The sequence below is a fragment of the Melopsittacus undulatus genome, chromosome 5, assembly GCF_012275295.1.
Source record: "Melopsittacus undulatus isolate bMelUnd1 chromosome 5, bMelUnd1.mat.Z, whole genome shotgun sequence".
In the NCBI taxonomy this organism is placed as follows: Eukaryota; Metazoa; Chordata; class Aves; order Psittaciformes; family Psittaculidae; genus Melopsittacus; species Melopsittacus undulatus.
The window spans coordinates 10435915-10573455 of record NC_047531.1 but is presented as its reverse complement, the minus strand read 5'-3'; the positions used below and the strand labels follow the sequence as shown (position 1 = coordinate 10573455).

The following is a 137541-nucleotide window of genomic DNA, read 5'->3' as shown; positions in this document are numbered from 1 at the left end:
TTAAGATTGGATGCCATTCCCAAAGATCTGAAACCATCTCCCTGTTTTGCAGACAAATCCTTTTGTGTCAAAGTAGCTGTTCAGCAGTCTAATCTCAGGGATATTCCCTGCAAAATCCTCTGGAGCAGCTGTGTCCCTTACTTTTGTACACCCCCTTGAACATCAGGGTAGTTCATCACTAAAACCAGCTGAAGTGGAATCATCCATGTCTTCAGATAGCAAATGGGAATGATTGTTCAACGGATGCAGTACCAAGTAATGCCTTGGGAGATGCAAATTAAGCTCTCGGATGTCCTGAGCTTTGCTTCATGTCCTTGGGTAGGTTGATCATGTCGGAGTTTGGGCACTTACTCCATCAGCACCAAGATGTTATTACCTCTAGTGAATGGGAACCTAAGAGTTGCTAAGGATGCTGTATGCTAGGAGCCCATGCAGTCTGATGTTCTCTCTTCAGCAGCAGCTGTAAATACAAGGAAGAGTAAGATCTAGGCAAGTTTATCTAACAGTTTTGCTCTGATACACTCCCATTCTATTACTATTCTCAGCTTATATTTCCATATCTCAAGTACTTGCATTTACAGATCTAAAGGCCTTCATCTTTGTAAACTTAGGATATTAGTTAGGGTAAGTATTTTATCTGTGAGCATTTGGAAAGAACAGAATGTAGACTAGTGTGGGTCCCACAATACACCTGAAGGTAATACACATCATTATAATATTAAGATGCAGAAATACGTATTTATCATGTTTCTAAGGGAAAGAAGAGAGTCTTCCCAGGAGGGTTTGGTTTTCTCCCAAGCCATTTCTCATGCCTAAGTGGCTACAATTCTGTTAATCTCAACTATGTAGTTCAGTAAAGTATGATTAGCAAGTTGCATATTTTTGAGAAGTACAAGCCCAACACATTTGACAGTTTGCTCTGCTTCATGGAAAAGAGTGACTGGTTGCCACAGGATGGGTGAACAGTTCATATGAGGTTTCATCTGTAGTTCCAGGGCTCAACCTATTCATTGTAATCTGTGCTTAAGCAGTTCGCTTCCTCTTTACCATTTTCATTTATCAGTCTTTTCTCACTCATGCTCTGGCTTTGCTCTCATAGCTGTACCAACAAAGTACTATGAACCAGACCAGGGAACTCATCCAGGTTTTAAATAAGACAGAAAATCGTATTTTTCAACAGACCTAAAGCTCGTTGTGTGAGCTTAAGAGAAGGTAGTAGAGTAGAATAGCTGAATGACCTCATTAAACCAGGGCAGCATCTGAGCACCTAGTCTCTGGGACACATGTCCGTAGCCCTGCTGAGCAGCAGTTGACAAATTCTGTTTATCCTTTGAGCATGTGATAAGCAGGTACAGTCAGGCCCAAGAGATGTTACCTGCCAAAAGCTGGAGAGCACAGTACAAGAAAGTGTAGGTTCTTCATTCAGATCTGACTCTGAACTGATTTGAGTATAAAAGCAAGTGGCATTCCTACCCAAGATAATTTCCAGTGAATGAAGCCTGGAGATGTGTGGCAAACAGATCCTGAGCCAAGAGCCAAGACTTGAGCACATACAGTAAGTAAACATGATATTCACATGGTGAATAGCTCTCATTTCATTTGGTTCTGGAAACCTGGTAGGTACTTACTCTGGATTTTGCCAATTTATTAATTTACCTTAACCAGACTAAAGGCGAAGAAAGTTTGCCTATACTTGTTATTTTGGCTTGCACTGGGAGATTGGAAAACACCAAGATCCGCTTCTCGGGTTGCAGAATGCTCTGCACCCTCTGTCATGCCTTCCCACTGAGAGTCCTGGGTACAGTTGTACTGCCAAGGCAGACTATTTATTTAACATACCAAGCACAAAATCTGTGCAAATAAATCAAAGTCTCCATAGTGATCATTCCTCTACATTAGCTCTGCCCTTTCTCAGATGGCATTTCCATCCCTGAACTGCGGGATCTCTCCCTTGTAGCTCCTTCCCTGTAGCAATTCACATTAAGCTGAATCCTGTTGTTAGTTCACACTTTCTTGCCATTGCTTTACAGGAAGCATCATATTAGCTGTCAGAAGTTCTTCTTAACTTTCTTTCCAGTAATTTCTCACTTGTTAATGTTTTATTTACTTTCTTTTAAAGCTGTCAAATACATGCTGCAGCAGTCAACCACAACATCCAAATAACAGAAACAATTCTTTATTCCTTTCTTTGTTTTGCACTCTACCGGATTCAGTCAGCACCTACATTATTTGCCAGATTTACGTACATATAATTTTTCTGTTAGCTCTTTCTGATAGGGAGAACCTCCTTGGCTAAGATAGCTGCTTGAGGTTTAAGCAGCTAAGGTGTACGTCTGCACTCCAGTAAATCCCCATCACATACAGAGGAATTTGGTTTACCAGATATCTGCTGGAAATACAATACAGAAGAGGAAAAATGGTCTAGAAGGTTCCTGGAGTGTGTGTCACAACTGGTGAGGGAGCCAACTAGAGAAGGAGCCTGCTTGATAGAGCCCCCTGGGAGGAGGCCTGAAGGGCAAGGAGTCCAGGAAGGCTGGACATTCTGCAAGAAGGAAATCTTCAAGGCCCAGGAGCAGCCCATCCCCATGTGCTGAGAGATGGGCTGGCAGGGATGAAGACTGGCCTGGCTGAACAGAGAGCTTTGGCTGGAACTCAGGAGAAAAAAGAGTTTATGACTTTTGGAAGGAGGTGCAGACTGATCAGGAGGACTATAAGGACGCTGTGAAATTACACAGCAAAAAAAAGTGCCAAAGGGCAGCTAAAAATCTGGCTACTGCTATAAAAGATGATAAAATATTTTTCTATAAATACGTTAGCAGCAAAAGGAGGGCTAAGGAGAATCTTCATCCTTTATTGGATGTGGGGGAAAGAGTATTAAAGGCTGAGGAAAAGGCTGAGGTACTTAATACCTTCTTTGCCTCAGTCTGTAACAGTAAAAACATTTGTTCCCCAGGTACTCAGCCCCCTGAGCTGGAAGACAGGGACTGGAAGCTGAATGAAGCCCCCATAATCCAAGGGGAAATGGTCAGTGACCTGCCACACCACTAAGACACACACGAGTCTGTGGGGCTGGGTGGTATTCACCAGTGGGTACTGAGGGAGCTGGTGGCTCACCAAGCCACTTTCCATCATTTGTCAGCAGTCCTGGCTAACCAGGGAGGTCCAGTTGACAGGAAGTTGCAAATGTGACTCCCTTCTGCAAAAAGGGCTGGAAGGAGGATCCATGGACCTACAGGCCTGTAAGCCTTACCTCAGTGCTGTGGGAGGTTATGGGGCAGATCATCTTGAGTGCCATCACCCAGCATGTACAGGACGCCCAGGTGATCAGGCCCAGTCAGCATTTATGAATGGCAGGTCCTGCTTGACTAACAGGATCTCCTTCTGTGACAAGGTGACTCACATACTGGATAAGGGAAAGGCTGTGGATGTTGTCTACCTAGATTTCAGTAAAGACTTTGACACCATTTCCCACAGCATTCTCCTGGAGAAACTGGCTGCTCATGGCTTGGATGGGTGTACTCTGCTATGTAAAAAAGTGGCTGGATGGCTGGGTCCAAAGCTTGGTGGTGAATGGAGTTAAATCCAGTTGGTGATGGGTCACAAGTGGTGTCTTCCAATATTCAGTGTCGGCACCGACTCTGATGTCTTTATCAATGATCTGGATGAGGGGATCAAGTGCACTTTCAGTCAGTTTGTGGATGAGACAAAGTTGAGTGGGAGTGTTGATCTGTTTCAGGGTAGGAAGGGGTTTGATCTACAGGGGGGGTCTGGACAGGCTGAATAGATGGGCTAAGACAAGGAAGACATTGAAGTGCTGGAGCGTGTCCAAAGAAAGGCAATGAAGCTGGTGAATGGTCTGGAGCTCAAGTCTTATGAGGAGTGGCTGAGAGAACTGGGGTTGTTTAGTCTGGGAAAAAGGAGGCACAGAGGCGACCTTATCACTCTACAACTACCTGACAGAAGGCTGTATCAAGGTAGCTGTCAATTTCTTCTTCCAAGTAACAAGCAATAGGACTTGAGGAAACAGCCTCAAGTTGCACCAGGAGCAGTTTAGATTGGATATTAGGAAAATGTTCTTCTCCAAAAGGGTTGTCAAGCATGAGAACAGGCTGCCATCCCATCCACCATCCCTGGAAGTACTTAAAACACATGTAGATGTGCCACTTAGGGTCATGGTTCAGTTCTGGACTTGGTAGTTTTGGTTAATGTCTGGACTTAAAGGTCTTTTCCATCCTAAACAGTTCTATGATTGTATGGAATTACCCAAGGTATCCAAAGGATAATGGGATGGCTCCTTTATTTTACTGCATAGGCTGGGTTGGAAACTAGTAGCAAAGGTAACACAGGAGAAGATGTATTTTCCAGGACCTTGTAATAGAAGCAGCTGATAAGCTCTGTAATTCAAAATAAACCTGTAAGTAGGGAAAAAGTCCTGCTTAGCCTAGGGCAAATTCACATTGGGCTGTTCCTGCCCACAAGTTTTCCCAAAGGCACCTCCAATCAGCATGGGTAAAATGCCTAAAATTGATTTAAGAAGAAAAATTAGTCATTTAAATGCTCTTTATATTCTATTAAAATCAGATAATGCAAAAACACACCTGCCATTTCTGGGTGTGAAGATCTCACATGGCGTGAGCGGTCTGCCTCCATGCTTCCAATGTTCCTCTTTGGCAGCGTGAAGTACTCAAACTATTACTGTAATTTTATTCCATATAGCCAAGAACAAGGATCTTGATACTGAAACAGATGCAAGCTTGCAGGACACGGAGATGAGGTAATTGAACACAGGTCTTTTCTAATGCTCTCTTTGCTTAGCCATGTTAAAGGCAGCTCTAGCCAGTCATAATTTTACTGTAGTCTGTGTATGACACTTCAGAGACATAGAATCATAGAATAGTTAGGGTTGGAATGGACTTTAAAATCTGGTTGAACTCATTATTATTTCCAACTTTGCTTTTCCAGCAAAAATAATGCCATCCACGCTCTCTCTATTTTTCTGTTTGTAAGCTTTGGAGTGGTACATTCTATCCAAAAGAGTAACACATGAATGCTACCAGAGTGTACACGCACTTCTTGAGATTGATCCTAAAGTTCTCCAGCAAAAAATGCTCTGGACTTGGGCACCAAAATGAACTTCTGATATACCACCAGTATCTGCAGTTTTCTATGTTAAATTCATTTTCCACACTCTTGGAGAGAGGCATCCACACTGTTTTGTCTAATCTGAGCATGGTATATAGCAGTCTGAAAAAATGCATTCTTCAAAATGATACCGAGCTTGGCAAGCTCAGACTGGGTGATGTTCATCACTGCAGAGCTGTTGTAGACTTTTAGGTAGATTTTCCTCTAAATTTCCCTCCCTACTCAAAAATCACTCCCCTGACACTTTAGTGGTGATCATATATCAGGAGGCTGAGTGTCCTAGCCTGAGAGAGCAACACACTGACAGGCTGTGCTAACCTGGTACAAACCTCTCTGGTTATCTCTAACCCAGAGACACCACAGAATAGCAGTGACAGAAGTAGCACAGGTACTTGGCAAACCAGGAGCAAAGCTCCAGCTCTGCAGGAACAATTTAAGTTTTGGCTGCAAGTTTATTTCTGTGTTCTTGTACCTTTCCCAAACTATTCTGGCTTTCACCTGCTGCTTTATGTACCATGAAGCTTAGGACACAGTTCAAATAAAAAGTATGGCACCTGCATGGTGTGCAGCATAAACCTGTTATAAGCTGACTTCTTAAGCATAGCTTACACCAAGAAATGTGGTGACTTGTGCTGTGCACTTTTTTGCTGGATGAGCATTACCCACACCACTTTATGATGGGGTCTCCCACAGGCAGCCTGTGGAAGCCCTTGACAGTCTCTTTCCAGAAAAGGGCAGGGTGTGGAAGGAGAGGATTTGTGCACTCTGGCCAGGTTCAGGTCCTGCCACAGGTCAGTATTTCCTGCATTTAGTTTGGAAATGTTTTCTGCCCATTGGGAGGCATAGGTAGCATTCAGAAAACAGTGTAGGAAACTATGCTGCTGTCTTGCTCTGCATGCAGCAGCAAAGGGCAGCCTCAAGGAGAGCATGGGTGGGCTTGGGTATGGGCTTCCACTGTAGCTGCCCACAGAAGCCACTTGCAAGCCTCCCAGACCTTGCCAGCCACAGCTGCCTGATGAGGGAGGAACAAGGCTGGCATCCAGCCCACAACATTAGAAGATTTGGGGCACCCTGTTGTTGCCATTTTAATTTCTGAGGAGGCAGTTTGCCGTGACATTTACTTCTCTTCCTACCTCCTGGTGGGTTTTTTTCACTGTTTTGACATCCTGAAAGCAATATAAACTTTGCCAGGTTAGTCAGGCTTTTGAGAAGCCTAGATGTAGCTAAAGCATTTCACAGCACTCCCAACTGAACTTAACCATTCACGAGGAAACTCTGCTGTGTGCTTAGGGATCACCACCATTTTCAACAAACACAGATGGAATTAGCATTCTTTCAACTCAGTTCCATAAAAAGCTTCAAGAGCTCGGTTTCAAATGACTGAAGTCATTTCCGTCAAATCTGGCTTGGCATTAGATCTCAGCAAGTTGCAAAAAAATACATAGAAGTGAAATGTTGAAGTGTGAAAAGAAATTGATTCCCTGACAAATTATGTTGCAGATGCACACAAAATCTTACTGTAGCATGCACCCTGACTTTTGTGCATGATTGTAACACATGTTGAAAGCTAACTATATGGATGTGACTCAGGCTTTTAAAACTATGCTTCTCCCTGCAGAAACCACACATGGAAAACTTTGGTCCTACAGGATTTTACTTGGAAATTTCATTTTCATGGTTCGGAATTTTTTTCACCTCTGTGACATATCAGGAATAAAGCAGAGCATGTGAAGACAGTTTATATAATGGAACTTGTAGTTCACATTTAATTAGACAGTAGCAGGATCTATGCTCCCATGGTGATCCAAAGGATTCAGAAGGCAGTATATAAAATATACAGTGATTTCTCAGAAGATTACCTATATTCCTAAGAATAAATAATATTTACAACTATGCAGATGTGAAATACAGAGCTTATCCAATAGTCCAGCATCATCTTCTACACCTTGGTATGCTTTACAGCAGTGTTGATACTTCAGGCATTTGGTGATATAAAAAACAGAACAAGGTGTTTTCTAAATGTTTTGGGTATTTCACACAACTTCTGTTGTGTACCTTTATCCTCTTGGGAAAGTGATGGTGTTAGAAACTTGTGTAATTGTTTTAAGGGATGTTTTTCAGTATTGGATTAACCAGATGAAATCCATGTAGTGCTCAAAAGCACCAGCTATTTCTATGGTCAGAGCACTGTAATCCTCCCACAAATCATGGTTTCAGGCTGTATTATTAGCAAAAAACTAAATTATTAAATTTTCTTCTAGAAGTTTATAAGTAGTAAGTGGTTTGAAGAAGGTGAGAGGGTTACAGTTTTCTTTATTTACCTTCCTCTATACAGTCTCTCACATGGTCCATCTTCTCACTATTTCCTATTACAGCTGCTGCCACAGTTACAGAAGCTTTAGTGACTTCAGATCAGAGGGTACAGCATGCTGCTGCTCTGCTTGAGCACAGTGAGTCTATCTCAAAATAACTGGGAGAGATGGGGAGTCTTTTCCCTACATATGTTTCTATTAGCATACTAGTTTCTTTACTATACATAGAAGGGCCTTACAATGAGACACATGCAGCTAATGCTATTAAAAGAGAAATCAGTCAGCATCATACTATAAGAGGGTGCATACTCTCTTCATGCTTCTTTTATAAAGAACAACCTCAGTTATTTCTTAAGCATTCTTCCTTAAACACCAGAAATAATCATTTCTCAAAAAATGCCAGAGAATCAAGTGGAGAGATGTGTATGAAAAGAGACTTTTTGCCCATTTCTTGACATAATAAATTTATTTTAAACTTTGTAATGTGACTCAGGGGAGCACATGATGTGGGTTGTTGCATTCAGAAGCCTTTTACCTTCGAGAGGTGAAGGTTCACAACTTGTTTAGGTCCCAGATGGCTGGCTTGGATGACTCTGGCACTTCCTAACTGAAGTGTTAGGTACTATAATGAAATTTCAAGGCAAAGAAAAACACAAATAGCTTCTACAGTTGTGAAAGAAGTAAAATCTTGACAGCTAGGTCCCAACCCAGCATTTACAATAAAGCAAAAGCCCCACTCAGGTAACAATGAATAGAAACTGGACTGGTTTTGCTGTGGCAGTTTATTCTCACTGCACATCATCATAACATCGTGGAGATTTTTATGAAGTTTTTTTGTAACCAAGGGAAGAAAAACTGTTACCAGAATAACAAAAAAGAAATCTAAATTCAGAGCAAAGAGAACAGTGTGGTCTGAGCTGGGCATACTTTGCAAATGGTGCACAAGAAACAGACTTTTGGCCACATTTTCCTTGATAACAAACAAATAAAACAGTGTTTTTGTTGAATATAGCCATTCATTCATCCAATGACAATATCTTTCCTCTTTCTGCAGGTGGAATGACTGTTATCTGTTTTCAAAGGAAGGACAGTGTAATTGCCAGTTTGATATTAGTAATTGAGCACTTTGCCTACACAGTTCTGGGATCATCTTTTGTGTAAGTCTAGCCAAGGTTTTACAAAAAAAAATAGTAGTATTTCAGTGTGGTATTCTTGAAAGGCTCAAGCTTACCTGATCCAGCTAGCTGAAAGGTTACATGCCATCATCACAGCTGAGCATCGCTAAAGTCAAGAAGACCCTTCATGTTAGGCTATTGGAGAGCCGAGCCCTATAATTTCCCAAAGGAAATCTCACTATTTAGCCATCAGAGTTTTGCTGTGTTGTTGCAGTTTTTTTCTGCCTACAAAGGAACCTTTCATTATCATAGTAAACAATAACAGATTGAAGTAAAACTCCCAAATATCCTGTCTCTTAGGAAACAAGCATAAATACTTCACCATCAATTTGTGGGTTGGGAGGAGAGAAGGTTTGTGAAGCTGCAGTAAACGTTATGGTCCAGCTGGAGAGTAGGTAGGAATCTTACATGGCTGCTGACTGCTGGACAAAGCTTTTATTGCTACAAGCAATATAGGGACTGGGCAGTCTGACCAAGCACACTGAGCCAAAGGAGAGCAGGATTTCTGCAAGCAAAGAGAATAGCACTCAAGTCTATGCACCATAATTTCTCCTAGTGGCTTCAGTGGGGGAAAATTAACAGGCTGAGGCAAGGATGCTGCTGAATAATCTCCAAAATGGTATTTTGCGTTTCAGTAGTAGTTTCTAGGAAAGTCTCCTCTACATGATACAAGTCTTTTTTCTTGTTGTGTTTTATTTTGTTTTTCCCAGAAGTAACTCTTTGACATGTGTAGAGCACCATGCTATGTGTATCACATCTTTCCTGCATTTATCTATAGGTCTGTAAAATTCCCATGTTTTTCACAGGAAGGGTCGTAATCCAGTAAAATCCAGTAAAAGCAGGATTAGAAAATCTTTCAAGATTAAATACTCCTTTGTTGAAAATTAAATAATTTCATTTCTGGAAATTCTTTCTATTTATGAGCTAGAGCTATCACGTAAACCCATTAGGACTTATTAAAATTCCCCTGGAATTCTTTTGTTCACCAAACTACAGAAAAAAATATTTTTCTGGTTGTTCCTGATATGAATAGCCAGAAAGATGTATTTACTTCTGTGTACCAATTGCTTCCCAACAGTACTCTCAGACGTTGTTTCCAGAATCCAAGATACCTGAATGCTTAAGCGCTTATCTATATGACTTCAGCCTTGTTTCATGTGAATGTCTGCCAGGGAGGAACTGGGCTGTCAGCTTCATCCCATCAAAAAGCCTTCCAGTGCCATGAGCTGAAGGCAGGTTCCAATTGTTAAGTCATTCTGGCCCGGGCTGAATTTAAAGTCAGGCTCCTGTAGCTAGCGGAAGTTGCTGGAGGCAACAGCTCAGCAAAAGGCATTAAAATCATATGCCTCATAATTATTCTTTTGACTCAATTACCCATTTACTCTTTATTTTTATATGCAGTGGAACCTGAGGGCAGCAAATACTGCAGAAGGGGAACAAATCCCGTATAATAGTTCTTGTTTTGGTACATTCACTTAGTGGTGATTTATTAAGGGCTGCTGAATAAGCCTGATTAAAATGCATAAACAGTTCTGAACAGTAAACAACCATGTCTAAGGATGAAAAAATGGGACCCACATGCTGTGCATGGAAATTGCCCTTAACAACATGGCCTATTGTTGAACAGATAGGAAGCCAAAGGTTGCTTGTAATCAAATTTGAAGTTTCCCATCACTTATAAAAGCAACACTTCCTTGTGTAAACGTTTCAATTTGTTGTTGTTAAAAACTGCTTCCTGACTTAATCCCTACAGGAACCCACAATTTCTTTGATTGTCAGGTAGAAAGACAATTTCAGATAAAATAACTTTTAGATTTAGACAAAGTAAAATAAATACACTTAGCCCCAGCATTCCCACAGCAATAAAATCTGCATAGTTTCCTAAGATTAATTAGAAAAAATGACCCATTGCATCAATTTAATTTCTTCTGAAAATTTCCTCTGTTCTTGTAATTAAAATAATGCAAAATAGCAGAGATACATAGAGCACAGCACACCAGTACTTATATTTTTCCCTTGATGTAACACGGTTAATTAATTACAGAATTTTTCATACTACATATCTAATCTAATGTACACTAAAATATTATAGTCCTTCCACTGTTGGGGGGCTTTGAGTCATGCTTACAACAAACAGAGATGGATTTCAAAAAATAAGAGTTGCTTTCAATTACTTTGACAAATACAGCTTCAGAGCAAGGGAATCCAAGTCCTAACTGTACTATAAATGCCATTACATTTCCCTCTGGATGCAGCAGGAGCTTTGCCAGAGACTTCCAGAGAACCAAGATTTCACCCGCTGCATTTGAGGTCTCTGAATAAAATGATGTCTCTTTAACATTGTTAAGATTCCTTCATCTTTTTTTTTCCCCTGTAACAAATAGGAGCAAATTGTATTTAACCATGTCCTCATGTATAAAACATGATTCTCTATTATCTGTCGTCTTTGAAAGGTCCTAGGTACTTAGAGGTCCCAAACAACTGGAGAAAGCCAAATGTTGCACCCATCCCCAAAAAGGACAAGCTGGCGAACTACAAGAACTAAGGGGGCCTTGTGAGATTCACCAAGGACAAATGCAAAGTGCTGTCCCCAGGAGGAAAGTACCCTTGCAGCAACCCAGGCTGGGGAGCAGCTCTGAAGGAACAGCCCACCCTGGAGGCCTGGTAGGCAGCTCTGTGCCCTGGCAGCAAGGCCTGCTAGCTGCATCATGTATGATCAGGGATGCAGCCTTTGGACTGTGGGAAGGGATCATTTCCTATTTCCCAGCACTCATGAGACGACATCAAGATACTGCATTTTGAGTTCACCAATGCAAGAAAGAGATTGACAAACTGGAGTGAGTTCAGCAGCAGCTCCCAAACTGGGTTTGATTAGCCAGCTGGGTAGAGCACTGAGCAGCCTGCTCTGCTTTGAGCAGGACATTGGACTAAAGACCTCCTGAGGTCTTTCCAGCCTGAATTATCCTAGGAGCTGATTTTAGCATTCAGAACGAAGCTCCTGATTACAGGCCTGAGTAAACTACTCTACAACATGAAACCAACTTTTAATAAAGTTGTAACTAGGAATTTTCCATGTAATAGGCTTTACAACGTATATTGGAACATCAAGAAACAGCTGCCTGAGCTAAGAGAAGGTGGTGTGAAGAATATTCCTAGATCTTTCTGGAGAACTTTACAGCCCTTTCTTATGGGATCTTATACTGTGACAAGACTAGGATCCACAAAACATAGAGTCCTGCATTGACCCATCTTCTGGGTAGATTATAAACTCCCATTTTTGCAGATACCCTTTTTTGGACCAAAATACTGTTATTTATTTAATATATCACGGACCACGGCACTTAAGCTGAGAACAGTGAGAACTATTAGATCTATGGGGCAGGAGAAAAGGCATTCAAAACCCCACTCTGTGACCTGGAGAAGAGTCTTCATGTTCTGCTGTGGAATTGATCCAGTGAAGGCTTAGGCATGAGATGGACACTGGAGTGACAACCTCTGCGCTGAAAGGTGACTGACTTCCATTGGTCATGGGAGAACTCAGAGCCTGTGGGGCATTTAACTGTTGAAAACCCAGGTTTTGTAGTTGTCCAAAAGCTGGCAAGAAGCCTGGCTGGGGCAATGCCATAGATGCAGGAGCCTGTAATCATACTTCAGAAGTTATGTCTGCTAAGGATCTGGTTGAAACTGTATGTGGATACCAGTGATGAGTGGCATTCCTCAGGGGTCGATATTAGAACCAGCACTGCTTAATGTCTCACTTTTGTTTTGGATCTCACTCAATTTGGGAGTTTCACTTAAAAAATCTGTAAGTCAAAATTAGTGAAAAAACATTATCTGTTTTAGGAATACTTCTTTTCTAATTAGACTAGTGTTCATTTTCTTGGCATACTGGTGGCTTTTCCTGACATGGAATGTGACTTCAAGCATGTGTTAATACTGTTGAGCTTTCACTTAAGATTAGAGTTATACCTTAAATATTTTCAGATTGGTGGGATTCAGAGTATCATGGGGTGCAAGGCTGTATCTATAAACCGCTGCAGTGAATATAAAGCATTGCATGAAGAAATCCTTTTCTTCTTTTTATACCTTACAGATTGGCATGGAAAGAATTGTTGTTTCTGTAGATTAGAAGCTTCTCAGATGTGATATATGCTTTGTTATTACCTATGCTCAGTGTCTTTTGCATTCTACACCTGTCTACTTTTAATGTGAGGCCAAATTAGCACACCAAGCTGTAGATACTTATTTATATTTTACTCTCCAAGCAAATAGCAAAGAAGCTATTTCATTTCCCAAATTTTTACAAGTGTCAAGGGATATATTTGAATTTCTGTTATTACTCTAAAAACCTTTTTCTGATTATTTTCACAGAAATGCAAAAATAAATTTTGATAATAAAGTGTGTGTACAATTCATTACTTTAAAATATCTTTTCCAATACTTTCAAACATCTATTTTCCTTCTCCACTAAAATTCATCCTTACCATTTTTTTCTGCTTTGCACAAATACACATTACAAAGTGTTTATATATTACTGGAAAGAAATGCTCTACCTAATTACAGTTCTTATGACATCCCTTAATTTATATCCATTTAATACAGCTCTCTTATTACACTTAAGGAACCATTTTTCTGCTGTGTAAAATGTCACCATCAATACTGCATTTGATGATGTTAAATATCAATCTTTTATGCAATGCTGAATCAAAAGGCCTCATTGTAGTCAACTTTGGGTGTCTCCTGCTTCACACCTGTCATTTTTCATTGTCTTTCTCATTAAGAAGTTAATCATGTTTGTCAAACAATTTTCTCTTTATATATCCACACTGACTAGTGCGTATCTATTCATATGTTTCCCAGTTATCTTTCTAAATAATTACTGGAACAATTTGGTTTGTTTGGGTTTGTTTTTTTTAATATGACAAATCATACCTAGGTAGTGTGTATCATGGAAGAGATCAGTTAACCGAGACACTGGGCCAACAGGGAGAAATTATTTAGGAGATACCCTAATGTTACAAAAGGATGTAATTGCCAGGGAATGGCCATCTGACATGTTTACTGTGTGTTAGTTAACCTATCACTGTTTGTCAGTCTGTCTGTCCTATGTACATAAACTTTGACTCTGCATTAGCCATCTAGAAGCACATAACTGCACCCAGTAACCCCCGTTTAACCCCTCTTCTCAGCTCATTGAAACAGAAGTCAAAAGGATGTAATCAATTACTCAGTTAAAGTAGATTGTAATCTAGCCAGATATTTGCATAGCACCTACTCCCTTGTATACAATTACTTCCTCTTCCTTCCCCATGTGCTCAGGTAATTTAAATGTCCTAGTTTTTACTTTGCACAAGAATGAATAACATCTCAATGGTACCATGCAAGAACCATTAATTTTTCATTATTAAAGTCATACAGCTAGTCAAACACTTGCTGACAAAATGGGTTTGGTTGGAAAACACTCATTTGAAAATACCACATCCACACGTTTCAACAGCAACACTTCCCTGAAATTTCCCTTTGTACAAAATTACAATGTCCCAGGTTATTATTCCAGTTAGGAATGCAATTTCAAAAGGTCAGAAGTGATCATGAAATTGATTACTTGCAGGGTTTATAGCTATGTGGTTTTCTGACTGTCTTTATGCTAGCCTCAACAGGAGGGCCATTTTTTATTCTCAAGCTACATGAAATACAATATTGTTGGTCACCACTACAGGATCTTCTCTTTGACACTTACAGGCAATATTTTATCAGCTGATGACAACATGGGGTTTTTTTGTTACTATTCTGTCTAACTTATGAAAACATTGCTCTCTTTTGAGTCAAGAGTCCAGTTACCTCTGTGTTTTTTCCTAGGTATCAAGCCTATAGCTGTACTTCAGTATAGTTTCATAACTCTGCTAGAAGATGCATTTTTAATATCCTAGCATCATCTGCTCCTATTGGACGCCTGCCCAACCTTTGCACCTTATACAATAAATCTCTCCTTTTCAAATCTCATGCAATCTCCCTTTTCTTTGTTCTTAGCTAAACCAACCTTTTTTTTTTTGCCATTTGATACCACTTTAGATGGCCTACTAATCCTTTTCATGTATAGGATCATAACATTGTTCAAGGGTTCTATTGAATTTCATGTATGATCCTTTATAGGTGCTGTACATCTGTTTTACTTTTTATAAAGGTAACACAGGAAAGCATCTATTCTACACCCATTCTAGTTGTCCTATTAGTTATCCTAAATATTGTTATTATATTATACTTACTATATTATTTATATATATTTGAGTAGTAATAGAATTGGAAAGTCTGGAGATCATCTATTCATGGCCCATTGTGCAAAGATCTGTATATACAGGTACAAAAATCAGTATGAGTTTTGTTTAGCCATAGGTGCATTATGAATATTGACTGATAGTACTTAGCAACCACAATTTCTATTGCGATCTCTATTTCTATTTCAGATAAGTCTTAAGAAAGCTATGAAGTTGAGCAGTGCTGTCAGATAGAGTATGGACCTTTGAAACACAGCCATGAGGGTCCCATGCCATGTGTAAGATTTTAATACCTTATTTCCTGCATCTGTGGTGCGTGTGAGCAAACACTCAGTTTAGCTTCTCCAGTCTCACCAAGGACTTGCCCTTAGGCACCTGGAAGTGAAATTCTGGTGAACACAACAGCACCCACAGTAAAGATGCAGCTTATTCCAAGTAACTATTTCATCTAATATAAAAATGTTATCCTGAAAATTGTTGGAAGAATAATGTCACACACAGCCTCTGCCTGTTTAAGAGTGCCAATAAATCCATACAGGAAACACTAAAATCGTCAATGACCTCCTGGTGATTTTTATGCTACAATTTATCTAACGAGCCTTCAAGCCATATAATTTTACTGTTAAAAAGCAATGACTTTTAGTGGGCTCAGTTCAATTAACTGCTGACTTAACTTTTCCTCTGCATTGTAATTAGAAACAACAGCAGCTGGAAGACCAGTTTCTGCATTTGTTTGTTTGCGCTGCTTCTGAGAGAGCAAAGTGAAAATCCCAGATTATTGATGTGGTAGCTTCAGGAGCCTTCCTGTTTACAGTGTCTCGACCATGTCTCAGATTCAATATATTTTGAGGCCAAAGGCCAAAATCCTAGGCCACAATCAGACATTCACTGCAGAAATGACAGCATTTGTTTAAGTGCCGTTGCCCTCCATGTCCTCTTTCTCTGCACTCCCAAAGCAGAGATGCCAAAATAGATTTCTTTTAAGTGGCTCTGCATATTCCTGAATCCAAAAATCAGCATTATCAGATAAATGTAATTGGCTGTGAAAAGCTGTTTAGGATAAACTCATAGACTTTGCAATGAAGACCTCACATAGAGTGTATGAGTCCTCACATAGACCATTTTACCAATTTGGACATGCTGCTGTCTGAGGGTATGCTGAAGTTGCTTTTAACTGGTTTCATGCTTTGTCCATTAGCTCTCTCTCTTGTGGAAAGTGCCGTGAAGTTGTAGGTGGCTGCTATCTTCCAAATTCCCCATTCATCCTGCATCTGACCCACAAAACTGATGGTTCCTTCTCTTTTCTGCCTCACCCAGTTGCATCATTCTCAGCATCTTCCTTCATCCTTTTGTCTTTGAATGAGGTCCAGAGTTTTCTGTTGGCCTCCCCCCTTTAATTCTTTTAAAAAACTATTTGGCTTAGTTAAAGGTAAACTGAGATGAAACAGTTGGGGGCTGGAGCTAAGGAACTCCTAAGAGTTGTAATCTTATGATTGGAGGCAATTATACAGAGATGTCATAGTAACCAAACCAGGTGTGGAAATCACAGGATTCTGTTTTGTAATGGCTCTCAAACAAGCAGGACACAGGCTTTTCTATGTTAGGCAGTAATGATGAATAAATCACACCTGATTTGCCAGGCAGGGTCCATTGAGTATGAACTTAATTGCCTGCAAATATACAGCATTCCTGCACTGTGCCAGTGACTCAGAACCATTTGGGTGAGTCTGAAAGGATATGACATTTCCCTAGCAGACTATTTTGTTTGTACTTGTTTTACATTGTATCCACTGGTAGCACCAAATTGATTTTCACAGTACTTTTTTAAAGTAGAAAAATTCCATGTTGACTTACAAAATATGCAGGTGTCTTGCAGTGCTACTTTTGTGTTGCTGTTGCACTAAAACAGAATAACAAATACTTGTCATGTGTTTCTCCACTGATTTTATAGCATAATGCATATCAACATAAAGGAATGAGAGGAATACCCCACCTAGATGCCTTTTATGTGCAAACAACAATATTCTTACTTCAGCTTCCCACACCTGGCCAAACCCCAAACTGTAGTTTTAAGGGCAGTAGCCCTTTCTTAGAGCAAAACTTTGCACAGTGGGAGGTGGGAAATGGACAAGAATCTAAATAGCTTCTCCTGTTCAAGAGATAGTTTATTGGGTAATATTAAAAGGAATCTTTGCCTTGCAATGCTATTTATACAATTTTCCTGTTTCCCTGGAAAATATAAAGCCCATAGGGTTTGATGTAAACTAGGTCCCTTTGGTTTGCAAATCTGTTGTTACTGTCTTTACAGGAAGTGTGGCAGTCCTGAAAATGATACTGAAGAGTGCTGCCTGGCAGGCTGCCTGCTGCTGCCCAAGGCGACGAGCACCAGCTTTCAAAGAAAGCAAAATGATTTAAAAAAATAGGACTTTGGGTTTTTATGTCAGAGTCTTAAATAAAAAAGACCCAAAACTAAACCCAAGAACAAAACAAAAAAAATCCCAAGCCATTTAAAAAACCCAGTTTAAAATATGGTTGAGACACCAGCTACATCAGTGTGCTTAGAAGCTCACTGTAAAAGCCTTAATGTTCCCATGTTTTATATAGGAAGATGTTTTATACCAAACCCAAAGCTGTAGTGAACTGTGATATCATAGTTATCATCCACTAATGGCACACAGGATATTTGCCAAAGATGCTGACACTTTGTAGAAACAGGTAGACAGATGGACTATGGCCCAAGAAGGGTAAACTTGTTTTGTTAGTGGCAGAAGAGCAGTTCTTTATTCTTATCTTGGTTGCGGACAGCGCTCCCAGCTTTTATAGTGCCTTACTCCTTCAGTAAGTCAGCTGCAATCCAGGAGAAAAGGAGCATTATTCACAGCAGGTAAACAGAGCAGAACCTGGCCCTTGGTCAGTAAGTGATTTGCAGAAAGGTCTGTTTAAAAGGCGCTGTGAATGACTGTTTACTTGCCTTGAGGCAGCAAACAAAGACAACCTCCAAACTATAGCAATTGGCAAATGTAATCCTAGCCAGTGTATTTCAGTTCATTTTGAATACACTGTCCTAAGTGAAACAGGAATTTCAAGGAAGCAAAGTTAAAAGATGCTGGCAAATGAATCTCTGCTACAAAGGCTGAAATGGGGGATTACAAATGAGCGATCCCTTTAGTTAGCCTGCTAAATTGGTGTGCAGGCCTGGAAAAAGAGAACAATGAACACCTCCTGACACCAGGCTGTTTGTCTGGTGAGTACCCCTCAGTGCAAATGTTGGTACTGTGTGAGTATTTTTTGTGTTTCTATAAAGTCCTAATGAGCTCCTTGGGTGAGAGTGAAACCCTTTGCTTTTTCACACTGTGCTCAAGACCCTTAAACTTCATGGGGTCAGGCCTAAAGAAAGGGTAATGGACCATGAGGTCCAGCTTAATAGACCCGATATTAACACAGCAGCAAGAATGTCACCAAATGCAAAGTTTAGGGCAGGCAATGAATGAAGTATTTGTTACACTTAAATAATATACAAAGATTATAACAGAGTAGTAGCACTATATCAATGTCATCATGCGGGACTTTGAAAATCTCCCATGTATGAAATAACTTCGCAATGCATCCTTGTATTATAAACACCACAATTTACCTACATGCCCTAAATGATTAATTACGTTGATGTGTGTTAAATGTCATATGCAGCCAATAATATTCATCAGAACATCTCAATAATATTGGACATTGAAAAAGCTACGTTTAAGAAAATCTCTCTAATCTATCAGATCATAGTTAGAAAATATTTGCATATGAGAAGCAAAGAGTTTATTCATTCAGTGGCTGAGATTCCAGTACTGACAGAGCAGCGATTTTATTGGAAAGTGAATGAGATTTCTCACTTTTAGTTTAGCCCTGAAATGCTTATTTGTACAAATAATGTTTCATCTGACTACTGATGTTAATTGATAATTCATGCTAAACTATGAATCAGAGTGGGGCCTAAGCCTTCTTGATTCTAACGTTCATTTCAATATGAAACAATAAAGTAGCATATGCCAATGAAAGCCCTAATTAAAGCAAAGGAATAAATCATTATTTAGGGACACCAGAGATCAGCAATTCAACAGCTTATTTAATAATTATTTAACTTCTTTTCATAGGCATATATTTGTAAGCCCAGAACACTGTATTTGAAATAGCCTTATGTTAAAATTTATTTGTAGATAAGGAGCTTTTATTAGTGTCTTCACTTTGTATTCTTAGAAGAGTTAAAATGTAGAGATAAATAGTGATTTAGTGAGCTTTCTGAAAGGGGCAAAAATGGCATTTCTAAAAATAAAAATAATTGGGTAGACTTCACTTTCTCTTTTAATGACTAACAGAGAGCAAAATACTTTCTAATATAGGACTTCTAATAATAACTTCAAGGAGCAGCTACTCTAGGAGGAGTGTGTTTTGTCCCTTTGAAACAGGGCCCCACACAGATGTATGGTGCTTGAAATAAGAAACAGGAAAACTAAGCAAAGTAAATCTGGTAAAGTTAGGAATTACATTTAATTTGACAAAAATAAAACATTATTTTTACTTAGAAAAAAAACAATATCCCATGTGTAAGTGCCTGACACCATTCTGACCTGGCATTTACCACTGTGTGCTTGCAGGTGGTGGGAAGAAAGAATGGCCCTGACCTCCCTTGGGACTTCAGAGGGACAGGAGCAGATGAAAGTAATGGAGCACCATTGCCTGCTTCTATGCCGTAGGAGAGTTGTAACAGGTTATCTAAAATACAGACTTTTTCTTCCTTCTGAGGTTAATTAAAAGTTGACATGTTGGTGGAGAGCAGGTCCTGTTTTGGAGGTGCCTTTCTTCCCACAGAGTCTTTGTGTAGAAACTCACATGCTGCTGAGCCTTCCCTGAGCTGGCCAGGGAGATGGCAGGAGATGCTGAGCTGGGCTTGCTCAATGTCCAGATGTGGCAGCAGAAACTGCATAAAGCTGTGCTTGTCTCACTGGAGGGGGGCTCAGGTAGAGACCTCCTGTCCACCACAAAAGCTGAGCCCACCACAGCTGTGATTCTAAAGCCAGATGATTAGCTTTTCCACATTTCCAGAACAGCAAGACAGACTGTATGGTAGAGGAGGAGGCCATGAGAAGTAAAGAGATGATTGATTCAGTGACTTCTCTCTTGTGACTGGTGGAGAAAGATTGGGAACCAAGGTAATTGCCAAGGCACCTAGAGAGGGTTGATATTACTGGCCCTACATGGATGAATCTGGCACTTCCCAGTAGCAGCACCACTGGCAAGTTACCTCAAGAACAAGGCTGCCAAAATTAATAGTCAAGAAGGTGAGGCTCTGCTAGACCACCATGATGGATGGCAATCAGCTCTAGTGCAGGAGTATGCGTGTCTGCATGAATTATGAGCTTAAATTTTGCCAATATTGAGTGAAATTAAAGTAGCATCTTCAAAACATCTTCCCTGACTTAGGGTTCTGTTCCATTTTGAATTTTACTCAAGCACTTAAAAAACCAACTTCATCTATCAATGAGGACATACTCAATGTTAGATCAAGGACAGTGGGTGCATTTTTTCCCACTGCAATGTGAGCAAAGGGACCAGAGAGTATCAGATCAGAAGGAGAACAAAGTAACTTTCAAGTTTATAATCTGAGCTTACTTCATGCCATCAATAATTGGTGAACATATGTTGCAGCTTGAAAGAAAACAACAACTCTGCAGGATTTCAAGCCTTTTATTGAAAAATTATGAATCCAGCAATTTAAAGTTAATTAAAATTTGAACCAAACTATTCTAACTTTAGGAAAACTAACAACAATGAAATAACCCAGTTACAAATCAAGCTGAATGAGAATCAAAGTAATTATTGTATAAATAAAAAGTATGAAGTTACAAATTATTTTGAGCAATGGGTGAAATCATCAAGGAAACACCGTGGATTAAATCATGAATTTATGTAAAACAAACTCAGAGGAGGACTTTGAAATCTATTCTCTCAGTTCTTTAACAAGTGTTATGTGAAGTAATCAAATACGAGTACATATGAGCGTATGAAATATGCCTTAGCTAAAGAGGTAAGTAGGGGGATTAGGCTTTTCTGTCCTGCTTTTTCCACTGATTAAGTTTAGACAGCTTCTTGCTCATCCTTTAGACCTAGATCACTCTTCAGGTATGACTTCAGGTGGTGAGTTTGAGATGCACGGCTTGAATGGGGACCTATGCTCCTATTTTTGATGATCTGGCTCAGACTGCATGTCACATGAAGTCTGGTGTAGATGATCCAGTAGTTAAGGAAAATGATAACATCTTCAGGTTGCATAGTCTTTGGAACATGAGGGTTAGAGCTTTGGTCAGCCAATTTCATTTCTGTTTGATATTTCATACTGTGCAGTTTACTTTAATCATGAGGCTCCTTAGACTAGCATGGTATGTGACTTCTTCTTGTTCCCATTTGCCCTGAAATGTCTCTGTTTTCCAGAGGAAACCATGTGTGCCAGGCATTCTGACTCGGTAAGAAAGTACAGTTGATACTCAGAGGTGCACACGCAACTGGACATCAGTCTTGCATGCAGCAGACTTGCACTCGAAATACAAAAATCATGAACTCCAAAAGAGATGACTCCACACGTTGTTTTGTCTGTTTCCCAGCTTCTCTGGAAGGAATAAAAGTCCCTCCTAAGGAATAAGAGCAATCTGCACTTCTGTGTGTATATATCTGTAATATACAACATATTTAGAAAAAAAGTGATAAACCTTGCAAAATACAAGAATCTGAAGTTTCTACATGATACATATTATTCCAGTCTGTATCCCTCTGCCTAGGTATGAGGGCCTGGCCTGTGTGTCTATGCAAGGTTTGAAAAGGAACTAGTTATCTTGGAAATCTATGTCACTACCTGCATTATGCAGGGCTCTGAAAGAGCAGGAGTATAAACGTACCCAGAGTCTTTTACGGAATGGAAGCAGAACATCGCAGTTGTAGGCAAGGAATGTTCTTTTATAATGCTTTTTCTCTCTCAGGAGCTGTGTAATTTCTGAATTAATGTTCTTATATTTATACTACTGCTATTAATAAAATAGACACTTAGCCAGATGCTGCTCTATCTTGCTTTCCTGTAAACCAAAAAAACTTGTTTCCCTGGGTTTACACTGTTACAGATATATGAGAGTGATCTAGCAAATTCTGGGTAACTGAAGCAAACTGTGCAGAGCATGCATTGCTTGCTTGGATCTTGAAGTCTTATTTTATTTACATTTTAAGTATTAATTCCAATAATATATTCATCTTTTTGCTGAAGTCACTGTCCGTGGAAGGGGGTAGAACTAAATGATCTTTAAGGCCTCTTCCAACTCTAACCATTCTATGATTCACCCTCAGCAGTCAAAGAAGCACTATAACTGCTCACAGAGTCCAGAACAGATCTTATCAGAGGTGGTATGTCTCACTTCTGGTGATGGGAGGGAACAGAAACAGGATGCAAAAGCCAGAAGCACATAAAATTCTAGCTTGTAGGAAGTCTTTCTCTGGAATGATGTAGAGTCTAATACATTGTTCTCATATTAATACACTCAGATTAATAACATGTCATTTTGCAACAGTGTGACAGCAAACAGAGTACAGTCTTCTCCCTGACAAAGATTACAGAAATAAAAACGGTGACAATCTGTTACCCTGTTACATGCCTTACATGCAAGGACAGAGCTCAGCAAAAGCACTTCCAGGAAAAGCCTTCACACAAGACAACATGCTAACAGACAAGTCAGCTGGCAAACAACCATTCAGGGCTGCGGCAGGTTTCTCACCCATCTGCCACCAAAATCCTGCACTGCAGCAGCCAGGTGGGGAAGAATGGGTAAGGTAAGGCTACCTTGATTTAGTCCAAACTTGACTCATAAAATAGTCGAGAGTATGAGTAGGTGTGATCCCAAACCAAAAGGCTTGCATCTGCCAAAAGTTACAGTGTAAACTGAAATCATCAATGCCATTCCTTTCCTGGAAATCTGGAGTCTGTTTCTTCATTGTGACTGAAAAATCACTATTTTTCAGTACAGCAATTGTAGCAAGGGCTCTGCCCATAAAGTATTTCCAAGAGTATAGGTAACCTGGGGGTCAGCCTGCCTCTTCAGTACTCAATGTCTTGGGCTTGAGTTGTCTCCCCAGTAACTGTGTTTGTTATTTGCTCAGACAGAACTAAAAGCAATGACAAACTGAAGAATAAATAATCCCATCTCAAACTTGGGCAAATCCTCAAAATTTTACACTTAAATGACCAGAATAATGATCTTCTCTTCCTACCATGAAGGTACAAAATGTGTAACAACAAACATTTTCCCATCCAGTTAAGTAGAAAAGGGTCTCTTCTGTGATTGAACAAGAATCATGTCAACCATCATCTCTGGTTTGTGTTGTGTTAGCAGGAAGTCTTTCCAGGACTTTCAAGAGACAACATAGGACATTTGAGAACCAGTAACTTTCCTCCTTACTTTTTAATAGCCCATGAGACATCATTTCCCTTGTAGGCAAAATCAAACATCTGAATCACTGCTGCATAATGGTTGCATCCTGTCTGAATTCCTTTTATTTACAAATGGATTTGCAGTCTAGTGAGTCAGATTAGGTACCAGCCTGTCACTGGGACAACAGAGATAATGCATTTTGTGTGCCTGAGAGAAGACAACTATAAAATGCAAACACTCTGAATCCACTTACTTTAACTTCAGCACACAGAACTGGGAGAGATTATTTTTTGCAGAGAAACGGGATCCCATAGTGAGTCCTATAGGGATTCCATTTCTTCTGTTAATTAAGGCAAAAGACAGGAATGCTGGATAAGGATAGCCTCCATTTTGGATTATTATTTTCTGGGGGAAAAAATACTGTCCTTTGTCCTGGTTTTGGCTAGGATAGAGTTGATTTTCTGGTGCAGGGCTGTGTTTTGTCTTTAGTCTGAGAACAATGTTGATAACACATCAGTGTTTTAGTTGTTGCTATATAGCATCTACCCCAGTCAAGGACTTTTCAGTCTCATGCTCTGCCAGTGAGGAGGGACATGGGAAGCCAGGAGACAGCAGAGACAGGACACCTGACCCAAACTAACCACAGAGGTATTCCATAGCACAGAGCATCATGCCCAGTACATAAACTGGGGGGAGTCACCCAGAAGGCCCCAGCTGCTGCTCAGGTCAGTCTGGCTATTGGCCAGCACTTGGTGAACAATTGTATTGTGCAGCACTTGGATTTTTTTTTCTTGGGAGTGGGATTTGTTCCTCTCTATTTCCTATTTTTACTATTGCTATTATATTGTTGTTATGTTGTTATATTGCTATATTGTTAATTTTATTTCAGTTATCAAATTGTTTTTACTTGAACCCACAGATTTTTTACTGTTGTTTTTTCAATTCTCCTCCCCATTCTACTCAGGAGTGAGGGAGGTAGAGAGTGAGCAGTAGTGATGGAGCAGTGGTACTTATTTGCCAGCTTGCCTTAAACCATGGCACCCTTGCAGACAGAGGAATACATGTTAAACTGAAAACATAGTGAACACACAGCCTCTAAGCACCACTCTCAAAACAAAAACATGTTACTCAGCACACAGGACTCATGCACAGAACTCAGTTTTTACTTTCAAAAGCAAGTAAATGAGCAATACCCTGAAATGTTATTGCATAGTCTTGCTTCCCTATCTGTTGCTAAAGGGAAGTTCCTATACAGGAGTTAATCTGTCCTTAATTTGGTGGCTGTCCATGCTGGAGGTTCCTTCTTTCCCTGTCTGTAAAACCAACCTGCACTGAAGTTTCTGTGACAAACACCACTTATTTTGGGGATCGGTTTTCCAAGCCTGTTTCCCCAGTTCTTGTGCAGTGAACAGGAGCTGCTGTCCCATGTCGCACCCCCACGCTGGGCTGGCAAACCTACATTTTCAGTCCTGCAAGTTCATTTGTGCAAATGAAGGCATTTTTACTTTGAAAAATCATCTATTAGGCACCGAGATAAGTAACTGGGAGGCAAAATCTGACCAGCACTTGTGTATTTATCCTTTGTGTGGTTAAAAATACCAAAGCTGAGTTAAATCCTGTTTACTTGAGGGACTCACATACTCCTGCCTACCTACATGGGAAATAAATGGGTATATTCAAATACTAAAGAGCATTTGAACGCACTAAAGAGCGCATAAACCATACAAAACATTTTCCTCCTTACATGCATGTGGTCAAATTTACATCAAAATGCCAACAAATGTCTTATTTTCTGTAATTGTTTAAAGGCCTCCAGAGGTTTAAAATATTAATTAAATGCATTTTTATTTTCCTAGAGAAACATCCTCTAACCTACTTTGTTTAATAATATTTCCAAACAGCAACCTGTTGGTATAAACAACCCTCTCTGATTTTCTGCTATTTTCTCTTCTTTTTCTTTCTTTTCTCTTTTCCTTTTCCCTTAGTAATTTTTTCTTCTTTCTTGTTTTTCTTATATTTTTGTTTCCTGTTTTCTTTTTTCTCTCTTCTCTACCTTTTGTCCTTTTTTCCACCTGTTTTCCCTCTTCTTTTTATCTTTTTTCTCCTTCCTCTTTTTTTCTCCTTTCCCTTTTTTCTCCTTTTTTCTCTTTTTCCCTTTATTTTTTTCCTTTCCTTTTTTTCTCCTTTCTTTTTTTCTGTTCAATTTTGTTCGCTTTTCCCTTTTTTCCTCGCTGTTCTCCCCCCTCTTTTCCTTTCCCCCTTCCCCACGCCGCTCCGGTCACTGCTCCCACCTCCCGGCCTGGCGTAGCGGACGCCGAGCGGCCCCGCCGGAGCTGGGACCGGACTGTACCCGGGTGCGTGCTGCCACCCGGCGGCTACGGCCTGCCCGGCCCTGGCCCTGGCCCGGGGCTCCGCTCCAGCGGCTGCTGTGAATGAGCCCCAGCTCTGACAAAGCTCCCGGGTATAGAAACAGCAACGAGAGGAGTAATGAGCTACCCTCGGGCTGCATATAAATTATGGTTAGGAGTGACGGCAGTTAAGTGGCTATTAGTGCCTGCACCGGGCACGCATGGGTGAGCTTGTGTTTAATTGCACTGATGTGACTGACACGTACTGCTGGATACAGCAGTGGAAACCACTACTCCAGCACAGACTCTTTCAAACCAGAATCAGGAAGCTAAGTGCCCAGGTGAAATAACTATGTGCTCTTTCTTATAATATGATGACAATTTGATATCATTCATCTTATTAGTAAAACATTATATTTGTATAAGGATTTTTTTTTTGTTTTTCAGTTACTTTCAGTAGCAATTTAAGTCTATTTCTAGATTACAGACATGTATACTGGGCAGGTTTAAGCCTCCTAATGCAATTGGAGTCACTGGAGTGACCTCAGTATGCATCAGTTGAAGAGCTTTCCCTAAGGATTTCTCTATTTAAAAAAAGCTTCATGCTGCCCTCACAGTCTCTGAGAATTTATTTAATGTTATTTGTGGAAGAATTTATACATTGAAAGAATATTTTATACAAAGCCAGTGAAAAGTTTTCTTTATTTCTAGAGACTCAAACTATCCAAGCTTGGACTATTCATATAACCTCATAAGGATCCATTTTTATAGGCAGGCACATGTATTCTGATGTGGCAATGGGAAATGGGGGCAGCTGCATAGTGTTCCTGTGTGAGCTGCATAGTGTTCCTATATGCTGGCAGGCATGGCTGAAGGGTTCCCAGCTCCCAAAACCATCCAGAAGCCATGATTTGCATGGGCCTATAGCTCTGCCTTCCCACACCCTTCCCAAAAGCCAGACAGGTCCCAGCAGTTTGGCTTTCTTGATGGGCATCTCTCCTGAATCTGGAAGAGGCAGCTTTTCACTGTCTAGATATTCAAAGCCCATGGCATTGTATGGCTGTATCTATTTCAAAATGTAAATAAGAGCAGCCAAATTGCACAGGCCACTCTATTTTCTTTAGAATAATCACTTATTTTCCAATTTCATTCAGTGCTAATGGGCAGCCTTCTTTTCTTTTGTACTGGTGACATTTATTCTGAGACTATTTCCTCTAATAGAACAGTTTAGCTGTTCTACTCACAAGAGAGAGCAGCTCCCCTTTGAATTTGTGAGTGTATTATACCACTGGCCGTAACTGAAGCAGCCAGAACCATTTGGTAACTCATTCTTAATGAAAGCATATGTTTAGAAAGTTATGATTTTTCTTTGTTTTCTGTACCCTCTTCCCATGTTCTGCTCTTCGGAAAAGGTAAACGCATTTTAAATACTAAGCCTAGCCTGGGTTTTCAGGGATGAGCACAGAAAGTTTCAAAGAGCTCTAGGAAATGGAAATTCACTGAAGAACTAACTAGTCCCACAGGGCTCAGGATAACAAGTGCACAAACAAACGTCACAGGAGCTGCTAGTCTGCTTCCAGGCCTGAGCTTCCTACCTAAGACTTCACAGGAGCTGCTAGTATGCTCCCAGGCCTGAGCTTCCTGCCTACTTTCACTTTAATACACAGTTTTCCTTGGTGAATCATTTTGTCTGCACAAACTTCTGAAGCCCTTCTGCTACATTCACCCTTTCTTTATTTATACATCATGGTGTACGGAATCTCTTTGACTTGAGTCAAAGGGATGCTCCACAGGTGCTGACCCTTTAACTTCACCAGAAAGGAAGATTTTTCTCATCTCAGGAAGCTGTGAGGAAGCTTTGCAGGTTATGTAGGAAAAGGCTTCCTCAAGGAAGTCCAAGGTACTGTATAGGTGAGAAGCCAGCCAAAGAAGTTGAATCTTATACTCAAACTCAGGCCTAGGGGCTGGCCTTCTATGATGCTTCCATGACACACTGTAGCTCCCTGTGGGACCAGAAAGAACCTCTCTTCCTGGCTCTTCCTGGTGTCCAAGGCTCCAAGGGGTACTCGAAGCCACTCAGCCTGAAAGCAGCATTACAGCTCCCAGTAAGGGGCAGAGAAGGTTCCTCCATGATGACTGCATGCCTGGGTGAGACACCCTGCTCCTGATGGCTGGGCGCAGCACATCCCTATGGAGAGGTGCTGCCACTGCCCACTTGATCCCTCCTAGCTCCCTGTGAAAGGAAGGAGGAGAGGTGGAGCCACTCTAGCTGAGGTATGAAACAAGCATAGGCTGTAACGCTGTTTGCCTGTTGCTCTTGTTACTGTCCTTTTAACTATTCATGGCATGGTACACTGAAGGAGTTTCACACTTTTAAAAATAGTTAATTGAATTTTTTACCTTTTTTTCAATTTTTACTTTTTTCTTGATGGTTACTTTATTTTTTAAATGGTGACAGTTTGAATTCCCCTCTGCCTGGCAGGACAGTGGCTGTCCCATCCCACCTCCCAGACAGAGCCTGCTGTAACGATGGCAAAGTTCTGAGCGGAGATGCTCTCCCCATTTGGATATGAACTGCTGGTTAGTGTTTGGAGTCTTACTGGAAGTTTCCTTCAGGAAGAAAAAACTGACTTTAAGTAAGACCTTTTTATGACTTTTGTCTCTTTTACATAGAAAGACTAAACCCAAAGCTACCAAAAAAGGGCAAGCACTTTATTCTCAGTTTCTAAATCCTTTCAGCAGAGCTCTCATAGAAAGAAGTCTATGGCTATAGACTTTTTATGAGGCCACATGTCTAATACTTGCTATGGTTGTCTCCTTGCTTTTCTAATTTATCTCTGTCAGCCTGTGATAGTTTTGCTGCTTCTCTTCATGTCTAGCTCCATCACACAGTGCCCACACCTCTGCATTTGTATTCAGCTCAAAGAAAACCTCTTTTATCTGGGAACCTTACAGTGGTGTATGTTGCTGTGTTCTTGGCAATAGCTGGGTTTGTTTCAGCTATCTAATTCCACAAAGGAGCTTTACTGTTTCTTACATTGCATTCTGAATGAAAAACAGCTGTTATGACCAACAGCTACAAGGAGATTTTTGTCCCAATGCTCCCTAACCCTCACTGAAACCATCTCTCAGAATGAAATTCTGACTTTGAGATTTGACCCTTGGAAAGGTCTGAGGTTCCTAGAGGAAACTGCTTGCACTAATTAGATATATCGAAGTTGAAAGTTCAGACTCTACAGTCAGAAATGTTCTTCTTCAACTGAAAGAAGTATAAAACCAGAACAAAGTACTGTATCATGATACTGCAAGGCAGACATTGCAGCTGGCATGGGAATTTGAGGCATATAGCTGGGGATAGTTCAGCACTCTAGTTTGCTCCCCTCATGACCACAGGAGACTTGTCTTACGCTGGGCTCCTTCCTCCACCAACCAACCCATCAGCACTTCAGTCTCGGCTCACAACCAGGAGTGCCTGGCTGTAATTTTAAAGAGCATGATGTCCCTTGCATCTCATCTGCACACTCAGATATCCCTTGCATGTCACTGAGCATCTCTGTTCCTTATCCCTGGCAGGCCACACCAGGATGATCCCCAGAAACATCTGGGAAAAAGCATGTTTAGGGCCTTCTAAACCAGGAGGGCCAAGAGAGGTGTATCTCCAAGGGCAGAAGCACCACAAACATGGGAAAGAGGATCTCCAAGGCCCTAAGCAAAGAGGCATGCATAGAAGGGATGAAATGTGACCAAATTTCCCTCATACCAGCATAGAGGTGACCCCAGCAGGGGCTGCCCCCCTCCTCTCTACTCCTTCTAATAGAGATATGGATGGATTCTCATATTCTCCAGGAATGCAGTGGGAAGGTTTAAAATCCTCATCTTCCCTGAAATATTGGACTGTTGTTCACAGCCCTCCAGACTAGAGCAATGGGGTGTTTTCTGTTTTGTGCAACCTCCTGTGTCTTAAACCAAGACCAAAAACCAAATCAAAATCCATTTTATCTGTGCTGAGATGGATTGGAAACTGTCTGGGGGTTCAGCAGAAGTTTCTTGCTGCAAACGCAAAGAGTGGGTCATTACCAAGACAGCCCAATGCTGGTCCATTTGCCTGGCTAGCATCATACCCTTCTCTGATGTATGATCTTGTGTTAAAAAGCTCTTACCAGCCATCAAACATAAACTGGCATTGGCAGATGCACGAGAAGTTAATTGCACCCACAGGTAGCTGCATGTGTATGTTTGATGAGACTGCTCAAGAGCTGTCAGTCCCATTTGGAAGCAGAAATATCACTGCAGAGGCAGCCGAGTCCAGTGTGGATGAATACATCTATATTCAGTGGCTGAGAATAAAACTGGCTGCAGTATCTTCTCTGGCATTTCGGTGGTGGTGATCCATCACTCATGGAAACAATCAGGGGAATTATTTTGTAGATGCTTCCTTCTCTGTTGTAAATGATGCAAATACTGTATGGATAATATCAACTTGTGTGTATTACACACACACAAAGGCTGCTGCTGAAAAAACTTGGAAGTTGCAAGGTCAGGGATCTCCAGGCTAGAAGAGGCTTTTGCAACTTACATTTTGACACTAACTATGGTTACCTTATAAAGTACTATTTTTGCCACAGGACCTTTGCTTCACCTATCAGGTAGAAAGTGGGACCCGCTTGGAGAAGAAGCCATTTGGTGTTCTGCTTTAACCACACTATCCTGCATCTGCCATGGTCCGTGTGCAGGGCTATGTTCAGCTGATTTTCTGATGGGCTGTGATGCTCTGATGCTCTTTCTCTGAAGTCAGAAGCACTTCCCATGGCAGGGCTCTAATATTGTCTTATTTTAGCTAGCTACAGCTCCATTCCTGAGAGCACTAGTTATTATGTGGAGGTTTTTTGTCCACATAATAATTATATGTTATTATTATTACTGTGGTTGGCTGTTTTTTTCCCATAAGACTTACAGGAAAATAGTAACATGATGCTGTTTTATGGAGTGTAAACTAAAGCGCATGCACTGGGTAAACCTACTAAGTACCTGCAGAGAGCCAGCATTTTGGCATTTCCTAAATTCTTCTCAATTAATATCACCACCACTTCATGCTGTTTAATTACTTTAATGTCTTTCAGAGAGAGTGATAAATAGTTTGACATGGCACATTCCCACAGCTAAGCCAAGTTGCTCCTGCTTAAATAACTGCACTAGAAAATAATGGATTATTGAAAACAACTTTAGCAGAAATTCACTTTAACAGAATTAATGTTAGTCTTGTCCAGTTAAGGGAGCAAAGTTAAGGGCAACCTGATCTAGCTGAACATGCCCCTGCTCATTGCAGGAAGGTTGGACTAGATGACCATTAAAGGTCCCTTCCAACCCAAACTATTCTATGATTCCATGATTCTATGATACTATGATTAAGAGAAACTGATAGTTGCAGGTTAGGCATGGATAATTAGAAAGTAATCTCCTAGCAAAGAAGTAAATAAAGGTTAGTGAACCAAGCCTAATATTAGAGTTGGCTGGAACAGTTCAAAAATCACTAAAGGTGAACATAACCTCTTGGGAGGTCTGTAGCTGTAGGGAGGGATCCAATTCCCATTGCACCCTACCCATGGTAAGACGAAGGCTGTGCTGCAGTATTTCCACATAATTTACTGTGTCTGTTTAGAAACTGAACTTCACAATTGGTGCAATACAAAAATATGGTGGTGAAATTGCAAACAAGTAGATAGTGAAGGTGCAGACACATGTTTCTGAAGTGAATTTGTATATTAATATAAGCAGAGTTTATTCCTTTGTTGCTTGTTAGCAGTAAAAGGCTGTAACTATCCATGACTCAGCAGGGTATGCACAAAATTGATCAGTGCAGAGGTAAACTGTTCACTTGAGCTGTGGTTACTGAAAACCATCAGTTGGTTTCGGGGGATTCAGAGCCGCTGATGGCAATACAAATACAGTGAAAGCATCCCAGGTGTTCTGAAAGGAATATCACATAACAGAGTACTGAGTGATCATTCAACAGTAGCTTCCACAAATGTGTTTCTGTGAGAGTTACCGTGATTTACTGGGAATCATGGATAAAGCATGCCCCAAACAGCCTGAATTTACTGAACTGCTTACACTGGTTTTGACAGAGCAACAGCAATCATATCATTTAGTTTCTCCATACTTCAGTATAGTGTGGAAAATAATACGCTGGGCTATTTTGGGTTGCAGGGGCATATTGGCTTAGAGAGATATAGCAACACATCAGGCATGCTACCATGTTTATGTAGCTTCTGGACGGACTGGCTGGCATCTAGTCAGCTCTTAGCTTGGGCAAAATAAGCTCAAATCTGTTCACACCTTTCTGTCCATTGGTAGTGATGTGTCTCCACTCCCTCCATCCCCACACTGAATAATAGAACTTAACAAAAAATATTATTATGGTATTTGACATTGGATTTACTGTTTCTTTAATAATTTTCCTTGAGAATACAAAGTTAGGAAAAGTAAGAATGAAGAAGCAGGAGCTGTAGTGGTTTGGTGTTTCCGTTCTCACATTTGATAATGGTCACATATGTAACTGGAAGGAAAAATTCTTCCTTTGAAACACTAATTTCCAGTTGTAACAAGCAGAGTTACTGTTCACAAAGCAATTCCCATGGATTCAAATTGCAGATCTGGAAAACTACTGCGAAGTGTTTAATAGATCCCCTGTATTTGCTATATTTCCCCTGGCCTGATGACAATACCTGATGTGAGGATGTTTCTACTGCAGCCTACATGCTGGAGAGGAGCTTCAGGTCTTTACACACTAGCCTGAGGTACGTTTCTTGTTTTCCTTAGGGAAAATCAACAAGTTTCACACCTGCATGGTCTGCATGTCGATCCTACCATGCTTGATCCAACTGGCTGATTCCAGGAACCTGGGAATCAGGTAAAATGCTATTTCTTGCACTTTTTTCCACAAGCAGCCCCAGGCCATTTCTGAGTACAGGATCCTGGCACAATCATACCTTTAGTTTGACCAGTACTGCTGGGTTTCCCCTCAACCACCAGGTGAATGCTTGCAAAGGCTTTTATTGCTTGTTCATGGGATTTTATGTGCCTGCAATTGGAGGAGAACAAGGTTCTGTTGATTCCTGTTTATCTCATCCTTGAGTTTCTCTGGGTTGGTAACAAGTCAGAGGCAAGTTGTAAGATGTCATTTCATAGCTCAGTTGTGAGCACGTCCACGTAAAGCCACATTCTGTCCTTGTTTACACTCTGCAGCTCCAGTGGGGATTTGATGGAGGAAATAAGGTCGGGATGCAGCTTCTTGAGTCCAATCCCACTGAACTCACTCTTGCAGAAGAAAAAGCTTGTGGGTTTCCTCCCCCTAAAGCCCAGTGCAATGGAAGGAAACACATGCTCCTCCAAGTGACCATGGAAACTGGTGCCTGGGTTTCCAAGGTGATTTTCTGGCAAGTGTCCGAAGAAGGAAGCGGTAACAAAACAGGATCCTGGGCAGCAGAAAGCATCCACATTCCTGGCGATGCAGCAGCCTGCGCTGAGGAGGCCAAACACAGAGACACACAGAGCAAACTCCTTGCTTGAAAATCACCATCGGTGTCAAACACATAGCAAAGGATGGGTAGCTCAGTCAGCGGTCCAAGCTTCCTCACACATCTGCTTCCTTTCCTGCTTCTCTCTAGTGAATGGTACTTGGTCTTATCCAACTAACATTTTAAGTCTCATATAAACTCACTTTCAGTAGAAAATAAAAGAGCAAAATCACACAGGGAGATTAAAAAGATGCTGCTTAAAATCAACTCATACCCTGAGGTCAGGAAATTCTCACACTTTGTAGAGATATATATATTTAATGCTTCACAGTAGTAAATAAGAGTGGTTTTCTAAATCGTATTTTGCAAGGCATGGAAGATAAATGAAGAAGGATCGATTTCTCTTTCAAGTGTAATAGGGAGACTTTGCAGAACACATTGGTATTCCTCACTGGGCTTCAAACCAGCACACAGCAGAACCTCTCGTTCTGCATCTTTCAGGAGGACCAGCCTGTCCTCCTGTCTGTCAGCCTAATTCTATCTGCCTGTTAGAATAATTCCTTCTTGGAGTAAAGTTTAAATACACAGAGGTGCAACATGGTACAAGGGAGTGGAGGAGGAAGGCCTGGTGACAAGGCTGTTTCCTTTTGTCGCAGACACATGTGCTGCCCTGACTTCTAGACACTCATTAAAGCCTGTCCCAGAATGCTCACAAGTCAAGAACTGTGGAGTCTACTGATGCACATTGGTTATATGACCACAAGCGTGTACAGACATAGCATTTAACAGCAGAATAACCCAGCAACAGGGATGTTACTGGGGATTTGAGGACCAGTCCCACCGTGAGCACTACCCATCCTGATATAAGAAGTCTGTTATGGAAATAACAGAAATCTATTTCCTTTCTGCTGGAAGAGGAGCCAAAGGAGCTTTCAGCTTTCCTCTACCTGTCAGGAGGAACCGCAGAGTTCCAAAAGCACAAACATCAAACTGTTGCTAAGTATTTTCTTGTGTATTTATAGTCATGCTTTCAGCTCTAAGTAAAGCCTTATGAAGCTTGATTGCCAGGCTTTTCATTAGAGCCAGAATGTCCTATTCTACCCCTGCAGGATACAATTATTGACAAGTTATTTTAAGATTGTTTCATGGCCACAGGATAGAACCAAATTATCCTTAAAAGTGCTGTGGAGTATTTGGCCATTAGGTCTTCACTTATCTAATTGTGGGGTTGATTTCAGAATTCTTCTTTCTTCTTCTCTCCTCAGCTTTTGATGGAGAATCTGTGCTAGCTAGTGGTGAGAGAGTTGTACAACAGCAGTCACTGAAAGCACTTTGTTTACCATAAGCACAAAGGCTTTCTGAAAACATGTGGAGGAAGCACTTGCTTCTCCTGCTGGAAGTAGGAAGTAGAAATGAACACTTGCTGCAGTGTGGGATGCATCAGCCACCACAGTAACAGGGGATAGTGATAATAAGGGGAAGTGATGTAACCCACAGGAGTTAATCTGTGCCTTTTCTGACCTTATAATCAATATTCCATATGCATATTTGTCACAAGTTCAGGCTTTTACTCCAAGAACATATATCTCACTGTTAGCACTTCCCTGTGTAGTCTGAACACTTAAGTATACCATGTGGCTGTGTGTACTCCTTTACTTCCCATCCAGACTGTACCTGCACTTTGACATGGGAATGCTGCACTACACTGCTCAAATGAGTATAATGATTTCCACTACTAAATGTAGTCATTTGCATCTTCTCAGAGCACTAAGACAAAATCAGTTTGCAGTCTCACATGTGGGACATACCTTCTCCACCATCTCCATGATGCTGACACACTGCAGCTAATTCGGAGCAGCTTGGTGTATCCCCACACAAAGGGCAGCAGTACTAGCACAGAGGTACTACTAGCATGCAGAGGTGCTAACACCAGCTTTGAAAGGATAACCATATCCTGGGCTGCATCAAAAGAATTGTGACCAACAGGTTCAGGGAGGTGATTGTCCCCCTCTACTCTGGTCATGTGAGACCCTACCTGCAGTACTGCATTCAGCTCTGGGGTCTCCAACACAAGAGGGATGTAGACCTGCTTCAGGCAAGTCCAGAGGAAGACAATGAAGATGATCAGGGGGCTGGAGCACCTCTCCTAGGAAGACAGGCTGAGAGACCTGGGCTTGTTCAGCCTGGAGAAGCGAAGGCTCAGGGAGACCTTGGAGCAGTTTCCAGTACCCAAAGGGGGCCTACCAGAAATCTGGAGAGGACTTTTTACAAGAGCACATAGTGACAGGACAAGGGGGAATGGCTTTAAACTGACAGAGGGGAGATTTAGATGGGATATCAGGAAGAAAGTCTTTACTGTGAGGGTGGTGAGACACTGACACAGGTTGCTCAGAGAAGCTGTGGATGCCCCATGTCCAAGTCCAGGTTGGACGGGGCTTTGAGCAACCTGGTCTAGTGGAAGATGCTCCTGCCAATGGCAGAGAGGTTGGAACTAGCTGATCTTTAAGGCCCCTTCCAACCCAAACCATTCTATGGTTCTGTGATTCTATGACTAGTCATGTTAGTAATGCAGCCTACTTGAAATAACCCACAAGGGTGACTTTGCCTTCCAGCCCACCTACCTATAGTAATGTTGCAGTGTATTGTGTGCTTGCAGGGTAAGGCAGGATGACTCAGAACATGCTCTGTTTTGAAAAATGAGTAATATTTGCCACACTCATTTCCTGTGACTGAGGGATATCCTGACACATATGGGAGTAGTTTGGGATGGGTATTTTAAAGTACAATTGCAATATCATAGAAATAGTATAGCATATTGCAAATAAAATGATTGTATGTGATTGTTCATAATTCACCTGCTAAAGTAACCCTATTAACTCCTTGAAATTTAGATATTCTGAACTATTTGAGTTCAGACATTTATGCTAGAAAAAGCATTTGAACTCTCAATCCATTATTTTAAGACACACATTGGCTTTTATAGACCTTTCCTAAGAACTAAAAGCTTTGTATTAAACAGGTTAGAAATATCAGACAAAAAGTTTTCCATAATTACCATGTCTGCATCCCATACTAAGGACAGCTAGTGAAAGAAGGTAAAATGAACACATAGGTAGGAGCCAGCAGAAGACTTGGCAGCACTTATGAGACTTGTACATAAAGTAATTACACACCCCACTGGTCTGGGATCAATTATTTATAACCTCTTTTATGTATTGGAGCTCACATTTTATTGGCAATTGTTATTACCAATTCACTTCAATAGAGGGCAAAAGAGACTGAAGTTGTCATCACAGCCAAGAGGTTGCATGCAAGAGTGAGAATTAAGAAATCTGGGAGGATTACATACAACCGGAAACATAACCAAGGTGAAAAGAGAATGCTAGCGCTGTACAGAGTTTGGGTAATGTTAATTTCCCCTCATGCTTCACTGCTCTCCCCACCTGTGAATCACACTGGGATAAACACAAGAACCTGATGAAACAAAATGATCTCAAAAGTCGTCAGTCATTTCGCTCTATACTTGAACATATTGCAAGCACTAACATAACAGTACCAGGAGGAATATATGATGTGGTGAACCGAACATACATTCTCTTACATTTTCTTTTATTGACTTTTAATGCAGGAAATTTGGTGCACTTAGCGAAATTTCTTCTGGGGAAAGACCATTTTATTTGTTTTTATTTTCTCTCTGGTTTTATTCCTCCTTTAGAATAGAGGCTTTGCAGACTAGCTCAAAGAGCACTTCAAATGGTGTCTTTTCTGTCCCTGAGTTTCGGTTTCAGTAATGCTTTAAAATTCACCTCCTTTCAGACACTGGGACACACTATCCCAACAGTCATTAAAAAGTCAAATGTTTTATGAAATGTGAAATAATAGACTTTGTTTAGCCCCTGGGGTAATTACTTCTTTCACTCCAACTAGGAGTGCAGAATAGAGAGATGCCTGTGCTCTCTGCTCTGCAGTGAATCCCAAGCTGATAGGCCACTTTGACCTCTGTATCCTTAAAGAATTCCTCACTTGTCTTCTGCTATTCTCCCCAAATTTTGTCTGCACAGATAGGATTTGTTGCAGTGGTCTTAATACAATATTTTTCAATAACTAATAGCTTTCCTTATAAGTTTTTGTTGTGTTTTTGACCTATCAATCCTTCAGACTTGCTGTCTGCTTTCTTGATGTTCATGGTCTTTATTCTGCTGGGACCTTGGTTTAAGCAATATGGATTTTGACCCCCAGCAGTTTGCAAACACTGTGAAAGACAACAAAATTATCTTGACAAATGAGAGAGGGTTGATCAAATGAGGAAATATAATAAAAACAAGGACAAAAATGTCCACTTATGAGCAGAAAATCAGCTACAGAAATACAAAATGGGAAATAGGCTGACAAAGAACTCAAGTACAGAAATTAATCTAGGACTAATCATGAAGTGTAACAGAAATATGAGTTGACAGCTGCTGCTGCAAAAGAAGTCATTGTCAGTCTGGGATATGTTAGAAGGAGCGTCACATTCAAAATGGTACAGGCGTTGTATTCACTGTGGGTGAGTTCTTACCTGGAATACAGTATTTGTTGTTGGATGTTGCATCTTAAAATAAAGAACTAGGCAACGGAAGAAGGTGTGAGATACTGACCTTCAATGGAAATAGTAAGATGACAGAAATGAAACATGAGTGCATATAGTTCTGTAAGCACAAGGCTAATGTAAAAAATTGACTATATTACTAAACAAGGGCATAGCCTACAACAGTAAGATCAAGGGTTGTTGCCTGTATTAAGCTCAGGACTGCACTCCAGTACAACCAGACCACAGACTGCCTGTCAGCAGAGGACCCTACCCCCTAGCAAGAGGAAGATGGGAGGAAGGTAACAGCATATCATATATACCATTCCTTTTCCTTTCTTCTCAGCTAGAATGCAGACCATGACCTTAAGGAGCTTGGAGCAGATGTGTCTAAAACTTATGGAGGTTGAAGTAAAAATTCTGATGCAAAGAATGAAGCCATAGTGATTTTTGTGTCTTGAGTATAAAGGACCTGTCCAAAAATCTGTTTAACATATGATGAGGACCTGATACCTGGCATTACTTCACAGAATTACAGAGTGGCTGAGGTTAGAAGGGATCTTTGGGGGTCATCTGGCAGGGGGAGTGGGGAAGGAGGAGTATCTAGAGCTGGCTGCCCAGTGCTGTGTCCTGGCAGCTTTTGAATATCTTCAAGGATGGACCTCCACAGCCCCCTTGTTCTCTGTGTTGGACACAAGTGAACCTGGCCAGACCACCCAAACACTTACAACTTGGCTCTTTTAAGTATGTGGGTGTGAGAGTCCAAATGAATGAGACCATTGAGAAAAGGCCTGTGAGTGGGTAAAGCCAAGGTACTTAAGAGATTCTGTAAAATGATATTGCATTCTCCTTCCACAGAGTCTCACACCAGTCTTTTTAGACTAACAGCAGAGAGGAAAGTACAGACAGTGATACATGCTGGGAGGCTGGAAGGCCTGGGTTTGTGTAATCTGGATAAGAAAAGCTTCAGAGGCATTAAGATGATTATTTTCCATATGTAATATGCTATTATTAGGAGGACAACAACCAGCTGTTGTCATGGATGCTGGGAGAAAGACAAGACGAAAACAGCTTCAACTGCTACAAAAGTATTTGGCTGTGTATTGACAGGAGTGAGGCTCTGGCAAGAACTTACTTGGGGACCTCATTGACTCCTCACCAGGGACTGTGAAGCACATGAGCAACAAATATTTGTCACCAATGTCTGGATACCTTCAAACCTGCCTTACTGCAAGGGTTGGACCAGACCAGCGGTCAACAGCCTATTTCTGATGCTTGGTGCCAGATTCATTGTCAAAGGCTCTGTGACTCAGAGACCCTGGTGCCAGCCCAGATCTGTGTCAGTTAAACACTTAGTGCCTGTGCCAAAGTTTTGTCACCAGTGGACTAAACAATCTCTTTCAGTCTCTTCCTGACCTGTGTTGTTAGGGGTTGCTATGAAACCCTTACCCATGGAAGCAATTTTTCTGCTGGCTCCGTGGACCTCTGCTCTGTTTCTCACTACCAGCAATGTTAAAACGTTTTTCTTTCTTCTCCCATAAAATTGAAACCAGCCATGCTACAACTGGGGGGCGGGAGGGAAGGATTTGGTTCAGCCTAACACCTTCCCTTCAGATGACTTCGGGAAAACTCTGCTTGTCAGCTCGAGGTTACACAACTGCAGTTCGAGTGGATCTCTTGTTATTATCCGTCTGACAAGGAGATGGCAGCAGGGTGGTGCTGTTGCGTTTTTCACTTCATTTGCTTTCTCAGGCTTTTTTCCGCCTCTGGTTTTCAGGCGTAACAACATGAACCTCCCGAAGCTTTAGTGCTGTGGTGCTTTACCGGAAGCACACATGGAAGTAGCTGCGTTAGGTATCAAGGGAAAAAACTAATAGCTATGTGTTTTCGAAAAGTTCACAGGGATTTTAGGCAGAGTGCTCCTATCAGATAACTGCAAAGCTCAGCTCTGAAGTAACCTCTGAAACTGAGCATTCAGCTTCAAAGTCATGTTCAAAGGCTGAATGAATCCCTCAATATTCACGTTCTCTAATTGCGGGGAGAAATCCTGCAGTGCGATCAGGAGTGAAGAGGTAGATCCTCTACCTGTATGTTTTATGAGAATCCAGCTAAAAACAGTTTGTGTACAGCCTGGTTTTGAAATGCTTCTCTTTAGTACACATTTATTTTGCACTTTGCAGCCTTTCGATTACCTCTTCATTCATGAAATGTGAAAATGGGAAGTGTGTAACCAAGGTAACAGTGATGTCCCTGGTGTGTATCCGCGAGTGCACAAATCTCTAGTGATGGTCCTAAGACAAGCTGTACCTTTCTGTAACAGTCCCTGCTCTCCTTCCCTCACCTACAAAATGAGACCTCACCACTGGGACCAGATTTTGGGGAGGACCCACAGGGAAGGAGGACAGGTGACTATTACACAACACAGATATATAAAGATGTCACTGCATCTGTTTGCTGGACTCATTGAAACCATGCAGTGTCTGCAGCCTTCTGAACACTTCTGGCAAGGAGCAGCGTGATTCATTCTGTCCATGTCACCTCACAAAGTGTAAAACCTGACAAGTGGTGGTGACAGTGAGTAAGGCACATGCTGAGATGGGCAGAGGCAGGCTGGCTGGGGCACGGGCCAGCACAACAGATTTCTAACTTGGGACATGAGAAAACACATCTTACTAGGCATCATGACCCCCTTTGGGTATCCCCTATCATATTGCCCTCCTCCAGTTCAGCTCTATGAGGCTTGATTTATCTAACACCGTGAGAAAAACGCTCAGTGTCAGATGGTGCAGATAATGCTCATTTGCTAATACTGGTGCTGGCATGAACTGGGTAGAGAGAGGTAGTTTCTGTTCTGATGATTTCACTTATGCCCTTGCAGACCACTTCCCTCTTCAAGCAATCAATGTGAGGAGGTCTTTGCTAAGCAGAGTTGCTCCAAAACTTCCCAGTTACATTTCTCAACTCATTTTTGTCTGAACGTGCTTGCACTTAGACATGTTGTCATGCCAGGCCCTGCTGTGACTCTAACCCACAGCTGCCTGACAACAGATAACAGTATTAGCAAGTGACAGGCTTATCTGACAAATGGCTTTTCGTCCAGATTCCTGTTTGTACACTTCAGACATCCTGGGTCCTCTGGGCCATTTTTGTATCAGCAATAGAATAGAGATTGAAAATAGATTGCTCATACAGTATTTATTGCTTTATTCAGGAAAAAAAAAGAATATCTTGCTCTTCTTATCTTCTCCTTTCCTTAAACACAACTCCCTATTTTCTTCAATCCATTTTTCCAGTCTCATTTCCATTTCTTCCCAATATTCAAGCTCCATCCAGTTCCTCTTTGGGCACTAGTCCAGATATATCCCAGTGTTAGGAACCGTCTACTTTTCCTCTGGGACCAATACATGTGAGTAGATCAGTATATTGCTGAGTTTGAGTGCTCATGTAGCAAATGCCTTTTCATGAATATGTTTGCCCCCACAGCATTTCTGCATAGTGACAATTCTGCATACCCTGTATTGCAAAACTCTATTAGTTTGTACCTGGAGATGGAGATGAGGACAAGCTCTTGGCTATGAAATAGTTAACCATGTTGAATACATCAGTAGGGCTCTAATGATGGGCTTTGAATCCAGTCCTTCAGCATTTCCCCCCCAACTTCTGCTGGTTTCTGTCAATACTCACTGGGTTAGGAGGGTTTATATATACTGGCTTCACATTTTCGGAAGTGTTTATCAATGGTGAGTTCTTCAGTGGCTGGGTGCATCATCTGATCCATTGCTGAAAGGTCATGCCAAAACCTATGAATGCAGCCAGAGACATCTTTGTGATTCTATGACTGTAAAATCTTCACTCTGGATGCTGTTGAAAACCTGTTCCCTAATTAGTTTTAAGATGGTGTTTGATCAGCTTATTGTATGATCATGAATACAAATTCAATCATATGGCCAACTGAAAGAAAAAGAAAGAAACAAGAAGTGCAAAGGAATACCAGGTTCAGTCTTTGCCCCCACTATAAAATAAGGATGGGACCAGAAAAGGGCCACAGACATGGTCCAAGGATTTGGAAGCCTGCTGTAGGAGGAAAGGCTGAGAACTGGGTTTGTTCAGCCTTGAGAAAAAAAGGCTCAGGGGAGACCTTATCACCTTATCAATGTCCCAGTATTTAAAGGATGGCTAGAAAGAAGACAGAAACTCCCTTTTTTTACAAGGAGTTACATGAAAAAGACAAACGGCTATGGCACAAGATACTCCTGGGGAGATTCCAATTGGATAGAAGAAAATTTTTCACATGGAGAACAATCAGCCATTGGAATAATCTCCTCAGGGGAGTGGTGGATTCCCCAACACTGGACACTTCTAGTACAGCATGGTGGAACATCTAGTCTAGGTCATGCTTTGCCTAGAAAGGTTAGACCAGATGATCTTTGATGTCTTTTCCAGCCTGATATTCTATGATTCTGTGATTGAATGATTAGTATGCTTTTTCCACCTTCCCCTTTTTAATCGCTCAGGATGCTACCAATGAAGTACGTCAATGTCTCATAGAATCATGGAATAGTTAGGGTTGGAAAGGACCTTAAGATCATCCAGTTCCAACCCCCTGCCATGGGCAGGGACACCTCACACTAAACCATATCACCCAAGGCTTCATCCAACAGAGCGTGATTTTGACAACGGTCGCTGCCTCTCTCTGCCCAGAGATCATCATCAAGTGTCATGTACCGACCCGGACAGCTCCAGCTGGAAGGAGATAACGATGTCCGGGCTAAGGAAACGCACTGCTGCCTGGCCTGACCCCCAGAGCGCCTTCCTGCGGACGGGCAGCACCAGCGCTGGGCTGGCAGCGCCGGGATGCGCCGGGATGAGGGCGGGCGGATGTGCTGGGAAGGTGCCGGCGGCCTCCCCGCCCGCCCCCCGCCGCCGCTCCGCCTCCGGGGCAGGGAGGGCTCGGGGCGGGCTCGGCTCCCGGAGAGCGGGAGCGGGGGCAGCAACACCGGCAACATGAACGTGGAGAACCAAGATGTGCTGCTGGATCTGGAGGGGGAGGAGGAGGAGGGGGAGGAGGAAGATGATGATGATGGAGAGACCGGTGAGTAGGGGGCTGGCACGGGGAGGGTCCCGGGCGGCTGCAGCCTGGGGAAGTCGCCCGTGGAGCCGGTGTCGCGGTGGGGAGGGCACATGGCCGTGGCCGGGGAGGGCTGGCGGACAGGGTGCTCGCACCGCCGCTCACCTCCTTCCGCGACAACTTCTGGTGATGTTCGGTGCAAAATCCGTGGTCTCTTTGTGTGTGCGGGCGCTGTGTGCCAGGTGCGGCTGCCCCGTGGAGCGGCGGCTCCGCGCTCCTGCTGCCCCGACATCAGCGCTGCTCTGCTGGTGGGGAAGCACCCGAAACTTTACCTGCACCTTTCCCTCTCCCGGGTGCCTTGGGTGCCTTGGATCTTTGGGAAGTGCCAGGAATGCCAGGGAGCCCCGTGTAGCATCCCCGGGCCGATCCTTGTGGCTGACAGCAGCTGCTTCTCCCCGTCCTGCTGCGCTGGCGTGCCCCAGTCTGACAGCCAAGCAAAGGAGGGGAAATGAAACCACCCCCCTCCAGAAAAACATAACAAATTGGCAAAGCATAGGAAGATGGTAGTTTTGCTTGGAAAATACACATATTGTGTCTGCCAGAAAAGCAGACAGTGAAATGACCAGAGCATTTTAAATACAGAGTATGTTAGTCTCGTCCCAGCAGCAGGACAATGGCATTTGTATTTACTGTGGGAATTAATTCTATTAAAGTGTTTCCAGAAAACAGCCCAAAAAGGGTTGGTTCTCAGCTGGTTCAGACTGAAGGGTTCTATTCATTTCACTAAAGAGAAACAGATTTGCTTCACTTCGGAAGCTGTTTTCAGCTGCAGTAACCAAGATATTATTTCTGAAGTCTATTATTTCCACTTAACTTGTTAAAATTGATTTAACAGGCAAATGTCTATTAGACAAGCAAGTAGAAGATAGATTTGTATATATAAATTTTATTAAATAAAAAGGTTCTTATTGTTCACGAGGATCATGAATGTTTTTACTGAGAAATACAGAATTTGGGGGTTTTGTTTGTTTGTTTGTTGGGTTTCTTTTAATATTGAGGCTGAATTTCTGCAATTTTTAAATGTTCTAGCAACATTAACTCTCTCTGATACTCCTGTTGCTTCTATTTAATAACCTTTAATAATGGCCAGTATAGTTTGACTCATTTATTCGATCAGCCCACTCCAAAAGTGTATAAAGTTTGAGCCTTACCCAATAGCCTGTGGAAATCAGGCGATGTCTTTCCTCCAACATTACTAGCCTTTGTTCCAGATGCTGTGGGAGTATCCCTTGCTTTACAGTAATAGTCCAAAGACAAATTCAGTTTTCCCTATGAAGTGAGGCAGAGGAGTTGTTTGACTCCACTCCATGAATTAGAGGGAGGTTCAGCACTGCAATGTAACAATCAACACATGCCTTTTTCTTTCCATTCTGCACCCCAGAGAACAACTAAATTGTTTCTTACTCATGGCTCTATCCGTGGTTAGTTCAGCTCCCAGAGCCAGCAAATCATGAGCTGCACGTTCTGCTTGCAAGATACAGCAGTGTGGAACAACACATTCTATGTGGCAAAGCTGACTAAAAATTGAGTAGTGATGATTTCACAAGTTCTTATGCAAAGCCTGTTGGTGCGCAGTGCCCAGCTCTATCGCATTTGCTCTTCTGCCTTGCAAAATGCATGTGTAAGAGTCCTGAGGGGTTTACGTTAGGTATAATTACAGGAGAGCTGTTTTATTAGTCCAAGAAACTTGTAAAGCATCTGTTTACTCCCAGTTTTATTGTACCACTTGTATCTGCATTTTTCCCAAGAAAGTCATCCCTGCTGTAGCAAGTAAGCTGAACTCTGTCCAGTTCTGTTCAAGATCAATCCCAAGTGTTTATAGCTAATCCGGAAAGCATTATTATGGCATATCAAACTTTGCGGACATGGCTCTGGCTCATGCTGGCATACAGGTGGTTTTGGTTATCCATGCTGATGACTAGCAAACCACTCAGGTCAGAAGCAGGCTTAGGCTGGAGTCAAGAGAAAGAGCTGGACTCATGAGTACCAACCCACGGGAAGGTACCACAGTTACCTGCCTGCCATACATAGCTTTGAAATGGTTTGTTTCAGTCAGACTTGTGCTTAAGGAAGAAAGGTTTCTCCTAAGGTCGGGCTTTTTGGACAGGTTGAAACCTTTTTTTTCTCCAGTGCTTAAACAAGATGATCAACTTTTTGTTTTGGAGTCAGGCTGATTTCAAAAGGATTGTTACCTTAGTGGCATCAATTTGTTTCTGAGATATCTTGTTACCAGGCAGGAATGGTGGGAAGGATATTGACCTGCGGTTGCACAGCATTTAAAATTCACCAAACCCATTATTTTCTGCCTAGAAACTGTCAGACTGTAAAGTTTTTCTTTCCCTGGTGCCAAACCTCATACCATATCTAAATTAGCGTGCTTGTGTTTTGGCATTTACAGGATATCTAAGTGTGCTTTCCAGAAAAATTAACTTCTGCAGACAATATCCAGAGGCATCCACTCTGTCAAACCATTCCACATGAAATCTCTCTTTGTTGAGATATCTTTGCGTCCTGCTCACTTTGTCGTTCAGGTTTTGCTCAAATATAACTTCTAGGTGTTCCTTCAGCCTTGAGTGGTCAGCATATCTCCACTTTTTGACACTGCTGCAGTAATCATCACACCATGCTTTGTAAGTGACCAAGAAATGGATGTTCATGTTAACCTTTTTCTTGTCACAGAGTGCAGATACTGTCCTGATGAGGATTCCAGCTCTTCTTTCTGAAGAGGGTTTCCTGCTGTTGTTCAGCACATGTTTTTACCATTTACAGTAAAAATGTCCAACAGTACCGGCTTATTCAAACAACATTATTTTGGAGCTGCAGCCTAAAATAACCACTTCTGTGAAGCCCACTGTACAACTGGAACCCTCTCCTAAGGGGTGATGTAATCCAAATGGTGCAGAGCAGGCCCAGCTACCCTTCACCTCATTACTTTTGCTCACTGTTCTGGTCTCTGCTTGTTTCCTCATGGCATGTACTGAATTTTACCATATTGCCTGCCTAGAACTTTTGTGTTTTCATATTAAGTAGCTTCGTTAACTTGACTTGCTTCTCATTTGACCCTACAAATACTATTGATGTCATTTATGGTACTCTAATATGAATGGCAAGTATTCTTGTGTTCTGCACATTACTCCAGTGTTTGCCTTCATGGTGCTGAGAAATGGTCAGTTCTCTATGGAAGTCTTCTAAAGTCAATGGAAATTCTTAACAGATTCCTAGGTTGAAAAATGTGGCTTTGTCCTGCAATTTATTAACTGCAATTAACTTAATATTGGCTTGCGCACTGTAATGTGTGAAAAATAGTTAACTGTAGTTAGCAGTAAAAGTGATCTACTCAGCGGTAGGTGCAGGGATCAGATCTGATCATTTTATAACATTTGAAGCTTTATAAGAAGATTCTTTAAAAAACAGTGGTTCTGTTTCTGAAAGAACAATATCTTGCTTTTCAGTCTGCTTACAGTAATGACTGAGACTGTCCCAGTCCACTCTTATCACAGCTGGTTGTCTTTTCCTTCTCTGTCTTGTAATCAACCTAAAACTGATTGGGCCGCATTTCAGTCATGCACTGCCCTGAAGCAGATGGATGGGGATGGCTATGTCTGAGGGGCTGAAAATCAAGAATTTCTGCTACTGATTCTGTGCTCTGTTTGCAACATTGTTCTTGTCTCTGTGTAGGAGACAAGGAACAGGATCAAGCAGGAATGCAGACACATGGTCTCATTTATTCTGATTTGCTATTGAGGCAACAAGAGACTTTTCATGGTGTACTGGCACTTGTACAGGTCCAGGAAACACTGGCCTGTAATATGGCTCAAAATTTAAACTGCCTTTCATGCCTTTGTGTCCTTCCTCTTATATCTGTTATCCCAATGGTTTGCCCACATTACTTCCTCTCTTCTAACTTCCGTATTTTTACGTTCAGCTTTTCCACCCACTTTCATCAAATCCAAGCCATGCAGGAGTAATGACCTTGTCACCATGTGTGGTTGCATTTGTACAGTGCGCTGCTGGTGCCACACACTTTTTCATTCTGATTTAATGATTTTTTCTTCAAATCTCCTAAAACACACATTGTGGGAGTATAAATATTTAACTACAATACAATTACAGCTTTGCACTGATTTATAATCATAAACTCTGGAGGAGATCAGAGTATTTCATGACTCAGGAATTTATGAAACCAATAAACTTCACAATTTTACCCAATTTTCCTTTTTTTTTGAAGTTTTTCTACCATAACAGAATTCCCAGCTCTCCACTAAAAACTTCCTGTACTTTGAAAGTACTCTTTGTTCTTCTATTTTGGATTTAGTTATCCTGAACATGAGTGCAGTTTACAGATAAGTCTGCAATCTGTAGGAGGACTTGTTGTCTGCCATTATATCAACTTGCACAACTTTAATAATATTAGTTCTGGCTTTTTTCCTGGTTATCGAGTCATTAATTTGATGCTAGATACTTATCACAGGTCATTCCTTAAAGTTTTTTCCTCCATTTATACAATCCCACAAGTTCTTTTAAAAGGAAAAACAACATACACACGTTTATCTCAACATCTTAGATTTTCTAAATTACTTTCCAAGCATTTATCATTTGTGAAAAGGAATGTTATTAAAATTGTTATGTAGGATAGAGCCAAGCTTTTGTTACATGGTCCAGAGCACCGTGCAGCAGTTCTGTAATGCTACAGTTATTGAAAGTAATGCAATAAAAACACACAAAAATGGTGTATCAGCTGGTTTGCAATTAATGCAGTAGATCAAATTGCAGACAGAGGGTTTGAATTACAGGAGACCAGAGACATGGAAGGGGGGATGTACACATGCCATAACAGACACTGTATTTCCACTCGAATGGACCTTTCAAAAGTAATTACGGAAGGATAATGAATAAGATCTGTTTCTACATGCATGGAAAATTCACTGAAGTTGTGATCATTTAAACCACCTCATCTTAGTGTTTTTTCATACCTGCCATTTTCTAGGAGGCAATGGGCTGCATGCTGTGGAATTAAGGTCTAGTTTGCCATTAGATATGTGGCAAACCCCAGGGGGGAACTGGTAATAAACAGACTTTTTAGTAGCAAGAAAAAGAAGAAACAAACTCAAGGGTGCTTTTGTATGAGAGCAATTACTTGTCATAAATTAAATAGTCTTTATAATGCCTTCTGGCTTAACCCTTATAAAGTACAATGGATTTTGTCTTTTATTGTGGTTGGTTGGTGTTTGGTTTTTGTTTGAGATAATACATTCTTGTACCACCCTAAAAAGTCAAATAAAGAAGCATTAGCCAAAGTTTGGGATTAACTGGGCTAGGTCAGGTAAAAAGTTGCTCATTTTAGAGCACAAAATAAGACAGCTAAATATCCTGTGCTTAGCATGAGGTCTTTAAAAACCGTGTTGCAGGCCTTAAGTATATACAGCTGCTGCAGTTGTATGTTTAACAAGGTAATGTATTTAACAGGGTGTGAATGTCAAGGAGGACGTGCTGAAGAAGGGTGCCAAGGGTTGGATTATGTATTGTTCTAACATTCAGGAACAAACTTGGGGACTGAGATATTATGTAGGTTCTGAGCTCTGTATGCTAATGAATAGAAAAAAATCAGCTTGCTTTTGCTGGATTGTCACTATTGCTACTGGCATGGTCCTTTCTAATAGTGTGCAGTATTGCTCTGCAGAATACATATGTTATTAAACTGATATTTGACTGATATTTTTAACATAAAAATTAAAAAATATTCACCAAGGCATGGCCTAATAACACTTTTTAGGGTGTTTAATTCATATCCAGGCTCACTGTGAATGCAGGTGGAACACTTTACCCACTGAAGAGTGAGTATGTTCACCTGCTGCCCTAGCCTCAATGAGGGCTTGCTAGGATTTTGTGTTAGGGTCCAGGTCTGATGAACCCGGAAGTTGAAAGGTATAGGCAATAATGTCACAAACATGTCAAGTCATCACAAATTGGCTTGGCTACCAAAAGAAGTATTCCCCCTACAACCACCAGCTCAAGTCTTCATGACATTTTGGCCTTTTTTTTCATTGGGTTATGCCAGTGGCAGCATGGTAGGAATGCGAAGCTGTAAAGAAGAACACTGTATCCTTTATCTTATTGCCAGTGATGGTGGGAAATGAAAAGTAGCAGTCAGGCAAATTGTCGGCAAACAATAGATTTTGTGTGATAGTCAGCCTAAGGATACAAACATCTGAGCACAGAATCCTATGTCTTCTCCACCCCTCACACTTTAGTCAGGCATCCCAGATCTCTCTGGTGAAGGGTAGGGAAAGGAGGAGACTCACTCATTCCTTAACATCAGGCAGCCCAGCACATGTTCTTCCATTGCGTGATACCATCAAATGCAACTATAATTCCTTTTTCCCATTCCTATCCTGCATACATATCAGAGCAGCTTTCTCTTCACAAGCCTTTCAGTTCCAAACCTTATCAATACAGATGGTCCATCTTCTATGGATCAATTGACCTGTTGAAAGGCATGATATTACTGAATGCAAAATAGGCAGTCTAGATTGTTTTTTCTAATGGAAAGAGCCATAAGAATGTGTGTGTTCTGTTTGTAAAAGGATAAGATTCAGACCAGCAGAGACCCCCTTAGTAGGAAGAGCTATGAAGACCAAAGGATTTTGGGAAGAGACCACATTTAAACGTTTTTAATGATTACAGATTCTGATTGGGAAATTAACAAAAATGTATTAAAACACAAACTGACCGAACTTTAAGCGGTGCAGTTACAAGTCTGCTGGAGCATAAACATCCTTTAATTGATCATATGCTTCATGTGGTAGAAGGTGTATTTTAGTTTCAAAATATTGTATGAATGCTGCATAAGACTGAACCCTTCAATGTGGTGTTTACATTAAATAGTTTCCAACTAAGCCACTATTCATCAGTATTCTTCAGACATAACTGAAAATCAAAGTTTTGTAGGAACAGCCACTCACAGCAGATTTTGCTTTGCTTTGCTTTTTAGTTTCCCTTCCTTTCAGTTTTCTGCTGATGGATTTCCCCTGACCCCATTAATCTGGTTAGTCAGGTTCTCCAGCATTTTTTTAGATGAGGTTTATCATGGGACATTAAATATTTGCATAGGAAAGGGCTTACAGTGCAGTCATCAGAATGAGCTGCTGCACCAGTGTTGGGTAGGAAACAGCCACCACCTCTCTTCCGTTCATGTGCTGTTTGAGAGCAGTTGCTGCAGTAGGCTACATGTCTGGTAACTTGAGTGTTCACGGTGTGTTTCTGTTCTGTGGGCTTCTAGCTTGGGTTGATGTTTTGCTAAGGTATCTGCTTTCCACACTGTCCACAGTGAGATCTTGGTTCTTGCTCCACTGCTGCAGCAGAGAGTGGAACTTGAGCCTCTACCATTGCTACTTTGGGAAAGTACAGTCAGATGAGGAATTCTCATTGGGTAGGGAAGAGAACCTGGAATCAAGAGTGGGAGCAAGAAGCACCTGTGTTGACAAGCACTGAGTCTCCTGTGCTGTGGCAGTGCTAATGTCTTCTGATCAGGAGAAGAAGATTAGAGACTTTTCAGCAGGTGAGATTGTAGGTTCTTTCCTTTCTTTGTGGGAAACGTATTTCACCAGAAAATACCATTTGCATTGCAGATCAAGGTGGAAAATATGAGGCACAATTGACCTCACTTGGAGTATTGTGAGACCTCACCTGGAGTATTGTGTGCAGTTCTGGTGTCCTCAACATAAAAAGGACATTGAACTGTTGGAACAAGTCCAGAGGAGGCCACAAGGATGATCAGGGGACTGGAGCACCTTCCGTATGAAGAGAGGCTGAGAAAGTTGGGGTTGTTCAGGCTGGAGAAGAGAAGGCTGCATGGAGACCTCATAGCAGCCTTCCAGTGTCTGAAGGGGGCCTACAGGAATGCTGGGGAGGGACTATTCATTAGGGACTGTAGTGATAGGACAAGGGGTAACGGGCTAAAACTTAAACAGCAGAGGTTTAGATTGGATATAAGGAAGAAATTCTTTACTGTTAGGGTGGTGAGGCACTGGAATGGGTTGCCCAGGGAGGTTGTGAATGCTCCATCCCTGGCAGTGTTCAAGGCCAGGTTGGATGAAGCCTTGGGTGATATGGTTTAGTGTGAGGTGTCCCTGTTTGTGACAGGGGGGTTGGAACTAGATGATCATGAGGTCATTTCCAACCCTAACTATTCTGTGATTCTATGAATTTGAAATTTAAAATTATAAAACGTTGTCAGTGTAGCAATCCTGCTAAGAAATACTGGGAACTGATATTAGTAATCCAAGCACGTGCTGCTGTGATCAGGCACAGTGAAGAAGCTTAAGAGCCATGTCCTGCCTGTGGAAAAGCTGGGGTCTATTGCTGTCAGTGGAGGGAACTTGAGATAAGCACCAAAGACTAGAACTCAGATTAATGGAAGACTTGTGTTGCACAGATTAGGGACTTGACTGAAGGGTCTGGTAACATAGGAAGCGTTAAAGAAATGGAAAGAATGAGAACATGGAAGTAAAGGCAAAACATCCATTGAGATTGGTGTACAGCCTAAGAAAGGAAGTAAGTTAAAGGAAAGAGGAAGAGCTCTTGAAGGTATTCATTCTGGTAAAGCAGACCAGTGCAGCTGTTCACCTATTTGTCTGGTCAGAATTCATAAGCAGTGGCATAAAGATTCTTCCAAGTCAGTTCAGCAGGTAAATGAGCTGCAGCAAGGGAGCAAGGTAATATGACTGTGGGTGCAGTGAATTGAAATAATTCACCTGTGGCATTTTTATGCATGTTTTTAATATGTAGTAGAAATCACAATGTGTTCATAGGTGATTTATCCAGCAGGAAATAAAGTACTATATTTATATCATTAATTATTTGCAAAACATTTCCACTGCTCTAGCTTCGGCACTGCCTTTAGAGATAATAACATTTAAGGAAACAAGGCTGAGATGATGATCCAGAGGGCTCTGGCATTGCAGGAGAGTTTTATTGGGTTTTGTGCAATGTTAGTAAAATTATTAGTGTCCTCTTTCTATGTGTTTTTTTTTCCTTAAGTACTCTAATGGAGTTTTTATAGGCATTAATGAACAAGGATGAGATCAAACAATGCACACTTTACCCTTGTGAGCAGTCCTATTGACTACAGTGGGAATCGTGTTGTTTTTTTGTAAATGCTATTCATAGTAGAGAATGCAGAACTAGTCCCTAATGGAGGAAATGTCTCTATTAAATCTTCCATCATCTCTGTATAGACTGATTTATTCTAGGAAAAATAATTAAATTCATTTAATTATTCAGCTGTCTATAAAAGACAAGAAGGAATTTGCACAAAAGCACAGTTTAATCTACAACCTTATGGCAGTGCTTAAGACAAACAGCCCAGCAAAAACCTAAAAATATAGTATATTATTTATTAAAAAAAGAAGAACTCAATATGACCTGAAGAATAAATAAGTCAATGCTGGATTTAAAGTTCTCTCTTTTTTTAACTTGTTTCTTGCTGATGGTAAAGTGAGGAGAGCAGAAGCTTCAAGGGCAATGCAGTCCCACACAGTAGAGCTCCAGATGTTTGTGTTAGTTTATTGGCATTTGCAAGAACAGCAAAGCTCTCTTTTAGACCTCTTATGCACAGGAGGAGGTGGTTTTAGTTAAAATTTGGTTATTAAGCTGCAGCTGTGAGAAGAAAATCTGAAGTGTCCTTCAGTTGCTAAAACTACAAAGTATTTCCTGATTAGGAAACAAACGTACAGTTTATTCCTAAACTCTGGGTCCAGCACTGGGAACATTTAAAGACACGAGTCTTTGCACCCACACACACGAAGGAGCTCAAAAATGCCTGTAGGTTTTGACTTTAAACTCAGTATTTTCACAGTCAAAGTAATTAAAAGTATCTTTTTGGGACCCTCTTGTAAACACAGTGTACAACAGCTGAGTGTAGGAAATACTTTAAAGCAAACGTGCTGAGAAACTCATTACAGAAAATCAAATAAAACTCCTTTGAGACATGTAAATTTAATAGCAATGGGTATAATTTTATAAACATATTTCAAACTTAAGATTTCTAATGAGATAGCTCATTGATCCATAGGCGCTGAAGTCTAACCAAACAGTGATCTGCAATTACAATTTGGTTAATCATTTCAGTTCCCAATAAAAAGGCTCCACAGTTGCCTGGAGGCTTGGCATAGGTGAGGAAAACCATGGGATCAGCTTAGCTGCTAAAAAAAGCTGTGTTTGTAGCTTGGGACCACTGCTTTGCATGGGCTGACCTCCTGTAAATCACAGTTAAGGCACGGTATGCTCCCTGCCATGGAACTGGGCAGTGATTCTGACAGTATGCTTGGGGTTGATCTCGGTAAGTCTCATAGCAAAAGCAGAAGTGGCTTGTTTTCTTTGTGTTTCCTGCCTGAGAGCAGCTGATTTGGGTTAGTTGCTCTGGGATTGAAAAGAAACAAACAACAACAACAAAACCCTCACATTATTTTAAGCAATGAAGAAAACCCTTTCAGGTTCAAGAAGGTACTCACAGACTGCCAGGAGACTGGCTCACATTGAATGGGCAATGATGTGCTTCAGCACTGGAGGGTATAAAAACAGCTTATAAAAACACTTCACTCTTGACCAGAAGGTTGATTCTGCAGTCCCCACTAAAGCATTAGGTCACATTCCTGCAGAAAATCAGCTTTCAGAGATATACATGTTTACTTGGCCAGGTTCTGGGCATGCATGTGATCTAAGAAGGTAGAGCACTCACACAAAAATGCTAAAGAACTTGAGGTGCTTCCTGGTTTTAGCATTTGTACTTCTTCAAATACCAGCAATACTGTGTTTTAATGGAGCTGATTTGAGTCAGATCCCACAGCTCATCTAAAATTTCTCAGGGAAAGAAAACACATAAAACCACTGATGTTTATGCTGTTTGGACCCAAGTAGTATAGTGCTGCTGATAGCTGTTACATTGCCACAATTTCACATTCTTCTCTCAGCTTACAGTAGGATCCTGGTTTTTACAGGGTTATCTGCATCTGGCTCCTGTAGTTCTCACAGAACAGCATAAACCTCTGAGGCAGCAGGCTGCTGCTCACCTCTGTGCATCAGTCTGTGTAGGGACATATTACAAGCCAAACATGACACAAACATGAGAACAATCCTTTTGAGTTGAGCAGAACCATCAGCATCCATGAAGTTATTTAAGTGTGTAAATGTTGCAGTCTCAGCCCTCAGGGACTGTGTATTCCTGTTCAAAGGAGGGGGGGTTCAGTGTTGTTTTTTTCCCAGTGGTGTATTTTCCAAAGCTATTCGTACTGGAAGCAAAAATACCTTGTCTGAACAACAGTACTCTATTTATCAGCTGTGGTCACTGTATTCTTGCCTTTTGTTTTGCTTGTTCCCTCTGAATGGAGAAGAGTTTAATTAAATGTTTGGGGGATAGATGATTAGCCATCAGAGGAGTTTCTGCATCTCTCACAGCATACAGTTCACTGAACCAACCCACTGACCATTCATCTCAATAGGATGCTCCTAAGGAGCACTTTGCACTCAAAAATAAACTCCAGAGATTCCTGTTTGCTTTCAGTATGAGACTTTCCATTATTTTTTGTGTCCTTCACTATTTTCTTCATGGTTTTATTGTATCATCTTTAGGGTCAGTGATTCTCTCAGCCTTTGGGGTTTGTAGTTTGACTCTATATGAGCAATCTGCCTCATGCAGAAGAGAACTGTCACTCAGAAGTGACATAAGGTACTCTGAGAGTCCAGACTGCACTGCCAAAGTGCCAGCCAGCAGGAAACAGGGACAGAGGAATCATTTGGTGATTTAACTTTTCTGTATTGCTCCACTTTGCATATATTAAACTAAATCAAAGTCTGTGGCTGCAGGAAAGGTGACCACTGGAATCCTATCTGTGCAAGTTCAGCATGAACATATATCCCTGTGTGCAGAGGGGACTCATACAGCAAGTACTTACAGCCTTTGAGGTTTCTGTCTATGTAGAATGCAGGTAAAAATACGACAAAAAGTAAGATCAAAAAGCTTTTCTTCTACATGATCAGGCAGCTTTCTGACTGTGCTAATGTAGGGAGCTGATGTCTACAGATGTGAGAAAATGTGTACACTTTCAAAGAGGTCAAAATATTGAATCATACTTGTTCCTTGGGATCAGCACTGCCCTTTTTGTCTCTGAAAGTCTATGACCAGAATTTACCCCTTTTCTTTAACTGAACATTTTTGCTTCATTGCATGATACAAGGGAAATGAAAGTGCCAATGCTCTTCTAAATGTGGGGTTTTCCATATCTGTGGATCCTTGTCAATATGTCCCCCTTGATACGGGACAATAAGAAGTCCAGCAAGGCAAACCTCAGCTAAAGGTTTCAGTCTCAACTGTGTATCCCTGCTTTTTAGAATGTACATTGCTGTTGAAATCAGTGAAGATGTTTTGCATTATTCATTCTAGGCACAAAAATATGGCTTGGAATTTAGCTGTCCCACCTCAGATATTCCTCAAGCACGTGATAGTTTGTTTTTCATTAAAGACTAGGCCATGCCTCTTGCAGAGAGCTCAGAGGTGTTTTTCCAGAGTCACCAGAGATACCCTCCCTGGGACTGCCCTTCTCAGTCCCTTCAGTGTGTACTGCAGAGTGGCTGACACAGCTAATACTGTCACCTCCTTGCTGTCACATTTGAAGTTTGCTACTCCTGAAGCCCTCTCCTTCTCCTCCTCCTTCTCTGTCCCACCTCCTCCATGTGAAGGGAGAGCAGCATGTAATGTTTTCACTGCTCCAGCAGAAACCAGGAATGATTCCTGTGCTGCAACATCTCCATCACCCTGTTACTCTAAAGACTTTCAAGAAAACTAATAACCTGTCAGAGGGGCTGAGTGCCGAATCTTTCCAAAGTGGAGCTTGCATTTAAACTTAGAGCTCTAAATATAATGTCACTGTGAGTTTTGGTTTATAAATACAGTTAGGCCTAAAAAACCCACAACCCTGTATAGAGGAAGTGGATATTGGTTTGCCCTTGGATTCTTCTGTTTCTGTATGTTTGCTTGCAGCATTTGTTTTACAGCTTGTGTAGTTTTTCACTAAGTTATAAATGAGCATGGTCTATATGTCACGTTATTGATTTGTGAAGTCCGTACTTTGGACAAAGAGAAAATTGTCTTGATGGATTTACTGGATCTTAATTTGTTGTCTGTTTGAAGAAGTCTCCTTGATATTATTCTATTGGTCTGTAATCCAGTAAAATCTTTGGAATTGAGGAGATTATTCGGTTTCAACCAGAATTTGGAGCTGAAACAATAGATAGTAGGCAGAATCCTCTGGCTTGTGTTTCGGTGATCAAACTGGATGACCTTGTTGGTACTTTCTTGCCTTGCAGTCTGTGAGCAGGATTCGCACATTTGAAAAGATCATTTCTGCTCCTCTCAGCACAAAACCCCAGCCCATTACACTTGCCTTTTCCCTACTGTTTTAATGAGATATGTAAGTAATCTTACCTAAGATGAAATGAAAAATAACTCTGTAGAGGCTGCTTGGTTTTTTTCATCTGAAAACTGATGTTTTACATCCTCACAGTTCTGAAGAAATGGATTAGAATCTCAGTGGAAATGAGTTTATGATGAGGGGTAGGTCTCTCAACACTGGTTGTACACTCATGAAGATCTATAATGTAAAAACTGAGCAACCCCTATGTTTGTTCCTGTGTTACTGCCACCTGGTATGTTCATCATGTCATAAAACAGTTTAGCAGGACTGTAGACACCAAAGTAAAAGGTTTTTCCATGCTTTCCTAAGCAATGCTTGCATCTCCTCCTTCAAGGGCTTCACTAAGATTCCATGGAATTACACTATAGAATAGGTGAGACAGGAGGAAAACAAGAGAATTTCTGTCTGTCTTTTTCCTCCTTATTATCTTGCTGCTTGGTTTTGTTACAGCTGAATTGTATTTAGGATTCAAGACAGTCATTTTTCATTAGAGTCGTTAATGTTTAGTCCTGACTCGTAATTTAAAATTCACCTGCATTCTTTCCTGACAAGTTCTTAGACTGAATGTAGTCACCCTGGGATGGCTAAGGTTCTAGGAACAACTGTTAGAGAAATCTAGAAATGGCACTTTACACCGCACTATCTTGTGCTTAAATGGTGGTCTAAAGCTGTCCCCACTATTTCTATTCTGAAAGCACAAGGATGCTGCGTGACCACCCTGAAAACTGAAGTATGACATTACCAAGGGAATGATCCTCTTTATGTGTTGCTTATAAACACAAACCTTAAGGTGACATAATATCTATATACCCAATACATTATTAACATCATTGCGCATCACGTGCTCACAAGGCTCACACTATCCCATTGGCAGCACTGCTTATACTTCTCAGGTATCTGTGGTGTCTGACTCGGAGTGTGTAGTAATGTGTAATGTATCCAAGAAGTTTTCTAATGTGCCACCTCATGGAGTGGAGGTGAATGACATCTTACTGCTCCTCACCCTTCCCAGTGCTAAGAAGCGTAAGAAGCAGTTAAAGGTTCAAAAGCTGTAAAGAGAAATTTATTCATTAAAAGCCAGAAGATACCTAAACCAAAAATATCCTGCCTCTGTCTGATTGTATGCAATGGGAGCTTCACTGTCTCTGTGCCTTTATCTTACACTTCAGGACACTGAATGGTGGTTTAGGCCCAGAGCATCATTTTTCTCCTTTGGGGACAGGAGAGGATCCATAAGCACATTCTTATGCACTTGTGTGCCATTGTTTTTCTTTGGCTGCACAAATATGCTGTTTCTTAAAAATCACTAGCCTTGTGAAAAACTGGTGAACAGCTTTATGGTCAAGAACAAGCAGGCACGGACAGAGGCAAGCTACAGGCCAAAAGCTCCATTATAACATAAATTAGAAGGCTAGGAGCAGGCAGTGTATCCAAGGACCAAACCCAGGAGTTAGCGCTAAGCACTGCAGCTGAATGACTATAGGCAAGTGGTGTGTTTCTTTCTTATATCTGATAGAAAGGACAAGCCATCAGTCCAGCTCACAAGCCAGAGACAGATCATCCATTCCAGCAAGAGGCTGATTGCAGTAAAAGGTGCAGTCTGATGGTGGCATTACCTTGAAAAGTTAATAGCATTACCAACCTTGCCTAAACTCTAGGCTTACTCTGGGTAAATGTGCCAGGCCTGATCTATGCATTCGTGTCACCTAAAGCTGGGGGCTCTTTACCAGTAACTGAAACTACTAGAACCTTCAGCACAGCTTCCTCTTTCCAAGGGAATCCACTACATTTTTCCATCCTTCTCCTGCAAGAGGACTGTAATGGCTGTTGCAATCTTACCTCCTTCTACTTCCAGGTTCTCAAAGTCCGTGGAAAAATGTGTGTATTCACTCTGGGGTTTGTTTTTATTGCCTTCACATTTTCCAAATGTGTTTTGGCATAAATGTCTTGAGTTGGAATTTTCACATGCATCTATTTTGTGCCATTATTTGTATAGTGGACTTTTCAATGCCAGGCAGAGAGCATATTCTTATTTCCCACTAGGCTGCCCACATTACTGTTGCTAGAAAGCTGCGTGCACACATGCAGCCTTCTTGTTAATGCCTCTTTTCCCAGAAAGTAATTTAGAAACCTCTATGTCTTCAAAACCACAGCTGTTTGCCATGAAGCTGTCAGACGTTGCCCAGCTGTAGTTGCTGGACCTTGTGAATTGAATTGTCAGCAGAAACCAGGGCTTTTTACTCATAGCGAATGTAATAAGCTGAAACACACTGGAGTTTTTTTCCATCACAGTACTGCATTTGCACTAATTACATTATTCTGAACTGACTTTTTAAACTTAATAAATTTGATATGCGAGTTGCTAAGGAAAAGTGTCCACAGTTATTAAGATTACTTTTCTTACAGTGCATTTTGAAATTACCCAGCAGCAGAGCAGAGCGCTCCTACACATGGACCACTAATCAAATTGTCTGATTAGGTGAAATTCGAGACTTTCAGCAAAGTTTCCTCATGCCAAATTGCAGTAATAATTGTTCCATCACTTCTCCTCAAGGGAATCTCTCAAATGCTTCAGATGTAATTTAATTTCTGAACTGACTGTATAATTAAATAATACCATATAGCCAGAGGTAATCTTTCTCTATATTTATATGTAAATATTACCAGCAAACAGGAGCCATAGCATCCCTAATTGGCTGTGGCTAATTATATATTATGTCTCGAAAATGTTAACATTAAGGTTAGAAAGTCAAGCACTTAGAAGTTGGGCAATGTCAGCATTAACGTTGCCCAGGCAACTTCAATTTTCCTGCCATTTGTCTGCGTGCATGTTAAGGTTTCTAACTGCACAATCACTGGTCTTTTTTCCCTCTTAAGTCCATTGCCTTATTCAGTAAACTGGTAGTAATTGCATATTTCTTTTTATCTATCTTCCTCATTAAGACCATGGCTCCAAGCCTTGTTTAACTCAAATTATGCAAGCCTTGCACAGCATATACGTTTATTACTTTCCTCTTCTGTGTTTCTATGGTGCTTTTACTACTGAGCACTATATCCACCAGGAAGGAGAGTGTCCGGTTGCCTAACTCCCCCTTTAGGGAGAGCTGGAGTTTCAGGAATCCAGACCCCACTGATAGGAATGCAGGCTGCTGAAGTGATAAGATGTGGAGAATGTAAAACACTTCTGAACGGGCTATGCAAAGATAAGATGTTGAACAGACTCCTATCCCACAGCAGGCCTCCCTAGAACACACCTACCGCAGAGCCTCTAGAAAATAATTTATTTTCAATCACTTTTGTAAAATCAGCTCTTAACACCATTCTGGGTTTCTGGTTGATGAACTCGCTGTGTTTCATATAAAGTTGTCAAAAAAATGCTCACCAATTACAAAATCTTTGGGACTGATTTTTCCAATATAAGAGTGTTTCCCAATCTGGCTGTTCCAAGTATCACACAATACTTCTCCAGCTGACTTAGAGACAGATGCCCAGTTCTGCTATAAAAGTGCTAAGCTTCCCAGCTGTAACAAACACCCTGTGCAGTTAGCTTGAAAACATAGCCATGGAAAGCTGGCCAAAACATCGCTCAAGCAGCTTGCCCAGCATCATGTGTATTGGATCCCAAGCTGGGGCATAGGCCACTTCTCCAAGGCCACACACAAATTCTTTGACAATCAGATAATTTTTCTTCATTTCAATCTTCCTACAGTTTCTATATCTTATTCAACTTTTGCAAACACAAGATAAAGTTCTAGACAGACAAGTTCTCTCCCCTGGCCAGACCTGGAGTCATCCTCATCACAGCCCTCTCTTGTATACAAAAGGAGACAGGTCCTGACAAAAAAAGAATAACAGTTTGGGCTTTAGAATGAAAAATTATTTCCTTTGTTAAAATCCACCAGCATCCACCACCCCTTGATGCTAGATCAAGTGGTATCACTGTGTACCTTTCACCTTTTATGTAGTGGGAATCACTTCTGAATGGGAAGACCAGGATCTAATCCCTTCCTTTGTCTTCTTTAAAATAAGCATCAGTGATGATAGTCAGTCTTAAACCAGGACTATCCCAGTGTTTGTGAGTTTGAGTTTGGAGTCTTACTGGTCTGATCACTTGCCAGTTGAGATAGTAAAAACCCTTGTGTTGCTGAATAATGACATTGCTGAGGACATCAGAGGGGCTACACTCAGCCCAGTCCTTTGTGACCCCCAAGGGAAATGCCTGCAGTGCGTGGCAGTGAAGCTCCTGTTAACCAGCAGCTGTGGTTTTGGTATGTACTTATGGACCTGAGTGTTTTGGTTACTCCCAAATCCTGTTTTAGGTGCCTATATCCCTTCTTTAATTCCACAGACAGATATTCATTTCAGCAATTACTTAGCTCAGTGCATGCTTACTCTGATTTCTAATTTGTTGTTGAACTTTCTTGTCTACTAGAAAATAACTGTTTACTCTGAACTTGTATTTAGATACATGTATATGAAGTTAATTAACCATAGAGAAAAGCAATGTGCAAACATGTTTATTAGTTGCCTTAAATACCCTGTCTACTTAAGCAGAAAATGTTTTTATAAACCATTATTCATTTAAAATATTTTATTAAGCAAGGGAAACATTAACAGTAATTCATTAAATTGATAGATCAATTAATTAATTGATGGATTTGTCCTGGTCACTAAGGGCCATACACTGTGTTTGATATAATTTGGCATTAAAACTGTCAATCTGCTCGGACACATTTGTATACCTCAGCAGGAATTTATCTGTAACTTTATATACCTAACCCCTTCTGTAAATCTGCCCTAATGCCCTTTGGGTTTTCAGAATTAGTGGCTCTCATCCTCTGACACCTGGATATTTATTTACTGCTAGCACATAACAGCTGCCTCTTCACCTGATCCCTTTTTCACACTTAAACAGATCATTGTAGGTAAAGATAATTTCGTTTCAGAACCTAGTAGCAAAACTAAAAGGCAAAGTTGTCAGAAAGCTGGTGCTGGATTCAGTGACCCAGCAGATCCTGTATGTCTTATGTCCACATTAATGTGACCGAGGTAGTTATTTTTCTTAATCCTAGAAACTAAGACTTTGCATTTTTGACAGCAGGAAGGACAGTGTTTACACTATTGTTAAAAAGGAAAGAAATAAAGTTTATATGTATGAGGGCTTCAGTTTGTAATGATGTGGCATAGGTTGAATCAATCATGAAACAGGCCCATTTGGCAGCCAGTATTACAGCAGTTTCCTACCGGATGCCATATATGGCTAAAACAAAGCAGCCCTTAAGTGAAAAATTAAAGACCCATTTGTTGCATCCTTTTAACATATGTAAATTACTTAATAGATTATAAAATGTATGTGGAGAAGAGAGTATGAGTCGACCATATTCCAGCCTGAGATTAATGCCTGACAAGATTATCTGTCTGAAGCCTTTTGACTTAATCAGTTTTTTCCATTATTTCATAGTCTGACAAAGCTGGCTAGCTATTTGACATGTATGCATTCATGGTAAAACCAAAAAGCATATCAAATATTGTTTAAAATTATAGCAGGTAGGTGTGTTATTACATTCTAAACTCAAAAATTGCTTCTATATTTATATATATTGCCTATTGACAGATGAGAGCCAAAATAATTCTTTCTGACAGCCGTTTCAGCTGAAGGTGGGTAAATTGTTTAGCTTCAGAAAAAGCATTTAGAATAGTCTAATTAGCAGCTGAGCTTCTGCAGTGATTTACAGTCAGCTAGTGTCTGATGTGCAGACTGGATGCAGACAGGTTGGTTCTGGCGTGCATTGCAGCAGTGGAAAACAGGAGCCAGCATTTACATTTCAGCAGATTACTCTGAATTCACAGAATTGTAACTAAAATGTCATTAGCCCAGTGTTTGTTTTTGAAACTGAAGCTGGGGCTAGTCCAGGTCTCATTGAAATGATTTAGGATTTTTGCCACAGGTTTTGGGCAAGTGTCCCACTTTGAGCTCCGAACACATAAGAACCATTTGACAGTTTGGGTACTGAACTCCTTAAACCTTCCAGCTCAGTGCCTCTTAAATATGTAGGCACTGCTACCAGCGAAATAATTTCCATAGTCTTATTTCTTGCTCTACAACCGCATGCTAATTGCCTTATTGTTTTTGGTGAGCTACCCCGACCCTGAGCTGGCTGTCTCAGGACATGGGGTGCTGGACTAGCAATAGCCTGTATTATATTTCCAACTGAATGTTTTCCTGTTTAGGGTTAGTCATGAAAGAGTATTTATTTTTGGAAGGCATACCACATGTTCCCAATCCTTTGTTTGCACAGCTGTAAGAGAAGATAACTTAATGGAAAGAATAGTCTTTCAAACATGAAAGAGTCATCTTCCAAGACAGCTTTTGAGATGCAGCAGCATCTATAGATTCTTTTTGGGTATGCTTAGGCATCTGAAATTAAAATCGATGTTTTTGTTATTACGTGGCATAGATTAGGTTTGGGGTTGATAATACCTGCAGATCTGCTCTGGGTGAGTGCACAGAGAATTAAATTTATTGACAGCTTGGAAAGCCATTCTGGCATTACTAATTGTCATCAGTTTTCTCACGTACTGTAAGACTGCAAGCTACTATAAGAAGAGAACAAGACTTTCACACAGAAAGCAGCTGTATAGATCTCTTATTAACTATAAATAAGATCTTATGAAGTACAGTGTCCTATAAAACTAATTTGATTTCACTTAAAATACATAACTTCTCAGAAAGTGAAGACTATGGGGTTTAGTAGCATGTATTCTTCAAATAAAGTCTACAGGTATGAAATAAAACTAATTTAAACACATTCCAATCAAATAACTGAACTTAAAAGAATGACTGCTATTCAATGTAAGCCAGTAGTATTTTGGTGGAATGAGGTGAAACCATTTATGATTTGTGATTGTAATGGCTGCCCTCATATGCGAGTGAAGAAAAGATTGTACCCAAGGGAAGAGCTGGTCTGGAAAAGTAACTTCAACCTAGACAGTCCTTTAGCCACCAAAAAGATCCTGATAATACTGTCTCCAGCTAAGACGGAGCAAGATAAAAGTGTTAGACCTGCATTCTGGAAGGATAACCTAAGGCATTATTTTCTTAACTGCTTGTGTTTATTCATTTACTCTCTGAAGTGAAAGCAATTAGGTGAATATATCATCCTAGCTAACAAGGATTTGGGTTGGGGGTTGTTTAAAATTGTTTAGGTGATTAAACAAAACTGTTATATGTGGCTTCATACATAAGGATCAAAACCATCAAGGGTATTTCACATTTAATACTGATTTTTAGATTTTTTTGGTTTTTAACAAAGGAAGTAGCTCAAGTAACCTAATGGCCTTGATTAATTCTGGGTTGGAGCTATGGACCTCTTTCTTTGATTCACATATTTATGAAGTAAAATACATATTCTTGCTTTTTCAACTCCTAAATAGTTTCTTAGTTCTGACAGTATTCCTATAGAATCATAGAATAGTTAGGGTTGGAAAGGACCTTAAGATCATCCAGTTCCAACCCCCCTGCCATGGCCAGGGACGCCTCACACTAAACCATTATCACCCAAGGCTTCATCCAACCTAGCCTTGAACACCACTGGGGATGGAGCCCCAAGTCCTCCACAGGGCTGCTCTGAATCTCTTCTCTGCCCAACCTGTAGCTGTGCCTGGGATTGCTCTGACCCAGGTAGAATAAACTGCAACAAAGAAATATTCTACACCAGCAAAAGGGATTGTGGCTGACAAAACCAGTATGTGAGTCCCAACAGTTTCTGTTTCCAGAAAAATTCAAATGTGAAATAGTCTTACTTCACTTCAGATTTTATTGTGTTACATACGACTTGAATAGTTTACGTTTAACTGAAAAACAGTTTGTTCTATGATCAGCCCTTAAAATAGGTCATGATCTGTTCTGGTAGGCTTTTTTTAGTCAGATCTATTAGATTAAATTTTGTTTATACAAAAATGTAATTTGCATATTTATGATGTTATTAATACATATTAATAATACATAATTAACGTATTAGGACATAAAGCCTTATGTAAATGAACAGGAAGGAAAGCAGTTATTTTGTCTAGTCTAAATAGCATCTATTCAAAGTTTTCTTTGTTCATAGCACCATAGCTTGTAGTCATGTTTATAACAGTATCTTCACTTCCTGTGCAAGTGTCAAGATTTGGAAAAGCACAATCTTTGCTCAGTAGGGACACTGCTTTGTATTGTGAGTTCTCTGCCTTTTTGGTCTGCTGGGGCATTTAAAACAGTATGGCATAAATCTGTCCCCTTCTTCCCCTACTTTTCTACCCAAAAGCCAGGATAGAATCATATTTCAGTGCCATAATATTATTTTGGACCAAGAGACGGAGAGATGGATGTTCTTAAGGAAGCTGCCATCTACATAAAGTTGCTTTCAGAACAGCGGCTTTACTCAGTCCCCAGATGGTGTTCAGGGATCACTCTGGATATTTAGACTGATTCACTTGCTAATGGTGCTCTTCCCCTCATTCTTATGTCTACATTTTTCATATAGTGATTGCCATTTCTTCACATGAAACCCTGTCTTGGATATGTCAAAACTCATCTTTTTGAGAAGATGAATCTCTCTGAAATACTAGTTTTATTCCCGACAGCAGTAATGTGTTCTTTTATGAAATAAGGTGAAAGTCATTTGAATTGATTAAATGATGGGCTTTGGAGTAGTTTTCATTCATTCCAGGACTCAGTTCATATCCAGTATTTTACCTCGTGCTTTGTCATGGCTTCTGAGACACTACCTCAGAGGTGGCGCTTTTTGCTTGGTTCCCTCTCAGGTGCTGTGCATGATAGCATAGAATCAGAGTATCATAGAATAGTTAGGGTTGGAAAGGACCTTAAGATCATCTAGCTCCAACCCTCTGCCATGCACAGGGACACCTCACACTAAACCAAGTCAGCCAAGGCTTTGTCCAACCTGGCCTTGAACACCGCCAAGGATGGAGGGTTCACAACCTCCCTGGGCAACCCATTCCAGTGCCTCACCACCCTAACAGTAAAGAATTTCTTCCTTATATCCAATCTAAACTTCCCCTGTTTCAGTTTCAACCCATTACCCCTTGTCCTATCACTACAGTCCCTAATGAATAGTCCCTCACCAGCATCCCTGTAGGCCCCCTTCAGATACTGGAAGGCTGCTATGAGGTCTCCACGCAGCCTTCTCCAGGCTGAACAGCCCCAACTTTCTCAGCCTGTCTTCATACGGGAGGTGCTCCAGTCCCCTGATCATCCTCGTGGCCTCCTCTGGACTTGTTCCAACAGTTCCATATCCTTTTTATGTTGAGGACACCAGAACTGCACACAATACTCCAAGTGAGGTCTCAGGAGAGCAGAGCAGAGGGGCAGGATCACCTCCTTCAACCTGCTGGTCACGCTTCTTTTGATGCAGCCCAGGATACGGTTGCTTTCTGAGCTGTGAGCGCACACTGCTGGCTCATGTTCATTTTCTCATCAACATCTCAATCAACATCTCGAGTGTGCATCTCAAAACCCATCTTCTGCTAGCATGACTGCAGCCTGCTGAGATGGGGAGATAGTACCACAGTGCGGGTCTGTTTCCTGAGGACATGTGTGATTGCTTCCTAGCTTTACATTCATGACTGCTCATGAGGTACCATGCGCAGTGCCAGGGATCATGTCCTTTGCAATGTTACAGGTTTGCTGAGGGAAGTACCAGGTGCATGATTTTGATGTTGTAAAACTTTTTTGACTTCTCAGAATAATTCTGTCTATTAATTCAGTTTATGTAGGCAATTTACAAGTCTAAAGAGTGCTGCTGCCCTTATTTACATCTGATTCTTTCCATTAGTGAGAAAATTGATGCTAGCCAAGGATTTCCTTGGCATAAGAAGTTTGGCAACTTCAGGCATGTTTGCCAATGTCTTTGTTTATAGAGCCAAGCCCAATGTTCTTTTTCAAACATCAGTTTATCCAAAATCTGTGTGGTTTTATTGTAATTAATGATTTTTTGAATAGTGTATTTCTTTTCACTTCTGGATACTGGTTTTTTCCATTCTCAGGCCTCTTAATTAACAATCTCAAAAAACCTGCTTAATCCCTACTACCTGAGCTTTGGGCAGCTTCTGTTATTTCACTATTCAGGGTCCATGGTATGGTTTAATCTTTCTTTACATTTATTCCAAAAGCAGAGCATCAGCCATGCCTATCATTGTTCCCTCTTACCTCTGCCATAGCAATAGGTAGAGATTGTTAGTAGAAATGTTCATGAAAGCCTTTAAAATGGAATTATTGGGTGGGAAGACCACTGAACTTACAAAACCTTTCACTGTCACTATCAATTATCTAACGAAAAGACTGGATATTTTACGCTGGTTCTCAGGGAATTTTAGGATATTTATTCAATCCAGTCAGAAATGCCAGCCAACCTGTGAGAAAGCAACACCATAGAGAAAGCTCATAAGACAAATCTCTGGTAGTACCAACAGCAGGACTCATCTCCCATGGCCTGGCCCAAAGCATGGAATATATACAAGTTATAAAGCAGCAGCGTGGGATTAACATAGACTTCTTGGCACTTGCGTATAGGCATATTTGAGGTAAGGTGTGAAATGCTGACAGTTCAGTTCAGTGTCCTGAATTGCAGAATGATCTCTGGGCAGCTTATATATTGGCAGCTCAGATGCAGTTGAGATGTTTTTGTAAAGTAGCACACACAGATTCAGTACTTACAAGTTTTACAAGAGCATCTTTTGTTAGGAGTAGATCAAAGACCAACAGGTATCACTGAGCAAGAGTTCAAAATTCATCATTACAATGCAAAGGCATTAGATAAAATGTTCTGACAAAAGCAGTTGCCAGGATTCACTGATAGGACTTGATGTTCCGATCAATTAAAATCAGAGTATCCAGTAGATTTCTTTGTTCCCTCACACTTTTGCTTCACTTGTTTGGGTGATAGAACATAAGCGTCTACACTTGATATGCTCTGATGCAAACATTAACAGGAGTAATAATGTTTCTGAAGAAGAAATAGGCAAGCAGAACCATTATTTTAGGATAAAAACCTAGCACACCGGTGTTTTTTGGACGTAACTATGCGAACACTATGACCAGACTTACACTTGGAGGAAACTCTGGAAAGGACCTCAAAGCTCATCTATGCCATCCTCTTGAGGTTCATGCCAGATTCATCTTGGCCTAGATTGTTCCAGGATATTTAATCTACACCAAAGAATCTTTGATGTTGAAGACCTCCCATGGCCTCACCTCCCTTCCCAGGCAGTCTCTTCCACTATTCTCTCTGCTAGAAAGCTTTTCCTGATGTCCAGCCCAAAACTTTTATGCTGCAGTTTTCTTTCTTGTCCTCCATACTAAAATTGATCTTACCATAAGGTTGGAAGGGAGATGGAAGAAATAAATGAGGTGATTTGAGGAGCAGGAAAAGCACTTTGTGTGGGTGCAGCTTTTTCTGGCAAAGCTAAGTTTTTGCAGGTACCAATTTTGTATTTTTGAGAGACCAAAATGGTCACTTCCAGCTAAAAAACTGCACAAATTGGCAGAACTTTCCTTGCAAACCACTGCCAGGAGAAATCTTACCCAAGTACACATTCAGGTAGTGTCAAGGGCTTGTATTTTTGCTTCACACAAGCATTAATATGTATTTAATTTAAGTTCAGAGCTGATGTCCCATAAAAAGTGAGAGGGTGAGATACCTTATGCCTAGGTCCTTTCCTTGGGCCAATGGCCCAGGGACTGCACTGAGCAGTAAAGTGAAAATTTCAAGTGAAAATGTGTTAAGAAGCTAAATATTGATAAAATGTGCATGATACCATGTCATGGGGAAGATAGTTTGGACAGAGACACTGAGGCAGAACAAATTGGCTTCATGTATAAAATTCTCCAGAGGATTTTCCTGGCCAGCCCAGATCCATCAGGATTTGAAAGAACTAGTGTTATCTTTCCTGCTGTGAATGCCAAGTTTCCCTCTTCTCTTCAGTTCTGGCTGAAGGGATTTCTAGACAGCACTGATGAGGGGTGTGTAGTTACACATCGTAAGGACTTAGCAAGCAGTCTATTTTAACTCATGAGTCTCGTTACTGCAGTTCAGCGGCTGGCAGAAGCCTTTGTATCTGTGTCCACATCTGCTTGTTCTATACAATGGCACACAGAGTTTCAGAGCAGATGTTTATATTTCAAAGCAAGATGCTTATATTTCTCCTTCACTCTGCCCATTGTATGTGGGCACAAGCATTCCTTCTTCTGTGGATTCTCAGAAGCACTTTATGTCTGGATACCTTTGTGTCCAGATAGAATAAAGAATGCCCTAAGGAATGTAGGGTGATGCCCATTACACTGACAGCAAGAACATATATTTGCCCTTCTCACACCAGTGAGACCTGAACCATTAAAATATAATGATGCACATATACAGCAATCTTGCGTTAGCTGCTAAGGTATATTCATGTTTTCAAGGCTTCAGATTACGGTCTCACCTTGTGCCTTCTGTGTGCTTCACTAGTCTGCATTTTCCTGCTCTTTTTTTAAATGCTCGGGGACGTTTCTAAAGACATTTATGTTTTTGAGAGCTCACCAGCTTTGATTATTCAACTGGGCCAACCTTTGGGTTATGACTCATATATTTCTGAAGCAATGTTGATGGAAAAATTCATGGACTTGCTTTTGTCCCCTCCCTAGAGGATACGTTATCATCATGGTAGAGATCTGGGAACTGACAGCTCAACATCTGGAACAAAGTCCTTCCCAGATTCTGTAAAAGAGTATTTAAACCAGAGAATTCAGGTGAACAGAGGCCATGAGAAGATTCTATTGATTTGTAAAGAGCACTGGTCTTATGCTCTGTTTTGAAGTGTTTTGACACATCTTCAGCTGTTATAAATGAGCATCATCAGTGAAAAACAGCTTCTTAAACATTATTGAGAATTTGGCTACATATCAATTAAGTATTGAAGCCAAAACAAAACAGAACAGGCATATTTAGTTATGTTTGTCCTGGCATTGCATCTAATGGGTGTTTAACTATCCTAAGAGTACTATAGATTAGGTTATTTTACAGTTTGGGCATTTTCTTTTAGTGTTACAGTATTTTTTGATAAATTGAGGCTATCCTTTCCACACAACACTGGCATTTAGGTACCACTGATATCCATGACCCTTTCCTCAGTGGAAGATAGTCTTAGCTGGGACACCTCTCTATTTTAAGGATCTAAAAATAACATATGGATGTTATCTGACTTCTTAAGAGACAAAAGGATTTGTTAAGAAACTAAAACCAGTGCCTAGCAGCAAGTGTAGAGTTTCCATAACTTATTTCCAGCAGCCTTGTTAGGATGAATTTGAGTGTTATTCAGTGCTTGACCTGCTGGCCAATTTTCCCAGCATGCTTGATAATTGCACCATGGAGTAGTACATTTTATGCAGTATTTTCAGGGACCCAATTCAGTTTGCACATTGTTCATTTTTAACAGGTCTTGGGGAAATGTATGAGGAGTAACTGGGGCATCAGTACCCATTGAACTCATCGGTGTGTTATAAGGTCATGTGAAAATCATTCCTCTTACAGAGTGAACGTAACAGCATCAATGCCTGTATCACATCTATTCCAGGATTTCTAAAGCATTCCCTGGTACTGTTATTTGTTACTGCCTGACAAGTACAGTCAGCATGAGCAAGGGCTGTCTGTGATGGTGGAGCCAGTTCTGGTAATTCAGTGAAAGATAAATGTAACTAGTGCTGGAGCATGGACCGAGTTTGTGGAACACCAGTTAACACATACTAGCAGAGGGATGATTTACACCACTGTAGCTTGGTCAGGATGCTCTTCCAGCATTAGCTTATCATCCTGGTGAAATTTGGCCACCTTGCTACCTGCTGATTGTAACTAACTGAAGTGTGAGACACAAGCATTCTGTTTCTACACTACTCAATAAGCACAATGAAATGGCTTCTCCACAAACCAGTAATAAAATTAAAAATAATTAAAAAACCCTACCACACAATATGCTAAAATGTTTTAATTTTTTATGTTTCTTTTTAGTCTTGGAACTGAACAAGGTGATTATTCCCACTTATGGAACTGTGCCGGATCAGCAAAACCTTCATACCCCTGAATGGGTGGGTACTTCTTCAACTGTATCTAGTATTTCCTCATACAGATATGCAGCAGTCAGTAACTGTTCCAGAAAAATAGCATTCCTTTGCTTTAACATCACATGCAGTTTGTCTGTGTGACTGAATCTGAGTTGCTGTATTTCTGTTTCCTTAAAGGTACCTAAAGTCATTGACTCAGATGTGAAAGATCAGATTGACACAGGCACTGGGCTCAATTAAAAATGACCAATATATATTCACCATAAACTGATACACAAACACACACACCCTTCCTCTCTATTTGTAATTTTGTACATGTGTGTATAGGATTTCTGTGTGTATATATAAGGATAAATAGTTATGAACACACCCTATGTATATACATGTAAATACACACACACTGTAGATTAATACATACCCAGCAGTTAGTTGTCTAACCTGTGAGTTCAGGATTCATATTTACAGAAAGCTTGGAGACACCAAAAAATTCCTTACTTCAATCAGAGACTGAAAGGGGCAAGAATTAAAAAGACCTGGAGGTATCCATTCCCTTTATTCAAAGTTCAGGCTCCCCAGCTCACCTAATGTTTTCTGCAGCTAAGAGGCTTCTAGCTCTAGCTCAAGATATCCTGCCTCAGATCTCACTTTATCTCTAAGGGATGGCCAGTTGACCCCAACAAGCCCTGCCATGGCTTTGCCAACCTGATGCCCAACTGGCATACTTTTTTCCCCTAGAATGGTACCAGTGTGGTCTGCAGTTGCACAAGGAGATAGCTGTAAGCCTGGATTAAAAAAGGTGTATATTTATCCTAAAGCTAATGGAGGAGCTCCATATAAATCAAAAAAGCCTGTTCTATATTTTGTTACTCTAATGATGAAGGTTAGTGTTGCTGGCTTTGAGTGTGTGTCTTTTCTAGTCAAGTTACCTCTGCAAGTGCATCAGTGTTATAGGAGAACAAGGTGTAAAGGAACAGGTTCAACGGTGTCAAGAATATCGCATTGGACCAATTAAGTTGAGCACCTGAGATCTTGATGACTATTTTCACATAGAGAAATCGTTTGGGAAAGTACCCTAATGGTGCCACCAAGTAATGAGAGCTGGAACTGGTTCCCTGGCGGCCCTGTCCAAAGCATTAACATTTAAACTATCATCTATTTACAAGTAACTGAAATTGTCTGTGCATCTCTATTGCTGTCTACTAGATCCTACTAGGATCCCACTAGGATCCCACTAGAAGATCTACTATGTGCTCCTGGAATGCCAGCTTGCTACCACTGCTGCTGGTTATCCCTTTAGCTTGCAAAGAGGAGGTCCACTGAGACTGTGGAGGTCCAGATCCTGCTGACTTCTCTGCCTATAAGAAAATACACTGTATTCTTTGTATGACTGGGAGAACATACAATACAATGAATAATGAGCTAAAAAGTTAAAAGATGTAAATCAAACGTTCAAATTCAGGGGTTTAATTAAGCTTGCCCTGTCTTTAATGTAGATATTATGATTGGAGCTATTTAGATAATTTATTTTTCAGCCTGGCCACCAAACTGAAAGCTATTTTTTATTCATATGAAATTGAACAGGGAAACAGACTCATAAAAGAAAGAGACAAAGGATTTCCATGTGGTAGTGCGTTTTGAAAGCAGTGTAAATGATGGGATTCAGTCTTTATTGCGCTGAGATACCCCAGAGTCTTGGGGAGCTGCTCGAGCAGCTTAGCTGGCAAACTACTTGTCATACTTATGTGTCAAGGAGGTTTGTTCCTGTTTCTGCTATAGGAAACATATCCAAAGTACCAGGAAATGAGTTTCTTTCTGGAACTGGATACCCTCACCTCCCCTGCCACAGCAGGGTGGGTTTTGTTTGAAACTGCTTTGCTGTCTGGAAAAAAATTAACTGTTTTTTGGAACATGAGGTGGAACCAAGGGCTTCCATTTCCCAACTGACTGCCCTGACCAGGGTGTTATAAAATTCCTTCTTAGACTCTCCTTGTGGTTCAATTAGGTTAATTTTTCTTACGTATTTCAATGAAGTGAAATGGCACCAAAACAGCTGCACTGTCATATACCTTGTGGTCAGGACAGTCTCCTCCAAGCAGTCTTGGTAAAATTTATTTCTACTGAAAATCAGCTGTCAAAATCAAGTTTTATTTTTGGTTACTGATGTTTACCAGCAGCTGTAATTTCTGCTCGGTTTTAGCAGCACCTATTCTACGTTGTTCCTTCCATGTCAGGTTCTTGTTGTCAGCCCCTGGGCAGTTTCAGTGGTTGGAGGGGCCAGAAAGATGAAATTGAGAATAAAATTGAGATCTACTGAGCCTGTCTGTGAAGTGGATGAGTATTAATTGTAGCTAGAAATAGAAATGGAAACTGAATAGGAAGCCTAAGCTTAAATGATTGAATAAAAGGGAGGTACTGAGCCTGTTGTCTAAACTTAGAATATGTTTTGCAGCTGGAAGTCTGATTTGATTCTACAAGTTGTCCTGGAGTAGTCAAAACTGAGAAGGTTTATGGCTAATAAAACCAGTCCCGTTCTTGTAGTGCTGTCTCTAAGAAGAGGACCATGTGCTAAGTTTGCAGGAAGATCCCTACCTCATTTAGCACACAACTGGGATATTAATCTCCAAAAGGCTCAGATTCTGTGAGGATATTGTTTGTAGTACTTCAGTAAGCTGGAAATGTGGCAAGATATTGCAGGGAAAGAATGAAAGGCTCTTACGACTAGAGAAACTGAGTTTGGTCCTAAATAATAGGATTTTATCCCTGTTTCTGTTCTGAGGTTTCTGTGTCAGTCCTGAAAATCGCATCCATCTTTTTATTTCCTGCATGTCAGAGGGGCACATCTGAGGCCCTGTTTGCATTAGTTCAAAATAGTCACATGCAGGCATGAAAATGAGTGTATTGCTCTTTGAATAGAGGGAATTGCTGAGCTCCCGGGAAAGATGTCACTGTCTTGGTGTCTCAAGCTGGAACTCCAAATTTAGCAGACAGTCAACAGGTTTTGGCATTGATCTCTAGATGCCTTACAACATGATCACTGTTCCAATGGGGGTTATATTGTTACTTTCTCTCCTGGGAGATCTTGTAAAGCTAAATTTCTCAACATTTATAGAACATTAAGATTCTATGAGGAGAGTACCACAGGCACAGCTAGAAGGAAATTCCTATTTTAGGGGTTCAGGTTATTCAGGTGCGGTGTAACAAGAAAAAAAAGACAAGACATTGAATAAAGAAGATAATAAGGAATATTCCAGAACTAGTACAAGGAGTATAGAAGTATGGCTTGTGGTTGTGCAATTACGTCATGTATCATAAACAGCACATACAAGGAAAATTAAACTGCATAAACAGCATTAATTCAAGCCTTTCACAGCTCTCATGTTTCATTATACAGTCTTACCTACTTGTAAGTAGATAGTTTGAATTTGGATATAACAGATTTCTTGTGAGTCAATATCTGCAGAGGGAAGGATAACTTCAAATTGTCTATTACTGCTGCCCTTCAAATACAATTTCTGTAGCGAGAAGGCTTCAGGGAAGCCAGAAAGAGGGAATTTCCTAGCTTTCGCATCCCAAGAAAGAAGGGAGGTGCTGAAAAGCAGGTTTCCAGCAGAATACTGTCTTCACCTTTCCTTAAAAGTAAGGCCTTTGGTCTCTCACTGATCAGCAGTGACTGGAATTCATCTGCAGCCAGCAGCGACCTGGCGCTCAGACAGGAAGTCAAGTGGGTGTCTGGTCCAAACTTAGCTCAGTGGACAAGGCATCCCGATGCCTGGCCGGTTACCAACCGCTTTCTGCTGACAGCAATGTGTGGCTGTAATGATGCCCCGTATTTTCCTACTTCGCCTTTAGTCTCGGTTTATTTCACTTTGTTACCTCGCAAAAATTTCTTTGCATGTTGAGGAAAGAAGGAAAAAGCAATCCCACCTTCTTTTGATTAAGTGCTTGCTAATAACCTCATTGTTGCTTTTAGAACTAAACCAGTTCTCTGTTGGTATTAGCAAACATGAGTCACGAGGAAAAATATTAAAAGCACAACAGTTTTATGGCCCCAGGGAGACAGACCAACATTAATATGTGATATGCAAATAAACTTGTATCATCCGGGTATTCAATATTATATATATCTTACATCTTCCAGAACTAAATACTTGTGTTGGTCTTCATGGCAGAAAGGTCACTATTGGTTACTCAGAACATAAAGTAATAAATGATCTTGTTATATAGTTGTGATAGCAAGAATAACTTTATATTTCTGTAACACTTCCTTCAGTTGATCTCCAAGCACTTTACAAATAATTGTGTTTCTTGATATCCTGGTAATATAATTTATTCCTTTTTATTTGCATGATTTGAAGTTTCCTGAGGCCTGTAGAGAAAAATAACTGTGCTCCTAAACAGACACTGCAATTTTCACCTACGTAAAACCCACAACTGAAGTATAACCTGCTGGTCCCCAGCAGGAGGATTTTTTGCAGGTGCCTGTCAGCAGAGGAGATGTTACACAGGCTCTGCTCCACTTTCTTGTTCCCCAGTACTGATTTATTCCCTGGCACGCTGCAGCAAGCTGTTTTGAAGCATATCTGAAAATTATGTGAGGTCGCAGACAAGTAGTTTATCCCTCCAGTAATGATTACATTTGGTGCTATTGACAGTCACACCAAAGGCTCATGCGGACAAAATAAATCACTCCTTTCCTCCTTCCAGTTAGAAAAGTCATTCCTGCAGAGTCTCTTGTTATTTAAAAGAAATCAGCTTACAATGCTGTGCTTGTTCAGGGTGTAGTAAACAATAAATAGCTGCAATTCCTGTGCACATATTTTTCTTCTTGCTTGCCTCTGTGCTACCCTTCCCACCATTATCCCTACCGAATGTTTAACAGTATGATGCCCAGAGCAATGTGGAAAAGTGCAGACAGGTTTCTTTCTAATGCCACCATTCTTCCCCTCTTGGCATGGAGCATCGCTGTTACTGAAGGGAGCTCTCAGCTAGCATGGTCTTCTTTCATCTGCTGCTGCAGGCATCACATGTAGCCATGACTACAGGAACAGTCTCAAGAGTAAGACATGGCAACTCCCCTTAGACATCAGAAAGAATCTTTATACATGCAGAGGAGCACATGGTAGTCTCCCTCCTGAGGAGCCCTGAGTCAAGGGGCTGAAGGTGGGTTTCACATTATGGTCACTTGAAGCCAAACCAGTTGCCTCAGCCTTTACAGCACTGTGTGGACGGGCAAGCATGTCTTCATGTCCCACTTGTCCCTTCTCCAAGTGCCACTCTGTCCCAGAAGCTGGGAGAGCAGATGCTGTTTACCATTGACTTCTTGTGCTGAATTAGCAAAGAACATGGCAAGCTCCTTATTCCTTTGCCATGGTGGCCACAGATGACCACAGCTGAGGATGATGAGGAGGTGGCATGTAAATGTGATTGCACCAGTGCAGCACTTCCCAACAGCAGCAGGATCCCATCAGCTGTGTGTACATCCATTGGCAGCAAGGACCCAAGCAGTGGGTCTGTAGAGCAAGGCATTTGGTGCTGAGGAGCTGGTGCCTGCATTATACACATTTCTGGGGGTTTTGTTATCACTGGCTACCTCCAGTCTCATTCCTTGGAGTGAAGACCCACTGATGCTTACCTGGTCTGACTCTGCTCTCAGCTAAAACACAGGTACACCCACATGAGCATGGCCTCTCGGCTAGACCACATAGGTGTAACCTAAGTGTTCCAAAAAGCTTTATCCATGGACAGGCCCCCCTTTCTTTCAGAACCTTTCTATTAATAAAGCAGCTAATAGTTCCCTGTCTCTCAGTGGTAGGCAAGAGGTTGATTGTACAGCACTTGGAAAGTTCAGAAGCACTGCAGAGTGCATGCTATATAATGAGTATTTTACAGCTAAATGTATTACATTTTTTTTTATTTATTAATGATGTTAATCAATATTAACCTGCTGTCCACTAGGGTATTATTATAACATCAGAATGCACAACCCACTGCCTCCATCAGTACTTAAAATGTGATTATGTGGAGGCTAAGAAAATTAGATAGTGCAGTAGATAGACCTCACGTTTTTTTCTTCCAAAACAAAGAGGTATCAATGGGCCTGTTCATTATTTTGGGTTATAATTTGCTACTGATGCTTAAGAAAAAATGCGTATTTGAATTTCAGCCCCATTAACTTCTGTGTGCGCACACAAGCTTGTGTGCATTTGTATGATAATAACATTTGTAATACTGTCAAATAATATTACATATTTAAAAAAGCCCAAACATTGTCTCAGAGGAATTATTAACTTCAGAATACAGCACATCTTTTTTTGGCTTCCAGTCCTGTTTTTCCTCTGGTAATTATGTTGAATAATATATGATTTTTTATTGCAAACTGTGCAGTAGGGATTACAAGATACACTGCACATCTAAGATAACGTGACTGTCAGAACCTTAACTATTATATTCCCTTTTGAGTTTACTTCTTACTTTTAATTGAGCAACATTTATTGTTATATTAAAATTGATTTGTGCGGGTCTTAATCTTTCGTAAGTATTCAGACTTAATGAATCAATTTTTTATTATTCTATTGTTACATAAAGTGGCTATGGCTAGGTCAATTGGTTAAAAGAAACAGAGATCACATTTAAGAAGTTAGTTTCCTAAGTATGAACTTCTGTGTATCTGGATTTACGAAGTTCAATGCTGATTAATCTTTCAGATATATTCCATTATATATATATATATACAGTTTTATATATATTTATATATATACACACATAAATGTGTATGTATATCACTGGGTGGAGACCTCATAGCAGCTTTCCAGTATCTGAAGGGGGCCTACAGGGATGCTGGTGAGGGACTATTCATTAGGGACTGTAGTGATAGGACAAGGGGTAACAGGTTGAAACTTAAACATTGGAGGTTTAGATTGGATATAAGGAAGAAATTCTTTACTGTGAGGGTGGTGAGGTACTGGAATGGGTTGTTCAGGGAGGTAGTGAATGCTCCATCCCTGGCAGTGTTCAAGACCAGGTTGGATGAAGCCTTGGGTGACATGGTTTAGTGTGAGGTGTCCCTGTGCATGGCAGGGGGTTGGAACTAGATGATCTTAAGGTCCTTTCCAACCCTAACTATTCTATGATTCTATGTGAATGAAATCATCTATGTAAGTAAATTCATGAGTCCTAATACTGATCAACAGGCGGTCTTTCTGTCTGATTATTAACAATCCAGTTAAGCCAGTTATTGCTATTACATATTGGTTTGATAAGCTTAAAGGAGAGTATGTTTAAAGGAAAAAATATTCAGACAGTGATGTAATCACAAATTATAGTCAAAGCTTGTTAGATCAAAACTTGATCTGATGTTTCCTGTCTGCCATTTCTTTCTTCTCTCTCCTGTGGACAGATCATACAGGAAAAGATGCTCAGGGGGCTGGAGCCCTCCGTTCTATGAAGAGAGGCTGAGAGAGCTGGGCTTATTCAGCCTGGAGAAGGTTCAGGGGAGACCTTAGGGCAGCTTTCCAGTATCTGAAGGGGGGGCTACAAGGAATCTGGCGAGGGACTTTATATAAGGACATGTAGTGACAGGACAAGGACAACTGACAAAGGGTAGATTTCGATTAGATATTAGGGAGAAATTCTTTACTGTGAGGGTAGTGAGGCACTGGAGCAGGTTGACCAGAGAAGCTGTGAATGCCCCACCCCTGGAAGTGTTCAAAGCCAGACTGGATGGGGCTTTGAGCAACCTGGTCTAATGGAAGGTGCCTAACGAAAGGGGGTTGGAACTAGATGATCTTAAGGTCCTTTCCAACCCTAACTATTCTATGATTCTGTGATTCTATGAAAAAGAGCAAAAAACTGTAAAAAGAAAAAACCCTTTGAAGCTATTACTACTTTTACGCTTTCAAGTGCTTGAATTTCACAACTAAACTCAGTCTCTTTAAACAGAAGTTTTTGTAATGATGTTTCTAAGATTCAAAAGATGAAGAATAAGAAATAAAAAACCTTCTGCTTTACTTAGTGGCAGCATTTCCCCTCATTATTCATTATCACAAGGTTTGGGTGTTTCAGTCATTGCAGCATGGAGTAATTTGAGCACAGACCAGAACCTGTTGGTGTCCTAGGGGAAAGCAGGAGCGGCAGGGCTGGGCTCTGTGCCTGGCTGGGCTCAGCTCCTACCACCCTCTCTTCTGCTGCTGCCCCAGCACTAACCAAGCTGCCTCACAACAGGGCTGTTGGGTGTTGTCCGAGGCTTTCTGCATGATGGGAATCCAGTCAACACGAAACCATCATGATTGTATTTTAAACAAGACTGGAAATGGTCACAGCAGGACTGCATTTTACACCCATGGCTACTCCTCAGTGGGAGGATAGCTTGTCAAGGTCAAGGGATTGCTTGATGGGACTATGCCAACTCTAGCTCTCAAAAAGTTAGAAATTCACATCTGTGACTTGCTTTGGGGGATAGATGTACTTAGGGTCATTGTGGTCTGGCGATGCCATCTGAGAGCTGAGAGCGTTTTATTCTTGAAACGTTATTCACAGTGTGCAGTTTTATGTTGATTTGGTGAGTGCCTTGGTAGTTTCTGAATCCTAGGCCAGGTTGTGAAATATACGTGTATATTGGCCATATGTCAGCATATATGCATATATATGCATGCATGTATGTATATCAGGAGCTGCTTGCTGTGAGATTTGTCACAGATCTCTAGGCACAGGTGGGATTCAAAGAAAACTGTTCTAACCAAGAATCTGCTCAGACTGTTTGAAGCAACTACGTTAACAGGACCTCTTTGCATCAGGTCTCAGCCTCTGCACATACAACGTGAAAAAACAGTGAGTTTAACTCCCCTGAGTTTATCTAAAATATGGAAATTTTGTCATAATTATGGGAGACATGTTTTGGTCGACTGTTTTGACTCGGCCAATAAACAGTAACTAAATAGTCTGCTTGGAGAGGTTTGGAATAAAACTAGGAAAGTTTGTTTTGGAAACACTGACATGTAGTTCCTAAAACACTATATGCTCCCTGGAACCGGGGTGCTCCTGACTGAAGACTGGCATTCTTCTTGGTTACATCGCAGTTGAAGAGCAACCGTTTCAGTCTGCACGTAAGGGGTTTCTGGCACCATAATCACATTTCCATGTGCCGTCCTGTGGATCAGACATCCCAGAGTTCCTGGGAACTGGCATCCCTCATGAAGTTTGGTCTGCACTGATGTGGAAATTCCAGGAATACAACATCTGGGAATCTTTTCTATGCTCCCCAAAGCACAGCATTTTCAAGAGATTACTCTAGGTCATTTTGCTTGGCCTGATCGCGCCTTGGGCCACCCTGCCTGCCCAGCCATCTGAAAGCAAGGCTCGTCTGTGGTTCTGTATGGGAGTCTTGCCAGTTTTGGAGATCTTACCACTTATAAAGCAATGAAATCATTTCAGATATTTGATACCTAACAACTTCAGCATCAGTGCCCTCATTAACACCATGGATAGATTTGGCCAAGTACTGGAGAGTTCAGTGCTCATTATATAACATGACAATTCTGATGACCTGAAAGGAGGGCTTGTTACATGTGATAGTACTCTAAGAAACTACAAAATCTTTACTTGTGCATTCAGGTTCCCCTGTCATCAATGTGTCTGTATCATTTCACATGTGAAATAACACATTAAGACGTTATTAGTGGATATGACAATCTGTCTTACTTTCCTCTGGGGACTAGATAATGGTTTATGGATATATTAACCCTTTTGATTTTGGCATCTGTTATAACATGATGGATGTGTGGCATACAACAATGTTTTTTGCTTGCTCAGATGTTTTGAATAAAAAGAGATAAACCCACATAGAATGTGTCTGTCTTGAGAGTTCATCTCCAGCCTGGCCATGTTCTTTGTTTTTGGGGCAGTGTGGGTTTGGGGATTAATAATTGCAGAGATGCTAAAGCTTCTGGCAGGTAAGGGAACACATGGGAATGCACTAGTTCTGAGACTGCGGTCAGGCAATAACATATCTTGTAGACTATCTAACACTGTACCTAGATGGCATACAAATTACTTGACAAATATATTATTTAGTGAAGGTGCTGAATCCCAGTGCTCCTCCCATTGCCAAAAGCTAATATACTATTTTTAAAGAACAAAATTCAGTCAGAGTTCTGTTGATTTTATGTCATGCAGAGACTGGATATATCTTTTATCCTCCATTCTGCTCCATGCTACTTTTGTTGATATCGTTGACACGTTGACATGGTTTAGAAGTGGACATGGCAGTCCTGGCATAATGGTTGTATTTGATGATCTTAAAGGTCTTTTCCAACCTAGCTGATTCTGTGATTCACGCTTCTTGTTATATGAGTTCACTATGTATTAAATTTCTTTGTGTCACTGCAATGCTGTGTAACAAGAAGAAAGTAAGGAACTGGTAACTAAAAGTCTTCACATTAAGCTATGCTACTTGCCTTCCAGGTGGATTTTGATGGTAAGCCTGACTCCTTGTTCTTCAGTGATGGGCAACGAAGAATAGACTTTGTTTTAGTGTATGAAGATGAAAGTAAAAAAATGACTCATAAGAGGAGTGATCGTAAAAAGCAAAAGGTAAGTTATTTTCTGTATAAATCTAACTGATTTGTTGGGTGTTAGAGCAGAAAGGACAGTGCCCTCACCCAGAATAGCAATTGCATTGCCATGTCTTTGGAGTACTCTTGGGAGCTGGGAGACTGAAGCCCATCAAACTGAGCAGGGAAAAGAAGTGAACTCAAGCCAGTAGGTTGCTGGGTAAACAGGCAGAGTGTTGCACACACTGTCTGACAGAGTGTGCTGTGTGACCTCAGAGCATCTTCCTGAGAGTGAACACTTAGGAGATGTGCACAGTAAAATGCTGGTATCAGGTTCCTAGTTAGAATTGGACACAAGATAAATCTGTCTAGGGCAGCTTTCTGTACCCACAGTGATTGAATTAGGCCCTTAATCAACTTCAGTATTAAAATCATGGTATTCAGAGAAGCCAGAGTAGGAGGCAACTGATCAGATGCTCCAGATTGCAGTTATGAGCATAGCTACTGACATTCTACCCAAAAAAGTACCTAAGTAATTTATGGGAAATAATTGTATGGCATTTTGCCACCAGAATTCCTCCCTCTATCACTCCTTCCCTTGAAACTTCAACAACTTGCTCTTCCTGGGAACCTTGCAAAAGATTTCCGACTCACGCCAGTGCCTACTGTATTCAAGGCCAGGTTGGATGGAGTCTTAGGTGACATGGCTTAGTGTGTGGTGTCCCTGCCTATGGCGGGGGGCTTGAAACTGCATGATCTTAAGGTCCTTTCCAACTCTAACTATTCTATGATTTTATGATTCTACTTGGTGCTTCTTAGCAACCACGAACAACAATCATAGGTTATTTTATCTATTATTTTTAATTACTCCAGTGGACTATATTCATTATGTCACCAAGGCCAGGTTGGATGAAGCCTTGGGTGATATGGTTTAGTGTGAGGTGTCCCTGCCCATGGCAGGAGGGTTGGAACTAGATAATCTTAAGGTCATTTCCAACCCTAACTATTCTATGATTCTAAAACCAAGCTCATCCATGCCACTGAGCAGTTTCAATTTTGAACTGCCTGAGAAATATCTGTCTATGGGATTGTAGTTCCCCTGGCATCTGCACTCTCCCATCCACCTGCTTCCTTCTCTGCTATAGCAACTCTGAATGTGCAGTAGCAGCCAATGGTATCACTGAAAGCATCTTATATACAAATAGGCATTTGCAGTTCAGAAAGAGAAAAATAGGAGTAAAAAGGCCTTTAATGAAGTTGGTTGATATTCATTATGCAGTGTTGGCATTGGCAATAACAGGGTAGCCATAAGGAATGTTGTTAGTAGGGTTTAAGAGAGTCCTGCAGTGAGTGGATGTTGCATTATCCCTGATCACAAGATCAGCAATAAAAAATAATTGGAAGACATAATTAGAAACAAAAAGCTGCCCCTTTGGAAACAATTGGTTTTATCAATTAGCATTTGGCATTTATGTTTGCAATATATGACCATTGCCCAAATGTACTTAAAAATATAATGAGTGACTTTTCCAGACAGTGATGGAAATTAAATGTGAGCCATAGTGTAGTATTTTTAGTGCAACATTAATGTTAGGACATTACCAGAATGAAATCATGAGTAATTACACCTGGAGATTGTGGGTAATGCACTGGATGCTTGCAAAAAATAAAGAGCTTGCTTCCATAGGTCTCAATCCTACAAAGATCTGCAGCCACACTGAATCTGTGGTGTGCTGAGGAGGCAGTCTACCTACATGCAAAAATGTAAGAATGAGAGTATATGTGTATATGTAAGAATAAGAGTTCTACCCTTGTGACCAAATACAACCAAAATGAGAAGTATTCCCGTTTACTATCAGCTTTAAATCCTTTATACATCACTGTCTGTCTCTGTTCAATGACGAACTGAAAATGCCAGATTTTATAAGCAGTATTTTGTGTAATTCAAGGTGCTTAGGCTTAAAAGCCTAAATAGGTTCTTTGCTCATGCTACTCTGTTTTTGACTCCCCTGGCATTTTTATAGAGCTATTACCCAGAGCATTATGGTTCACAGAATTTGGAATCTCCAGCTTATTAATAATAGCAGATCCAGATGTGTTCTCATAGGGTGAAATCCTCACCTCATTGAGGTCAGCAGCAATGTCTCCACTGGCCATGTGCAATGTTGCAGGTCTGTGAAACGTAGGGATCAGCAGTGTAGTCACTGGAACAAACTCCTTCAGATGCACGCTGCACCCCACCTGGTTGCATGACATGGAAGTTGGGGCTGAGCTTGAGTTGTTAGTGGACAACTATAGATCTATGTTTCTGATGTGAAAAGTTCGCATGCTGGACTGGGTGGTTTTGTGTGATATCAGGAGTGAAGAGTTCCCAGATACTTACTGAATTCAGTCAGAAGGATTTGAAAATCAGACCTCAGCCAAGTTATCCTCTGTAGGGCACAGATCCATCTGTTCTTCTGCAGCAAGAGAAGAATCAGGTCCTAGGACCATCATTGCATTCAATTTGAATGGCTTTCTGTCCTTTTTCAGAAGAATTGCTTGAGTGTAACTGAGAAAATGACCCAGCATTAATTTATATGAATTAGTGGTATTCTTGGGAAAACCTCTCAGAGTACAGAAGGAATTAACTAAAAACATGGGGCTGATTTGGACAGAAGGATAAAGAATATGGAATTTTGAAGCTCTTATAGATGCACAGTGGTGCTGTGCTTCCCTCTTTATCATGTTTCCAAAATCTGTTTTAAAGGAGACAAAATCAGACTAAAGAAATGGCATCCTCATGGAAGTTTCACAGATACAGTTCACATGTACAACTTAATTCCAACTCCAAACCTTTGTAAGTTGGTATGCAATTAATTTTGCAAGCAGTAGCAAAAATCGAACTGTCAGAAGCATATTCCAGAAATTGCATTGCAAGCAATTAGAATTCCTACTCAAAGTATGGTTTTTAAACCTACAATTTATGTGCCCTATTTGTCAGGGTAGGTTACCATCAGGACAGAAATTAAATATAACCAGACTTCCCAGGAATGCTCCAAAATGACAGTTCTATCTGTTGGGGTCTGCAAGGAGCTCATTGTTGAAAGTTAAAGGATCAGTGTCAGAAAGATGGTTTCAAAGTAAATCGATGCAGAATGTCATTCTAGTCCATCTGCTTCCCCCCAGCAGAAACAGTCAGAAAGACCATCAGTAAATTAAGCAGGAGTGTAGGCAAAACTTCCATTTCCAGGCATGAAATAATTTGTGCTTCACAAAAATAGATTTTATTTTTTGTTTCAAATTAAATGAAAACTATAATTCACAGAAAATATTACCCACTTCTAACTACTGTTTTACAGAGAGCTTCAGCAGGGTTAGAGGAGTTTGTCTTCATAAGCAAACAATGAACAGTTCCTGCTTCCAGACTTGCTTAGTTTAGATAACCAACAACAACAAAAACTTGGATAACTTTTCACAAGCTAATTTTACTTTTCCCAGTGTTTAGCATGTGTCATACCTGTGGTGAGAGAACAATACTTGCATTTACAGAGAAGAAGGGTACCTCGGTGCCATTTTATGTGGTGGTTTGAGGCAGTAGAGGATGGCAGGCTTTACATGCCTGTGGTATGCTCAGTCAACATACCCGGGAAGTCTGATAACAACCAAGAAAAGGACCTTTAGCACTGGGTGGAGGGCAATCACACCTACCCTGGTGTCTACTGGATGAACTGGTTTTGAAGCAGGAACTCACTGAAATAAAATCTCTGTTCCTGAGGCAACCCATGCCGCGGAAAGGACTCAGTCAGAGACCAATATGATCAGACAAAAAGCCATTTATTGCAAAGCATTAACTCCTTATATACTATTGCTTACACACACCTACAGCAATTTGGCATATCATGTTTGGATACTTGTCTTGAAGACCCTTACTGACTAACATATAGTTGGTTAAGCACAGGTGTGAGAACTTGACCTCGAACGCTTGCCAGCAGTCCACAGTTCTCATCAGTCAGTGAATTCCAGCTTCTTCTTATCTTGCTTGCTTAGGCTTCCTCGGGCCTCCCACGGCCTTGCTTTATCCCTCGGAGTTATTCAGAGCTCATGTACCAAATATCCATTCTCCTGTGAGAACACTGTCTCCACAACCCCAAAACTGAATTTTGCTTCTTTGCCTATTGGATAAAAGGGAAAATGACAGAAGTCAAATGGAAGGAGGGAGTTACTCTGACGTTGTTGCATACATCCATAGGACCAGAAATGGTCTTTCCAAACAGGGTGACTAGAAGCCACTGCTGAGAGCAGGGCTAGACTGCAGTATTGCCAGTGCTGTGTGGTCATGAATCAGGTTTCAGAAAATCATGAGGCTGCTTAAAATCAGAGGATATCTCAGAAAATATGTACTTTGAGTTCGTTGGGTTTACTTTTTTTGTGTTGGCCTTTATAGCATATTTTACTTCACATTTTGTTATTTCCTGATGCTGACAGCTGTGACTTTCAGGAGAGCTTTCAAAGATGAACAAAGAAACCATGAGACTTGGTAGCTAACGTTGATACAGCGATCCTCTCCACTCCCTTTAGTTGATAGCCATGAGGGAGGCTTTGGGCTCCATGCTCTTTCTCTTCTTGACTGTGATTTATCTGTTGCCTGTCAGGTAACGCAGAGGTGGATATTCAAGCACTCCTTCCTTGTTAGGAGTTTTCTTCTGAAGTCATGCAGATGTTGTTGTAGGGAACTTTTCTGTTTGCACAAAAGAAACTAAAGATATGAGTGGGCATCCTCCTGTCACTTTTGTCAATCAGAGCAAGTGCTCCCTAACATTTAAGCAACACAGAGAAAAGAACTGCTAGTGGTCTGCTACCAGTTTCCAGACTCACAATCTTGTTACTCTCCTCAGGGTGGGAAGACACCAGACGTTGAAAGCACTATGGTGAAAAAGCAGCTTGCAAGAGCTAACCCTCCTACATGCCTGTAATACTTGGAATTTACTTACACTATGCTTTCACTTCTTTAATCATAGAATCATAGAATAGTTAGGGTTGGAAAGGACCTTGAGATCATCCAGTTCCCAATCCTCTGCCATGGGTAGGTCCCTCAGGGGTTGGTGCTGGGACCAGTGCTGTTTAATATTTTCATCAACGACCTGGATGAGGGAACTGAGTGTACCCTCAGCAAGTTCGCTGATGACACTAAACTGGGAGGAGTGGCTGACACACCAGAAGGCTGTGTTGCCATTCAGCGAGACCTGGACAGGCTGGAGAGTTGGGCAGGGAGAAACTTGATGAAATTCAACAAGAGCAAGTGTAGAGTCTTGCATCTGGGGAAGAACAACCCCATGTACCAGTACAGGTTGGGGGTTGACCTGCTGGAAAGCAGTGAAGGGGAAAGGGACCTGGGGGTCCTGGTGGACAGGAGGATGACCATGAGCCAGCAATGTGCCCTTGTGGCCAAGAAGGCAAATGGCATCCTAGGGTGCATTAGAAAGGCTGTGGTTAGTAGGGCAAGAGAGGTTCTCCTCCCCCTCTACTCTGCCTTGGTGAGGCCGCATCTGGAATATTGCATCCAGTTCTGGGCCCCTCAGTTCAAGAAGGACAGGGAATTGCTTGAAAGAGTCCAGCGCAGAGCCACAAAGATGATGAAGGGAGTGGAACACCTCCCTTATGAGGAGAGGTTGAGGGAGCTGGGTCTCTTTAGCTTGGAGAAGAGGAGACTGAGGGGTGACCTCATCAGTGTTTACAAATATGTAAAGGGTGGGTGTCAGGATGATGGAGCTAGGCTTTTTTCAGTGATATCCAGTGATAGGACAAGGGACAATGGGTGTAAACTGGAGCATAGGAGGTTCCACGTTAACATCAGGAAGAACTTCTTTACTGTAAGAGTGACAGAGCACTGGAACAGGTTGCCCATGGGGGTTGTGGAGTCTCCTACATTGGAGATATTCAAGGCCCGTCTGGACAAGTTCCTGTGTGATGTACTCTAGGTTACCCTGCTCTTGCAGGGGAGTTGGACTAGATGATCTTTTGAGGTCCTTTCCAACCCTTGGGATTCTGTGATTCTGCAAACCATGTCACCCAAGGCTCTGTCCAACCTGGCCTTGAACACTGCCAGGGATGGAGCATTCACAACTTCCCTGGCCAACCCATTCCAGTGCCTCACCACCCTCACAGTAAAGAATTTCTTCCTTATATCCAATCTAAACCTCCACCGTTTAAGTTTCAACCCGTTACCCCTTGTCTATCACTACAGTCCCTAATGAATAGTCCCTCACCAGCATCCCTGTAGGCCTCCTTCAGATACTGGAAGGCTGCTATGAGGTCTCCATGCAGCCTTCTCTTCTCCAGGCTGAACAGCCCCAACTTTCTCAGCCTCTCTTCATATGGAAGGTGCTCCAGTCCCCTGATCATCCTCGTGGCCTCCTCTGGACTTGTTCCAACAGTTCCATGTCCTTTTTATGTTGAGGACACCAGAACTGCACACAATACTCCAAGTGAGGTCTCACGAGAGCAGAGTAGAGAGGCAGGATCACCTCCTTCAACCTGCTGGTCACACTGCTTTTCATGCAGCCCAGGATACAGTTGCTTTCTGGGCTGTGAGTGCACACTGAAGCTGGATCATGTTCATTTTCTCATTGACCAACACCCCCAAGTCCTTCTCCCAGGGCTGCTCTGAATCTCTTCTCTGCACAACCTGTAGCTGAGCCTGGGATTGCTCCCACCCAGATGTAGGACCTTGCGCTTGGCATGGTTAAACTTCATGAGGTTGGCATCAGCCCACCTCACAAGTGTGTCAAGGTCCCTCTGGATGGCATTCCTTGCCTCCAGCGTATCAACCGAACCACACAGCTTGGTGTCATCAGCAAACTTGCTGAGGGCACACTCAATCCCATTGTCCATGTCAGCGACAAAGATATTAAACAAGACCGGTCCCAACACCGATCCCTGAGGGTTGCCGGACATTGAGCCCTTGACCACAACTCTTTGTGTGCGGCCATCCGGCCAGTTCTTTACCCACCGAGTGGTCCATCTATCAAATTGATGACACTCCAATTTAGACGCAAGGATGTCGTGTGGGACAGTGTCGAACGCTTTGCACAAGTCCAGGTAGATGACACCAACTGCTCTACCCCTGTCCATCAGTTCCATAGCCCCATCATAGAAGGCCACCAAATTGGTCAGGCAGGATTTACCCTAGTGAAGCCATGCTGGCTGTCACCAAGCACATTTCTCTTTTTCATGTGCCCTAGCATGCCTTCCAGGAGAATCTGCTCCCAGATTTTGCCAGGCACAGAGGTGAGACTGACTGGTCTGTAATTCCCCGAGTCATCAATTTTCCCCTTCTTGAAAATGGGGGTTATATTTCCCTTTTTCCAGTCATTGGGAACTTCACCTGACTGCCATGATTTTTCAAATATGATGGCTTTGCAACTTCATTCACCAGCTCCTTCAGGACCCGCGGATGGATTTCATCAGGTCCCATGGACTTGTGTATGTTCAGGTTTTTAAGATGATCTTGAACCAGATCCTCTCCTACAGTGGGCTCAAGGTCTTCATTCTCACAGTCCCTGCGTCTGCCTTCCAAGACTTGGGTTTAAGATTGTATGTGCTTATGCATCCTGTAGTGTCTTTGTTGACTGGCTAGCCATTCAGTCATCAAAATCTGTGAGGCTGAGATCAGCAGCATTACCATGATCACATTACCATTACAGCTTAGCCTTACAGGTTGCTGAGCAAAATGCCAGATACTGAAATAAAGCTGGGACAGTCTCTACCTTCCAGCCTAATAAGCTATCATATCCTTATGCTGTATTCCCCAGCCAATGCAAAACCACTATAGACTCCTCTGGGTAAAAGCCTGGCTCCTCCATAGATCATCATACACATAATTCAATCATTTATATAAAACAGCAAAGCCCCTAATTAGCAAAGCCTCCCAGGGGCTTTGTTCCCCAGTACTTGCATTAATGCATTATTAGAAACCTTAATATTGTCAACATTCCTCTAAGATTTTGAGGGAAAATTAATTTGGGTAACGCCTTGCTATAATAAATTATTAAAGCAATCTGAATTATAAGATGAAAAAAAAGTCAGTATTAGACTTCTGTAAATGAGAATTGCCCTGCTTTGTGCTATCTAAGAAGAAATGAAGCAGGTCCATAGCCTTCTGCCTTTTTTATTTGCTGAAACAAAGGAGAGCTTAGGTTGAATTATTTTCATGATTCAGTAGCACTCACCTTACAAAACAAATCATGTTAATATGGAAGAAGCAAAAATGTAGGATGAAAAGGCAGAAATAGTGGTGTAGACAAACAATTCTTGTCTTGTGTGCTATATATATTAATGATCTGGTAAGGGGATTGAGTTATGATATAACAAAAATTGCAGAGGAAATCAGTACATAGTTTATTCAGAAGCTAAGACAACTGTGAACCTTTTGTCTTTGAAGGAGAAAGGAGAGCACTATTACCTATGACATTTGAAAAATGAAAGGAAATATGTTTCTGCAAGGAAAAAGCTCATTAACATTTGGGATTCTAAGTTAGCGCTGTTAGTACAAGGAAGAGACTTAGATGTCACAGGAAACAGCTGTATTGTGTCCTCTTCAAGCTCAGCTACCATCAGAATTCTGTAGAAAATATTAGGTATATATAAGTGTACATATTACACATATATATACACAATATTATGTACACAATGAAAAAATATGAAGAGCATGATACCATCACCAATAGCAAGTGGATTAATGGGACATGGAGAGACACCTCCATGAAGATCCCAATCAAAGTTTGGGATTGTGGTTTTCTCTTGGCAGAACAGAGGAATAAGGAGAAATGTAGAAAATATTGATGAAAGAAGAAAACAGATTGGAAGATTTGTCTCTTCCTGTCCCTAACTCAAGCAGGAGGTGATATTCACTGGAGTAAAAAAGCAGAAAGTCTAAAACAGATTTGGAAAGTACCTTTTAACAAAATAAGAAATTAGTCACTCATGACCATTGCCACATGCAGGTGCTGCAGTTGAGAACGAAGTAAGTTTAGAAGGGGTAGGCTGTTTATATTATTGTTCAGTTTTATGTTTATTCATTCCAAGATTTGCTAGAGTTTTTGGGAAAAATAGTTTTTATCTGCATTGGGGACTTGCAGCAGCCTTTAAACATCAAAGAACTGGATGAAACTTGTGTGGGGATACAACTGACCTGTTCTTGTGGGATTCCTGATGATTTTTGCCTTTTTTTGCTGAAGCATTACCCACCTAGAGTGAGTGGGTCTTGGGTGTAGTCCTGAAGATCATTTTCCATGTATCTACCAAAGTTTCTAAGACTTTATGCAAAGGGTCATTCATTGACCCAGGTTCTCCACAGTAGCAACAGGCCTGCATCTTAAGCACAGATCTTAAGGCAGTTAGTCTGACTATAGAGAACCAGGTGACAGAAAACATTGGATCATTCTCCTTTTAAGTTCCTTTAGTGGTAGGTGCAGAATCCATTAAGCACAGGGCATAGAAACAACAAAAATATAGGTCAGTGGAATGAAAGCAATCTGTAAGAAAGTAGTATCACCCACTCACTCCTAGAACCTCACTGCATGCCTAACCTACCCTGGTACCGTAGTTCACACATAAAACCATCAGTTCCCAGTGTATTAATGTCATCTCCTTTGGCAAACTGCTCACAGAAGCCCCTTTCCCAGCCCAAGCCGCCTGCAGGTGCTCTCTGCTAACCCATGCTGCTACTTTGACATGCAGCCAGTAGGCCAGGGAGAGCTGGCCACCCTTGACTTTCATAAACATCTCTTTGCAGAACTCTCCAGTTGATGCAGATGGCTTTCAAATTGGATTAGTCCATATGAGGTTTTAACATTTCTTGTTCATGCTTTATGGTGTTGTGTATTTTGAGGGGAGAGGGGCTGCTTTTGTGTGGCTTTTGGGGGAGGCCATGTGTGTGGAGAAGTAAATTCAAGATTGCTAAGATATTTCAGATATTTTTGTAACTCACTACCTGCCAAGTACTAGTAACTGTGAAGTGAAATTAAAATGATCCATGAATTTCCTGTTTAGTGAGGAAAACTTGTCATATCCTTCAGGAGACTTTAAATGCTTGTAGAATAACACCACTGACTCTTCAAGTGCCATAGCTCTCGACTGCTTCCTTGGGGATGCTTATTCATAGATTAAAATGTAGAAGGCTACTACAATTTGAACCATTGTGTGAACTCATATGGTTATTGTGAAAGAAGAATAAAGTTACAGGTCGCTGGGTCAAAAGTGGTATGAAAGCCCTTGAGATGAAGACTTTCTAAAGGACAGATTAATGCAGGGAGGGAGGCTGCCATCGGAAGTTCGATTAGAGACTAAAGATGAAGGAGATCACAAGTTTCAGGGTAATTGCTCTCAAAATTCAAAATTTGGGGCACATTTTTACATCTGTAATATACCAGAAACTAAGAGGGTGAATCCTCTGTCGTTGCATTTGAGGACAATGTTGCATATGGGCAATGTTGCATACCAGACAAAAACACCCGATCAGGATCAGTAGGTAAGCCTGTACCTATCAGCACAGTAGCTGTCAAGTGGGCTATAGAGATAATGACCCAATGTTTTCTTTGGGAGGCAATTCCATTCTTCTATGCATGCATATTTGTGAAACTTGGAACAGATGTTTTATGGTGTTCAATACCTTTTAACAGAGGAAGAGACAAGTGTATGAATCAAACCTGATAAACAACGGCTTGCAACTTGAAGCAACGAGATCGGTGAGTGCTCTTCCCTATGTGAACAGCCGTATCGGAGAGAAAAGCTGCCTCTATGGGAATAAGGAAACTGAATATATGAATTTACTGTAATGTTTCTCTTCTCAGGAGAAAAAGAATGAACCTCTCTTTCCATCAGTAGTGCCTCTGTGATCTGATGTTAAATCTTTTAAACTTTGTGTCTGTTCCTTCCTCTGCAAAATAAAAGATGGGAAGCTGGGAGATTACTTGGAATTGTGTTTGTTGGATGGGAGATTGTGTTTGTTCAGCACTTGGAAGCACTGGCTGTACTCTGAGGTTCTCCCCCTGTTCTGGCCATGTAGGACATGTGGGAAGCCAGTGGGTGTGCGGGGCAGAATGCCCCTACCAGAAGAGCAATGCAGGGCACCTACACGTGACCCTGCTCTTTGCAAGGCCTGGCACCATGCAAGTGATTGAAACTATCATGCTTTGTGTATTTTTGGGCTGCAATGCTGCCTGCGGGCAGTTCAAGAGTGCTGTGATAATTCACAGCAGCTGCTGGATCTGCTGTCTCTTGCAGGAAGGGTTAGAGGCCCTCAAAGCCCCTTTCCTTCCTGCCCTGCAGGGTTGCAGTGCTCCATCTGGGTCTCCCCATCCCAGACAATCATTTCCAGTCTAACTTTGTTCTTGTTTGGCAGTCTACAGTGAGCTCCAGAAAAGGTCATTTTGCCCCTTCCTCCTAAATTAGACTCAGAATCTATGGCGTCATGGTATTTATTTGGTTTCTGCAGTGCACATCAAGGATGCAGTCTTCCTCTTCACATTCATAAGTTAACCTCTTACTGGAAGTCTGATGTGGCTCTCTTGCTGTACTTACATGTCACTATATTTATGTGTTGCAGTTTTCAGTAGTTCTGCCATGGTCATGTCTGAAAAACTTTTGAAACTGGAAGTTTCCCCAGGCTAGATCAGATATCCGACTGATGTTCCAGAGCCAGTGAGCTATGTAATGTAATTTCAAGTGGCTGAGACTCGGTAATGCAAGGCGTCAATAGAAGTTCTGCAGGCGATGTGCAGACAGGAGATGAGTGGCTGTCGATGTTCCCACTGCGTACTGGCGCTGGTTCACGCATGCAACTGGGATCAAAGTGCCCCATGCAGTCTTTCTCAGCAGTCTTAGCTGATTTCCCTTTCCCTCTCTCCATTCTCACTATGAAGCTGAGAACTGGGTTGCCCAGGAGCATCCATGTGTGCGTAGACTGCTTCCATCAAGTCACATCACGTTGGGTTTGTACTTAAGCTGCTGGGGAAACAGTGACAGCTCTAAACCCAGAGCTGCCATGCCAGGCTATATGAACCCATATGGAGGAAGCATTGTTACTCTTAAATTGCTTTGTAAAATACTTTGCAGATATGTAAAAAATACATTAAAGTAACATTTAGCTGTCTTTTTTAATATATCTTTATAAGTCTCTATATGCCCGAGGGTTGCCACCTCGTGTTAGTGCTTTTACAGAGGTCAGTGGCATATTTGCTAAGACAGACAATGAATGCAACTTTAAGTTGGTCTTCTGTGAGCTGTAAGGGAATGGCAATTTTGGATAGTTTAAAAAGTGTTCTGAAAAGTCCTTTGCTTTCATTTTGTTGAACAAGGATTTTTAATATTCTTTCATTCCAGGTTTTGGATGAAAAACTTATTTTTGTGAAAGTGCATGCACCTTGGGAAGTGCTGTGCACATATGCTGAGGTTCTGCACATCAAATTGCCCCTGCAACCCAATGACCTGAAAACCCGAGACTCAGCTTTCAACTGGTTTAGCAGACTCTTCAGAGTGGATGAAAATATCATCAAACCTGAGCAAGAGTTCTTCACTGCCCCTTTTCGAAAGGAGCTTTTGTCCAACTTTTATGTCCAAGACAAAGACACATTTTTCAATCCTGCAACTAGAAGCCGAATTGTAAGTCCATGGTGTGTTTGTAGAATTTGATCATAAAAAGAAAAGATTCGTTTAATCAAATCAGTGCAATTACCTTCATGAAAGCATCCTGAAATTTATAAGTATTTGGGATGCAGTAGTCATGTGTCATTTATGAGTCAGCCTGGACAATCCAGAATGAAAATATACCTTACATTTATTCCATTTCTGTTCCACCTGAATCTAAAGGAGGAATTTGAATGGTTTATGTTCCCCATGCAATTAATTTTGTTAGCACTGCTTACCCTCTCCTAACCTGATTATATGTTGAGACAGCTATAGCTGTGATCCCTTTCAAGTTGCAAGAGACACAAAAATTGTTTATCAATTTCAGGTTCATTTTATCCTGTCCCGTGTGGAATATGCAACCAAAAACAATGTGAAAAAGTTTGGCATTAACAAATTACTGGACACTGGAATCTACAAAGCAGCATTTCCCCTTCATGATGTAAGTCCAGTGCTTGAAACTAAAATGTATTTTGAAATGGAGATCTGAACTATATCTTTGGGGTTTATATTGAAAAACAGAAGCACTATTGATTGCTTTACTCCTTGACTGGTCATTATATCCACATAGTTGAGTAAGACAGAGTTTGGCTGAAGAGATTTTCTTTCAAAGCACTGTTGGTTAAAAATGTAGCTCCATAACTGAAAAAACAATATATTTCATTTAGGAGCTGTTAAACTTGTATTCTGTGGGAGATGTAGTTCAGTAAAGTGCCTGGCCTGAGTAATAATTCCCATGGCGCAGTCTCATCAGTTCTAAATCAATTTTAACATTGTCCCTTTTTTTAGTACTCATTTTTCCAGTATTAAAGTTCCTATCAAATATCAACATTGTTAATAAAGATGTAGACTACAAATCTCATTTTAGGATGTGTGACAGTCTCACACAGCGAGAAACACTCCCACAGTGCCCAAACGTTGCAACGTATGTGCAGGGAGACTCAGGTTTCTACTGGCTGTGTGCAGGTAGTCCAGTACCTCACAGATGATGTCAGAGTCATGCAGAGAGAGTCTTAACAAGGTTGGATTTCACCAGGCAGTATTAAGAAATCCAGCTTTTGTAACTACACTTCTGACACTTTAAAAAGTGTCACATCTCGTTTCAAGAAGAAAATGATACTGAAAATGTTTGTGGATACAAAGGCTACCAATAGAACAGAAAAAGAAAACTAAGGGAAAAAGAAATCAGATTTCAGAGTATTTGCCTGAGGAAAAACTCCATCTTAAGCTGCAAATGGGATACAGCAAGCAAAGACTGGGGGCTTTCTGCATTGTATCTATTATACACCCACACCCCACACACTTCCTCCCATGAAAGCCACCAGTTGTGTTCGAGGTGTGTTCTGTTGTGAAGACATGGAGAACATGGCAGGTCAGGAATGGAAGCTGCTCCAGCTGTTTGGACTAGGCTTAAAATATTCAGGAGGCCTATGTGGATTTCAAGGAAATCTTTAAGGCAGAATCAAGACAAATCATGTTTCTTGTAAATAACCCGAAGCTTTACAGGATAGAATTAATACCATTCATGAGCATCCGTTTTAAGGTTTCCTTTTCAAGATTAAAAACCTGCCTTGCGGGCTACTTCCATGGGGAATTTGGGCTCAGTGTGACTAGTAATTATTGACTGTCTGTTTTTACAATTACAATTATATATCATGGCTCCTCTGAAAATCAAGATTAGACGATAGATTTCTGTCACTTGTCTTGTTGCATCAGAGATACAGAATGGAAAATTCCCTCAAATAAAACAGGCTTTATTGAAATAGATTTTCAAATAACCTAGTAAAAACCACAAGTATTATCTCAATCTGAACTCGCTTTTAAAATTAAAACAGAGACTAGAAGCCCTGGATTTATCCCTCAGACTTTCCAGCCTTTGTTCCAGTACAGTATTATTTTGAAGCAAAGGATGTTAGCATGCTAAAGCTACTTAAAATCCATTTTAATTTAGTCCTGTTCTCTAATTAGAATGGATCCTTTTCTGTTTTCTATTCCTAAGTGCCAAGACATTGACATGTGCTTAGATTTGATTTAATGGTGAGTCTCTGTTATTTTCAGCTCACATACATAAAGCGTTTGCTTTAGCTTTTGTTGCCTTTCTGACCTTCTATCCTGAAATCTGGTGCTTTTCCAGGGCCACCTTCCTGCTCCTTTTCCTGTCTTGCAGCAGATTAGACTAAAAGGCTACTCCAAGCTCTGGCTTCATGGCCAGAGCCATAGGGTCTGCTGAGATGAGAGCTGATCTGTGCTGGTTACATTAATGGTATCTTCTCATGCTTTTTCCGTTTTGCAGTCTAGTTTTAGGCACCTGTCAGCCGATCCCAACTGCCCAAGTGAACGATACCTTCTGTACAGAGAATGGGCTCATCCCAAAAACATTTTCAAACTGCAGCCCCTGGATTTCATCAGGTTGGTGTGATTGAGGCTGGAGTAATGAACTAGGAATTTACTTCACAGGTCTGGTTTTGGGGATGTCAAAGAGACACAGCTCAGTTCTGAGGGCAGATCCGTGCACCTATATCAACTTATGCACAGGAGCATACTTTGAACTTGGTTTCATGATAAGCCACTTCCTGAAAAAGCAGACAGTTAAAATTTTTCTTTGCAAGGTATGCTTTTCCTCTCCTTTCCCTTTCCACACCCCCCCCCCCTTATCCTCTTATAAAAGCATTAAAGTGGTGATAGAAATACCCAGCTGCAATACTGCAATCCCAAAGTTCGAACCGGAGTAATATGACAGTATGAGTTGGTACAAAATGTATGAAGTGAAGAGCCATTTGAAACAGAAATGTGAATTTACTTGCAATTCAGGAAAAAAAACCCAAACCTTTCCCCTCCACAGGAAATACTACGGAGAGAAAATTGGAATCTACTTTGCTTGGCTGGGCTTTTATACTAACATGCTGATCATCGCTGCGATTGTAGGAGTTGGCTGTTTTCTGTATGGATGCCTGACAAAGGACAACTGCACATGGAGGTACCTGATCAGGACTTTTTTAATATCCCATGCAATTTTGATCAGTCACCTACAGAGGGGAACTGTGCAGGGTTTGTGAGATGCTGCATAATGAAAGAGGCAAAATGAAAGGGTCTAAAAACAACAGTTCTGGATTTGAAAGTAAAGACATAAAATATGAGAAGAGTAATGGATGTCCATGGACCATTAGAGTGACAGACATCTGAGAGTTTGCAATTTCCTCATTTTATTTATATTTTGCACTAGGTTCACCATACCTAGTATAGAAACACAAAGAAAGGAGTGACAATCAGAAGCTGTAACAACATTTTCACTGTAGTCATTCTAGAAAGAGGTATCCAAAGACCTTGGTAAAACCCCCCAAAATTTCTTTGCTCTATTTTGAGGGAAGAATAGAGAATGAGCAAGCACGGGGGGCCTCATCTGCCTAGGATGTATTAGGAGATGATGCATAGCCCTCATCAGTATATGACAAATTCAACTGTGGCACAATGACCTTGAGGTCATCATTGTGCTAAATCATCTACAGACCATCACACTGTATACACTCTTCTGGAATGGTGTTTATCTTTAGGAAACATGTGGAAGGGCTGTTCCAGAGCTCCACTCCTCTGGCTAATGGAGTATAAACCCATTTAGCCTTATGCCAGTATTATCATTTAGTTAAATAATTTGTCTCCCTTCCTGGTGTTTACTTTACTGATGTATTTATAGAAAGTAATTACATCACCTTTCAGCCTCCACCATACTAGGTTAGCATGTACTAGTTAGATGGCAATTCTTTTGCCATCTCTTAAGAAACAAATTTTCCATTCTTTGAATTGCCCTAGCAGCCCCCTCTGCACATTTTCCAATCTGATCCTTTGTAGAAGACCACAAGGACTAGGTAGCTAATTTGGTTCTGCAGCTATTCCGTGCTCTGGTAGGCAGTGTTCCTTTCCTTCTCCCCTTGGACATGCTATGGTAGCACGTGTGAGCATGCAAGTGTGAGTTTCCTGTTAAAGTGTGAGGTCTTTGAAGAGTGGTTTTAGTTTTGATGTGAGCAGTTTTGAGAATTACTACCATGTACGAGGGATGGAAATCATTTTCCTCTTATGTCATCCATTTTTGAAATTAAGATTAAGAATGGAAATGGGGATGTATTGCCAGGCTGGGGTGGGGAATTCCTGAGAGCAGATGACTGGTACATTATTTCTCAATTCCCTGAGATTATTGTGCTCTCCTTGTGTGCAACAAAAGGACTAAAGAATTTAGTGTTGGTAAGTGACTGACTAGTTTTGTTTTTAGCCAGGAAGTATGTGATCCCAACATAGGAGGTAAAATCATAATGTGCCCTCAGTGTGATAAAGTATGTACCTACTGGAACCTCACCATCACTTGTGAATCATCCAAGGTAACTACATTTACAGCTTATAGACACACTATTGTACTTTAGTTGCACTTTCTCTAGTTACTGCATATAAAAAGAAGCTGTTACTCCACTAATGTCCTGCAGAATTGCTTGAAATATTCAAATAATTGTTCCTTTTCATAGAATGACTGAACTTGGGAAAGTAAAAACAACATCAATTTCTCCAATTTGATCTAAGATGAAACAAATTGTTGGTTTGTTTGGGTTTTTTTATTCCACAAAAATTTGATGCAGGACTACAGTGGGTTTTTAATTGAAACACTTTGGTTTCATTTGGAGATACTTCTTCATTTTGGGGAGGGGAAATTCAATTCCTAAAGTCTTGATTCAGTAGCTGTGGATCAGTTTTGCTAAGGAAATGTTTAAAGCATGTTTTGACATTTCTAAATTCTGCCCCTTCCCTCCCCAAAGATGTTGTCTGGATCCATGCCTTGAATTTAACCTGTGTTATCAAGGAGGAGATGGGAACAAGGAGGTGTTGTTCTTGGCCATGATAGAAGCTCTGACACAGCCATATCCCGTTAGCCGTGGAGGAGGCTAACCTCACTAGAGGAACCTCACTTTCTTTCTCCATTACCTCATTTCACTAGGCTAATGTTAGCCTTTTGTTATTCCTTTCCATAGGTTCAGTCACTCTCAAAACTGCAATTTTTCTGCTATTTGCCAAACATATTTTGTCCAGCTTTAATGTCTTGCTTCAATGCATTGAAAGGGTAAAAGAAATAAGAATACAGGGAAAAGGCTATGATGGCAAGAAAAGGCAAATTGTGATCACAGAGGTATCTCATCACAATGTGTTTTCACTAACTAGCTTGATTTGTTGTTATCCTGCTCATGAAAAACAGATGTGTCCATTGCCTTTTTGTGGGTGTTATTAAAAATACATAACTCTATACTGAGTTCCCAGATCAGAAGCACTGTTTTTTCTCTTCCTATGCAACAGATGGGAGGAAGCCTGAAAGCACACCATTTTACTATCCTCTTGCTGCATATTTGGCTTATATATTTAATTCTGGGCTTTGCATTTAATTTCCTTAATTTATTGTGGAGTAGTGTACATTGACAGAAACTGAGGAAACACAATCAATAAAGGTTGTTTATTAAGCTACATAAAAGCTAAAACTCGACATGTTCAGTAGGCAGCTTGTGTCCCGGGTTAGTGTAGAAGAAAAAGAAAGGTTAATTATATTTTAAACCTTTTTTCTTTTCCATTTTTCCAGAAACTCTGTATATTTGATAGCTTTGGAACACTGGTGTTTGCAGTATTTATGGGAATATGGGGTAAGTCGATTTCAACAACTGTGGTTTGTCATCTAATTTTGGCCAAGCCTCCAGCATCAGCCAAGAAAACACAGATAAATTTGAAACAACTTTATTTTCCAGCACTCAGGAATTCAGCAGTAGGTAGTTCTATGTCGCAGAAGACAGACACATTCACAGGAACTCCCTTTCAGCATCATAAGAAACCAAAGAATTGTAGAACTTAACGTTGGTCTTTCAGTGCTTGTTTTGTTTCGTCTGACTTGGAGGAAAGTCCAGGAGAAATAGTTAGAGCTGCCTCATGTTCATGCAGCAGGAGCCAGCCACATGCTTAACTATATCTGGCAGAGGAGCTGTTATTTTTCTGAAGAGCTTTGGAGCTGCCTGTGCCTATTAACAGCTGTGAGGCTGCACAAGGCAATTGGAAAATAGTCATTTATTGCATTTCCCAGGAAATTTGTTCCTCCTGTCTTTATTTAAGAAACTGACTGTAAAAAGTGTAACTGGTGGTTATAAAGCACTAGATGTGTCTTTTAGCAGAGAAAATGTATCTGAAACCAGGATGTTTCCCGTGGGTGAAACCATGTGGTGCTGTATTCAAGGCATTAGGCAAGGTTCATGTTCCCAGAAATGCCTTTATTTGTTCATATTAGCAACTTTGTCAGCTGGCCTTTATCGCACTGTCTTATCCAGAAATACCAAAGTAAGTTCGGTGTTAGGTCTGTACAAAGAATACTTTGAATAAAATAACTCATATAACATTTCAAACTCATATGTATGCTGACAAGAATACATAATTTACTTTCTTTGCAAAATACATCTTATCTTTATTATCCTATGATCCTAGAATCCTAGAATAGTTTGGGTTGGAAGGGACCTTGGAGGTCATCTACTCCAACATCCCCTAAAGGGCTTCAAATAGTTACTGATTTAAAGAAATGTAAGATGAAACATATAGTGCCAAAAGAAGACTTCTTTAAAATACATGCTAAAATCAAAATACCAGCAGGAAATACTCTATATAAAACTAAATTGGAAGTTTGATACTAATGTAATCTTCTCCTGTTGTATAAATAGTTAATTTATTTGCAATTTGCTTTTTAATTAAAATTGTGTTTCCTGTTTTGAAGAATGGTTTCAAGATTAATAATCACAAAGTTAAGATGCATGGTTATAGTGATGGCTGCAAGGTCTGTTAGTATTCTTGTCATAAGTTCACTGTATGAAGAGGTGAATTGCATTACAAATCCAGTCAAATTCAGATATTCAGTCAAAATTGTACCGAATCCAAATGACCCGTGGTCATGGTGCAATTCCAGCTGTAATTTCCACCTTCCTCTAATACTTTTGTAGACCTCCTGGTCCAAAACAATTAAAATATTAGTAAATTTTTAGATATATTATTGCATAATTATCATCAATGCACGTTTAGTAATGTCTTCTTTTTTAGTGTATTCCCTTCAAAGATCTTAAAGCAACATAAAACACCAGGGAATCTCATCTCAGGCATTCATGCTGTACCTTTTTGCTCTGGAACAACACTTCTACCACCTGTCCCATGATGGTATGACTAGATGAGCTGCTTCCACTTCACCTGATGCCATCACTGATCCCATCACTGACCAAGATCAGCTAAACAAATAAATGGTTTCCAGCATAGGCATTTTTTTTCAGTCCTTGCTGTCACAGTTTCAGATGCAGAATACCTGGGCCACACTGAGTGGCAGTGGTGAGGAACACGTGAAAGGGGACACCACAGATTACCAGCATGAGATGAAATTACTGCTCTGATCCCCTGATTCTGAAATGTCACTTGTTTCCACTGTTAAAAAACCCCACTGGTTGAGGGAAAAAGGAAAATGTCAAATCCAGCAGCAGCTCCTTCCCTGTTCTGAATGATGCAGCTTGGCTGCTGGCTGATTTTGGCTAGTAGAAGTTTTCTTTGTACTGGAGCTGAAGGCTGTCCCTATGTTATGTGTCCTTCGTCCACTGTTAGCAGAAAGGCTGTCACAGAAGGAGGCCCTGCATTTCTGGGGTCTCCAGCAGCAGCTGGATTTGCAACTGGGGCAAACCATTTTATCTTCCTGTGGTTTGGGCTGGGCAGCAGTTAGAGGTTTATGGGAGACTAATCTTGCTCTGCAGGAGAAGGCAGATGTGATCTTATGGCCCATTGCTTGGAATGGCCTTTATGCTGCTAAGCATGAAGTAGCTGAGAAGTCCTCGTGAAAGAGGCCTGTGAATAATCTGGGGAGGAGAGTTTCCTGGGGTTCTGCCTGTGTGTAGATGCCAAGGTCATCTCACAGCCCAGCCCATGGAATTTTCTGGTTTTTATATTCTTCAGTTTGGGGCTTTTTGGAAATAAAAGTATTTTGGAAATAACTTTTAATGTTTGGAAATGTAACTTCATGCCATTGATGTTTCATCATTCAGGATGAAGTCCAAACACCACTTTTAGGGTTAATTACTCCCAGAGAATGAGCACTAACTCCTGGAGTTAGTGCTGCAGAGCCACACCACTGATCTGAGGATGCACTGTCTTCAGTAACAGAGCATCCAGGGGTACCAGGGATCATGGTACTGACACCCATCATCATTGGCACCTCCCAGCCTTCTCAGTGGGCCTCTCATTGCCTCTGCTGCCAGACCATAATGTCTCAGGACGAGGTAATGAGTTTGGCTGGATTCATGCCTAGCCAGTATTCCTTAAGCATCTGTGTACCTGGTTCCCTAGTGCTTCCAGTTGTAGGAGCACAGTCCAAGGGAACTGACGGCCCAGACCAGAGAGTTTCTAAGCTTGATGCCTAGCAAAAAGAGCTGCAGGCTCATCAGACTGGTGCTAGCAGAGAAGGAAGGACAGCTGTGTTTAAGCACCTTCACCTGAGCCATCATTGGCTCTTGTTGCCTGCAAATGGATTATTTGTCCATGTAGAAACTGCAGACTCAATGAACACAAGTTTTTCCCTGTGGCAATTTTTGGTGTACTGGGTTTTTCTTTTCTAGATGTCCTGCACTCTCCAGTATTTTCTCTTCAGCTATCCAACCAATTTGCTTTCTTATGCATCCTGTGACAAACTTTATCAAAAGGAGTCTATAATACAAAATCCAAAGTTATCATACTCTAGGCTTAGCCAGAAAGCAAATGAATGAATATGCATTCTTTAGCAAGTGCTTACAACACCATTTACCTCAGGTTTCTCTTATTAAAGTACCTATGTATCCAAAGCAGTAATTGCATTAAGGAGTAGATCCAGTTATTTTCACCATCGCATTAGCCAGTTAGCCATGGGATTTTATGCCATATCTGTGGAAAGTTATATGGAAAACCAAGCCAAATGTTACAGCCCACGGGGTCAAGCAGTGTCCAGTACTCACATGGCGTTGTTCCTTTTGTCTGTCTTCTGGATAGTTACTTTGTTTCTGGAGTTTTGGAAGCGACGGCAGGCTGAACTGGAGTATGAATGGGACACAGTTGAGTACTTAGAGCAAGAAGAGCAAGTTCGCCCAGAATATGAAGCTCGGTGCACTCACGTAGTGATGAATGAAATCACACAGGTAGGAAATATTCCGATAACTGTTGATGGCCACTGCAACAGACATGTTGTGAGAGGACACTATGGAAGTGGTGAATCTGGACTGGGGCTGTGTAAATCAGCAGTGTTTCAAGGAGCTGGCCTGGAAATAGTGAGTTTATAAAGTACAGATGCATGGAAGGGAATTTACACCTAACTGTAGGCACCTTAAGGTAGGAGCTTGGGGAGCTTTGTGGAGCTTGCACTGCTTAGGTTCCTGTGTCATAAATAAACAGGAGCAAGCATCGTCCCCAGCTTAGGAGACTAAGTCTATCTTATTAAATTCCCCAAGAAATGCTTCAGTGTCACTGCCAGAGGCCAAGATCGTAGAGAATTTGCTATCTTTGCCTAAGATTGCATCAGGAAAAAAAGGGTGAAATAGAGGGAAAGATGTTACACTATCTATTATGCCAAGACAGTGGTTTTTAATCTGTTTCTGTTTGAACCATATATAAATAGGTATTGTTGCTAAGTGCATGTGGATGCAATTATGATTAATGACAGCAAACTCACAGGGACAAGGATAATCCTCATTTTAATGAAATGGGATTCATATTTATGAGGATCTGAGTTCAGATCTCTATTTGTTATATATTTTGAGTAGCTTTAGCTTTTGTAGCTCACTTCAGCTCAGCTTCACTTTCTATTATTCTCTGTCAATATATCACTCTAGCATTTATCTGAGCATTTGCATTGCTTTCACATTCCAGCCACATCACACTAATGTTTACTAGAGGGCACTTGAAAAGTTTCAAAATTAACTGCCATAGTTGAAACTATCCTATATATATCTTCTTTTAATATCTTGTACTACAAAAAAAAATGGTTCTGTTTAAAAGCTTATAACCTTCAATGTATAAAGTCATAGTTGGAAAGTCCCTTTCAGACAGTTCAAAGAGTGAAGAATATGCTAAAACATAATGATTTTGATCCTCAGAGATCCTATAAAGACTCAGTGAATTTTCACAGCACTATTTTGGGTAGACATTTCATTGGGAAAGCCATTCCATTGTTCCTATGGGATAAATTGAGAAATGCAGAGATCAGGGACAAGAGTTTTAGTGTCTGCTAGTTTTAGCCAAAGAGGTTTGAAAGGTAATGGCCTTGGATCGTGGATCAGCCAAGAGGGATGTGTCCATTCAAAAGGACTATTCACCCTGTCATAGCTGAAGTCAGTAAGAGCTGAGTTTCTTAATCTTTTACAGCAAGAAGAGCACGTGCCATACACTGCCTGTGGGAAGTGCATGCGGATGACTTTCTGTACGAGTGCTGTCTTCTTCTGGGTAAAGTTCTTCTCTTTTAATTAGTTCTTCTCTTTTAATTTAGATACCTCTCTAGGAAGTGTCTAAAAAAAAAAAGATCCTGAACAGAACAAAAGGTAACAATGGACCAGATTCAGCTGGATTGCCATCTGATGCATAAACCAAGCTCAATAGGTATAGACCCACATGAAGAAGGTAGCTGTAGTCACTCATTAGCACAGAGTCAATAGATAATGCACATCAAAATATCCTGCAGCTGTACCTTGTGAGTTATGCTTGCAAATGTGGTCCACTGATTTTTCCCTCATTATTTTTGACAAATGTTTCTGCTTTTGGTGGGGGAGTAGGGGAAAGATTTTGGTTTATATGCTCTCCTCCTTGCCAGTTTCTATCTTGCTTGTTCCAGCCATTTGCTTCAATATCATGTCTCACAGTCCTGGACCTCTTTCAGGTTTTTTGTTTCACTTCACAGAGCAAATCTGGGAGCTCTCTAATCTTCCAGAGCTCCTGCTTTAATTACAACTAAAACTTCAAAGCAGTCCAGTCACCCATGAAACAATATATAACATGGTGATCATGCCCAGAAAGGTCACTTTGAAAAACTCCATGTTTTAGCATGCTTCGTGTCCTCCTTGCCTGTAGCAAAAACAGCAGCTGGAAAAGATCTGGTCCGAGATGACAAGAGACAGATAGGAGATAGAGTGGTGGCTGGCAGCCAGGGGAGCCTCAGCATTAACACGTCTGTAACACAAAGGAAAGAATACTTTACTGTTGGATTTAAATAGGCAGGACCCCAGACTGAAAGGAAGAGATTTGGTCCGGGTTTGTCACTTGTGCTACTTCACTCATTATGTGCAAAGTAAGGGGAGGCAAGTGGATTCATGGCAGTTTGCAGAGACGGTGAAAAAAGTATTCACAGCTCTATGGGCCTCAATCTGAATAGTAGCTAGAGAAATAGCAAGAAATAAAAGCAGGAAGAGAAGCAGAAAGAGAGGAGATGGCAAGCAAGATGGGGTGTGTGGATCATTATTACAGCTCCTGTAGATCACACGACTTGACCTAAAATTTGTCTGTTCCTTTGGAGGTTCTGTAATCTGTAATATTATCATGTGGAAGGAAGGAACAGCCCCCTCTATAATCAGTGCAGACTTGCTAGTACATTTGCCATCCTATGTCAATTGCCCAATGTCAAGAGGGAAATTTCTTCCGTCGCGTGCCTTGATGTGTAAGATTTGATTACACATCTCATTATCTTCGCTTACATCAGTATAAACCTTGTTATTAGACATAAACCAGAGCATCTCTTTTCTTTGCTGCACATTGACTACAGTGCATAAAAAAAGGCTTCTACTGTGGGTTCTATATTTAGTGCTTTCTACCATATTTGATCATCCTCTGGCAATGGAATGACAGGCACATAGCTGGTTTCCTTTTGCCTACTGTAAAAAGTAGTTTCAGACTCCCTTTTTCCTAAAGCAAATGGTTTAACTTTAACATCTTTATTGTGTTTTCTTGGCAGATTCTTTTGATTATTGCTTCAGTTATTGGAATCATTGTCTATAGGCTCTCGGTTTTCCTGGCATTTTCTGCAACGCTGTCACAGCACATTAGTGGAACTGACGCAATCCGCAAGTACCTGACTCCACAGACAGCCACTTCAGTAACTGCTTCACTCATCAGCTTTGTAGTCATTATGGTTCTCAACATTATCTATGAAAAAGTGGCAATCCTGATCACTGACTTTGGTATGCTACTGCTGTTCCTCAGATAGAATCTTGGGGTAAAACAACAACAAAAAAAGCATTTATATGTGTAATAAGAATTCAGTAGATGAACATCTGTGCCACATGTTCCAGGATCTTCCAATCCTGAAATCACACGATACCATCTAGAAATTTACAGATTTTCTCAATATCATAGGAATATGATAACAAGCTCTTTGCCTGAAAAGTCCTTGTATAGGTAACATGAAAGATCAGTTGTTTACAGTATTGTGCTTGTGAAACAGACAAAGCAAGGAAAATTACTGTAATAACCAAGCTTTATGAAAACAGATCAGTAACGCATAACACATTCAATTATATTAGCTTTTGTTTATGGCGAAAATAGCTATTTCCTCGTAAATAAATGAAATAAGGTCACTGTTCCAAAGCTAGATACCATTCCCATGTCATTAAATAGATAAACAGTCACAAATATTATTATTCTTTATATCCAGGCTATCAACATTAAGTAGCTATGTGGAATAGTGCAGCATTTTAATATAGTTTCATTTAATACTGTTTCATCAGTTCAGAATGTTACATTTGCATCTTTCCTGAGTGTGCTGGATTTGGGTGGGGTTTTTTTCCTGAGTTATCAGCATTTCTGCTTGTTCTTTTTCCTTACTGTCAGGGAACAAGTTCTTTCCTTATTGCAACTCATATAGTTTTAGAATTAGCATAATAGTTACAGTATACTTGGGGATTATGTACAACCTAATTTATAATGCTCTCAGTCATATTAAGGAATATAGGGCATACGCATCCCCAGCTGAGGCTCTAAGGCAGTTTGTAGGTTACTTGTAGGCTGGCTTTTGTGTTTATTTTATTTTATCATTTTTAATTGCAGAGCTTCCAAGGACACAAACTGATTATGAAAACAGTCTGACCACAAAGATGTTCTTGTTTCAATTTGTCAACTACTATTCTTCATGCTTCTACATAGCCTTCTTTAAGGGCAAATTTGTAGGCCATCCTGGGAATCCGGTTTATTGGCTAGGAAAGTATCGCAATGAAGAGGTAAGAGTGTATGATAGTGTTTGTTTTTAAACAGCAGGTGCCATTAGTCCAGGCATTCTGCTGTGGTTAGGAGTGTATAATATACTTGTATGTTATTTAATGTGAGGTTTCAAAAAGTGACTGCCTCCTAAGCCAATTGCCTCCTTCATTGTCCCTACCATTAAAAGAACATGACATGAGACCAGTTGGGCTTAGAAATATGCTGCATGTACCCAGACAAACTCATTTTCCCATGGTTCAAGAATCTGTGAAATGGCTCACAGAAAGAGAAGAACATCAGCAGAAGCATTCCTATTCTGCTGGGTGACCCTCACCTGGTGACAGCACAGTACAGATCTGCATGACTTCACCTGGTATTTCACTCTTTCACTGGTGACCTGTCAACCTGTCATATGTGACCATATGTGGACTAGAATTGGCTTTTACATACCTTCCTTGGAAGGTTTGCCTAAATAGTCTTCTTGTATTGCTTTAAGAAATGTTACCATAATATACCAGGAATGCACTATTTCAAATGCTTCATTCATGCCTGAAAAGTTACCCAGCTTCATAAATGTCTCGTGTCTCTCCCAACCTTCAGTGTGATCCAGGTGGATGTCTCCTGGAGCTCACAACTCAGCTTGCCATCATAGTAGGAGGTAAAGCAATCTGGAACAACATTCAAGAAGTGCTTCTTCCGTAAGTTCAAACTATTAAGTAATCTCCTTTTTCATATTTGAAAGATAATGGTTTTGCTTGATGTGTTCAGGCATTTGGTCACTAAATTTGGTAGGTGTGTATTGTATTCTAAACGAATAAGCCTAGTCTTTTGGGGCCTTTTTAGACAGTATGTGTATTTTTGGTCTGGTAGTTCTGAGCTCTTGTCTCTCTCCTTCTGGCTCATCAGAGATGCTTTCCTCCTCTGCAAATCAGACTCAATGTGTTTCAGGTTGGATCTTTAAAACTGAGGTAGTAGAAGTTCTGAAAAGATTGAAGATTATTGTTTAGTGTTGAATGGAATGATACGTTGTTATACATCGGGCTTTTAGAAGTCATGCATAACTTACTATTTTAACTCATTTAGTTTTGCAGTTCTATTTATTTCACATTCATAGTGCTTATATGCTCTCTTTCAGTGAGGCAGGTCTCTGGAAGGTCATGTTTTAATGTAAACAGTAAGCAAAGTGCTAACCACAAATGCCTTCCCTTTAATTTAGGTTAAGATGCTATCCAGGACTAATTTCCTTCTCCTAGAACTTATATTATGCTGATCAGTGGCTGTTAATGTTGCTTGGAGTAGGAAACTCCCAGTTTGCTCACACCCTCCTGAATGCCACAATCACCAGCCCACAACATTGTATTCCCTTTGACTGTGGTTCTTCCAAACCCACAGACTGTGCTCTTTTGCTGCATAGTGACCCCACTTCAAAGTGTTCAATCCTAACAGGGTTGAAGCTAAGGTGCTTTGCTGACATATGGTTCCTCCAGACCCCAATGCTCCATATATGCTGCTGTTTGCAGAATGGACCTTTAGACCCATCCTTCTTTACAACATCTTTTATCTTGGGAAGAGTCCCTAGACTGAGCATGCTTGCAGACATCAGCTCCAGCCACAGACAAGAACCTCTCCTTCTGTGTACAGGAAATAACTTTATCTGACCAGAAATTCTAATTCACTTCCTAGGGTAACATTCAGATGTTGAAATGCTCAGTATCACATCTAGATCTGGTTCTTCTCATGCTGCACCTCTGCATGTATAAAGAGAAGTGTCTGGGGTTTTTCTCTGATGATAGACATTTGCTCCCACCCCCCCTTTTTTAGTATGGTTATTTGACTGCTGAAAATGGCTACAGCCAATTTACCAGTTTTCTTAAATTCTCATACAAGCCTTTCAGATGGGAAGATCAGACTCACCTCAATCCCTGGGAAGGTGAAGGACCAGCTAGTCCTGGAAATGGTTTCCAGGCACATGAAAGACAAGGAAGTCATTAGTAGTCAGAAGTCATGGGTGACCAACCTGCTAACCTTCTGTGATGAACTGACTGGCTCTCTAGATGAAGGGAGAGCAATGGGTATTGTTTATGTGGTCTTCAGTAAAGCCATTGGCACTTTATTCCATAAAAGCTTCATAGAGAAGACACTGAAGTATGGACTGCATGAGCAGAGAGTGAGGTGGACTGAAGACTGGCTGAATGGCCTGGCTCAGAAGGTGATGGTCAGTGGCATGAAGTCTAGTTGGAGGCTAGTCATTAGAGGTGTAATCCACGGATCACTACTGGGTACTGCCCTGTTTAACATCTTCGTTAATGATCTGGATGAGGGGACAGGGTGCACCCTCAGCAAGTTTGCTGACACGAAACTGTTAAGCCAGATGGTTGTGCTACCACCCAGTGGGACCTTCACAGGCTGGAGAACCGAGCTGAGAAAGAACTTCATGAAATTCAGCAGGAGAAGTGCAAAGTTCTCTCCTGGGGAAGAACAACCCCATGCTGGGGACCATTCAGTTGGAAAGCAGCTCGGCAGAAAAGGACTGGGGGTCCTGGTGGACACCAAACTGATCACAAGCCAGTAATGTGTCTTTATGGCAAAAAGGTTAATGGTATCTTCAGTATTGCCAGCAGGTTGAGGGAGGTATATTCAGCACTGGGAAGCCCACACTTGGGGTGATGGGCTCAGTTCTGGGCCCCCCACTATAGGAGAGACATGGACACGCTGGAGAAAGTCCAGCAAGGAGGCACATGAATGAATAAGGGACTCGGGTACCTATGAGTAGAGGCTGAGAGAGCTGGATCTGTTCAGCCTGGAGAAGAGAAGGCTCAGGGGGATCCCATCAGTGTGCACAAATGCCTGAAGGGTGAAAGTGAAGAGAGGAACAGACTAATCTCAGTGACCAATGCCCAGTGAAAGGACCAAAGGCAATGGGCACAAACTGAAAGACAGGAAGTTCCCTCTGAATGTCAGAAAACACCTTTTAGCTGTGAGGGGACTGAGCACTGCCACAGGTTGGCCAAGGAGGTCATGGAGTCTCCATCACTGGTGAGATTAAAATGGCATCTCTACAAGGTCCTGGGCAACCAGCCTTGGGTGGCCCTGCCTGTGCATGGAGGGGCTGGAGCAGATGACTGCAGAGGACCCTTTCAACATCACCCATTCTGTGATTCTGAGAATTTTGTGATCAGAAGGAGTTCATCTGTCTAACCACAGGCCTACATTTAACTTGATTTTTTGTTACCTTGAATTTCATATGGTCATTCCCTTGTACAATGTATAAGCCACAATGATTCTGATATATTACCCTTTTAATGTTTATTTATGATTGTAAATAACTGCTTTCAGGATAAGGCAATGGAAGATTATACCATGATTGAAGGGCTTTCAGTAGTTCAAGAACATAACTAAATCCACTGTTCAAAGCTATAACAGCACAAATGTCAATTTTTTCCATTTACTGAACTTTTTTAGGTTATTTTACCAATGTTAGTCGTCTTTTTCTCCCTGGCTGATAGTTGGGTTAAGAATCTAATCGGAAGATACTGTGCAGCTGCTAGATCAGAAAAAGTGATTCCACGCTGGGAACACGACTACCACCTGCAACCCATTGGAAAACTTGGACTGTTTTATGAGTATCTTGAAATGGGTAAGTAACAGTTTAGCTCAGATTCACTACCACTGCTGGGCACAAACATACTTTAAAGAGAATCTTCATACAAGTAATGCTTAATAAGTGCATAGACAGAGGAAACATGAATGTTTTCCCAGATAAATTTTGGTGGGCCATTACAGGTAGTTTTTCAAGTTTTTATTAAACAGCTAAGCCTTAACCCAATTTACAATTAGGAAACAACACATGATTGTACAAGGAGTATTTGCCCCATCCTCTGAGAAATGCATTCAGAAGGCAGACCACTGCTATGTTCAGGTGTTGTATGCAGAGCTGTGTGTCAGACTGCTCTGCCTGGGGTCTGCAGTCACTGGTCTCTTGGGAGCTGGTAGATCTCTGGTTTGTTGCCACCATCTGCTCTGTGACAGCACTGCCAGCATGTTTGTTGCAGAACCTGGACACCAATAAGACGATTGTTAGTTCAGGCTTTTCAGCATAGCACTGAGACAGTCATTAGATTTCCAGGTCTTGATGAGACATAAGAAACGGATGTTTAAATACCCAGAACAGTCCCTCTTGATGTGTTGTGACTTGTAAGGTTTTCCTGTCCCCTTCACCTACCAGGTTTTTCAGTATCTTTGTGCTTTTATATTGTCATACAGAAGATTCATTAGGAACCAAGCTACTCTTTATTGTATCTCTCTCTCCCACATGTATACACATGCTCATAATATACTTATCTCCAGTAATTGAAAGCCTCATTGATGTATGTAACCTCTTCCTTTGACAGTTATACAGTTTGGCTTTGTCACTCTGTTTGTGGCATCGTTCCCCCTGGCTCCTCTTCTGGCCCTTATTAACAACATGCTGGAAATCCGGTTGGATGCATGGAAGCTGACAACCCAGTTCAGGCGCATGGTTCCACAGAAGGCACAAGATATCGGTGCCTGGCAGCCTATCATGCAAGGCATAGCCATTCTGGCTGTGGTCACCAACGTAAGTACGGTACCAACAATTGCAAAAGGCAAAATGTCTTCATTGCGGGTGTTACATCCAAATGTGGGAATGCCACATGTGGCAATGTAGCTCTTAAATGATCCTAAATGAATTATGAGCATCAGTGTCTTAAGACTTCAGCCCCTGTGAAATAGTGACTTTCCAGATGTTTTAGAAACAAAATGTGAATACTGTCTATAATATTATATCTAAAGAAAAGAAATTTTATTTAGAGTTGCTAAAGTCTTCAGAAATATCTGTTACATATGAAGACTGTAGCCCATCTTTCCTAAAAGTATAGTCATAATGTGAAGATCTTTTTTGGACAGTACTGCTAAATGCATGAGTTTTGAGAAAAAACAGGTTGCAGTTTAGCTAAGTTGTAATTGATTGTTGTTTCTAATTGTTACAATTCTCATGGTCAATGCCTTCATATTGGAATTCGGCTTTAAGCAATTTTGCACTTAAAACAGAAATTCAGCTTCTTTCTTGTATATTTAAAAATACAATGTGGGTTCAAAATTGCAGCACTAACATTTTCAGGTCAGAATGATGAGAATTTGAAAACTAATGTTTTTCAGCTGGATTTAAAATTAAGTTTAAAAGTTTCTTTAAAATATTTAGAATTTATTTTTTATGCCTAACAATGACATTCAGACCTTTCAAATTTCCTGTACCTTGAATTTACCAAGATCTTATACATAGGCTGCATTGTGGAGAGAAAAATAGTCCATAGGTTTTTACCACTGTGCATTATTTGATTGCTTATTCATAAGCAGTAGCTAATACATACTGTCTTTGGAAAGAGTCTCACTGCTGGCCTTCCTAAAAGAGCAGTGACCACTGGTTACCCCTGCAGGGACATTAACACCACAGACTGGCAATGGTTAGTAGCCTTGCTCAACAAGATCACCATTTTCTACTGTTAACAATGAGATTAGGGATTCCTTCTAACACACTTAGATTGTCACTTCCTCCAGGACCTCGTCCTTGCAGTAACAGTCCCTTACTGCAGTCAGTAGGAGCTTTTGGAGAAAGTAGTTGAGTCTGAAGAGAAGCATTCATCTTATCCCAAGTTTTCACAGGAAGTTCACCCTGTTTGGAGAATGGTGGTCTTTCGAAGGAAGATGGAGCTGAGTACTCTACTGTAGTAACTCAATAGTTAGGGAACTTATTTCAAGTAAATGAGTAATTCAAATTTCAGTAAGGGTATGAACTTATACTCCTGTATCTCAGGCACCTTCTATGATCATTAGGTTCTTGGATAGTTTGGTGTCTCAATCCCAAGGGTTCTGCTTTACAGAGGTCATATAGGGTATTCACCTCCTTTAGGTATGTTCACCTCCTTTTTCCCACACCCAGATGAGTGTCCCTGCACATTCCTCTCGCTTCCCCTTCTTCACTTTAAAAGGTTTGTTTTGCCCCTGGAAAGATGAGGCTACATTTGAAGAATGAATAGATGAGCTTCCATGACCTGACTGTCTATTGGGTTATCATCTTCTCAGTAGTTGGTTTATTATCTTGGGGAATGGGGGTGCTGCCATATAGAAACAGGAGTCCAGGGTGGATGTCAGTGACTAGGAAAATTTTCTGTCAGCCTCAGCTACCAGATGTACTTTCAGGTATTTGAAGGTCTCCCAGAGTAGACATTAGTCATGTGCAGAACTTTATTTTGCCCTGTAGCAATTCAAGAGGTACAGCAAACATAGGTAGGATGTAGAGAGAAGACTCAGGAGGGTGTAAAGGCAGAGAATTAAGCACAGAGAAATGTCAGGAGAAAAAAACAGAACTTGAGGATGAAAAATTTACAAGAGAATCTGGGATGCAGATGACGACCTGGAGCATATGCTCCATCAGTTTCACACCACTCTGCAGCGGCAAGTCGAACATAAATCCAGCTGTTCCACAGACATGCAAACATCCAGGGCCTGGTAGTAAATCCAGTGTTAAAATTATATAAAATAATTGTTTAACGTTGCAACTTTAGTAACACATGTTCAGATCATCAGAAATGTCAGGTGGAGCCAGGGATTCTTTAGGGCTCTTTTGGTTTACTGCTTGTGCAAAAACAGTTGTTAATGATAACTCTCCTAGCAAACGATGCAAATCCCAGCAGATTCCCATGCAAATTCACAGATGCAGCACAGCTTCCTCTAGCATAGCTAGAAGTAGAGGCAATATTGGTGCATCAATAACCTATTTTGAACTGTGCTGCTAGAAAACGTACAAAATAAAAGGCAAAAAAGTTCCTGGTGCCCTGGAAGAAAAACAACTATGTTGTATTGGATAACTTAGATGTCTTTCCTAGACAATCCAGCTGGATGTTGTAATACCACTATGAAGCAAAAAGTTGCATATACATCTTAAAATTACCGTATTGTTATGAGTACCTTAGACATAGTCCTTATGATACTGAAGATAATGTTGAAGTGGCTTTGGTGACCTCACAGTGACTCAGACATGTCTACACTCAGACATGCCTAGGCTTCTGTCAGGAATGTACTCATGCCATGCTTTCTGCAGACGAATGACCCAGCAGTAGGTGTTTATCACTACCCAGTCATGGTCCACCTGAGGCTAATCTGAGCTTCACAACATTTTTCTCTCCAAATTCCTCCTTACGTGCTACACCCTCAAGGCATCACTAAAAACATGGAGTCCTCGATGTGCAAAAGGATATTTACAGCTTGGTTTACTCTCTGTCCTCCTTGACAGGCACTCAGCCCCAGTATTCACATGACTCTTAACTGCAGGCATGTTTCTTTCAAAGTAACCCTTTTGGGAGATGTCAGCTGTTAGCTATAGCCAATGTTAGTGTGAACGCAGTGCATGTGCCACTGGCTTTGGTGGGCTGTTGGTGTGCAAGGGGCACAGCACCAGTGACTGTCATGTCCAAAAGACCCTGCTGCAGGAGTTGGAAGGACCTCAAAAAGATCTGCATTTCTTGCTGATGATGTGAGGGCTATAAAGCAAATGCTAGAAGCAGTTGTCTACTTTTAAGTATGCTTTTTTCTTGTTTGACATCTAGTACCTACTATAGTTCATCAGTCTTTACCATCCCTGCCTTGATTTTTCCTTCACAGAAGCTGTTTCTTCTTTTCTATGTGACTTGTTACAGCTGATTAGGATTCAGGCAGCGTATCATTTTTTCCCCCATACATTACCTTTCCAACACCCGCTAGTAACGTGCAAGCAACTTTTGCACAAAACTATCAGTTTTGAGACTTGCTGCTCAGTCACCGGACTTGGTATTGCATGATACCAAAGCATCTGTTGTTGATTTGAAGACTGATTTTAATTAGTTACGGTATAAATGGAAAACTGTGTGCAGTAACGCTTGGGAAGGAGAGAATGTGCTATTTGTTTGTAGCTCTCCAGTGCAATACTCTGAAATGCAGCCCATAATTCAGGAGGAAAAATTCTTTTCCTTTGAGAGGACGCTGTAGGATTAGCTTTCATATTTCTGTCCTTGCAGCTCTCTGGAGCACATCTGGAGATCATTCTGGCAGAGGGAGGAGAGTGAGACCGGGTTCAGATTTAGGATGAAGAGAGACCCAGGGCTCTGCAAAAGAAAATCAGTAAGAGCAATTATTAAGTTGTGTAAATAACATATTTCAGCATCTTTCTAAATGATACAAAGCAGCAGCATCAGACCTCTTTGATCCAAAAAGAGAAGGGATTTTCTGTTGCCTTACTGTTCATTTGCTACTAGTTCAGTTATGGTCTGACTGGATGAGCTAATGAACAGAAAGAAATTATGTTTAAATAAAACTTTTTATGCTTGTACTTCAGTTAAAAACAGGGTAATTTAGGTGTGAGGTTGTCTCCCTGCAACTGAAAGACACAGTAATATATATTTCTTGTCAGCCAAAAACACCTACTCTGCATGTAAATATAAACAACACATAATTTTCACTTCACAGTGGCATGTAATGCTTATAAACAGGTTTGGAGAGTGCATGCCAACTACATTTGATTTAAGCCAGAGTAAAGCACAGAAAAACCTCTTACCCTTGAAAATTTTAAATGAGTTTATTTTAGTCTTAGGACACCTCCCTTTTCTTTCTCATCAGCCAGATTAACTTCCTCTCCACTGAACCCAATTATAACAATATTCTGGAGAACCAGATATAGAACTTGGACAGAATCACAGGATGGTTGGTGTTGGAAGGGACCTCTGGGGCTCATCCAGTCCAATCCGCCTGCCAAGGCAGGGCCACCTAGAGCAGGTTACACAGTAATGTGTCCAGGTGGGTTCTCCAGAGAAGGAGACTCCACAGCCTCCCTAGGCAGCCTGTTCCAGTGCTCTGCCACTCTCAATGTAAAGAAGAACATGAGAAGATTTTCCGTGTACTCAGGTGCAATTTCCTGTGCTCCAGGTTGTTCCTGTTGCCCCTTACCCTGGGCACCATTGAAAAGAGGCTGGCCCCATCTCACTTATCTAACCCACACTTTTTGACCACTTTGATGACCGTGGTCTCAAAGTATTGTTTCTGCAACTTTTATTTTAACAAGAGTTTGGCTTCTCAGGTACTGCAAAGTAAGCTAATTCAAAAGTCAAGACATTAGGATAGCATTCATCACTTGGCAGTGGTGCTACCTGAAGTGGGGTGGATCTTGCACCTTTTTCAACTCCCTGCCCTTTCCTTTCCCTGTGTCTTCCCCTTGTTGTCTCTTGTGTTGTGCTGGTACTAGCCCTTTGACAGACATTAACCAGCTCTTATGCTACTATTACCACTTAACTTGTTCCCTTCCTCTGTCTCACGCCCATCCAATGGCTTTTTTCTGCACCTTTTAAGCATCTCTACCTAAGCCTCCCTCTCCCCTGATCCCACTGGATCCCTGCTTCACACCAGTCTCCTCCATGTCTTTGCCCTGGTTCTTCCCATCCATGTTGTTAGATATTTTTTGACATTTTAATGGGCTAAAGGCTTCTCTTTCAGCCCTGGAGTGCAGCTTCGCACTCCTCCCTATGTGCTGGGCACCCAGATGTTGGTATGAGTTGGCTGGGCAGCCTCTTGCTAGGCACTCAGCTGCAGATCTTGCCAGTGGAAAGTCTTTCTCACAGGGAAACCTTTTGAATTTGCAGTAGCAGAGGAGGAGATTGGATTAAACATAGTTAACCTGTCCTCCAGAATAGGATGTTTTGGGAAGTTCATGAGTTTAGAAAAGGCTTCCCAAAACAAACCCACGGATCCAATTTCCTACCTAGTTTGTGACCAGCAGGCTGAGTAGGACAGGGACTGTCCTGGGAACAAGATAAAAACAAATAGTCACGTCATATGTAAAACAGCACTATGCAGCTGCCACTAAACTAAAAATTAGCTTGGCATCAACAGCACTTTCCACATGTAGTGACATTGAAACTTTGAAACTGCCAAGATGAATTGGGCTGGCTAGCACGTCAGAAAGAGTGGGATGTTCCTAGGCTCAAAGATGGATCAGCTATATATACAATTTATTTAATTCCTTCACTCAGACCTCAGGGTTCCTGATGAAATTGATTTTGTATTAGTGAGGGACTCTTCCTTTGTTACCATGAGTTTCATCAGGCAGGATTTCTTTAAGCATCTCACAAGCACATCTGATAAGCAAGCACGTTTGCTGGAGGTTACCTTAGGGTAGTTTAAGGTGAGTTTGGCTGCTGACCTCCACTGCATGCTCATGAGGGAAAAACAGACTGCAGTGTAACTTTCCTAAGGCATCCAGCAGACCTAGCATAACCTAAAAATTGTACAGAGTACACATTCCAGAAACAGTGTTTTATGCCCATGAATAACTATGTGCTCATTTACGGAGGGAACCACTAACTAGAAAAGTATGTATTTCTATTACAGCTTATTTCTTAAACACTACTCTGCTTTTTTGTCTTCTTTTTCTGAAATGCAGGCTATGATCATTGCTTTTACATCTGATATGATTCCTCGCCTGGTTTATTACTGGTCCTTTTCAGTCCCTCCTTACGGGAGTCATAGCAGTCACACTATGAAAGGGTATATAAACAGTACACTTTCTGTCTTCAATATATCAGACTTCAAGAATGCAAGCAAGCCGTTTGCCCCGTGGTTTGTAAACCAAACATGCAGGCAAGTGTCAAATAACCATTCTTTTCCAATAACAAAAATAAATATAATTGTTTAATATCTAAATCATCTAGTTCGGGTAACGATATCTGATGAGAAATGTTAAAACACAGTAAATACCAGCATATTCTGAATGGAAGAACTGACTAAAAGTATTCACCCATAAGTCTGTGCTACTCAGCAAATTATGACTTTTATTTTGGCTTTCTCATAATTGATAGTCTTAAAAAATATAAAAAGGTACTTTAAAAGTTTTCTAATGATTTCTTAATATGTGTCAAAAGAATAACGTTTCAGCCAAATATAGCTTATTCTGCAGATAGGATTTTACCCATTACTGTAGTTACGTGCAACTGTTCCTGGATGTGTTGAGCAGGGACATGTCTTGCTCCATCCTCTGGCCACAGTGCCTTACTGCAGTGATTCCTGAAAATAGTTCCTGACATTCCTACATTGCTTTCAGATACCGGGATCTCCGCTACCCTCCTGGTCACCAGCACCAGTATGAGCATAACATATATTACTGGCATGTCATTGCAGCCAAGCTGGCGTTCATCATTGTCATGGAGGTAAGAGAATGAGATTTTGAGCATTACTTACTTACCTGAACTTCTCTTCCCCCCATGCAGAAAATCCTTCAAAGACATTCTGTCCAGGCACGGCTATCAGAGCTGGTGATAAGTGCTAACATGGGCAAGAGCTTGGGAGATGTAAATTAAGTGTAGCACCATTAGAAAAAGAGGTCTGTGAAGTCATTAGCTCAGCTGAGGATTGCCCCACATGTTTGCAGGTTCGTTTCTCAAGAGCTGTTAAATTATTTTTAGTATCAGAAATAGAAGGGACAGTTACACCAAAAATACTTTCACATACACATAGACAAGTTTGTGCACAGCCTCATGAATGCATCTACATAATACATATTCACTAGCAGAGTGTTGTAGTTTAAACCAAGTCCACACACAGCTCATTCACTCCCCCCTTTGTTCCCCCAACTCCCGGAGAGTTAGGAAGGAGAATCCAAAGAATGTAGCCCCCATGGGTTGAGATAAGCACAGTTTAATAGCTAAGACATAACACAAATCACTACTGCTACTACTACTACAAATAATAATGATAAAGCCAATAACAAGTGAAGAGAATACAACACCTCACCAGCCACCGACCCATAGCTCACCCCACCCTGCCCAACTGAGCACCAACCGATACCTCCTCCATCCCCCCAGAGCCCCAGCCCTTCCGGGTCTCTCCCGGTTACATCCTGGGCATGACGTGCTATGGTATGGAATACCTCTTTGGCTAGCCTGGGTCAGGTGTCCTGTCTCTCCTTCCTCCTGGCCTCCCCTCCTCCCTGGCAGACCATGAGCTCAGAAAAGGCCTTGGACAAACCAAACATTTGAGCAGTAACTCAAAACATACTTGCTATCAGCAACCGTTCCCAGCCTGAAAGTCAAAACACAGCACTGCACCAGCTACCAAGAAGGAGAAAAAATGACTGCTACTGCTCAAACCAGGACACAGAGTGAAACTGATAAAGATGGTCAGTTCAAGAGATGAGTCTCCAGGCGAGCATCAAAAATTGCTCATTCCTCTGGAGCCACATCTGAGTTTATAAAAGATGGGAGTCAGTCCAAGATGAAGGGAGAGGAATATAGGGCCTGATCTAGGGACTACCAACATCACCAGAAACATGCAACTGGTTAGATCAGAATTCTTGTGGCAAAGTCCATTGCCCAGAACCATTTGAACAAGCCTAAAACAATTTGAAAGGAAATTGTAACCAGCATTACCATGGAGGGGAGAAGCCCTGGATACCATGGTTCCCCCAAAGCAGGCAGAGAAGTCCTTGTTAAAATCAGGATTAGAAAATCAGAAATTCTTGTTTATCAGACAGTTATTCTATTCATGAGTCATATCTGCTTTGTAAGACACTGTTTCGCTGTGATGGATACTGGTACAGAAACAGCTTAGAGTCTTAAGAGATAATGTTACGTTTTAATAATAATAATAATAATAATAATAATAATAATAATAATGATGTTCTGTTCAGCCTGACTGACATTTTTTCCTTTTCACCTTTCCCAGCATGTCATATACTTTGTGAAGTTCATTATTTCATACTTAATTCCGGATGTATCACAAAAGACCAAGAGCCAGGTCAAACGAGAGAAGTACCTAACACAGAAACTCTTGCATGAGAATGATCTCAAAATCATGAAGAAAACCATGGGCAAAATAGCCAACAAAATTATCCAAGGAGTAGACAGCACTTTCCGACCTAAAGATGAATAAGTACTTTTTTATATGGAATAACAGTATTTAGCCAACTAATACCTGTCCAGGTATTACCAATAGCTAACCAGACACTTTGGATTAATTCTCTTTACTAAACATTGTTTCTTGCAGCTGTTACCTGCTCATTTACCTCTTGCCCTTGGACAAAATCAACCACTGCGACTCAGATAAGAGTTACCAATTTTTTAACCAGCTTTAGTAGGACATACTTTTTTAACATGTGAAGATAAAAATCATTTATCATCTCAAGACGATGAACATTAATTCTGAAATACATAGAGTGCTTTCCACTTTAGGCAAGGGCTATTAGATCTCTTCTTTTGACTTGAATAAAACCTGAAGAACAAGAATGATTTGTAAGAATAACATCATGCCTTCTGAAAGAGTTGTGATTGCGTGCTAATGCAGACCCCAACTATAAAATTAAGAGAAAAAGACAAAACATGAAGGAAAAAGAAGGAAAATACAACTCAAAATCGTGTTGTTAAGCCATTGAAATTGACATAGTAAGCGCTGTTGGGTGCTACACTGAATTAGCTATGCATACTGAGACTTAAATGGATAACAAGATATTTCAATTAATCATGGACTTGGAGCACAAGAAGCAGCAGGACTGTAAGCTCATCCTGTTCATCAATCTCTCCGTAAACAGGAGAGTTGCCTTTAAAATCAATGCACACAAACTGGCTTTACAGCACTCCAAGTGAGTAGAAAACTCAGGCATTTTGTCTTTCCTCAGTCAAGGTACTTTCATTAGTTCACTTGCCCGTTCTGCTCTCAATGACCACAGCCTTGAAGGTCTCCTACCTGTAACAGTAATGGGTGTTAAATTACTAACAGTAATGAGTGTTAAAAGTCCTTTCACATAGTAAATCAATATTTGTGGAGGGCTGTCTTTTGTGTTTCTCCCACACTGTGCCTTTCCCTGAGATTTTGACACAGGAAGAATGTGCAGCTGGACTTGTTGGGATACAACATTGCATGATAAAGTGAATTCTGACAAGACCATGAAGCTATTGAAACTCAAGATTGGAATGAACCATTTAATATGCCTTAACCACATTATGAAGCTTTAAATAACCAGGAAGGATGTTAGAGGTGTGGATACAAGTGCCAGAGCCATCAATCCTCAAATTAAGCTGCAGATCTGCTTGGCTATTTTGGCTCCAGTTGCAAACTGGGAGATAGGGAATTACAAATTAGGCATGTATGTAGAGTTCTGCTTTGTGTCTGCACCAGTGATATTCCAGGTTATCATTTGCCTTCTTTTTTAACAGCTTTAGTGGACCAATTTCTGAAATCCTGAAAATCAGAATCTTGTTAAAAAAGCAAAACTATGCCCGTACTCTGTAAACCAGGTGATTGTTGTTGCATTTGTAATTTTGTACTCTTCTTAAATGTAATAGATATGCAGAACTTTTAGTCAGATTATTCATATAGCTTTTTATATATTAAGAAGTTCATTTGCAGAAATTAAGTAGCATTTATAAGCATTTTTGTTTCATTAATAATGAGAAGGAATAATACGTCTGAATTTTGTAGCAGAGCTGCCCGATACTGACTGCTGTGTACCTCAAGCATATGCTTTGAATCAAAAAGATTTAGGTTGGAAAAGAACTTTTAAGATCGTCAATTCCAACCATTAACAAGCACTGCCAAGTCCACCACTACACCATGTCCCTAAACACCACATCCATAGGTCCTTTAAATACCTCCAGGGGTGGTGACTCAGGCATTTCCCTGGTCAGCCTGTTCCAGTGATTGACAACCTTTTCATAGAATCATAGAATAGTTGGGTTGGAAAGGACCTTAATCCAATCTAAATCTCCCGTGATGCAATTTGAGGTCATTTCCTCTTGTCCCATTGCTTGTGACCTGGAAGAACAGACCAACACCCACCTTAGCACAACCTCCTGTCAGGTAGTTGTAGCCAAGGACAAGGTCTCCCCTGAACATTCTTCTCTTCAGGCTGAAAAACCCCAATTCCTTCAGCTGCTCCTCATAAGACTTTTGCTCTAGACCCTTCACCAGCTTCCTTGCACTTCTTTGGACACTCTCCAGCACCTTGATAGCTCTCTTGTAGTGAGAGACCCAAAACTGAAGTGCAGCCTCATCAGTGCTGAGTACAGGGGGAGAATCACTTCTCTAGTCCTGCTTCCCACGCTATTTCTGATACAAGCCAAGATGTTATTGACTTTCTTGGCCACCTGGGCACACTGCTGGCTCATGTTCAGCTGGCTGTTGCACAATACACTTCCCACCATCAACTGGATTTAACTCCATTCACCACGACGCTTTGGACCCAGCCATCCAGCCACTTTTTACATAGCAGAGTACACCCATCCAAGCCATGAGCAGCCAGTTTATCCAGGAGAATGCTGTGGGAAATGGTGTCAAAGTCTTTACTGAAATTTAGGTAGACAACATCCACAGCCTTTCCCTTATCCAGTATGTGAGTCACCTTGTCACAGAAGGAGATCATGTTAGTCAAGCAGGACCTGCCATTCATAAATGCTGACTGGACCTGATCATCTGGGTGTCCTGTACATGCTGGGTGATGGCACTCAAGATGATCTGCCCCATAACCTCCCACAGCACCAAGGTCCCCGGATCCTGCGTTCAGCCCTGAAGACATCCTTGTAGACCTCCTGAGTGGTCTGCCCCTTCTTCCAAAAGTCATAAACTCCTTTTTCTCCTGAGTTCCAGCCAAAGCTCTCTGTTCAGCCAGGCCAGTCTTCATCCCTGCCAGCCCATCTCTCAGCACATGGGGATGGGCTGCTCCTGTGCCTTGAAGATTTCCTTCTTGCAGAATGTCCCGCCTTCCTGGACTCCTTGCCCTTCAGGCCTCCTCCCAAGGGGCTCTATCAACCAGGCTCCTAAAAAGGCCAAGGAAGTCTGGAAGACCTCTGGAAGTCTGAGGTAACAGTTCTGCTGAATCCCCTCCTTGCTTCTCTGGCAACTTTTAAACCAGAAGAGGTAGCACATGAAGATGTCCTTTCAGCAGCCATGATACACAAACTTTCACTCAGCAAGACTTTGCATAATTACACGGAGGAATGTGAGAGGAAAGCTTGGTTCAAAATCAGGGAAAGATGAAGGAAACTCACATAGGCTCCAGAGAACCACTTGCATTTCTGACACTGAAGGACTGAAGCTTACTTATTATAATGCCCAGAAAACTTTGTGTAGGTACTACCTGATGACAAAAAAGAAGATGAAGGACAGAAAAATAAGATAGACCATCACAATAAAGGGCAGTCAACCAGAGCAGCAATGGGACCAGTGCTTCTTTGCACAGGGGACTTTACCCTTCACAAACTGCTTTGATTTTGTCAAAATCATGACAAGTCTTTAATTCACCAGGAAATTGAGCAGATGGACAAACACACAGATGTTTCTAAACAAGACAGCATTTCTTATCAAAATACATCCTCTCAACATTGGTTTGACTTCTTCCCCCATCACAGGAGGCTGGGGTTGGAAGGGACCTCGGAGGTCATCTGGTCCAATCTCCCTGCTCAAGCACGGCCATGTAGAGCAGGCTACCCAGATGTCCAGATGGCTTCTGAATATCTCCAAGGATGAAAACTTCATTGCTTCCCTGGGCAACCTGCTCAAGTCACCTTCACAGTGAAAAAGTGTTTCTTCATATTCAGAGGGAACGTCCTGTGTTTCAGTTTGTGCACATTGCCTCTGGTCCTGTCACTGCACAATATACCAAACTTCGGTTTAAAACAAACCTCTGTCAAAAAAACACTGTTTCGTAATATAATTTTAGTGAAGTACTCGGGGCTTCCCTGGGCAAACTTGACTTAGAGCTTTGATTTTTACCTTTTAGCTGGTCCTCCACCATTTGCACTTGTGTTCAACTGAGGGATGCCGTTTTCATACCCCTGTCAGTGATCACAACCCCAGTGTGCCTTAAATACCTTTCCAGGTATTGCTGCTTTTCAGGTATTTGCTGGACCAGGCAAGGAAGCATCCTGTGGTAAAAGGGGAGAAAATGCAGGACTATTTCAAGTAGCTATTAGTATTAAGAAAGCATTAATTGCCCTCTTTGAGAGGTAAAGAGACTGGGAAACAAATGCATTGAGTGCCTTGCCTGGGGTCACACTGTGAGCCTAATTTTCAGGAGTGCCTGGTCTTCCACTACTTATTCCTATGGCCTTTCTCACATTCCCTTCTTTTACACCAGTTGGAAGTACTTCCTAAAGGGGGAGTTAGCCCTCAGTGTTTATATTGAGAGTTTATATTCCTGCCTTTAAAATAGGGATTAAAAACATGCTACATCAGCAAAGTGTGTATATCTATGACTTGGGCTCCTCACATCATAAAATCCTGATCAGTTTTGGATGTGTTTCTGTGTTACCATTTTTGTTCAGAGCAAGAGTGTGTTTTGAAACTAGTCTTCCACTTGTCCCACTTTCTGGGCAGTGCTTCCCATCACAGACCAGGCTCGAGGCACGTGGGCTGAATTGCTCTTGGTTCAAATTGAACCAGAAGGCAGGTTGTAGATATGCACTTAGTGGTCTCTGACAGGTACTTAGTCTGAAGAGCTGAAACCAGAGCTAGGCTGAAGAGAGTGGTGAGTACTGCATGGGCATCATCTAGTCAACATCAGCTTTTTTGCTCCAGTGATTCTGAAGCATCACGCTCCCTGCTAATGTAGCTGTAGCATTTGATTTCAGAAGACATTATATCAGGAATTCAGTTCAGTGTGCCATATGCACAGCGTTATCCACAGCACAGTTCTGAATGAGAGAAAGAAGAGGAAAACCAACAGAGTGCCTAATAATTGCATTTTAATAGTTTGATTTAAGCTGTGCAATTTCTGTAGCCTCTACCTCCAAGTGCTGAAACGTGCTCTGCTTGTAGGCAGGGAGCTCTGCAGAGGCATCAGAACAAAACGCTGGGGCTGGGGGGCAGTTGCCAACATATGAGTATTTATAACTTTATTTTTAGGCCAGGTCACTTTAACAATATCTAAAGATTTGCTTGAAGGGAAAATTAACATTTGCTTTCCACTATGAACCAATTTTACTCCTTTTTTTTACATTTGATATGTAGGCCAGACTCTTTGTACAGATGTGTTGACATTAGGGTGAATTTTGACCAGTGACCATTTCATTGCCTTAACACGCACCATAAACTGCAGACCATTGCCACTAGTGTAGATTCTGTGTATGTTGATAAAATTCAGAATGTAAAAAGGTATTTTTTGTATTTTTTCAAAGAATGTTTGCTGTTAGTTCCTCAATATTAAAATTTCTTTATATTTATTGTCATTAAATAAAGTCTATTTTAAAATAGCAATACATCTGATGTTGATTAGCATTGTTTTTCCATGAACAATATTGCTGCTCCCAAATGCCACATTTAACTTATTACAATGTCATCCCTGTCTAATTTTCATATTCCTCCTGTTTTTCAATCTTTTTCCATTAAACTGTTACTAGTACTGAAATCTATCTCCTGTTTTTTCTGCATCCTCTAGATGGAAGTCATTCCTTTCAACACCAAGTCAATGACAAGGACCATTATGTTCTCATACTAATAAACAGTTTAGGTCTTTATACCCTTTTACTCCTGTCATGATAAACCCTGTGTTATGTTTCAGAGTCATCATTTATTTCTTCATCTGGATTGAGTCTGTGATGCTCCCACCTCCAGGCATTCCCCACTCTGTGTCTTTCCCTGCCAGCCAGCCACCTGCTTCTGCTCTGACTCTTCCTCTACTTCAAGGAAATCCTTTCTTAAGACTTACAGAACAGGAAGGTTAGAAAGTAATTTTAAGCAGAGACCTTCTTTGCACTGCGTGTGTTAGTTTTATTTCCCATAGGGATTTCCAAGATCTGCTTTCAGTAGCTTTATGATAGCTGTGGAAGCAGAGGTAGTACCACTTTCAACCTGTTTTCTGCTGACTAAGGGCAATGTGTCATACAGATGCAGTACCAAAGCTGTTCTGCTGCTCTTGCATTGATTTGTCAGAGCGAGAACAAAACAAACTTCGTGATGAAGCATAATAAGGGTTATTTTCCTACAAGCAGAAGAATATGGTATCATCATAGTCCAAACATAATCTAATCTGGTTATTCCAGGCAGTCCTAGCACAGAGTATGGAAGTGCACATGTGAACATGTGTCCTTTACCCTTTTTCAAGCACACACACACTGATGGGTGTTCTGCCAACCATAAGGAACATAACTCCCAGCTTGCCTCACACTGCAAGATGCTCTTTTCCAGTTAAGAAAAAAGTCTCCAATCCCTCTGTATCAAGATATGTTATTATTCTCTATAAATACGTAGGCTAAGCTGAAGAGAAAGAAAAAAGAAGAATACAGACCCCCAAGAAAATCCCACTGCATTCCATGGTGCAGGAAGCACAGGCCAGGACACCAAAAAGCCACATCTAGCATATAAAAAGAGAGTTTTTACAGGGGAAAATAAAAAATAAACTAACATTCTTGAACTGTGCAACTTGAGGGAAATTGCACATTTAAGTATTAAAACACAGTATCAGGGTATATTCTTTTAATAGATATTCATGTAGCATCCATGTAAGCCTCTCATTTCTCAGCTTCTGGGTGGATGTCACACACCAAGTGGCTAAATAAGCTGTGCTGGGAGCTGCAGCCACTGGGAGCTATCGCCTTACCTCCCCATTCTCTGGGATCCCTCTTGGTCTCCTGTTACAGCTGCATTGTGCTCATTCATGCAGTCACTTTCTAAACCGGTCTGGCTGCTCGTGGTGAGCAGAATTCCATGTAAGCCTCTGTGGCAAGGACACGGGATCTGTGGCATGATCTTCACTTGCTGGAGCCTGTCAGGCTGATGGAAATAGTGACCAATACCCATACCTGGTCATTCAGCCCTGAACACCCATCCCCTCCAGCAAGGGTTGATTATGGTTGGGATTTGTCATGTGGGGTTTACAGAGCTGAGAGCATCCCAGGTACCAAGAGGTGAGCCAGGGGTTAGGGTTACTTGTCCTGTGAAAATACTTTGGTGTCCTTGCCAACATAAGCAGGGGGCTCTGCCTCCTCCCAGCACTCAGGGCTGCCTTGTGCCAACCCCTCTGTTTGTGCAGCTGTGTGCTGGGTAGGGCAGTGCGGCTGCAGGAGCGGCTGTGCTGGCACAGGTGCCTGTGCTGCCTAATGTAGAATCAGCTGGGCTGGAAAAGACCTTTAAGCTCATCAAGTCCAGCCATTACCCCAGGACTGCCAAGTCCACCACCAAACCGTGTCACTGAGGGCATCATCTGCACTGTCTTAAACACTTCCAGTCAGTGATTTCACCACTTCCCTGGGCAGCCTGTTCCAATGCCTAATCACTGCTTGGGTGTCTGTGGTGGCATGGCCAGCCCAGAAGGTCATGCAGGCTGGGAATTGAGGAATGGGACGGTGGGACAGTGGAAGAGGTAGCCCAGCAGCTAGGCAGCCTCTGGCTCAAGAAATCTACCAAAATGCAACCAAATGTGCTCCTCATCCCATGATTATTTTAATGAGAATTCAAAAGACATACATCCCTGCCTGTTTGAGCTGGTTATCCAGCTGTAGGAGCAGGACTGTGCCTTTAAGATTCCCCTCACAACTGTGAACGGGCAGGGCTGGTCTTGGCACCTGGTCCAGGTCCTCTGAATATCCCTATTCAGGGTAGTTATTGTGCCTTGAGCTCAGGCTTCACCTGAAGCCAAGTGATTTTTCCAAGTTCAGACATGCCCCCTGGGATAACTTTATGTAGATTATACAGCTAGACTCTGCCTGTAGATGCTTATATGACCTTAAGCTGTCATCTAAGTAACCTTATACGCTGTCCTAAATGTAGTTTTGCAAAGAATATGGCCTTGCTATTTCTGAGATTGCCAAAACGTCACCTGGCCTCTGAACACCCCAGGATGTCCAAGTTTTGGGATGGCAGCCTGCAGAAGCCTGCTGTGCTGCTGGAGACAGAGGTGACACCAGACAGGGGTATTTGCAGTAGGTTTAGGCTAGAGGCAGAGGTCACGGGGCGAGGGTGACAGCAGCTCCATTGTCAGCCATGCAGCCTCCAGGTTACAACACTGACAGCTATGCCAAAGCAACAGCCGAAAAATTCTTGCCATATCTGTTGTTAATTAGTAACTATTTAGTTAGATTTGGGGAAGGCAAAACCTGATCTGCCTCTTGCAGAGTACCCTACTTCCATAGTAACAATAGGTTACAGACCTGGAACAGCTTTTAAGGAGATATTAAAGTATCTCTTTTCTTTCCCTCTTAAAAAGGTGTATACAATAGGCACAATGCATATTATATCACTGTGTTCGCACACCACTACAAATAAAAGAAAAAAGACAGCATCTGTGCTCCTCATAACTTAAAGCATTAACTGGGAGGCATAAATACAAAACATCAGCTGAACTGATTTTCTTTCCTTGTCAGCCTGTTCCCATATTTTTTCTCCAGTGATCTGTAAGGGGAAAAAAATGTCACCATCCCCCAAGAGGAGACATTAACAAATCCTTTCTTATCTTGCAGCTAAATAATGACATCTTATTGACAGTGCAGCAGAACAAACAATGTCTTATTGAAAGCTCCAGTGCTGGAGGATTTGGGCTGTCCTCAGGACTTGAGACCAAGTAATGAAAACAGGTTTTGCTGCTGAATCAAAGACAATGACTGTTCTAGTTCTCCAATGGCCTTTAGCAGTCCCAGGCACACAGAAGGTGTGCATAGCTTACCAAGGTATCACCTGTACTACAAACCCAATCAAGCACATGGACCTCACTATGAGAAGGATGCCCAAAGCCACAAGCGGTTAAAGTATGAGCTATGGTACATATGGGAATAGTGTTGGAATCCTTTTTCACTGCTGTTCTTGATATATGCATGGACCTGCATTTCCAGGCCCATCTATTTCTTACAATCCAGTTTAGCCTTATCAGAGTCAAAGGTAAGTTATTTGTTGATTTCTGTACCTCATCAAACCAATTGAACCAGCTGTGGACATTTTTCATCAGCAAACAGGAGCTGATTTGGGTTTTGTTTTTCACATCTGTGTATGATCATCTTAAAATTATTAATGTACCTTTGCTCTTTAGCTGGATTCTCCTTCTTTTAGGCTCCTCTCAGCATCCCATGGGTAAGAAGAGATTTTTGCAAATCATGCGTCAGTCAGGTCCATTGTATGCATACAGCTTTGTACAGATGAAACATCAGTCAGAAAATGTAACTGTGCCTCTCAAATACATCCAAGCAAAGGGAAACAGAAACGCAGTAAGCAGATACGTTGTAGAACTGCAGCCTACAGTTTCAACTAATCTAAGCCGCCTCTGTCACAGTTCAACCACCTCCCTGTGTCCCCAAGCAAACTTTCCTGCATGTTTCTCCACTATCATTTGTGTTTTGTGTTCATTTGACATCCTGGAGAAGCAGCTCAAGATGCAAAACTGGGAGAGACCTAAATAAAACCATACAAATACTGATCATTTTTCTGGCTGTCTAGCACACTGAACCAGCTCATTGAGGAGCCAGATGGACACAGTTATGTGCCCGTGCTGAGCAGGGCACCATGTCACAGCACAGCAGGGTAGGACAGCAGGACCCACATGGATTGCTTTAAGCTTTTATGGACCCACATCGTGGCTGGGGAGGTGCAAGAGGCAGATGAGTGGGCCTAACATATTTCTGCTGCCCAAAGTGCCCTCACTCCCCCTCTCCACCAACCTTCACTGTGCACTTCTGCATAGCATTCCTCAGGCTTTGTGAAGGCAATTCACCTAACCAGCAGAAAATTGCCCCCTTTTTACCTATGGAGTTTTGCTCCGCATCAGTGAGTCAAACCAGCCCATTACAGACCCAACTAGCATCAGAACCAGTGCAAGGGTGAGGGAGCACGCAGCTGAAACCTGCCCTTTCAGAGGTGATGATGAGGTATTGGGCCAGGTGAGGTATCCTCAGCCTTGCATGGGGGTGAACTGCATCTCTCACAGCTTCGTTACTCCACAGAAAAGTAACTTGATTTGCAAATGCTTTTTTTCTCCTTATTTGTGCATTTACAAAGCCAATGCATCACATTTGTACAGCACATATATAGCAGACTAAGACAGAAAATGAACATACATTAAGAAAGTGCTTCATTTATCAGTATGAAATTTAACAGATCTTAGATTAAATACAACTTTTATTGTTGAGTAAACAAAGATTAATATTAAACCATGTCTGTGCTAGAGTAATATGTGATGTCTTAACTTGTGAGTACGCATCTTCTAAATGCAGAGCTGAGGCTAGAAGGAAAGTGAGAGGGTCTGGATCTAAACAAAGCTTGGCTGGGGGGATGCTGGAGGACCTGTGAAGGAGCAAGGCTTGCTCTCTGAAGTGGCTTCTCTAAGGCATGCTAACAAAGCCAGCAAACAGCTGGCTCAGGAAGACCTCTTCCATTTTCCAGATACCTCTCCTCAATTAAAGCTGACTTCTGAGGCAAATAAAAACATTGAAATATTTAAATGGACTTTTTAAATAGAGAAAGAAAATTCTACAACAACCAGTCAGGAAATTCCCAGAGGTTCTCTTCCCATATTTGCTACTATAGCTTCTACATGGCTGTTGGTTCTGTATGATGCTGTCATGGGAGATCATTCCTGATTTAACAGGCAAGAGGTGAGCTGAGGATTCAGACAGTCAAGCCCAAAGAGACAGTCTTCAGCATGGTGGATAACAGGGTCTCCAACTTTTCTCTTCTTCACCCAGAAATAAGATATAAGCATGCTTCAGCCTTGACTCTGGGGTGGGTTGCTTTCCCTACCTCCAGATTCATGGAACAAACATGACCTAATAAACATACTCTGATTTGTCTTGCTTTTACAAAACTTAGAAATCCCTGATTCACTCACTTTGAAACCCCAAAATGAGTCATATTTGTGCAAAAATTCCCAAATCCTTGGTTTCTCCTGTTGTTTCTGATTTTCACTTGGTCTTGCAAAGAAAGAAGACTGATTATACTCACACTTGTAGCTTATGATCAAAATGGCACCAGGGCAGTTCTTCTCTGTCCTGCTCATAATAACACATCACCCCCACATCTAAGTCCAATATCTCTCCCCAGTCATCCTCTGACATAAGCCTAAACACTTAATACTTTTTATCTCAATATCCTTTTTTACTTTATGTTTCCAATGTGACAGGAATTTCATCTCTTTAAATATAAGCATCCTCTATCTTTAAATACCAACAGCCTCATCTGACCTCTCTACAAATAAGATGTTATGAGGGTGGCTTACTTTCATTTCACAAATGACTATCATAGCTCCAGAAGTATGAAAATCCCACAAATTAATGTGTTGTTCTTTGCACTGGTTTCATTTATTTGTGTTGTCTGCCCTTCAGTAGGATTCTGACTTGAAAGGTCAGGGTATCCTGTAGATAAGATTTCTGATTTTCCAATCCTGGAAGGGTTAAAAAATTGCAATCACGTTGTCTGAAAACATAATTTACTACTTCCAGAACCTTTTGTTGAATTCATAGACTCCTTAAATTCACATTATCTAATGATTTATCCTCAATCAGGCTTCTAATATGTGAACGGAAGCATTACATTTGGTCACAGTTTGTAAAACTTACAGGTAAGGCTAATCAGATCTTTTCAACAATTCCAGCTGCAGGAACATAAGATACATCCCAGTTCTTCTTGATGCAGGCAAACAACTTTCCAAGGAAGAAACTTCACATTCATAAGCAAGTATGATTAATACCACGCATCCTTTTTGTCTAACAAAGCCACTGAAGTCCTTTGCACTCAACACTTTCAAAGCATCTTCTCTAAGAACATGTTTCCATAAAGGACAAATTTCTCTAAAAGCCTCTGGAAATGAGCCTTGCAAAAAGATCTGAAAAGCCATCTTTGGTCTGTTTTCCTCTTTGGATTCGGCTGACACAAAGGTCAAGAAGGTGCATCGCCATTTAGTCACGATGAAACAGAACATTGGTGGATTTTTATCTTCATGAAACAAAAACTGCAGAGCAGATGATTACAATTATTAATGAGCTTCAGGTATATTGAAGAAACAAATGAAGTATTAAATGGATTCATTTCTAAAATTCTGGTAAGTAAGGAAACACAAGAAAGGACACCAGAGGTATGATGAACAGTCCCATGCTTTGCCCTTCTCTAGAGGATCCCATCTCTAAAGGACACACAAATACATAGTTCAGGATTTATTTTCTTTTTTTACTTTTTATTATTTAAAAAATATATTAATGAATATCTCAAGTAATGGCTGAGAAGGCAAACTGTACTTTTAGGCTGGTGCTGATCTTGGTGCATGTACAAGCTCTGATGCCACCCTGGGCTCTCTCCATGGGCAAGGGGACATGGCTGGGGTCAGGACATTCCTCCAGCCTGGCTGATGGCACCATCACTTACAAGCACAGTAAGAGAAATGAGCAGTGAGGCCTGAGGGAAAGGCAAGTCACAGAGCCAAGTTTCACCTAAATCAGCATGATAATCACATTTCTTTGCAGAGCACTGTCCTGAACAGAGGTTGTTCTTAGCCTGATCCTTAATAAAGGCGATAATAGCTCATGAGAACAACAGACACAGGAGGTGTTTCTAGTCAGCTTTTGTTCTTGTACTTGGACAGTTTGTGTGCAGCCTAAGGGTGTAAATAGAGAAACTGTAGAGGGGATTAACAGACTTTCTTTCCAGCACAGCTCATGTGCCAAAGAGATGACTCTATTAGCATTGTTTTCTCTGAAAGGTTTGTTTCAATCAGAAGCACAAAGGCACGAACCTCTTTCCTGGGGCCCCTTTTCTCCTGTGAAGAGGAGCAAGACTTCAATTATGGATCTAAATACTGTGGTGCTTCTTCTATCTGGAACAACCCAACCAAATTTTCCACTTGCCATTTGCAGACCATCATCAGGGACAAAGTATCTATGGGGATTTTACAGCCCTACATGCTCCATATCAGTAGAGTCACTTCTTAGCATTTATTTGGTGAACAGGCTGTTAGTGATGACTCTGGCATTTCACTTACTTGTGGGAAGGAGACAGCATGTAAAACATCTCCTGTGTACTGTCACCCCAACAAACTGTGATAAAGGTTGGGGTAAACAGGGATTTAAAGGCTAAGCCTCACCTCCCCAAGTCTTAGGGCTTTGGAGCATAGGCATCTATATCTATGCAAGCCACCCTAGAATCCTGTTGTAATTAACAGAGAAAATCTGGCACTTTTCAGGTGTGACCCTTCTGATCCATTTTGATCGACACTGGGATATGGTGAATCACCTGGTGGTAAACAAGAATTGGCTCAGTTGTCTGCAGGTGACCAGACAAGGTTGTATTTCTGCTTCTGTTCTCTACCACACATGGACAATTTAATTTACTAAGCCCCCAGCTTCTCAGGTTTTGTTTGTTTGTTTGTTAAACACAAGTTAATCTTTGTAAAGCTTTTTAAAAATGAAGTATTCCCTTTTAAGGGATAGATCTCACACAAACATAAATGTCACGGAGAACACGGAGAGGCACAGCAGAGAGTGCAGTGACTTCCCATAGGGTGAACAACACAACTACATCCATCACTGGAGGAGCAGCAGGGCTTGGCTCTGCACTAGGCACTTTATAGGATCCACCACAATGTTTGCACATGTGATTAAACCTGATCACAAGTTTAAACAACGCTTTGGACCAGCTCTAGGTTCCCAGCACACCAAGGACAGAGCCCTTGCAGTCCACGGTTAGCAGATGTATCATTAAACAACTTGAAAAATTGATCATTTTCATTTGACCATCCATGTGGTGGGCAAGGTCTCTCTTGTGCACCATAATCAGCTGTATGATCCCATCTGATACGTACACTGCTCAGTTTAAGCAACTAGAAACAACAGTCTGCATGACAGGGTAATCATTCAGCTCGGGTGCCTCATGCAACACTGGATGAAGGCAGAGAGCCACTAAACAGCTAACTGTGAATTACTACACCATAACTCAAAGTCAGTAGTATCCTTTATTAATCATTCATAGAGCTGTGTATTATTAATATATGCAGAAACAGCTGCCTCTCTTTCTGGTGGAATTTGCTTTTGTGAGCAATTTGGAGGACACCAAGTAGATGAAGAAGCAGAAGCCCAGCAGAGCCTTCCCAAATGAGGAGGAGAGCTGTAGAAATAGGTAGGTAGATGGGTCCTTCCTTCATTAGGCTGTTTTTAAGCACACGTGGACCAGAACCTTAGCTGGTATAAAAGAGTTTGGTTCCATTGCTCCACTGCAGCCAGATATATTGTCACTCTTTGAAAATGTCTGCCCCACGATTATTTAAGTATAAATAACCACAACACACCTCAATGACAAGCCTAAAACATACACTGAGTGTGCAAGCACACAAGCGGGATATGTGACGCACTGCAATAACAGTAAAACTTTAAGGTTCCTCCCCAAGACATGGTGCCAAACTGCTTTTACTGCTGCATGATGAATACATTACAGAGATGAGGTTCTATTTATGTCTTTATTAAACAAATACTGGTTTCTTATTCACTGGTCCATGTCCTTTGCTTACCAACACATTACAGCGGCTTTCTAGGACTTCTTCCACTTGAGGACTGAATCTCTGAACCACTCTAGAAGATTAGAAAGCACTCTTGGTTTTACAGAAATCAGCTCCTCCTATTTAAACACCTAATTTCATAGCAATTTTCATAGCAAGCATTTCCCACCATTTATTCTTTTCAATCTATTTATGGGTCTGCTCTCTGCAGCACCTTCCCATACAGCAGGACAAGCTTCTATAATCTGTTAATAACATTTGCTTCATGAAAATGCAGCTTTAAGGAATTCATTAACAACCTCTTATCTACCTTTAAATTTCAGTAGAAAAGAAAAAAACTTTCTTTTTTTGCAGGAGGTGAATGGGAAATATTTTTTGTCCCCTGAGAGTTTCTAAGAGTCCAAACTGGTTTATATCCTACAACCCCAAGCAAACCCAAGACCTTGGGAAATTTTCCACAGACAGATTTAAAAGCCTGGAAAAGCCTAAAGCATTTTCACCTGGGATTTGAGGAAAGCAGACTGAGGTCCCTATGCCATGACAGTATAAACTGATGCTGTTAGAAGAAACTCAGAGTCCTTCCCAGCTAGCTCTTATCCCAGCTACCATTCAGTACCTGAAGCCAGGGAAGTCAGATCTGAGTCAAAGCCTTCAGCATCCCAGGTTGGGACTGGACACCCATGGCAAGAAGAGGAGAAACGTTCCTCCCTGTTTCTAAATTCCCTCCTCCACCACACTCTCCTCCTCTTTCCTCCCTGGACCTGTAACACTGTACTTACGCCAAGATCCTCTCTGCAAGGATTTGTGTGTATTAATAGAAGAAAAAAATACATATTTCACATTAACAGATTCAATGTGGATTATTCAGCTTAGTGATGATAAAAAGAGTGAAAGATGTTCACTCCATAGAAAGTGTGTGAATGAGCAAAAATTAATGTGTACATATATATATATGTTCATATTGATCTATAGATCTCATGGTGTAAAAATTGACATAAATCTACAGATCCCTAAGGCCGAAGTGTTGCTGCTGAAATGCATCTAAGTCCATACAGAGTGGGTAATAGCCTTCTCCTAGCTTTGCCATGAAATTTGACTGAAATAAAATAATCCAGATTTTATGTGACCCTTTCCCATTAGTAATATCAATATATGCCTTGAGAGCAGTTATAGTCCAAAAGCTGATACTGGCTAGAAGTGAAAATATCAGTTGTCAAACAGAGCTGATTTTAAGATTAATTTCACTTTTAGGCTGATTTTTGGTGCTCTGTATCTTCAAGAACTGTGTTTGGTTTTTATCCTTCCTGGGAGGTTGACTTGGATGTGCCTTATATGTTTTTTGTAACTTGTAGAAGGGTGAAGAAAAGTTCTATCACTTTTTGCATCAATCAGCAAAAAAGTTACATGGATGTTAAGTGTTGTTTGAGATTAATGTTTGTAAACTGTTGGAGGAATCTTTAGTTAAGACATCTGAGTGCTTTTGGATCTGGATGTCAGTTATGTACCAAATGTGACTGAACAATCTTCCAGGATTGTAAATTAGGAAAAAGCCCAATACACAAAGAATCTTGCATTAAAAATGAAAGAGTTGGATACTTACATCAGTTACAAAGGTATGCACTGTTTTCTGATATACAGTTTACAGTTGTTACTAATGCTTTAGCTTAGATATAAAATGAGATGTACGACACTGCATGGAATGAAGTGCTGATTTGCATTGCTTTTTAAAGGCTGGGTTTATTTTAAAACCTCTTTTCATCATCTAGTAAAACCCGACTCATTTTACTGATAGAAGCACAAGTATTTTCACTGTTTTGGGAAGCATCAGGTCGAAGCATGGTCCTCTCACAGGGAACAGCAGCATGGGTGCCTGCAGAAGGAGTGGGCAGCCAGCTCCCACTCCTCCCTCCGGCACACTATGGATGTGGTTTGGGGTCAGCACTAGCTACTAGCATTTTTAAATTAGGAAAAGCCAAAGGGAAGTGCTCCAGTGCCTGGATTTTCTTTCCATGAGTTATGGCCATCTGAAGTCAAGTTTTTAGTTTAATTATTAGGTGTTTTTAACAAACTTAAGGTCCCATCCTTTAAAATCATCATTACCAGCTTATGGCCAGCATAGGTTCACGTACAAGTAACAAATGATAGGACAAGAGGTAATGGCCTGAAGCTGAGTCAGGGAGGTTTAGATCGAATATTAGGAAAAATTTATTCACCGAAAGGGTAGTCAGATATTGGAACAGGATGCTCAGGGAAGTGGTGGAGTCACCATCCCTGGAGGTGCTCAAAAACCAGACAGGGCCCCCAGTGACATAGTTTAGTGATGGACTTGGCAGGTCTGGAGTAAAGGTTGGACGTGATGATCCTAAAGGTTTTATCCAACCTAGCTGATTCTATGATTCTGAATGTGGGATCAGAGCCACAAGACCCAATACTGCAAGTTGCCACTCTCCTTCCAAGCTCCCAGCATGAGACAGAAACCTGCCATGGCACCCCATTTACCCTGGCAGATGGTGAGAGCCCTGTCTGGTACCATTGCTGACATAGCACACTTGGGTTTCCCCCATCTGTCTTATCTACAGCACCCCTGAGCTGTTTCTGAAGGCTTTCCCAGTGCTGAGGGCTGTGTTTGCAAGCTGGTTTTCTAACCATGCACTGTACTGCTAAGGGAATCAGCTCTTAGGCAGTTTTTCAGTCATCCTAAATACAGCTGACTGGGAACTTCTCAACAACACCTATTTCTCTTCAGGAATCACAGAATCCCAAGGGTTGGAAGGGACCTCCAAAGATCATCTAGTCCAACCCCCCTGCAAGAGCAGGGTAACCTAGAGTACATCACACAGGAACTTGTCCAGGTGGGCCTTGAATATCTCCAACGTAGGAGACTCCACAACCTCCCTGGACAACCTGTTCCAGTGCTCTGTCACTCTTACAGTAAAGAAGTTCTTCCTGATGTTAACGTGGAACCTCCTATGCTCCAGTTTACACCCATTGCCCCTTGTCCTATCACTGGATATCACTGAAAAAAGCCTAGCTCCATCATCCTGACACCCACCCTTTACATATTTGTAAACACTGATGAGGTCACCCCTCAGTCTCCTCCAAGCTAAAGAGACCC

At 41.2% G+C, this 137541-nt stretch overlaps 1 protein-coding gene across 1 annotated transcript; it reads left to right on the top strand.

Moving 5' to 3' along the window:
- Positions 1-53213: 53213 nt before the first annotated feature.
- ANO6 (anoctamin 6) lies at positions 53214-125221 on the top strand. The gene is made up of 20 exons (XM_034062905.1): positions 53214-53259; positions 70432-70508; positions 80943-81071; positions 91693-91758; positions 93395-93673; positions 94026-94139; positions 95991-96106; positions 96540-96674; positions 97962-98067; positions 99306-99366; positions 102752-102897; positions 104120-104197; positions 105696-105921; positions 106787-106956; positions 107537-107634; positions 110443-110573; positions 111328-111533; positions 117423-117619; positions 118080-118185; positions 119699-125221. The coding sequence occupies exons 1-20, from the start codon at positions 53214-53216 to the stop codon at positions 119903-119905; spliced, it is 2694 nt and encodes an 897-aa protein (XP_033918796.1). The 3' UTR covers positions 119906-125221.
- Positions 125222-137541: the final 12320 nt, after the last annotated feature.

Excerpts from the sequence above, each read along its gene's own strand:
- ANO6 (XM_034062905.1), top strand. The coding sequence starts at position 53,214 with ATGGAACTGGGCAGTGATTCTGACAGTATGCTTGGGGTTGATCTCG. Across the intron at positions 111,534-117,422 it reads TTCTGGCTGTGGTCACCAAC|GCTATGATCATTGCTTTTAC; the intron begins GTAAGTACGGTA and ends TCTGAAATGCAG. Across the intron at positions 117,620-118,079 it reads TTTGTAAACCAAACATGCAG|ATACCGGGATCTCCGCTACC; the intron begins GCAAGTGTCAAA and ends CATTGCTTTCAG.